Below are 137,649 nucleotides of genomic sequence, written 5' to 3'. Positions count from 1 at the left end.
CATGATTTCAGACGAGAGCATCTGGTTTCACCGTGGCGATAACCCAGTGGAATTCTGTCGTCAGCTCACAGTGCCTCCAAACCGTATTCGAAATCTCGGATAACCTCCTCGCCGTGTCGCACGTACATCCTACGCAACCCTTGAAAACCTCTTATTATAATATCGCAGACGGGACTAACGCCACTGAAACGAGTGAGTTCAATTCACCGACGGTGAGGCGAACTCTGGATCCCGCACCCCAACGATCCAAAAGTGGCGGCTCAGCAGTATCAAAAATATTTCAGCGACCACCAGGCCGATCGAAGATGCCCCGAAGATGATGATCGCAGGCGCGTCGCGCAACTTCGCCGTTTACGTGATGTGCAACGAGCAGAGCTCGAATTTGAATCTCTACGTTACGTACGGCTCCGCAATCACGAACGATGAGAAGAAAACAATCAACACGTGGATCAAGGCTTCGAGCTTCCCGATCATCGGACGCTGGGGTGCCGTCAATTTCGACACGTGTTTCCTGACAAAAACTGTGAGTCTCCTGTTCTAGAACAAGATTGAGCTCGAGCTCGATAGAGGGTCCGCTGTCCAGCGGGGTTTAACAACGGGAATCGGTGATTTTCAGTACGTCTGTAACGGAGGGAGGACACAATTCTGTTCTGGAATCAACAGGAAATCGAAGCAGGGTAGCAGCGAAGAGCGTGACGATACCATGGAAATCATCGACTTGTTCGGATGATGGCCCACCGCCAATGGTGCTTCACATTCCTGGTCAGAGAATCCTTTCTTGAGGAACGCTCTCGCGACGGCTTCTCAACAGCGGATCGGGCTCTGACTCTTGAGATAAATGGATCTCTTCTTCAATTGTGGACGGTGTCAGAAAACGCAAATAAAGTGTAACTGGAGCCGTCGACGGTACCATCCAAGCGTACTATCGCCTAATATCTACACGAACACTGTTTCTAGGGATTTGATAAGGTACTGAGGCAAGCGGCCATTGCTACTAGCCACTATGGTATAAGGAGAACTTCGCTCATACGGACCACTTCGGAAGGATGACTGAGGACACCTCGGAGCTAGATTCCGGAGCTGGAGAGTCTGGAGTGAAATACGTCTGATGCCAGATGAATGTTCCATGAATAGATGCGATGATTCTTCCATCCACCTCGCCCGGAGCATGATTTGAAACTTAGGATACTTGAAGCTTTTGGAGGCAAGAAGCCCCGAGCGAAATTTGTTTGACAGCGATTACTCCACAAATTGACTTCGCCATACTTGAGCCATTATCCGCTCGCTTGCCTCTTGATTTTCCGCAAGTCTCTTGTTCTTCTACGTTCGACGACAATCGATCCAGATAATTTCTTCTTCGATTCTTCTGACTAGCGCGACAGAAGAAGTCTTGACCTTCCGCCGCGAGTCCCCGAGCGATGAGCCATCCTGCGCGACTGGCGATTTCTGCAAGACGCTCATTAGAAAATGACGACAGGATTTTGCAAAATCGATGATCCCGGTTTCCATTGATTCATGCCTACGTCGAGTGGAGATGTTTCGAGGAAGATGTGAGAATCCGAAATTCGAGACAGAATGTGTCTTCTACAGCAGGGAGATTTCGACCGCTCCTGGGTTCCCGAAATTGCATAGCAGTGGACGGTTCCGCTCAGACACTCTCGGATCGGATACCCAATCCGTTTCTACACAATTTTTTTTTCTATCTGTATTGCACAGCACGGGATGTTCTCGATAAAACCGAGCTTATTTCCCTTCAGGAGGAGATCACCATCAGTCATCGTCCGGATTCTCTCCGAAATATGTTGTTTGCTGATGTGGTTTCCATGGAACGAGCGTCACGAGCCATGCTCAAAGGTGAAGCGAGCTATCGAAGCGGCGATTTTCGATTATCGTGAGCGTGACTTGTCGAATGCATGCGTGTCTGTCCCTTGATCTCCAAATATAACCCTTGGCTTAACCCTTCCTCGACAACAGCTCTAAGAGCGAACCAATCAAGTGGCCAGAGAGCGGGTGAGCGAGCAAGCAAGATTCGCCAGCGGCTGAGGCCGATCCCGAATCGAGTCCGATACTTCCAGCGTTGAGGCCATGACAAAGTGAGCTGTCAGCACGACATGTGTCTTCCAGAACGAACATTTCTCTCGGAAAGCTCATCGCGATCTATTTACAGAACAAGTAGACATGTATCTTCTCGGCCAGAAGGCAATTCATCATAGATGAGAGCGATCCGTCATTAAAATCAAGAGTGTTTGGACTCTCCGGGTTCCTCTACAATTCGGAATTCGCACGGAGCTCGTTTCTAGATAAGCGGGATAGTCAGAGAACGGGTTGTGCAGCTCGGAATTCCGTCGCGATCCCCGCCCTCGGTGGGCTGATCATCATCCGTATAATCCGTGCAGGTGCCTCGATGAGCGTTCATCTCTCCCCTTTGGCGCTCGGTAGATTTGTTCAGTGTTTGTGTTCGTTCCTTTTGTGACTGATATCTATAAGGTCCTCTCAATTCGTTCGCTCTGAATATCACGGATAATGATATGTTCGGACAGCAGAAGGCTGGCGCCTCATTTTGGATAACGGCGAGGCTGTGAGCAAGCCAGCGAACGGACGACCGACCGAACCAACCAACCAACCAACCAACCAACCAACCAACCAACCAACCACTAACTGAGAGAATAGACGAACTTCTTGACCAAGAAACGAAGTCTCGGGATTCACTTCGATAGCTTCTGTTAGGTTGGCGAAAGAGGGGGTTCGGGGCCACGACACGTCATTCGTAGCCTCACTCGTCAAAATTCACCCGATACTGGGAATCGGAGAAAAAATAAGATGCAGTCGATGTCTAGCACGACCGAGAAAGCTCATAAGCTGCCCGGATCCGCTCAATGAATTGCCTCACACACCTGACGCGTCGGTCGACTTCACTCGACCATAAGTCACCGCTTAGCACTGAATCCTGGAGTCGTTCTCCGTGCAGAATTTAAGGAACTCATCACCCCCGCAAGTGTTGAGATCCGAATCTGAACTTCAGGAGAGAAGACGGTGCAACCAAAGAACGGCCAACCCCAGAGAGAATACATGCCGCGCAAGACTGACCGAGGATAGGACAAATCAGACAGGATTTGGGCAGTGGGCAGACGGAATTGATGGGAAGAAAATAAATGCAGTTTCCCGGAGTGCTTTCTCCTGTGACGGAGAAGGGGGAAACGTGGGGCGGCTTTAATGGAAGCTCATCGACGATTCGGATCACCTCCGCCAGGGCAAATTAAGCGTAGGATAGGATCATAACCGGAACTCGAAGACGGCAGTCGCCGATTCAGTATCTATTTCTAACATTGGTTTTCACTCTGACTTCCACGAAACGACGTCATCCGGCTTCTGTGAACGGTGCATGGAATCAGGATCCACGCTTCATCGCCGCTCCTGAAAGTCTTTGATATCCTGAAAAAGTTAACCGATCCCGCTGCAGACCATTGAAGCAGGAGTCACTCAAATAATAAACTCCCTCATGGGAGGGCTCTGGGAGTCAACAGACTGGCGGGAGAGCCAGTGATCGTCTGGGACCCACAAGAGTTACCTACTGGCAGACGGTCCAAAATAGTTGAGGATTCGCGTCTCTACTTGTCGGCGCATGTGTACGACTTGCACTGTTGGAGTCAATTCGCCGGATTCGAGAAGACGAAACAGCTTCGGAGCACTGACAACAAGTGGTGCCCAGTGGAAGCTTCTGAAGGTGAACTGGCAAACTGCGATGGCGTGAATGTCTTTCGGTGGTTCTATATTTTATCAACATCTTTCGCTCGTGACCCGTTTGGAGGAGCGCGACCGACACTCGGAGCAACTTGACGAAGTTGACAGTGGCGTGTTGCCATCGGAGAACCACCCTGAAAATTTGATCCGCCACGTTTTGACGTTTTCTTCAAGTTGAGCACGAATTGTCTTCAGCGCTGGGTTTTTGCACTAGTTGATTCTGCAGTCGCACTCGGCCGTCTCCCATCTATCTGCTACTTAATTTAAGGAGAGACACGAAACCAGACTTCCCGACCGAGCCCTCAGTCGGACTTTATTAGACAGAATGACCCGAATGACCGAGCGGACAGAGCTCGCTCACAGTCGGTCAGAAGTCTCACGCGCTTCGCAGAGAGGAATCGATGTGTCCCCGTTTGTACTTTTCCCTCAATATTTTTACCACGAGAAAAGTTCTCACACCCATCGCTAATTTTCAAGCGAGAGCACACACCCACACATAGAGGCGCATATTCTGCGAGGTAATGATAGAGAATTTTGAAGAGTCGGGAACGCAAGAATATGGTGACCGAAAAAAGATGCGTACAAGGGCTCGCTGCCAGGGCTCATTCATGCGATCATCCTGCCACAGATCCACCGGCAGGCGAGCGCATCAGAGCTCGATCTTGGAGGAATCCGGGGAAAAATAAACACGAAGTTTCAGTGTCTCCGAGCATTGCAGAAGATATCTGCTCGAGGTCAACCCTGACTCTCTTCGTGACGGCTGCGAGTCTCCGATGAATGTGGGAGAAGCATCGTCCTCTTGGAAATAATTTCTGCTTGGGGACAAATTCTATACGACCGGGGGAGACGCATAAGATTCCCCGCCGGCGGTGCAACTGCTGTCGAATACTGCGATCCGGGTGGCGCACAGCCTGACGTCGACGTTGTACTTCTTCCACCAACAATATTCCGACTCTTTCTCTATCGGTGGAAGTTCGGCTCATCGTTCACACAACAACGGAAAAGTGAACGACAAAATAACAATGGAATTGAACGCTCCATGGAACAATATAATCGTCTTTGATTCATTCCTCCTCTCGCTGTTGCTACTGTTGATGCCAAGAGTGTTACGACGACAAACGTGCGATCTCCATTCGTGAAAATCCAAGCTGGATGATAACATTCAGCAAGGAACTTCGGTACCATCGAAACACTTCCGAACAGTGATGCCCGCAGTATTCTTCTCGGAAGGGGCGAGATCGGGTCTTCGCGCAGGGCTGCGGTCCAATACGGCGACTCGATGCTATAACTTAGCTCTGCGGCAGCTTTGAGTTGGAGGGTCTAGGTCCGGTCCAGCATGAGCCCGAATCATTCGGTTACGAGCGGGCGATACACACAGAATCACAGAATCGTGAGTCGACAAACCGGTATGGAATTGATTCAACTTTCCCCAGGGATTCCTACCGGAGTGCCACGGGGAATCCATGATTCGTTTCCGGGTGTCTGGCTCGACGCATCGCGCGCCTCGACACAGGATGCGAGAAACACCATTGAGGAAAGCTGGGCAGAGTGAGTATAAGATTCCCTGCGATCCGAGTGAAGCTTGAACCGATCGAAAATGATGTGAGTCTCGGGATGAGCATCCACGAGTCCTTGGCGCCTCGTCTCCATGCCTGATGCCTTTCTGGTCACGATATCATCCTCCTGCGTAGAGAGACTGTAGAACTCTATTGCGTGTCGATGACACTCCAGGAGGAATCGTCAATGCAGTCTCTGATACTCGATTGCAGGCCTGAAAACATTATCTGTTGAACCACGTGAGAAGTTTCATCCGTCCGTTACTGTAGCAGAGGGGTGAGACGTGAGACTGATCCGCCTCGCAATCATAGAAAACTCCGGGCCAGGGTCGAACTGAGCATGAACGATCCTAGACATTCAGCTCGTTCCGGATCCGATTTCGCCAACCGCGTGAGTCCCCGACATGTGGCGGAGGTTGGGAATCTTGGGAGGGTTTCGGTTCCAGAAGGCAGCTTACGAAAGTATCTTCAGAAAGAGCTCCACAAGGAAATCCAGATCAGATCACATTTTAGTCCTGAAGCAAGCTAATTGTGGGAAAACGACCGCCCATGGGACGGCCCCATTTCTACGGAAAATCTTAACTCGCTTCAGCGGCTTCCGCTTAACTACGGCGGATCTATCATGAGTTTTCATGTTTGCCTCACGGCTTTTTTCCCTACTGCAAAGGATCGTTGAGCGCTAGTGTTCAGCGCGAGCATCTGTCGCTCTCCGGATACGAGGAATCAGATGAGCCTCTTCTTATAATGGAGAAAAATTAAGACTTTCCGATTCCAGAATGGATAATGGGCATCCTCAGGATCTATTCTATCTGTCCCAGGCTGGCGAAGAATATCCAGAGAGGCCTTCCGTTCCCAGCTCGGTCGTCGGTGATGTTCGGAATTGGATTGGGTGACTGTCGACTGCCGACTGTGCGTCAATGTCCATCGACAACTCGTTCCTGTTCAGCAGCATCCAATAATGTTGCAGGCGAAAATAAAGAAGCGAACGAGGGAGATCCTAAGCCGATTTTGAGGAGCGAAAAGAGGGAAAAATTGCTTTGGCAACAAGAAAGCAATCCTCTTTGTTTGGGTGGTCGACTGGAATTCTTCGATCAAATTGTGTTCATCACATCCAGGCGCTCCATGGTAGGCTCCATTCAGATGCTCGCTCGCTTCTCTTCTCAAATACCTTCAAATTGGCCATGAATTGGACGAAAGTGAAGATTTTCAATCAGTCTGAGTCGAGCGTCGTCACCTTGGGCTAGCTGGGCTCGAAGCAATTCTCCTTTGAAATGAGCAGAATAAAGAATTGAATTGAGGAGTAGGGGACGAAGTGGATAATAATGGGGGAAAAGGGAACATCGGATTGGGTGGCTGTATTACGGGACTCGGGGTCATCGAATGACATCAGACTCCCTCTTCCGCCGACTGATCAACATGAACTGTGAGCTGCTGCTCCCGCCGCGTATGAGAGTAAGAGGCGGGAACGTGACCGGGGGGAGTACATGTGTCTATGATGAAATTTATAACAGCGGATGCGTATTTTCCACAGGAAATAAAACGTGTCGCACGACGAGCCGCACAAGTCTCAGAATCAAAAACTTCATCGTCAGTCTATACAATCCTTCCGAGTAATTCTACTGTAGAGTTCGGCATCAAGCGGTTTTCCTTTACGCTCCGAGGCACTGCAAACAGGATCAAACGTACAGAGTCGTAGGATTCTCCAAGAATCCTCGGACCGCTTGCGGATATCCATTGGACTTTCCACCGAGCCTTCCTAAATGTTCCACGCTCGATGATTCCCATGGAAACTGAACCATGGGCTTACGCACATTGTTGAGTCTCACTCAGGCGGAGGACACCCGGCCGCGCGCCATCTCCCGAACCGATAGCGAGCTCCAAGTGCATATCGATCGGGGATCTTTGGAGCCGAACTTCTTTTCTATCTCTTCCCAATAAGGGGAATCGAATTCCGCAGCGAACGCGTAGAACGGTCCGTGAGAAATGTTGACCGAAATCGAATACAGAAAGTCCGACGTAAATCCGTGCGAAAGAACGAGCGCGGTGCGTCTCGAAATAACAACACCGACAAGGCACCGGCCCCGTAGCGCACCCAACGATGTAAAGTAGAATCAATTCGAGTAAATTTCGGGGAGCCGCGAAAGCAAGTGAAGTAGTTCCTCGACACTTCGTCTGGAATCCGTCCCGCGGCAAGCAATCACCAATCCTAACAATCAGCGAGAGGAGTTCTTTTTTTTTGTCGGCAAACAATTTTTTCCTCCGATCGTTGTCAAGTTTTTGCATTAGCGGCCGCAGAAAGCTCGAAATCGCGCAGAGATATTTGTTTATCTGTCTGTTTGTACCCTCGTCCGATCGATGGTCAATGTTCGTGTCTTTGAGAAAGTGAGTCACATTCTGGTCAACTCGTCATCTCTCACAGAAAATTGAGCGTCGGGAAAACGATTGAAATATCTCTCCAAAGGAATAGCAGCTCGAGTTGTCTCCTTCTCGGAAACGGGTGAATCTGGTATTACTGTCAAGAATATTCGCTGAGTCAACAATGGACTCCGAGTTCCTCGAGCCCCTCTACATGGGTGGTCGATTGAGTTCGGGAGCTCATACATATATGATGTCATCGACGCTTTTCGCCTTCCTCCTGCTCAATTTCCCTAGCATGTGTATTCGCCCATCTCTAACAACTCGTTGTCAGCATACCCCTTCGAAGCTCATGGTGTAGAGCTAATTAGAGAAATAACTCCAGGATTCAGCAAGGGGAGTATCTGTGAGCTGAAAGGACGAAGTTTCGCGATGATCTTCTGAGATTGCTACAAAAACCTCGATTCTACGTCCCGCGAGCCACATTGCTCTTCGTAAAGTCTTTCGAGCCGTTTTTGGTGCCTACCCACCCGCCTTCCCCGATTCCCCCAAGCCTAGACTCTCCGGAGGTGGACGAATCGATGCTGCATTTGACCTTCCTCATAGCTTCCCCTAGAGGAACAGCGGAGGAGCCTCGCTTACAGAGCTCAATTTCCTCTTCGGTTTCCAAGTTTGAATTTCTCCGGTAGGGCTCCGGGTTTTCCGCCTCAGTCATCGCCAGCGGATGACAATTGATCTCGGACTTCGGAACACAAGACACTCGGAGCGCTTTGAACTTCGTTCCTGAGCTGTACTCGGATGCTCGTTCGCAAGCCTTTGATTCAGCTCCTCATCCTCCCCTCGACCCATTCATTCATCTTCATTTCATGATTTCCCGGTCGTCGATAAGTCGAACCGCAAGTAGGTTTTGTCGTGGTATCGCTCCATGTGGTGTCGTCCAATCTGTTGACCGCCGAAGTCGCTTGCTTCTAAGGTTTCAGTGCTCCGGACAATGGACGGAAAATCCAGCAACGCACGAGAAGTAACTCGCTTTGATTGGCACCTGAGACGCGGAGCGATCACGACTTCATTCAGTTTTTGAATTGCAATCCGAATTATCTAAACCGAACGAACCAAGCAAGCAAGCTGCCGACCAAGCGACCAATGTACGACCGACTGGCGAGCGGTTCGACGAAGGCGACGTGGATTGAACAAGACTTAGGCCTTGTGCCTCCGCGTCCCAGACCTCGCTGCCGGCCGGCAAGACGAATCGTCCGAGCAAGTTACCAGCAAAGCTCAACGATCACCGGCAAGCAGCAAAGGCGTCCTGCCGCAGCAACAGAATCTTGATCCGCGCGATGAGTGGAATGGTGATAGAGTTTTGACGATGCGAGCAGCAGCAGCCGAGTTTAGAATGAGGGCTAGAACTCTCCACTCGACGAACGGCGATGACAAATCTTCATGATGAACCGAGGTCCGATAGCAGCCCGGTCGCCTGCAGGTATTCTCGAAGCGGAGCCATCATCTCAAGTTTCGAGTTCCGCCCCTTTTTATAGAATTAAGGACACTGAATCACTGAGGGTGAGAGAGCGGGATGTGAGATGATGGCGGGTGATGATGACGAGACACCATGAGATGATGAGTTCACGCTCTCCGGGCTGCGGTCCGCTCACCGGGCCATCAGACAGGTTGCTGAGTGAAACGAAGCGAGCCTAGAACTTATCAAAGCGTCTACGATCCAAAGCGAGTACACTCGAGGCTCGCTCTGAGTGCCTCTGGAAGCTTGGGACTGCGAGTACATCATCGACATGAATTGTACGGGAATGAGAAATGTCTCCGATTCCTATTCCGTCTCTCGTCCCGTGAGGCTCGGAGAGTAGCTTTCGGGACAGCGTTCTCATAGCTATCGAAAAAGACTGTACCTAGATACATTTTCTGAGGCAAACCCTTGTATCGTCGTTGATTGATTCACCCTCGAGTCGAACCACGGAGTTTAGACAAAATCATTGCCCAATCAATAACCAACAAGCAATTGGCGCCACAATTCCAACAGCCACGCGAGGCAGCGATGGATGTAACAGCCCAACGATACAGCAAAATCGATTTAGATCGAGTCCGTGGGTCGCGGCTCGTAAACGCAGACGAGCTTACTCCAGAGGTCAGTACCAGGAACTCGAAGAGTATGATGTGAAAAGTGAAGTTGGTGGAGTAGTGAAGGATGTGGCTGCCTCGGATATTCCGAAGACATTATGAATGATCTGATATTCTCAATCGCCATAATGAGCACGACTGCAGTAGATCCCTTACGTTTTATTTGGGGATGCTGATTCTTGCGCGATAGACTCATGAGAATGAGGAGCTTCACGAAGTCCAGCCGGGCAGGCTAGGTGACTGACTTGCGTTTTTGATGACTTTATTTCCAGAAGAGCGCAAGTTGCTCGCCCATTTCCTCTCCTACACGTTTTTATCAGGCGCTAAAAAAAATGCGACCACTCATATCGAAAGATGTCGGAAAAAAAAGAATCGCTTACTCACTCGGACAATTTAGAAGCGGACCAGAATAAATAATCGCGACATCGAGACCGAGAAAGCGAACAGAGTGGACACTTCACCTCTCATCGATGCCGAACGCAACAGGCACGCCGTATATTTCGGGGTCCACATCTGTATTTACTCGCAAAGCTCAACCAAGAGGAAAGCCGAATGCTCGAGACAGAGCCGTCTTCCGAGTTCCGATATTTAGCCGGAGCATCGGCACCATGAATCGATCGGACTTCATCAGGCCGAGCCCACGATTATTCGAGCTCGGAGAGCGCCTCGGACCTACGTATAATATCAGCATTACCTCAATGTGGGTGAACGAAGGGATGAGTAAATAAATTAAGAGACGCGTGAATGGATGTGAATAATGTCATTCCTTCAAATCGATGAGAGCCCGCGCTACGAGCCGAGATGAATAAAGGCTGCTATGGCAACTGCCGGCAAAACTCAACATTCCTCTCTCGACAGCAGCAACAATACTCGCAGGACGGCGACAATGATGATGGTGATGGTGCACGCACCCCCAAGTATCGACTTTCGACGACAAATAGAATTAGGAGCAATTGTTGTAGCTGTTGTTATCCTTGCCGTCGCCTTCGGCATAATTATTCGATTCAAATCAAATAGCCGTCAGATACTTGCGAGAGAGCGGCTCAGTCGATTCTATGCAGTCCCCTAATCGCCTCATCGAGGCCTATTCGGTCGAGAATTGCATCTTACCTCTAAGCTCGATCTCTGCTCCCCCGATCCCTCGAATTCCCGCTTGATACAAAACCAGAATCGGACGCGTCTGGAAAATAAAGCCGCTCGAGAGAGTGTATTGCTAAGGATTCGGTAAAGAGGTTCTCGGATGCCAAACTGTTGCGGTTTGGCATGCCAATTCCCGGATCGACTCCAGCGCTGTCACGGCATCCGATAGCTGCGACTTGATTACTGTTGTATTTTGCGAGAATTTGAAACAACATCGACAAAAGCAGTCAAATTGACAGGGTTGTTGGGGCTGAGGAGAGCGGCTGACGAGAAACAAAGCGCGTCAAGTCGATGGCTATAATTCTCTCAAGTGTACGCTCGGCGCGCGAGCACCTGAGGTGCTCTTCCAGAGGCATCGGAGGTGCTCGTTTTCATCGGCGGTCGACACGCTGCTCCTGTTGCGACTCCCTCAACAGAGCCCATTTTCAGGAAGATTTGATAAATGAAACCGTTCTCTCCTCCAGTGAATGCGCGAATACGAGGGGAAAACGCGGGCAAGTGCGTGCATCATTTTGAATCATCTTCTGCGCGGGCGTGCAGACACGAAATTCGATCGGGGCAAGAGAGAGTCTTGCATGGTTGGTTGTTGATTTTGACATTTGTTTGCGATGATCCGTACACCCAGCGGTATATCTGCGACGAAATTGCAATTCAAATGACATTTCTGAGAACAAGGATCACTCAATCTGTGGACCGAGACGGAGATCCATCCAATTGTCAGCTGCCCGACCGCTTCCTTCCCCTCCGGCCCGCCAAAACCTCGATCCCATCCTGATCGTGGTCCTTTTGACTTGGAAAACTGAGGATTGTTGGAGGAGAGTGGGATTCCCGAAAGAACCTCCTTGAGTTGATCCGTATGACTTGACAAAACGGTTTTTCTACAGCTCGGCAAGTTGCCGGATCATTGTCTATTGACCGTTTCGGGAGGAGAGGCTCTCTTTGGATGAATGCGACACATTCGGTTCTCTCCGAGCTGCCCTTGTGGATGAAAAAGCCAGACTTTCCTCCTTAGCAGGTGACTGTCTGAGGAAAATGATGAAGAATAAATGGCCGGCGAGCATTTTGCCATTTACCTCGACCACGAGCAGCAACAAACAACGTCTTCGTGGAGCGACACGACAGCGAACGCACTCACAGTACTTTGAACAGTAAAAACATCTTCACGGCGAAATTTTCTGCCGCTACGAGGTGATTTCGACATCACGACCGCGCAAAGGTGTCAACCGTTCGAAATTTACGAGCTCACATTCAGATTTCTCGCGTGAATCCCCATCCTGTTCTGCCGTCTACTTTGGAAGGAGCCGATTGGGTAAGGGACTCGCTTGTTAGCTGATTTCCGTAATTGGACCGTTGGTGAGATCTTTTGTCCTGGAGTGGCGTACGGTGAAGAGACCAGGAGGATATTTCCGGACTCAGAATCTGCTACCGGAGCTCCGACTCGCGCGGATGAGCGATGACTCCGGGCCGCCTCAGGGCGATTCTATATCGTCCACCGGCGCGGGCGCCGATTCCGATTGAAAATCGTAAATTATCCATACTGCGAAATTGAAAGCACACGTGGATCGCGTGCGCGATCTCAGCCCGTAATGGCCACAGATTTTTCTATGACAGCAGCTGGTGTCATCGGTACACCGAGGGGTACACCTAACGTAACAATGAGAACGAAAACGAAGGCAACAACGCTTCCACGGCAAGTGCGACGAGTTGTCTTAAGTCGAGAACCCGTGATGCTCAGGTCTGATGAGGTCAACAAGGCGACAGAATTTGCTTGCGACGGCCGATCGAAAGAGCACCGGACCATGCCACTTCCGGATGACCGATGCGACCCCATGGATCCGCCGCTTAGCCCGCGGCCTAATTATTAAGCGACCTGTTCCTGCTGCATGGCCTGCTTGTGCCATTCAGCCGTCGGATCCGGGCGGACGAATGGCAATCCTCGTGCGGTCCAGTAGCAGAAGTCAGCACCTATCCACGAAATATTCTCGGTCGTCCGCAGCACGAACATAATCGCTGCAGCCACTCATTATGAAGCCCGTCGCCATTGGCAGGGGGAGGCCTTCGTTCTTCGTCGTCTTCTTTCGTGTCTTCGCTTGCTCGTCCGCTTGTTCTAGCCATCGACCGAGCCTGGGTCTGTTGTGCTACTGGCTTTTCGATTAGAGCTCGGCACATATCAGTCGGCAAATGAGTCGGCATTTGATTCCGTTGATTTGCTCGACTGCTCAAGAGATTTCTCCTACGGGCGAGCGGTGCCGATCCGTAAATGATCTGATCCGCGCACGCTTTCTCCCAGCGAGTGATCTCGGGGCAAGAAGGAGCGATCGATTGGTCCTTGGTGTTCTGCCGAAGCACTCTGCTTCGCTTCGAGTTGTTCCCTTTAATCTGGAGCCACCCAGCCAAGCGAACGGCTTTGAGCCTGCAACCACCACCCACTCAAAGCGATGCGCCTTGATGACGACAAACGCATAAGCAGCAAACTCAGACGTTTTACTATCCCTAGCACTTCTCGTGCTCGCTCCATTGGATATTGAATGGCGAGCTGCTTGATGGCGTTGCTCAGCTGGCTGGCGATTTCCAATCGGAGAACGGACCGACAGCGGCGGTGGAAGCTAAAAACCGGAACCGTTGACGTCTAGAGTAAGCGGTTATCAGAAGACTTGAAAGCGGGGACGAGCTCAAGCGCGAACCAATCTTGTGTGAACTATTTCCACTCGTTCGCCGACGAGGAGAAAAAGGAGGCGGCAAGGAACTGTTCTTGTGGATCGAAACTGCAAAAACAGGTATAAGCCCAAGCGATCGACGCATCGAATGATAGCGAGACGGAATAGATGGCAAAACGGGAGGGAGAGAAAAAATAGCAAAACCGCAGTGAGTGCTGTCGATGCCGTCGTCTACTTGCCGCGGCAGGCAACCGGAGGAATCGTCAAATGAACGACGGAGAAGAGCCTGTGAGGAATTCCGCTCGTTGTAATGAGTCGAGCAAACGGTCATTTTTGTTTTTGTTGTTGGCGTCGTCGTCGAAGTCGATGTCTTTGGCGACATTACGACTCACTTAAACGACTCTGTCGACGTATCAACTTATCTAGCGTTCTATCAGAGTTTTCGTCGTTTGGTCTCTTCTCCTTTCAGGAATGTCGATGGACAAACTCGGACTGTCAGTCAGACGCGCGGACTCACTCAGCCGGGCAGTGCTTTTCGAACGAAGAACTTCTGATTGACTAATAATGAAAGTCCTCACGTTCTGATGTGCTGATTCGTCGCATTCGCCTAATCGCATGTCTATTTGTTTGTTTGCTCGCTCGCTCGACCACTCGTCCGCTGACTCGTCTGGTGGCTGAGGACTCGCACGCTCTACTGAGTGAGACCAATGGAATCTACGTGTGGAGTGGTGACTGATGACTCGATGAACGGCTGGACATGTATAAATAAATCGCATGAGTGTTTGATCTATCGGTCACCGAAAAGATTCGCTACCGGCTGTCCGAGGTAATCGCTCGATTGATATTCGGTGATTGCGGTTTCCCCGGATAACGGTACAGCCCCTCCCGAGGAGAAGACGGAGTGACAAACGATTATTCCGTCATCAGACGAGCTACCGTTGGCCATCGATTCATCTCCATCTCATAATAAGTCACGAGAGGGAAATCGCAGGTCAGCTGAAGCAATGGTCACAAGGAAAAGTAGTTCTGATGATTCTGATGTGAGCTCGGAGATCAATCGAAAGACGAAGAGCTCTGGAGACGATCGTTGCAGAGCGAGCGCGGAATTTCAGCAGCGAGAGGATTTATTCCGATTGACGATCTCGTGGAATTTTCCTTCTTTCAATCGGATAGTTTCAAGATATGCACATGAGTTGCGCTTCTTCTACTTGTCGAAACTGCTCGGCCAAGTGGGGCTCTGCCTGCATTTTGTCTCTTCATTCTTGAGAGGTCGTCCTAGCGAGGGATCTCGTAGATGATGCGGACTGGATTCAATCACCTCACCAGAGCGATATTCGCAGCGCTTCGATCGAGATCTTCGGCTCTTCCTTCTTCTACTTTGCTCCTATCGGAGGGTATAGAGCCCAGTGGAGAAAATATTCCTGACAGGAATCGGCTCGATTGGGAAAACCCACGGTCCGCTCGCGGAGGTATAGACGAGTAAGCGACTCGACCATCTCACCTGGAAGTCGATCCCACGAGACGCTGACCAACTTGAATAGAATATTCCCTGTGCGGCTAATTCTACCAGCCGCTCCGAGTATGTTTATGCAAACGAGCGCCAGTCCCGAAAAGTTGACGACGGAGCTCAGCGGCGGCGTATCTCAGAGACAGTCTGCTATCGTCACCCCAATCTGTCCTCAGCCCCACAGATCCGAAGGCTGCAATTTTCAAGTCGAGCCGCGGCGTCTGGAGCCATCCGACGCCGTAAGCATGCTGGAGATCTAAAAGCAGCGGCGACGGTGACAGCGGCGGCAACGACAACAGCAGCGAGCGGATGGAGGTCATGCAAAGACCTCGTCAGCCCGAAGGGTTGAGGGGCTGGCTCATCTACCCATCACGGAACTCAATGAACGAGTGATATTTCTTAGAATGTCACTGAACAACGCCGACCGACACGATGTCACGGGAGGTTCGAGTTCGATCGTTGATGAAATCATTTGCACTTCGTGACTCAATAGATGCCGCAAGCAGCGTATTCAACCCTGGAGTTTCATGCGTACCCGCACGGAATGTAGGCTTTTTTTGTTATATCCGCGACCCGTCGAACAGATCTCCTTATTGTCGCTCCTATGAATGGACTGTGTTTTTCGAGTCGTCCCTCCGGATCCGAAAAATTCTTGGCTGATGATATCTCATGAGACTGACCGGGGACCGCGTGCTTCCTTGTCCGGAATGGGTGAATTTCTTCTGGACATGATCTTTGTCACTGAAAGTCTCCGCCAGACTCGATGGTCCGCATTCTCGGGTGTTCGCGTGAGGGGAGCGCGTTTCGAAAGATTATTAGCGTTAAGTTGATGGTCGGGAATGGCTTTTCAATGAGTGTACGGACGTTCGCGGTGAGCTATCTCTGTCAGATCAGCTTCTGTCCGTATCACCTGCTCGTCGTCGAAATGCATTTCGGCTTCGCCGACTGCCAAGACGACATCTGCTGTTGTATCTTCCAAACGAACTGGTCGCGAATCGGTCCAACTTTTGGGAGAACGCCATCGGCGTCTCGCTAGCGAGATTATGGCGTCGTGCGGAAGAGAGAGTCCTCAGTCTCTGGAGCTCAGTGGTGTATTTCCAATGTATCACTCGAAATGTCGTCCGGACGATGATTTCGTTGCTGAGAATCGATTCGGATGGGGGTGTTTCAGTCGCGGCTTTCGAGAGGTGAGGTCTCAGACACCCTGCCGACGGCCATTCAAGGTTTTTCCTCGGAAATATCGTAGTTTGTGAATCAACGTACGAAACCTTCTCGGAAGTGTTTACCGTTCTCATCTAACACCTTCCCTGTCATGTTTGCCGTATGGCGGCGGGAATCGTCAGAACCTTCACAATGATCTCGAAGTGATAATGATTGGCGATAAGATCTCCCCCCATGTTTCGTATGCTTTCGCACTACGGCTTCTGACCGGGATGTATCGAGACCCTTCTCATCAAACGAGCCCGAATTTCCGGTCGAGGAGCTCATCGAAAAAATCGAGACTCTGCACAATTGGCCGAGATTCGACCAAAATTATTACGAGCGAAATGGAACACATATCAGGTTGTAACAAAGCCCGGGTTCCCCCGGAATCCTTTCCCGCGTCCGTGATCGCGCTGAAAGGCTTAGCTCCCGCGAGAAGACAGGCAATCACATGAATTACGCGGATGTACGTGGAACCGAGCTGGAACAGGCATTCATGTATGAGGACATTGACGGACGCTCGACCGACTGATGCCTGACTGTCGAGGAACTGTCTACAGTTTTGGTATGTCCTGATATGCTAGCTGCGACGACACACTCCCGAGTCTCTTTGGCCGCCGACCAAATCCCCCGACACCAAACCTGTAATTACGGGGTCCCCTCAAGCAACCAGAGAGGGGAAAGACGAACGAACTGACGAATGATGCGGACGCACAGACCGAATAACAGACACACAGAGACAGACGACAGATTCACAGACGGACAAACACGGCCCGATGGATTGGAGCGATGCCTGTGAACTGTGTACCGAATACATCGTTCAATTGAAATCGAAAAAGAAATCCCCATTCCTGCGGATAGGTGGTCGGCCGCTCTTCGGACGGGCGGACGGGACCGTACAGCGAAGCCTTCGCATAATTCCAAATTTCTCCAACAGCGTCTGAGCTGCGACCGGACCGGTGTTCTTAGATTCATGTTTGGTGCGGGAGCAGCGGCCACGCTTGGTGGTAATCGAAACCAAATATGAAACGTGACTACGTTTTTTTTCTTGCACCGAGCCGTATAGAGGATATGCAGCGACAATCTGAGGAACAATGCCGATTCTTTTGAAACTTTTTCATCGAACACAATCTACATGGAATCGTGAGCCGAGCAGAAGCGTCTCGATAGTGATGATGTCATTACGCGAATTGATCGGAATTCTTGAGCTCGGATCGTAGTTTTTGCCGAGAATCTCAATCGTAATTCTACACATTCCCCTTTCACGAGCATTTCGCGACCACTGCATGCATCACGAGGTGCGAGGACATCCGTCATATCTCGCGCTTCCCGAAATGACTCATTATCCTGGAACATTCTAATCGTGATGCTCATAGCAATGTATGTAGAAGAGACGCGGAAAAATATTTCTCGCCCTTGAGATCTTGCTAAAAGAGGTCTTCCATCAGAAAGATCTCTCTGATCTCCACCGCTTTCATTGCAACAGGATCCGGGAAGTTCTTGCGCCGTGTTCTGGTAACGAGATCCAGTCAATTATTGCATGCTGAAACTCTTCAAGCATTCGCCTCGAGAGGATGGCGTTCCGACGGGGATGACAGCGTTGCTTTCTGCAGGATTTCAACAGGATTCCCTCAGGTTTTCCATAAAGGAGAGCTGATTGATTCTTTCTTCGAATGTCCGAGGAAGAAACCCGGTCTCAAGAGTCGGGCCGTGGTGGCTGTGGCGTGATGCTAAGAGGGTTTCCTATCTGCGGCGAAGGTCGCCCTCGCTCGCCTTCGAGAGACGCCTCTCGAGAACCTAATCTCTAATGATATCTCCTGTCATTTACGATCCTTCTCCTGATTTTCCACCGTAAGAGATACGACCGCATGTTTCACTTGAGGGACAACGGGAGGCGCTCTCGACTCGTTCCGTCTCTAGTCGTTCTCCCCAATTCTCATCAATGACTCTCTCCTCGGTACAATCGAGTCCCTCAACGAGATCGATAAATAGTCAAGGTGCTCATCTGACAATATTCTTGCTTCGTCCCCGAGCCATTCAAAGGAGCGCGCTCCCACCGCAGATATTCACTTCAACACGGGAGCCTCTCGCCAGAGCTCCCCGTGCGGATCTACCCAGAACCACTGGATCCATGAATGACACCCTGGTCGATATTAGATCTATGTCCGCAGCGTAGTCAAGCACGGAACCGCTTTATTTTACCCCATTCGGAAGGACAAGACGAACCACTGACACCGTACAAGGATAGCGGTGTCGGATACGGAACAACGCTCGATCTGACTGATCCGCTAAGCACAACAATATCGGGAACGCTGTGGGTAGACTCTCAAAACCCAACCCATGAACCGGACTTCCGGGTTTGTTGGACAAGATTTCGACAGGGGTCGAGAGTGGAATAAAACAGTCTCCTGGTACGGCTCCTATGGCGCGCATGAATTCGAGGAATCAAACTGATTCCCGGCATCCTCCGGCAGAGCACAGCCGCGAGCGCCCGGATCCGAGGGGAGGTCTAAATGGCTAATCAGCCAAACTCTTTGAATGTACGTTCTGGTTAGTATAACGAAAGTTGAACGCTTATCAGGCTGCTCAGGACACTAAGAAAGTCCTCCGGACGGATTCCTGAACCGCTGATCACCGACGTCGTTGCTCAGAAGACCCGGCTGGACGGAAGGGGACAGGAATAAACCAGGCAAGTAACTGAGACTTGACGATGGTCTCTTGCTCATTGTTTTCCCTTGAATCTTCCTTTGTAGATTTTTCTGTATAATTCGGGCCGGCTTCCTCATCGATCGTTTCGAGGATGATGTCGATGGTAGTGCTCTTCCTGATGAGGGTGTCATACACGAGCTCAGTCCCGGTGAGTCTACACCGCTCTTGATCGGTTTCAGACGCGCTCCGAACAAGACCGTGGTGGCGATCGAAGCAGGACTCGTGACGGTTCCTTCTCCTCGCGTATCAGATGTACGGACAGTCCTCAACGAGTGGCTGGTACCGTGAGTAGCTTGAATCGCGTCCGGAACTGACGTGTTCGTCACAATCTTCCGATCTTCTTTGTGAAAGTTTTCCCCGACATACATGGCGGAAGTCTCCCGGTGGGTGTTGACTCGCTGTCTGACTTCGACGCTGGACGTTGTCATGACTTGATTAGCGAGCGATATACGCTTATTCGGGACCTCGATTTGCCCTTCTCCGCTTCGAATCGAACTCCTATAATGGAGACTGCCGCGAGTTTCTTGGATCGATCGCTTGGACACAACTGCTCCTTCCGTGCCGCGAATTAGGTCTCTCCGGACGCTCCCGACGTGCTCCACCGCCGCTGATTGACAACCCTTCTCAACCGAAAGGGCAAGCAGCGGCGGCGGTTTTTTTGCGATTTCTTGAGCATAAGCGCTATTCGAAATCGAGAGCTTCGCTGCGAAGCTACCACAAGTTGCGTCGATCGACCTGAGCGTCACTTGGGCCACTGACAGAGATTGATGAACTTCGACCACATTCTTCACACTGAATCGAGAGTGGAACGAAACCGTGGTTCCGAACGCAGCGGATTGGACTGGAAGTCCAGGCGGGTTTTCCGCGATTGGAGACCAAGTTCTCGGCCCCGGAGAGCCCAGAGTCGCCGTGCAGGATCCCGAATAAGGGGACACGGGAACAGCAGGGACCACGAGCGGGGCAACCGTGGATTGACTCGCGGCAACGATTTTCTTCGCAGGTAGAACAGGAATTCCATGACGAGCTTCGATACGGTCTCCGACTGAGGGAACCGTGGAACATGACTCCCGTGACGTGTCTGACTCCTTGTTTGCTTCTTCTTTCTTGGGTTGCTTCGCAGGAACCGGAACCGGAGGACGCGACGGGGATTTTCGCCTCCGAGAGCTCGAGAGCTGAGTAAGGATCGTTTCCGGTGAAGCATGACACGTAGACGGGACGTAACGGGAGGTGGAGGAAGTGCGCGCAGATCTCAATTCTTCCTCGGAGCTGTCCGAGAAGAGTGTACTCGGAGTCGGGGGAGACGGAGCCTTGGGTCCGATAGAATCCACAACCGGTTCCTTCTCGGTGTTTGGGGCGGGTGATCGGCGTGTCCGTTGGATGGAATCGGGAGCCGCGGTGGAATTTTTCCTAGCGCGAATCTTCTTGCTTCCTCCTGTTCCATTCTCGAATATCGAGCCTCGGATCACATGATCCGGCACGCTCAGATCCGGGCTATCTGGCGGCAATCTCGAGGAATATTCTTCAGGTGGAAACGTTTTTCTCGGAGCGATTCGAGTCATCTCTTGACTTTCCGTCGTGCTTCCGTTCGAGCCTTCTTGATCAGACCAGTCGGGGATCGATGTCCTGGAAGCGGGGCGAGAACTTCGTTCTGTAGCGGACAGATTTGTCTCCGAAGAGCCTGATCGGTGTGCGCTGTCGCCTCTGATTTTCGCTCTCCACTGTTCCTCTTCGGAGGCCGTACATTGGGTTTCGCGCGCTAGTCTCTGAGTGCTTTGAGAGTATTGAGGTGTACAATCCTCTAAACTCGGGGGGCTTCTGCTGATTCGTCTCTCTTTAGACTGCCGCCGTAATTCTGGTCCTTCGTCTGGACTCCCGGGTTGGCTTTTGTGATTCGCATCGACCGCAGAAGTGGGGCTGGGATCCTCGTACAGCTTCCAGATTACACCGCCTGGGCGCGAGAAATCGGATTTCAATCATTCGGATATACTGACTACGTAGATGGGAACGGATAGGACGGAGGTATGATGTCAATGAAAGGGCCGACTAGTCGACGATACACATATTCACCCGTTGTCTTGTCCAGATGGATGAGTCTCTTCAGGAAGTACGAGGTCTTCGGATCCAGTGGAGGCCGCGTCATTCGAGGCCGAGTCCCCAAACGGATCTGTTCTCGTTTCAATTCAATGGCCTCTTGAAGTTTCTCTCGAACCCATCGTTCTCGATCACGCCGAGTAGGCCGTCGATTCGATCCTTGGTATTGCATCCAATTCATCTCCTCACCTACCTGCGGCACAGCCCTCGAGATAGCTGGAACAATTTCCACACGGCTTCAACACTGGACTTCTCACGCGTGCGAAGACGATCCTTTGAAGAGACGACTCATCGTCAAGCATCTTGGGGAGACTATCGCTGCTCCTCTTTTCGCACATTGGCATCGCACCTGCGCAAGACATCGAACATGTGTCTCATGATGACGAGCTGCGCTTCACTTGATTCCATGCAGCTTCTAAATCCGTCCGCGAGCAGCAGAAATTATCGGACGGAAATGTAATCAGTACCTAATCATATTCGCTGTCCAAACAACGTCGAGCCCTCTCTTCTCTACTCCGTGAATTTTCGAAATGCCGGCGAGGGTTTCCGATCCACATCCATCGAGCATTCAGGTTTGAAGAGTGTGACCCCATCAAGCTCTAACCAGAAAGGGATTTCAGATATCATCATGAGCACACCGAGTGCAGCTTGGACCATGCTCTGTTCGCAGTACGGGAATGAATGGCTTCTCCGGAGCCCGGGGCCCGGCACGCTCCTCTTCTACGACTTCAGCCATCAGGAGACCGGTGCTCTTGTGGAATAGTCCGCTCGACTTCTTGACCCCGACCGAGCGATGCATGCTGAGTGCTCTGAGTCTGGATAGATGATTGGGCTCCGTGGAAAGGAGACCGACGGCCATTCCCCTCCTGTGTCTATGCTCACACGGATAAACCCTCCGCGCAGTCTCAAATTCCAATCTGGCGAACCGGTGCGGAAATCACCTTCAGGATTTGAATTTTGGCGGGTTGGTCAAGGAGCTCTCTCCACCTCACTCTGCAAACCACTGTCCCTCTCCCTCGGAAGCTTTTGCCGCGCCGGTATTTTCATTCGATCTCCTGAGCACGCGGACAGAATTTTCCGCGCTTAGAGGAGAGCTCCGGTTCGCCAATGAATCAAGAGCCGGATGGCGTACACGGCTAAGGCGAGGAAAGTGTCAAAGTCGAAAATGGAGGTGTCGGAGCTCGCACCTCGGCGTGATGAGCGACTCCGAATTGTGGTTCCGTGGAGTAGTTCAGACGAGTGGATGGAAATCCGGCAGAAGATTCTGGATAACTCTCAAGAGAGCATGGGATTAGCGCTGTCCCGACTGAGGATCTGGCAACTCAGGTGCGAAGCGAAGAAGTGTCCAGCGTTCGTCGAGGCCACGATCCATCTTCTGAGAGCTCTCGTCGCAGACCGCGAGAATGCTGACACTTCAGAAGTTCTGTCGATCTACGGCGAGGCGATAAACAAGTTTGTGCAGATTATACTGGAACGCGCGAGTAAAACCGGGGAGAACCTTCAGAACCAGAACAAGAACATGGCTGAGAGTCTCCAGATACCGCAGTGGATCGTTGATGTGCGAAACGATGCGATCCATCACTTCCGAGGTGAGCCACGTCCGAAGTCAAGCGAAATCCAATTGAATTCCAGTATTTCTCGGAATACATTCCTTCATCGGTTTCCTCCACGACCCATCGGGTCTGAACCCCAGCCGCGAGCTGAATAATGACCGAGACAGCATCTTCGTTTTCCAGGTAGCCTTCCTTTATATCGAACCACGGCCAACACTCTGTTCGATTGGTTGAAACAGAACTACTGGGCCGAGGAGAAGCGAGAATCCGCCGCGAGCGAAACGCAGAACGTGGCGGTCACCGACGGTCTTTTCCAGGAATATATTCAGCTGGCCCTGAACGCTAAATCGGCGACCGAAAGGAGCCTCGCTGAAGCCGCTCTGTCGAACTTGAGAGCAACTCTAAGCGCCTCGAGAATCCAGTCATTCATTTCGCACCTCGTAGAGCTGGAGGCGTTGACCAGTGTCGAAAAAAGTCGTTCGACGCATGAGATCCCCTCGAACTACAAGAGCGCCTATTTGCCTATTTTCGCTCTCCTAGAAGACAATCTGACAACACTTTTCACGAGCGTGCTCAAGACCTTATCTCTCCCCGTTGTCGTTTGCTCTGAAGTTGAGGTCGATAAATCCATGCAGACTGTGGTGCAATGGATCTCGTGGCTCTCGTCGGGAACTGCGGTCTGGAAAGGTAAAGACCTCGCCACGCGTCTGAACCTGAAGAAAATCCTGCAGGTGGCGGCAACCGTTGTGTCGCAGTCGACCCCGAGCCTCCTGGAGATCTGTATCGAAAAAATGGATCCACCGTTGAGCGAAGAGAAGGCAGACTTCGTTCGGAAACTATTCGTGGCTTTCTCGGGAGAACGCGCGAGAACTTGCGGCGCTGTGAATGGCTTCGAGAAAATGACCGTCTGCACCGTGGAGCACGTCGTTGCTGAGAGAGCTAATCGGGAAAAACTGAATAAACAACGATTGCCGTCTACGCCAAGGGTGGACTGGTCGGTTGTACCGCTCGGTTTTCTCCCGGAGAGCGCAGCCGTTGGCGATCTGTATTTAGACGTGAACATAAAAGAGGATTTCGTGCCGCTCGATGTGGAAACCGAAGACGAGGCTGTTCTCAAGTACGAGCGCAAATTCCTGGAGGAAAAGAGTCAGAATCAAGAGATTAAACCTTTCAATGAAGACGTATACGAGGCCCAAAGGAACGCTCTGGCGGTCGAGCCATTCAAATTATGGAAAATCCCCAATACCCAGATGATGGTCGACGATGAGCGAGATTATGACGCTTACGGTGTATCACAGTTGTGAAACGGAGCTCATCGGCGGAACTGAACGCTGTGTATTTTGTAAAATGCTTCCCTGAGTAATATAGTCCTGATGATATGGATGAAATTGTACGGTCTCGGTGTTTTTCTTATTCAATCCCCATCGATGCCTCCCTCCTGTGCGGTGAATCTCAAGTCGTCAACCGGGGGATATTTATTGAACATTCATATCACCATGTATTTATGAACGTAGTATCTCGCAAGGTGAACGTTTCCGGCGTGTTGATAGATCCTAGAAATATTGTAGGCGATTTCCATGCGTAAGTCGAGCATGCCATCCTCGGAAGGAACGGGTTCGGACTGGAAAAGAAAAGCAATCTCGCATCCTCTCCGATTTTCCCCTCGAGCAATACGCGTGGAGATGGAGAGAAAAGTCCGGAATCTCATCGATGAGTACCTCCAACGCTTTCTTATAGAAGTGCAGAGCTATATTGAGGAGCCCGCTCTGATGCGCGAACCGACCGACATTGTAGAAAGTCTCCTGACAGTCCCCACGCACTTGTGCGTACTTTTTGCAGAACGTCACCGCGTGGCATAAGAGGCTATATCGATTGACTGGAAGTGGGGACAGAGTACATTTAAATTCTCGATGGGAGTGTCATATATTCGGTACGTCGGAGTCACGAAATACGGTGCATTGAGACGTCAATCCCGAAGGAAGCTTACCACAAAACTTCTGTAAAGCCAATTGAAGATACGCGATACAAATGGAGAGATTTATGAGGGGAATTATATCCGACGGACAATCCTCTCGTTCCAACAAGAAGAAGTATTCGGCCAAGGCGTGCCTATACGATCCCAAGGTCAGGGCGTTGTGACCGTTCAACAAGCAAAGAACCACCGAATCCGGCTTTGCTCTGAGCAAACGCAGAACGAATCTACGGGGTGGAAGACGGAATCAGAGGAGAACGAGAGTCTACCGCTGACCTCCCGGGAGATTATTATCTTTGTTGTCGGCTCAAGGAGTATAGTATATCTCTCCCTCACTCACTTATTGTGTCTCACGAGTAGACTGCGGTTGATGAAAATTCCAAAGAAATTCCAGAGTCGTACGCATGATGGGTAGGTGCGACAAAGGAGACGAAAAGCCTGCAACGTCAAAAGGCGCATGACATGTCTAGAAAGTTCTTCCTCTGAGCAAATGCGGAGCGGTCATGAGATGGCGCAGATTCATGCGATTCCTCGTCGATGCCGTCCTTACTTGATAAGAAACTTCATCAAGATTCAGCTTCATCGCACCCACGAGCGTGTAGAGGTGGAACGTGTGGCTATCGTGCAGAGTATCGTGCAGGCACCAGATCAGAGCTGCTCGACAGCAGATGTCCAGATACAGATCCATTCTATTTGCTTTCAAGAGATATCTCAGAGCCTGAGAGAAAAGAGATTATGATTTATGACCGATTCGATAAGAAGATGGAAAGCCTCGATTTTTGGCAGCGGCTTACGCACTTCGCGGATGTGACCGTGGAATTCGATCCGGTTGGGTCTGTAGTTGGGGAAGTCGACTGGGAAGTGTACGGGCTATTTATTTATCCATTGCATTTTATTTAGCTCATTTTGCCCTGACGAGAATAGCTCCTGAATATTTCCCCTTTCAATGCAGGGATACTTAGGTGTGCTGTGCCTAGTGTTGCGTATTCGGCTCTCGCCATCACTCACTCGGCAATCCTCTCTTGGCCAGCTCGTTCTTTATGAACTCGATCCGCCCTTTCATTTGCGCCCACTCAGACAACATCGGGATCTTCAAGTCTTCGGGGAGATGTACCGTGGCGGCGCTCAATAACAGGAACAGTGTATTGCAAAATTCTTCCATGTCGCCTGTAATATCGCAAGTCGATTTGTAAGCTCGAGCTAAGCAGAATCGGAGGTAAGTGACTGGGCTAATCGGATTGCGGGGGGAATTGAGCCTACTTTTCTCCTGAGCGAGCTCGAAACGTTTCTTCAAGAGCTTGAGATCGTTATTTCCTTTCAAAACTTCAATGGCGTCCGCTTTCGAGCCGGACTTCTCCAAGAACGACGAGAACATCAATCTGGCATCTATATGGTCGGGAGCCATCTCGAGCACTTTCCTGTACGCCTTGAGCATGACATACCTATATTAGATATCATGATCGACGTGCAAATCCATCCGCACGAATACGATCAAATTGAGGCACAATAATTACCGTCCTCTCGATGCTGGTTAGCAAAAGCACACAATCAATCAAATTATCGGAATCGTATCCCAAATTTAATGGGGACAACTCGCTGTACTCATCAACACCTAAGCAGATACCTTAATGCATTGGCTTTCCTCGTCGGGGAAGTTCTGCAAGTTCTGCGCTAAAAGCCACCACACGCCCGCAATATTGAATTTTTCTGTTTTTAGCAGGAGCTCGCAAAGCTCGCGAGAGCGGGAAGTTGCACCATTCTGGAGGAAAGCCTCGGCAACATCGAAAACGAGATCTCCTGTTGCCTGAAATTCGAAGTTTTCGATGAACTCCCGAACAATCACGAGTTCAGAATGAATCCGAGGCTCGAAATATTTAGCTCGAACGAGGGGAATAAGCTCTTTTTGGCAGAGGACAGTGAAGGTGTGAGGCAGTTCGAAGGTCCTTACATCGAGGCCTCCTTTTATGATGGGTTCGACTGAGTCCAAAACTAGATGGACCCCACCGAGGTGAGCAACGCAAACAATACATTTGGAAAGAATGTCCAGCGGGAGGTTGACCATTTTCAGTGATTTCGCATCTCTGAGATCCCAATGTTCTGCGTCCGGGTCGAGCCTAGGTTCAACCTCTATACCGCAATGCGATATGAGCACCTTCAAGGCTTTCGTAAAGAGCTCGGCTTCGATCTGGAAAAAATACAGTATGAAATTTCTGCACCGGACCCGCTCTGCGCGACGGTCGGGGTCCGTTTTCAATCCGGGGTTTTACCTGGATTTCGAGGAGCATGTGAACGTCTTCCGAAGATATAGCGTCGGGGAAACGTCGGAAAGCCAGTTCGAGAACTTCCGCGCCTTTCGTTGGCTGAGCACAAGAATGGATCATAAAAATTTCAGAAATTAAGGAATGTTGTCAATGTTCCATTGGACGAATCATGAGAATAGAAGGAATGCAGATATGAACCAATATCTCAAATGACCGACGATTTTTTTAAGCACAGCGGGACACCACATCGAGCCACGCACCTTTCCGTATTTGTACTGTATTTGAGCGATTGTTCTCGATAATTGAATACACATCTGGGCCTGATTCTCAGCGAATCGAGGGATGACGGAGGTGCCGTAGCGGAAACAGTCCCTATGGTTACCCAACTCGCTTGCCAATGTCACGATTTCCAGGTAGAATTCTGCGTTCTCCGGCTCGGCCTTCACGGCTCGCTTGAAACATAGGAGAGCTTGTTCGCGGTTGCCCAGATCGAGACTCCATGATGCCAAGCGATGCCATTCCTGAGCATCATTCGGTCGTAGATAAACTCCAATCATGGAGACCTGCAATGCTTTCAGGTCGTCCCCTGCAAAGATAAGTAGAAAGGATTCCTTAACAGATCCGGAATCATTCGATTTCGCGAGTGATTCCGCTTTCGATCGATGCTTCCTTTTCGTCCGAGAAGGCACGAAAGTTTATCACAGCATGATACATCTGCAACAGGAAAGTTTCCTCTCCCGAATTCGTCAGCTCCCCATGAGAATGAAGCACATCTGTCGATGGCCTACAACGTTATCTTGCGTCAAGGTTGCACTGTACCTTGCTGCATGAAGATAGTTCCCAGGGTTTTATAGGCGTCAGCTGCGTCAGGGGCGATACGGATCACCTCCATACATTTTTCTATAGCTTCATCAAGACGGCCGGCTGCGAGATGAAGCGATGCTTGACCTAATGAGCCTTGAAGATCTCGAGGGAGCTTCTTGAAACGACGAATCTTCGGTGCCTTGGAAGACTCGGCTCGCTGAAATGAGTCACATTGGAGAGTTCGGTACATGAGGAAAAGGTGGAGTGATGAACGAGAATGAGACCTACGGCATGCTCGTGAACTTCCTTTGGAGACTCTCCAACATCTTCCCGGGAATCTACTTCGTCTTCGGAATCATCACCGTCGGCTTCGCCTTTTACGTCCATTTTTTCAGCAAAATCACTGAAGCTGATGTTGCCTGGAATCCGAATGAGGAGCGTGTGGATGAGTGGGATGGAAATACGAAGCTCAGGAACGCGCCTGGCTCGAGGCGGCCGTGAGAGCTTACCTTCGAGGAAGCTCTTGGTTATCTCGTAGGCGTCGTGAGGCATCGAAGGGCCGATTGAGTCTCCATCAGATTGCGCCGATGACGCTTGTTCCCGCTTCATTTTGCGTAGTTGTCTAGGATCGGCGACGTAGTCCTCGTCTCGATCATCGTCGAAGCCCTGTATAGACAATGACAAAGGCTAGTCGGAGCGCTTATCGATGCTGAAAACTTCGGGAATGATTCCCTTCTCCCGAACCCACCTCACTCTCAGAAGAGGTCAGAAGACCGACGAAGTCTTCGTGTAAGGTCTTCGACCGGGTTTGTCGCCTGCTGCGTTCGGAAGTTAGAGCTCCGGGCAGCTCCTGCATCACTCTGAAACGAAAGCTAATTGTAACTCACCCTGAATCACCGATGATCTCAGGGGCCCGGGATCAGGCCTAACGAATACTGTTGTCACCGGAATATTCACCTGCTGATGGCTTCGGCTTCTCCCGCCACTTCGAGAGACACTTCGCTGTCAGCTTCCTCGTCATCCTCATCGGCACCTTCTCTGAGTTCTTGGAGGCGCGGATCGGAGACGTTGCCGAAAAGATTCTTGAAGGGATCGTCTTCCATTGCACTTGAAAATCGATTCGATGGAAATCCTGATCTTGATCAAAACCGCTCGGCGGGTCATGTGAGGGGATTCAGAGAACTGAGACCGATAGAAATGAATTCCATCTTCGAGTAGGTCTCAAGGATCCCTCTCTGTTCTCGATGTATCGGTAGTCTCGCTCGCTGTGGGGCCTGGAGCACTTTATCGAACTCTTTCGGTTTCACGACGAAGCATCGGTCCAGTCGGCAATTTCATTTCCAGCGATTTTCCGAGCTTCGGAACTTCTGGTTCACTCAATCGAATTTTCCTGCAGCCCTCACCGCGCAGCTGTTCGAACGCTTGTTTGTTTGGCTGTCGTAGCAGACAGCTCAGGTTCAGGTGAAAAGATATTGAGCTTCGCGCGCTTCAAAATTCTCCCCCCATTGACTTATGCTTCTAACGGGCCGAGCTTTGCGGTCGATATCTGAGAATCGGAATCGCGTCTGACTGCATCGAGATCCGAATGCGCCGCTTTTCGATTCACTAGAACCTGCTGGTAGCGGGGGTCGCTGTTGCTCGTTGATGTGTATTCTGATTCTAGACGCTCGAACACACAATGAAGCGAGCTCTGAGATGAAGTATAATGATGATGAATTGGGGAAGCCGAAATGCGAAAATACTTGTTATCCTCAAGCGATGCTCATGAGGTTTATGCGGGTGGCCCCTCCGTTCCCCGCAATCACAGGCTTCACGGTCGGAGTGAGACCACGGAGGCTCGATTCAGTGGTCGAGATTGCGGATGAGGGAGCTTCCTTCGAAAAAAATGGGCCAGAGGGTGTTCTCAGCGAAAATGTTGTCTGTGATGAAACGATGGGAGCAGTCGCCGGAGCTCAAAGGAATGGAGCCTTCGATTCTTTGGAAATAGAACAGCGTTTGAGAGAGGACCCGCGATGAAGGATAACTGATCGATGCCGTTGAGGTTGCGAGGCGAGGAAAAGTCGACTGAACGAGACCGAACAAGGGAATAAGGAGAACAAGGTCATGAGGCAGAAAATGGTAGCGGGTCCTCGGGTAGTACCTGGAGATAATCAGAATTCATCAGAAAGCATCGTCGCGGGAAGACAACCGAGGTTTTCATATCGAGTGCAAGAGGAAGACCCGGGGAGAAGACAGACGGCAGTATTTCAAAGTACGGCAACCGAGAGACATATCTGACGTCATTTGCGTGCAGCAGTGTTTTGGGTAGCCGAGTGCAAACACTTAGAGTGGTCCCGAACTTGAAATCTCACCTCTAGTCCACAATTTGATGTGATCTTTCGGAGGCGAGAATCCTCTCCTGTGAGTCTGAAGTCGCCTGTACGCTGACTGAGGAATTGGAGGAGTCAAGAGGCCAGGGGGAACAGGTCATGAAGCGCTTGTTCCTGAGCCTCGGGTCTAATGCTGTGCGGAGGGTATGCGGAGTGTTTACTGGAATCGACGAAATTGTGGAACGAGTGTCGATAAATGAGCTGATACGAGCCTGGAAACTTCGGGGCGAGAAGCTGATAAGAGCTGTTGGGGTTTCAATATCTCGACATTTGAATCGGAATTTCGAGGCGTATTCTCACGGAGAAAAAGATGAGTCGAACTCTATCAGCTCCCAATCCTCTCCGCTGGATCCTGGCTGAATGAGGGGCGTCAGTCAGTCTGGAAGCAGTCAGTCAGAACTGTGACCCCGATTTCAGCGCTCCCCTGTATCTGAAGAGAGGCAAATTTGAATATATCAGTCTTCGCTCCAGAGAAATGGCGTCCCGGCCTTCTCGACTCTCGACTCCAATCCTACCTCGGCTCGACCATTTATAAATCACAAGCGACTCCGTCGAAGGAATTCCATCGGGAAGATAGAGGCAACGAAGCTCGATGCAGCCCGAATTCCGCACGATGCCCTCTGGCTCGCCGATCGCAGGTTCTGAAGGTATGTCCTGATTTCTCAACTCTGGAATAAACATTTCGCTGAAAATCTGATCCGTAAGACGGAAGAACAAGCTCCCCAACAACCCGAAATTCGCTTCAAGCTGGTCGGAGTAGAGCCACAACCGCTTCGAGCGAATGGTCGAGCACTTACGGGGAGTCCACCGGAGAGACGGGGAACGCGTCGGGTCTCGAATGCGTCGGAGCCGAGGAGAGATGGCTACGTCGTATGCTCGAAGGTGTTCAAATGTCTCCGGAAATTCTGGACGGAGATCAGGATACAATCATGAACGACCTTGAAGCATTAGAGCACGGTCTGAAAGTGATCGGGTTCGCCAAAATTACGGACGCGATCGAGGCTTCGGCAAGAGCAAGAGTAGCCTTCGAGCAGATGGTGCGAACGCAAGCCCGGGAAAAAGAGCATTATCGACAGCGAATGCTCGTTTTAGAGCAGTACAAGGACCTCGTGCATAAACTAAGCACCGAAAATCGCTTTCTGCGTGAGCAGCTAGATATCTACAGAGCTGCTGGGATTCCGCAAGCCGGCTCGAACCCGGGCGGGCAGGACGGATTCACTGGTAACTTGAACGAGGCTAAGAACGAGGCTGTTCGTCGACTTACTCAGGAACTAGGGGCCGCGAACGCCATGGATCCCATCGGTTAGCGGAGCTGCGATTATAAAGAGAATATTGCAATAACAATAGGGGGTCGTCCACTCCTTTCCGTGAGATTCCTCCGCTAGCTCGGAGCTCCCCGAATCACGCCACGGAACTCATGGATGTCCAGAGTTGTCTCCCCGTGATTCAGAATGACGAAGTGGTCTTCGCTGGATGGGACCTCTCCTCCCAGTATATGCAAGACAAGGCCACTATGACCAGGATTCGATGAGACCCTTCGTCCTTTTGGGGTGTTGGGAGTTCCGGCGACTCTGTGGCCGCAGCGGATGGTGTTCATCGGGCTGGAGGGGAACCTCGATAACTCGTCGAGGAGGAGTCTTTCACCAAATTAGCTCCTTCTCAGAAAAGCGAGTAGTCTTATCACAGTCCATCGCTTGCTCGCTATCTACGACCGTCGTGTTTTCTGCTCTCGATCGTAAATCACGGTGAGCGGAAAATTGTCGGTTGCCTGTCCACTTCGCTGGCTTGCACTGTTTCCGTCTTTCGCTGCGTCTTTCCTTCGTCGTTGCGGCGCGACTCGGTCCTCGATCGCTCTCAGGCTGATCTCGATCCAGCCAACTGTGGGGTCATACAGGTCAAGATTTTCGTAGCTTTCTCCCAAGCGAATTTTCCCAGAGAACGGTTCCCGCATAACATCGGATCTGACGATTTTCGATGCACTTCCGCTGAATCCCTCGTGAACTCCAATCACTTTTCCGATTGATTCAGTCTTAATGAGGAGCGAAAATTCCCTGCTTGACAGATCGCTTCCACTTCACAATAGGTAAATATCAATGTCCCAGTCCATACGGGAAGACACCCGACATGTTCGGGTTCAGTCAGTACGGTAATCCATCCCCCTATGAGAATCGAATTCAACGGGACCGGATGCGCGTGAAGATCAAGGTCTTTTGCGGATTGAGAAATTAATGGATGATCGAGAAGTTATATCGATTCGACTCGATGGGTCTACCTAGCGGGTCGATTTGCGTATTATTAGACTGAATGTTTGCACTTATGCCAGCAAACTCCTCCGCCGCGCGAGCCCCGCCGAATCTCGAATATCTGATCGCTTCTGCTCGAAGCTATTGTCGGCCTGGCTGTCCGACTTCGAGAAACCTCCGAGTGTCTCACGATCGCCGTGACAGATTTAGCGACCATTCCGAAAATCGTACCTACTGCAGCTCGTCCTCAGGTGTAGCTGCTACAATGGCACTCTCATCCAGAGGGGCCGCGTGAGGGCTCCGAATCGTCTCTTGGTTCGAAAATATTCCCAATCTGGAATTCGTCGCACTCGTCGAAGCGGGAATCGGAAACGAATATTCTAAAAATCAAGGCCTTCGAATTTGGAAGGATTCACCGGAAATTCGGAGCCCTCCATCAGAGAACGATTATCTCGGCGTTCACAGAGTCAGTCGGGGTTTTTCGGAGCGAAAAACGATGGGGCTCCACACATGGGGAAGATTTGAGAGAGATGGCGGGAGTGACACTTCCTACTGCTCCCTCGGCGCTTCCGAACTTTTCCGATGAATACTCCAGCCACCGCCCCCCCAGTCCCGTCGTTTCGTGATTTTTAAAGTGAGAGTCAAACTCCACGGTGCGAGCTCGGCCTTATCCCCAACTAAGAGAAAGTACCCTGTTTCGTCCCTCCCGATCCCCGATCGTCGGGGATCGACGAAGTGGCGTGGGTGTTGTCGTCGCCGCCTCGACTCAGGAACAGGGTGGCAAGGTGCTTTCCGTTGTTGTTGTTGATGATGATGATGACGGTGGCGAGCCGAATGCAGCCACCCGAAAACTTCTACCCGCCCCGTGGATGGGGGACCTACATAATGTCGATCTCTTGAGGAGCCACGCAGCATTGCACACATTGAGCACCTTTCAACGTTGTTGGCCCCCTCATGGGCAGAGCGAGCGACGACCCAAGCGCCCCCTGGCCGAGGGAGCCGCGCCGGCTGAGAGAACTTGTGCTGCTTGTCATTACTTCGCGAGAGATCCACTCGCTTCACGCAACGGCAACTTGTGTCATCGAAATCTGTTGTCGATTTGGAATTTCATTCGTGAGACTTGACGGAGTGCTCTCCGACTCAGAGATCATCTTACACACCAACAGCCGTGCGACTGAAATAGCTTTTTAAAGTAGTTTTATGTGATCGATACGAACTTTAACCGCGCTTGGAATAAGCCGCGACCGCTGGGACGGACTGCGATTTCTATCGCATGAGATGAAGCGAGACGCAGACCAGTCCTTGAACCACGAGTGGGTTCTACAGAAAGGTTAGCACAGGCGACTCCGTCTCCGACGACGACCAGCACCATGAGGTCGGCGGGACTTCTGGCGTTGGCTGCGGTGGGGTGCGCGACGCGTCTCTACCCGTGCGGATACGATCCGCGCGTGCCGTACCCGATGGTCGACATATCTTGCATCGTAGGTGAGTAATACTGGAATTTCTGGAGTGTTCTAATCCACCAGTTGACCGGTGATGGAAAACGCGTTGCTCTGTATTGTTTTCTGGAACGTACGCTCCGGGCGGAGCACTCCGTAGTGATATTTCCCGTGTTATGAGGATCATAGGGAATATCGAAGACTCTAAGGCCTCGCGTACCCATTGTGACCCCCGCGATAATTCGCTCGATAAGATAGGGTCAAGAGTTTCCCCTTGAAACGCTCCCTGACCCTGACTGCGGGGAAAAAGTCGCGATCCCAAGGAAAGAAACATCGGAGGAGTGGAAACTCCGAGGAGAAGCAATTCAGAGACTCCTCAAAATACTTCCTCGAGAGAATCCACCGTAGATTTAATGGTCCGGGTCTCTCCGCTATTTTGAATGCGAAAATGAAGAATGCATGTAGGAGGTTAATTCCTCTCTCGAATACTCGCGGCCAGCATCGGTAGCAGTTATGACTCTGCCGAAAATCAATGCGACCTTCAATCGCGATGCGGTTTGATTAGGTTTGGGGACGATTATCAGGATAGCAAGCTCTGATCAATCGTGGACGGTATCGATTTCGCTCGAGTTTGAAGGACTCGGAATGCTCGAGCTAGTCGCGTCCTCGAGATACCCCTCTGACTGCTTCCAATGTTGCACTTAGCCGTGGGCATCTTTGGCTTTTAGCATTCAAAAACGCATCGAGACGGCAGACTCTCCCTCATGGCGTCGGCACGACAAGCACGCGGGTTAGTTATCGTATCGAGGAGAGAAGGACTGAGTGAGTCGTCCACGCTTCACTTGAGAAGGCCCAGGTGCTTCCTTGCTAATTCGTTGCGAGGAACCTCACGTTCTGCTACTACAGAGAATCTACCTTCGTTTTGTGTTGCATTTCTTTCCGCTCAAAATCCACCCGCGACATGTAGTTTTTGTCTGGGCATCCAACTTCCAGACTCGAGATCCGTTCCAATTCCATATCCTCGAATCAGCGAACTTCCCCGGATCCCGAACTCTCCGCCGCACAACTTTCTCAGAATTTTCTGAAAGAACTCCATCGACCTCCCCGAAAGGAAATTCCACGACGGCGGACCGCCAAGATGATCGGTTCTAGGTTTCTTTACGAACGGCGTGAGGGATCCACAGTTATATCTGAGCTGCAGGGGAGAGAGATGATGCTCAGGAGCTTGTTCTGGACCTATGATAATGCGACCCGACCGGATCGGAGAATGTGCAGCCAATTATGTTTCTTAGGAACGTGACAGCCCACAGTGGGCCTGCCAATGAAACGTTGTATAACAACTGACTGCCCTGGTGGAGTATCCTTTTGTTACCTGTCGGAGCAACCCGATAATTCCCTTGTTGTCTCCTATGATCCAGAGGAAATAATTGGTCGCAGCCCACGTTGACTTCCTTTGACCATTTCGCGGGATGTCCAGCTGTAGATTGATCTGATCAACATTGTTTTGTCCGTTTTTCTCCTTCGAAGATGAATGTCCACCAAGAGTGAGGTTTCGAAGCCAGTCGGCCGCCTGAGCCGGCGGGCTTAAGCTAGAAGGTCGATCTCAGAGCGGAGCTATGGAAGCGGACGTCTGCCTGGAAACCCTGTTGCCCCGGAAACCCGGATGCGCGAGGCCGTGAACATTCTTCATACCCGGAGATCTCTCCCCTGGAGAATGAATTAAACCCCATTTTCCCGTCGGGGCGTTTCAGAATAAGCTGTTCTGTGCGAAACTCAGTTCGAAGCGTGAATGAAACCAATAGTGAGAACCGGAGTCTCGACTCTCATGGAGCTCCGATCCCGACCCTCGAGTCAGAAGTGCGCTATGTTACTTGGATGTCCCTACTGGAAGGACTTTGCGAGGATACCGGCGGAATCGATACAAAGTTTTCTCAGGGGACCTGAGGAATTTTCGAAGTTTCCCCGATTACTAAGATCAGAATCGGCCTTGTGCGGTGACGGTGTTTGATCATGGCCAAGTGGAATGTTCTTCTCCGCTCACAGTGACCGTAGTGAGGAGAGCGACAAGTTGGATGAGCGTCGGGTTAGCGGGGAATGAACTTGGAAGGTAGCGACAGCGCAGAAGTAATCATTGAAATAAGGAAGTTTGTTACTTCTTCGGTGGAATATCCCGAGAGACACCTAATTCTATTAGGAATCGACTTAGTCCTGCCCGCTGACTAGAGCCATCATTGGCCTAATGGGTCGAGTGAATTCGCCGCAGATTGAGACGTCGGACCCCAAGGTCGGATTGACCGCGGCTCTGTGAGGTGCCGCTATTTTTATGGCCGATACGGTTCGGATCGGAAGATTTTTCCCGTACGCATCCTATTGATGACGATCAGCCCCGCGAGAGAGACTTGCATCGTTTTCCTTCGATCCGGTCGACGTTTTTTTTCTCTCACAACCGATCACGAGCATTTCTGCATCCCATTGACAGCAGAATCCCCTCCATCTCGTGGTCCGCGTAATGAAATGTACTCGAGAGACGAGCGTGTTCCCGAGCGTAGACCAATCGATCTCCTAGCGGGGGCCATCGGGTCGAAAGTTGGGTTCGTTTGGGCCCACTGTAATCGGGTCGGTCGGTCCCGCGGTCTGTCCGGCAGTTAGGTCGAGTCTCAACTAAGAGTCCGCGAGAGCGGACGCCGGAAAGAGTCTATAATCTGAACTTTTTGAGGCTTTACTCGCTCTCTCGTAGTAGTTTTTCCGCGCCTCCTCTCCTTGTTCCAGCGGGCAAAGCAGCTGGCGGGCTGTATGTCTGTCTGCGGGGTGGCTAGCCATCGCGACCGCGGGGGCGTTGTTAAGCGCTCAGGGAGTCTGGCTACACTTTGTGCAATTGGGGGTTAGTCTCGGAGAGATTTTTTTCCGCCTGACCGTCTCGCTCGCTCTGTTATCCGCAGGTGGTCTAATGGACTACACAGCGTTGTGCTCGGATAGTTTCTCTTCTTTCTCTATGAGGAACATAATAGTCTTGCGTCTCAAGTGCTGCTTAACCGCAACAAGCTTCGGTTCAGCCATCTAGTCAGACAGCCAGTCAGTCCATCAGAGGACGAGCATGAAGAATGCCTGAAAAACCTCAGGGACCAGAGCTGGATAACGATTTTTCCATGGACTCGTAGGAGGGTCTGAGGGTCTGATACCGTTCGATCATGAAATGGGAAGCGCGAGCCCGAGAGGAATCCGAGAACCATCCCTCCGCGCGACGGGATTGTTTCGAAATTCGTTCACGAACCCCCGTCGGAGCAACTGTGTGGGAAAACTCCGCGGACTGCGGAGAGATAACTTCAAGTGACGAGAAGCGTTTCGCTCTGAGCACTTAACGCTCTCGGAGCGCACGAGCTCAGGTCAAGGCAGGGCCCACTTGTTGCTGGCTAAGCCCCTCTCCTCTCTCCTTCGTGTTGCGTGCGGAAATGAGCGAGAGCGATCGTTCGTGAGCGAGTCTCCGAAAGAGATTTAAGCCCTTTGCGACGCGTCAGATCGGCGATGGAGCGCTCTCCTATTTTTGTCGAGGCACGCGTTGCTTCTCCCGATGGCTTGGAGGCAAACTGTCACTACGTGAATCGAATTAGAAGCCAAGAAACGTCATCAAACTAAGCCCCTTCTTCCGGCGAAGGTTAGGTTGTCGCACATCATGCGTCCTAAGCGACGTCATTTGGAGGGTCTCTCTCCCCTCTCATCTCTCTTCCGATTGAAGAGCGACGCAAACGACTTCATGGACGAAAAAGCCTTTATTAGGTCTATCAACACTCGATGGGGGACGTCTCGGGTCGTGCTTAAGATGGATCGAGGCGCAAAGCGAATTGTGGTGCTGCGACATCCTCACAGGAATCAACTCACTACCACACCCGACTCTCGGGAAAGAACGGAATCCTCGCCCTCGAGGAGAACTGTCAGGCTCGTCAACTGAGGTACTTCAGCGTCTGAATTGTTTGCTAAGGAGTGGCTCACGGACAGAGGTTGGAAAAAATCGGAGAGCTACCTGAGAACCTGGGTTCGCGGAAGAGCGGTGGACGGAAAGTCTCCTTCAAAATGGGGCGGAGGACTTGGGTTTTTCCTCCGTACCCGGAGGACTGTGAGCCACAGCGAGGAACTTGAGGAACTTCACGCTCAGAGGCTGCAAGCTCCTGTTCTGAACACGTCTCGGGAGGCCTAGTGGCTGCTTCCGGAAGCGTAACGGTAATTTGAAGCAACTTTCGAAGACGGTATGTGAACTCAAAACTCAGGGGCTGATGAGCCGCGGACAGATGAAAGCAGCACCCGGTGATGTTGGATATCCTATCTAAGGGACGTATTGGAGGAAGGGAGCGGGGCGGCGGAGATGAATATTATCTCGGTGGTTTCGATTCTTTTACGTCTAGTGTTCAATCTCCGAGGCGGCCTGGGGGAGCCTCGCCGCGGAAATCGGAGAATCCTCTCATTCTAGCGGAAAGTACGTGTTGAGAAGTTCCTTGTAATGCTTGACGTCCACAGGAAGAAACAGACAAAAAATAATTCGGTCCACCTGAAAACGAGAAGCTGCATTAGGTCCCGAGTCAGGAGACTCTTCATCCGAAAGTCCTGTCGTCAGCACAGAGTGGTTGCTCGCAACGATTAGCTCGACATTTACCGGCGGGACAGATCCCCTTCAGGCTTCCAAATTGTTTTGAAATTAATTGTCAGATCATCGACCGGATATGCATTCATTCACTCAAACGACGAGCGCGCGATAAACGAATCGCAGGTCCGATATTCTGCCGGCCGATCACTAATTGATCATGTTTGGGCGGTTCTCTTCGAGCAAAACATTCATCTTACGGGATTCGGACAGACACTGGGCGCCCGGAGGTTCGCGTGCATATTTCCCGAACTTGTTTCCTTCGGGTTGAAGATAACTGTTTGGACACGCAGACAAAACATCTTCGTGGTAACAGTGCGACAAAGCCTCATGGAAATACAACCGAATTTCATTCAAGCATACGATTGCACCCGTCAAACAATGACGGCGTCGTTTCCGTAGAATGAATCTGTGAATGTGAATTCGTAGAATGCCCCCCTGTACTCGTTCACCGAGACTCGATATCGACGACTACGGAGTGATGGGTCACTAGCTATCAATAGTTTAAATGGGAGCGGCATTCACGAGCTTGCGTGTCCAGGTACATTGGCTTTCTCTAAACAAGCATTACGTCATTGCTCACGGTGACGGAGCTCTAATTTGGAATAACATTGCTGCAATAGCGGACAGTCGATGGAACCGTCACAAACGATCGAGTGAAGGAAGTACCCACTAACTCCCGGCTTGAGAACTCCTACAACGTATACGATACAATATGGGCGTTGACGTGCCCTCTGCAGCGATGACACGAGCAGGACCGATGACAGTGTTCGAGCGAGCGGAAGCAGCAGTGATAGTAATAGCTAGCAGTAGTAAGGCGGTATAAATACAGCTGTCTCGTAAGAGTTCGACTGAGTCGACGGGTGCATAAGTTACTGCGGATAGTGTGACAGGGCCTCCTCCAGCAGGTGTGTGTCGGAGCACAATGTGGGAACGGGTTCCTATTGAGAACGAAGCGCGTCATTCTTTCGATAGAGCAGTCGCACTTGTCAACAGGTCCCGGAACTGATAGGCGACTTCAGTTCCACCAAGCCCGGATGTCGTGCTCGAAGAGTCGGCACGGGGATAAACCATCCCTATCGGCCGCGGCTCCGTCGAGAACAAAGCATCGCCGCCTGAGGTGGGCCTTGAATCTCGAACCTCCCTCACCGCATATTCCTCGAGATTCTCTTCGCAGAGAACTAGACATCGCTCCGGGAGATCCGCTCCGCCGAGAAGTGGATGCTTGTTCGTTACTTGTCCTAGGGAGTCACATAAATCTTCGTGCGGACTCCGTCGCCGTCCTCCGTGGCAGAAGAGAACAGAGGACCATAAGCTCGGTCCGTACGGTCGAAAGCCCCGCAATTAATAAAGTAGGTCGCGTCGTTCATCTGATCGAGATGTCGTGCTCAATACAAGTGGATGCGCTGTGCTTCCGTATCGGTCTCATAGGAGAAATCGCGGAAATCGGACTCTATGCTCCCTCTGTCAACGGCAGCGGATGAATTGCTCGCTTGCTCCCTTAAACTGCCCATCCGTCCCGGTGCGGGATCAGATCCTTGAAACATTTCTAAGATTTGGACTCGGAACGCCCGTTTTGTCACCGAGTTCGATCAATTGGAATCGCCGTCTCGTGATCGACGCTTCGCAAACTACCGTACACCGAAGTCCAGGGGCGCCACTCACCGGTTAGTCGCCCGACTCCGAATGATCCCGTAAATAATTCAGATTCCTCGGTGTCGAGAGAACTTGGTCATCTCTCGGATCTCAAGCGTAACATGGCATCGGCTCACGTGGACTCACAACTGATCTCCAAGAGTTCGGTATTGTCGGCGCCCCGAATTCACTCTTGACAGATAAAGTATCCCGTAAGATCGATGGGAACTTCGTGAGGAAGGAAAGCGACGGCTCAATGATGAAGAACCGCGTGAAAAACCACAGCCCCGAGCGCGTTGGCAACGACAAGAGCAAGTGTTCGCACCCCGACGACGAGTTGCCGGGTTCCCACCGATGTGAGCACCCCACCCTCCGCGAACTCCTCGGTGCTACTTCGCCCGTAGCCCGGACCTGTCGTCGTTTCGTTTCCCCCTGCGCTCACCGAGGTTACGCTCTTTAAGTGCGTCGCCGATGCTCCTCGTTGATTCGATTTTCCGGTCTCAATTTGACAGAGACTCGGACGCTAATCTATCAAGGGATCCGGTCTACTTTGTTTCGTAGCTCAAGCTCGTTGCTGAGTTGGCTCGTCTCTTGATCGGAACTCGTAATCTGAACGCACCGCACTGACCAGGACAATCCGCCCGTTCAACGAGAGAGATGCCGGCTGCCCGAGTTCGTCGGGCATTTCTCGTACGCGGTGTGACACGAGTGCGAGAACCGATATTAATGATCGATAGTAGAGGTTCGTTGCTCATGGACTCGACCTGGGAGCAGGGTGACGTAATGAAGTCAGGGATGTGTCGTGGGCGATCCGTACCGAAGAAGTCGAGTAAAATAGCTTGTTGTATATCTCCGATATTCCTCCCTTCAGGTGAAGCTCAACCGGATTCAGACGACGCGGAGCCGGGGTACTTGGGATAAATAGACTCATTGAATTCCATAATGAATCCTCTCCGATGCAGTAGCTCGGCACTATGCTAATGATGGTATGCGTATCGAATCTTCGGCGAGACCCGGAAGATTTTTAGCGATAAGCGTCTGGAGCGAGCTCCGAGTCGAAGCTCGGCGACTCGATCGGACAATGATTACCCAGGAGAAAATCTTCGGAGGTCGTCGCGCGCTCCGAAAATACTCGCTCTGGAGCCTATCGGGCCATGGCTTCCCCGCTCACACCACAGACGGTTTTACGATTACCTATAGTCCCCCGAACTCGCTCGTCAGGGCTCTGACTCCGTGCCGTATGACATTGTAGCTGAGACGATACTCATGAGGGAGCTGAGACGATACTCGAGTGTTATCTGTGAGGACTCGCCGCTCACCTGCTTAGCGTTCTCTTCCTTCTCCAACCACTCGCGAGTCGTTGACAAGGCTACATGAGCGGCATTTTTGTTCGGGTAGCCGTAAACGCCCGTCGAGATACACGGGAAGGCTATGTGTCTCATGCGCAAAGCTTTCGCCGTTTCGAGACACGTCAAGTAGCAGCCGTGCAGCTTCGATTCGTTCTCGCCAATGGGTCCAACTGTATGAATAATATATTTGGCTGGAAGCTTGTAGCCTCCTGAAACAGAAAGAGAGAACTGCTCATACGGAGGTAAATGGGTCATCTGAGGGAGACGGTCGAAAGCGGACAGATATTCCGCGGCAGAGTATAAATTCAGCTTCCCCACCGGTGGCTTTCGCGTCTCCGGTGGCGCAACCGTTCAACGCAGCGCATTCCTCAAGAAGCTGCGGCCCCGCAGCCTTGTGGATGGCTCCGTCGACACCGCCGCCACCCAATAAACGATTATTAGCCGCGTTAACTATTCCGTCGATCTCGAGAGTTGTGATGTCGCCTTCGAATATGCAGATTTTCCGGTTCAGGAGGCTGTCCGCTGACCATTTCGTTTCGACCTGCGGAAATTCTCTGCCTCAGCCACTGTGTACAATTTACGATTACAGCGAATCGAGGGCTCTATACACCAGGGACCGCGCACGTAATCTGAGTCGAACGACATTTCCCTATTCGCAACCGACGCCGGGGAACTGCCCGCCACTCGTCGAAATTTTTCCGGATGCCAAAACCAGGACTTACCTTCTTGCCACAGCGGTGCTGACGCGCGTAAGAGGGCCAATCCGTCAAGTCTTCGAGGACTACGTATTTCTTGCCACATTTGTAGTGAGTTCGTCGATCGGCCGGAGGCATATTCAGATACTTATCTGGAAGGTGGAATACTCAATATTGATCTTCATTGGGCCTCTGATTGGCCGGCCGATCGGTCTGACCGGTCGGAGGGACCTTGCATCAGCTCCATGTTGAGGCGCCCTTGGCGTGATAGAATCTTTCAGGGGACCGGACAGATGTCCGATTGCGGATCTGGCGATTGCGGTGTACTCGGTAACATTATTTGGCGATGAAATATCCCGTCCTGACCATCCATGGGTTGCTCGAAAGACCTTTGTCAAACCGTTGGAGACGAAATCATTCCTGAGACTTCTCCCAACAAAACCCGGGGCAAATAGAGACTCAGACTTAGAAGGATACTCATCAACAATCTTGAAGCAGAAAACGGAATCAGCTGCTTTCTCCAACAATATGGCTCCTGAACCCTTTTCCCTCCGCACACGGTTAATTCAAGAAGATATCGGGTCAGCTCGCTTATGACGCTCAAAAATGATGGTGGTAGAGGTTCTATTCATGAGAATTCCGAACTCGGGCAAAACGAGTTTGAATTTGAATGCGGCATCAGAATAGACCGGAGAATCATTCCGCTCCCCGGGCGCCCCGATCAGGCCACGATGAATTTGATCAATGCGGTCCTTAGCCAAGGTCGAATAAACGCAAAGCCAAAATGATTAAATTATTACAATTATGGTGATGATGACGATACACCGAGAATCGATTCGTTCACATGGGAGTCCTTTTCGGAGTTCTGCCGACCTCAGCTTCCGGACAACAATGTCATTAGAAGATCTTATTCAACTATTGATGCTTCAATGCGACGCAGCTCCTCCGTCCCATAATGGTTTTCTCAGATGTTTCGGAGTCGGATTTGCGAGCCGTAGCCGATTCGAGGTTGCGGCTAAAAACCATCGACGTTGGAGGGCGTGCCGAAGCCTCCGAGTGGATAGAAATCGAAACAGCGACTTCCAACTCGTACCGAGGAGGTCTAGATATACACCTCGGTCCCCGCCGAGAGTTCTCTGATCTCGCTGACGTTTCTCGCATGAGTCTCGGAGCTCTCGGGAGCGGGGCATAACTTTAAAGCCTTCCGATTTCTCGACGAATCCGATCCGAGATCGCATCGGGGGCTGTTATCTACTCGCTCGTACTTCATTCACACAGAATGTTCCGCTTCCCCATTCGCGTAAATAAGAGGAACTTGAGCTCAAACTTCACATCAAGCTCGCGCAGGTGCAGCATGTTTCGTCTAGGTACGATGGCGAGAATACGGAGAACCAAATGCTTTCGGCATTGGCTGGACGCAGCGAATCGACCGCAGCTCGCGTTTTCCACAGCGATTCAGACACCGTTTGGGCAGAACAGCACGGCCGACACAACCCTTCTTCATCTTGTTCGTGATGGAACGAGTATTTTTAGTGCTTCCATTAGGGATGTACAGTATTTCGCGTCTGTCCTCGCCAGTCCGGCGGCCTCGTTGCTGCCCCGCGGTCCAGCTCACGAAGGCTGGCTCTCGAGAAATTTTTCGCCCGATAAATGATCTCTCCATGAGGTCCGACACGAGGAAAATTAGCGGGGTTATCGGATAGATGAATGACTCGATCGATTCACGGCGCGACGATATATCCCCGCAAAAATCAGCTCGGGACGCAGGATCGGAGCCGGAGCCCGGTGCGCGCTCGATGGCTCTTATCAGCCAGGAACCTTGACAGTTTCGCGATTGGAAGGATTCCTAAGCGGCTCCGAGCGTCTGGTCACAGACTTGATCAAAGAACGTCTGTCGATCTAATTTTCGAAGGACAAATATTTCTTTCTCCGCGAATCAATTCATTAGCTCATGGACCTCGAACGTAACTGCGAATCGGAACACTTGACGATCGTGCATTACGATGGATTCAAGTTCTGATTGATCCCGAGTTTTGGAGACGAGTTCTCCCCGTCGTGGAAGGGAGGAGGGTTTCCGAGTTTTCCGGAATAGTTTCGCATCAGTAGGCGCCCAGAGCGCTTGCGGCGGACTGCTGCCATCGATCTCAGTCAGACAAAAATAGCGTCTGTTGATCCAAACGGCTGATATTCGTTCATTCTCATCCAAAGCAAACGACCACATTCCGTCGGGAATTCCGTTCGGAATTCGAACGGAGCCGCGCACCAGGTTTGACAGGACAAGAATTATTATACAATCTTCCAGTACGATCTCCCCTTGGATCTTCGATGATTCCCGTCTTTGGGTCAGGGATCGCGGTGTCTCCGACGCGGAGTTCGATTCGATTCAGCATGCGATCGATGCATTCTGAATGAATAACTAATGCCACGAATCTGAACAGGAGAGTCGTTCGGTGCAACTCGCGGAATGATGAGATGAACACGTGTATCCCGAAAATCGAGCAATCTCACGGCGATCAGCGCTGCGCATTGCGGATTCGGTTCATTCCTCCGCCTCCGCCGAAATCGATGCCAGGAATCATCTGACTCCGAGGTTAGGTTCTAGTTTACACCCGAGTAGGTTTCTTCGGATTCACGGCGCGAGGCGGCGCGGAGAAACTAGCGTGTTAGGTCCTGTTATTGTGGTCAGGGCAATCCTTAAACGTCGTACAAGCCCTTTGTGAGCCGACGTCTGACCACAAGGAGGATGTCGTTATGTCGGAGGGATCGCGATAGTCACCTCTGCTGGCAGCGATTTTGGGCTCCAAGCACATCGAGTGGATGTTTACGCCCTCCATCCCTCGTATTCGAGCACCTTCCCTGTGGAAAAGAAAATTTGGAAATTATCAGTTTGTCAGTGGTCTCACAGTATTTTATTTTGTTCACTCGAAATCAGAGGATCGATCTGTCACTTATGAGCTGACATCTGACATGCGCAGTATGAAATGATCCGGATACCGTCAAGGAATTGCCAAGAGGCTCCCTCTCACATGCAAAGAGACCGAGAACAAGGCATGTAACTCATGACGATCGGTCCCAGGCAGGGGTCATGGCAACAGAAGTCCGAGGCATGCAAGGAAAATCATGGATTCACGGATCGCGACCATCGAATTGGCATTGCCTTCTGAGCAGAGGCTGAACAACGGAGACGAAGTTCCGAATCATCAACTCACGGTTGAGTCAACTGCACCGGAATGAAAATCGTTCATGAAATCGCAGGAGGCGCGAGGCAAGATATGGAACACATGCGCGCCGTCTCAGCCAGTTTGTAAACAGAGCCGCGTCGATCAGGAATCAGGAAGAGGGAAACAGCCGTGCTGCTACCTGCTTCACTGGCCGCGCTGCGCAGCGACACCGGAGGTTATACATGGAGCGCATCGTCACAACTTTCGGTGCCAGGATTCCGACAGCCGAATAGACGATTTGTTCATGGGCTGATGTCCTTTGCGGTTTCAGAAACGCAATAGCTGTGAATGATGCGGAGCACTCGATCAATAGCGACGATTCCCTCCATGGTCAGGACTCCTCTCTCAGCATCATTGCGACATAGCCTCGCGAGAATCGGACCTCCCGCATCGGATTGCAGAAACCGCTCTGAGGTTGATATGTGAATCGAGCCGAGTCACCCCGATTGATTGATTCATCAATCCCGAGGGAAATCGGATGCTCCCGAGCGGTGACTATGGAGGTGAATTTGGAGAAACGACCATCTCGAAAGTTCCGTATAAGACACCGTGCCCCTAAAAGTCCACGCGGAAAGTCCACCGAAATGAGAAAGGATTGTTCCCCTCGGAGCATTCGACGCGTTCCATTAGCTTGGAAAAAATCACGGAATGGAGCTCATATTATCCTCCATGATCCTCATCGGTCGCATTATCTCTGAGACCGCGCCGAATGTCAGAGTACTAGTGATGGGGGAGTCTCCGATATCGGAGCATCCGGTACCGGACCGGTGACTCCGGGATGGCCGGAACTAGGGAGAGCTCTCTTCAATCAACGGTTGTCTTCCGAAGGGTCGGAAACATTTTTAGAAATCCGGGAATGGCTATCTACAGCGAAGAATGCTGTAGCTGAAGCCTCACATCGCAATCCATTGAAACATTACCATCGTGACGGAAGGTTCAATGAAATCCTTACACATCACTCGACGCTCTCGTTTGCCCGAATGGAGAGGATCGAGAATATGAAGGGTTCGAGTCTTGGGTCAATTTCGGAGATTATTGAGTTGAACGTTGTCGGAATCGGGGTATCAGTTCGAATACTCACGGAGTCTCAAGAGCCGCGATCGATATTCGCAGCGAAGCAGCTCCCCCGACGCCGACGATTCCGACTCCCTATGACATGAAAAAAGGTGGCGCAGCATCGTCTCCTTTGCCGGTACGGTAAACATGACGCTGTTGATCTTTGATGTGATCGACCTCGGGAGAGGGCCACAGATATGGCAGGTTGATACGGAAATAATGGAACGAACCCTCTTCTCGAGAGATCATTTTGTATTGCTGCTCATATTCGAATTTTAAATGGATTCGCTAGACCCTTTTCTCAGCGAATTTTTGAATGAGGTCGAGAGCGTTCTTATCGAACTTCGTTCTTTCTTTGAGGTACTCCTGGACGAGTTCCGACCTCAAAGCGTGTTCCGGAGAGACTTTATCGATCGAGTCCGCCAATTCTTCAAGAATCGTGGACACTTTGGTGGCTGGCTTCCAGTTCTCTTGAAGGATTATCATGAGACAGACTTTCCCTTCATCATCAACACTGGGATGGTAGATTTTCGTCTTAAACCGTATTCTTGGCGCCACGAATGGAAATTGGGGCGGGAAATTCAGGCTCACCCAGAAAGCACCTTGATTGAAGGGCGGACTCGTCGGTTGCAAGAGGACCTCCCATTCTAGAACATTGGCGTCGTCCACCTTGATGATGGGATATCTCGGCAGTGGCCCCGCTCGGATGTCTTTGAGATCTTTCAGAGCCCTACGGCAAGCTGCCATTTTCCCAGAGATTTAGACAGAAGTGGGCTCGAAGAGTATCGCTATCTTGAGGGATTCGAGGAATGCGAAAGGATAATTTTGGACTTTGTTGTTATCAGCGGTTTGTTAGTTTCTGGTGTTTTGTGTTTCGGTGATATCGAGAGTTCCTCATTCTCGGGCCTTCATCACTGTGCCGCTTGGGTACCACGCACCGCGAGTTCAGCGGATACCGGGAGAGATTAGACGCGCATGCAGGGAGCGCGGTCACTTTGTTACGAGTTCCGAAGAGTTTCAACGCTCAAGAGATGGTAGATGGAGCCATTCCGTAGTGTTCGACCTCGGAAGGCGTCGAACGCAGGAAAAGGTATGCTCAGCAAGACTCGAGCCTCCGTATGTGCGGATGATTCTCATGCGTTGGCGGAGTCCCATGAACGTCATGGAAGGCATAATGAGGGCGGGATAGCGGTAGCATGTCACAGAGCTCCTCCGTGATAGCTCGACTCACCTCGGTTTCATTTTGAGACAGGCAGGATTCATACCTGATCGAGCCCTGGTCAGCTCGGAAATGAAACACCCGGTGTTCGTTGCAGTTCTCGGTGTCAGCCGCGCGGTATTCACGCCAACCCTCTCCCGTAGAGAAGAGTAGCACTTCAAAGCCACACGTCCCCCGAATCGACTCCGCTCGGAGCCGTATCATTCGGGTCCGGTGCGACTCCCATTGTCGTCGACGTACATGCGAACTTTCTAGCTTTGCTGATGCGTGCTGTATTCTGGACTTTCATCCGCTTCATCTCTCCGCTTTGGTCGAGCTTCCGCAGACCTGATGAGGCTTGCAGAACAAGCGTTGTCAGCCAGATAGGTTTCCGGTGCAGTAGTCGAGCGCGGTCTGTTCGCGAACCGTCCATAATGCTCTTAAAACCTCACGAGTTATGAAATAGTTGCTCGAGCGACCAAGTCACCCATCTAGCTCGCCTGTCACTCCCGAATCCCTTGGGTGCGGACTGATCACGCTGGATAGTCTGAATGACTGAACAAAGCTTGTTCACGGGCTGTGGCTCATTTTGCGGTTGGTCATAATTTTCATGAGCTTCGGGCTGAACGAAGCAGGCAATCGGGCTAGGGTTTACTGGCTCATTTCCTCGTCGAACTTTCGTTCGGTCCTCGGCGCTGCGCACAGCGTGACTTTCATTCTTGACTTTCCGTTCGCACTACTCCTCATTCAATAGGTGACGATTGACGATTTCTGCATGATCACCGGCACTTTTAGCGAGGGCCTATCGGGCCGTCACCCAGTCATCGTAGGTATTGCCGGAGAACATTCGGAGGAACGGGTCGGCAAGCAAGACGCGATTCGAGGCACTCGGTCTCCGGAGGATGAGGCTCCCTGTCCATGTTATCATGCATCAAACGGAGACCTCGAGACATTCAGGAGCTTGTTGACTGATTGATTAATTTGAGCTCGAAGAAAATCGAGCCTCCTGGTTCGACGGCGCTGAGGTTCCTTCATCAACCTTAGAACCTAAAGCTCCGCCACTCAACGACCACCTCAGTCTCCGTTCACATCAGTTAGCCAGCACACGCGGGAAAAACTAGTCATTTGGACTGGATCTTTTTGGGATCGAGAGTTGGGACCCATTCCATGTGCAAGTGCTACGGTTCTTATGCCGCGAGCCTAGTCGATAGATGATTCGTCTTCTTGCGAGTCTCACCGCGTAGATCATTGCATCGAGAAAATCTAAACCTCATCGATCACACTCTCTCGAACTCGATCCGTATTGATTCTACGCTGATCAGGCTAATGCGGGGCCCCGATACTCCCACGAAATCTGGGCTCGGGTCTCGCGTGAGAGGAATCGATGTCCGAGCAAGTCGATTCTTTATCCCGGACTTGCTCGGAAAACTAGCATTGAGAGTTGGTTTGCATGACGACGCTTACTGCTAAGGTTTCACTTGAGCGAACGACAACGAGCAATCTTATGCCCGAGAAGCGGTCACCATAATTCACTCCTCATGCTCCTGTCGGAGGAGGTCGAGGAGCTGCGCCTGCGGGTCTAGCGGCGGTGAAAAAAGAGAATTCTCTCGAAAGACTTGAGCTTAGCGATTTCCATTGGAGCATCTCTCTGAGCCATACCCGCTGAGGATTTCGTCAACTCCTAGTTTGATTCCACAATCCAGATCGGTCGTTGATTATTAATTCTCGGACGATTCAATTGATGATTACTCGAGGCTCTGAACTCTCCTGTACAGCGGAGGTTCCTGACCTGCTCCCGTTTCGGAGTCGGAATCCTCAAGCACCAGGAGTGGTCCGCTCGAGTCATCGGTGGCCGCCAGTCAGGGTGGGAAAAGAGGAAGTGAATTCAGCTTCGTCGGGGAGAAGGATGACGTCCCCATATCCTGAATGTGATCATGAGCATCGGTTTCTTGGCGGCCCGCGATGCCGAGAATCCATGGGAGCCGAGGGGAAGACGCATGAGCTCGAAATTTCCACCTCCAACCCAGGAGGTCGGTGATGTCTCCGTTCCTCTGTGAGATCCTCTCAGAGTATTCGAAATTCGTCACATAGCGTTGCCTGGTCCCCCGAAATTATTAAGTTAATCGACCACATCCGCGGACCGTTGTGGGTATAAGAAGAGATTTCGAGGTTCTTTGTTCACGTACCGCGACTTACGAGCAAAATGAAGAGATGCCCGGAACGTGGTCTGAGATCTATCTGGGGAAGGATCACTTGCGCAGCTTGGAGCTCATCATTGATGGCGAAGGGCAGCGGGGAATTGATTCTGGCAGCGAGCCATAACCACGAGCTAGGCTCGATCCCCCTCCCCCGCCTGGCTTTGCACCGGGATGAGACATCCGGACCGGAAATTTCTACATCGCGGACTGGAAATTTCTCTGGTGGACATATTATTGGGACAAACAATAAGATCGTCGTATGCCCGGTCGAGACACAATTATACTATTGTACATATATATATATATGTCTTGGAATTCATCGGGGTGACGCCGCCGCTAACGATGCGGGAGTACGTGAGGGAAATCGCTCGACGGGAGGGCACGATCACGAGACGATTCTGAGCCATTTACCGACCTGAGATAATCATGCCTCTTGGTCTCTCAGTGAGAAGCTCGTGTCCTCCTTCAAGTAATGAGTCAACGAAATTCCTCGGGAAGAATACGGGAGCCGCCGGAGGCTGAGCGCTGGCCCAGGACTTTCAATAAAACGAGACTCACACACAACTCACGCTCCGCTCATGAATCATAATTATACCCGAGGCCGTAATTCCATGCGATGAGTCGTGAATAGTCATTTCCTAAACGAGTCGATGCGACTTCAAAATTGCTCGGACGACACGAACCAGCCCTGGTCCACGTGAGCTGCAAGCGATCGAGGATTGAATCGACGAGACTTCAGACAGATCCGATTCCGGTTATGATTCATTGACCGAATCATGCGGAGGATCGTTCAGGTCTGATCAATCGAATCATGGTCGATGTAAATCAAGGTTCAATTATCCCAGATCGGGCAGTCGCCACCGCGTACTGCAAATTCATTGCCGATGTCAGACTCGGCTAGATTAGTTCGAATTTAGAACTCCTCAAACGAGTCTCGAATCGATTCCCGGTGCGACATCAACTGTGTCGATGCCCGAGGAACGGTCCATCTAGAAATCTAGAACATACCGAAGGCGGGAAACTCTGCTAAAAGCTTCGGATTCGCCATCGGAATCATGTCAGAGTCAGTAATAATATCTGGAATTGGCTGCGGAGTCTCCAGCGAATCGCACGGGCCACGGCCGATCGCAAAGCGCAAATTCTCGAACGGCTCGTCGAACGCCGTGGAGATCGCTGTTATGAAACATCGTTCTTTTTGGGTCTTCATTTTTCTCCAGTCGCATTTAAATGGATGTCCACATGCGGCTCTACGCCTCGCCGCCCCCCCATCGGCCACGACCCAGAGTGCGGACTCGCCTTACCACTATAGAGCTCTCGCACGTGTGGGAGATTTCGGCGAGGCTTATCATAAATACATCTTCCACGGCTTTATTATGTTTTCGAAGTAGGCGCGGGGGGGAACGATCAGCCTCGGCGTTCGGATCCCGAGTAAACGCTTCATACAGTCTCTGGCGCGGATACATGGAGTCCAGACGCGCCTCCAACTGCTGCCGCAGATGGGGCAGGTGGGGACAGACAGAACCTAAGCTCAGCGCAGAGTCAGGACGGCGGCGTGTCGGTGTCATAAGCGCCCTCGTTCACGACCTACGAGCCCGGCGGCCGTGTTCATGGTCCTGTCTTTGAAGTACAATACCATCAACTTGATAGACGATTATCTGGAGCTATTTTTAAAGCCATCGAGCTCATTAGTCCGATAGATACGGGGGTTGCTCCGGCTGCCGGAACGGTGCTTGCGCTTTCCCGTTTTCCTGGGTGACGAATCCCACGAGCTCGGAGATTCCTGAGTCAGAGAAAATCTTCGCTCGTATTCGAACGAGATGAGGGAAAGAGCGATACGGCGAGAAATTGGCCGCGGATGATCCACTTGATTGGTTTTGTAGTCAAGAGCCGAGCACGCTCGTACCGGGGGAGTAATGGAAACCAGTGTCCTGTCAGCGGCTCGCTCGGAGCTCCCCGGACATCAGCTTGAACGACTATTTTCGGGAGACGTACATATGTATGATGTCATATATGGAGTAGGTGTGGACTGTCGAGGGAGATGAGAGATGACGTTTACTGTGCAGACTAAGTATGAGCCGCGCGTGTGATAGCCGAAAAAATACAAATGAGAACATTGTAATGACTCCATCGTGGCCGACGCCGTTGATTAGATGAGCCCGATCTCGGGGGATCGAACTCGAAGTTGTGTGTCGACCTCGATCCGCTTCTGGGTCAGGTTCACTTCACTCTGGGCTTCGTTCGACGATACTTCGGTTCCGCTGAGATACGTCTCGATTGAGCGCAGCCACTCTTCGGAGTGACACGAGAACAAATCGATGATCCGCTACGGCGTCTTTCGAGCGCGATGGCAATTGAGCGAGATTCAGAACTGTCAAAGATCTGGCAGCTCAGCTGACGGAGAGTCCTTCTCTCTCAAGATCGGTAGTGTCTGCCTCTGCTAGACTATTCAGAATCCCTCCCCCGATCGAACCAAGACGTCATGGAACTTAGGGCCATGGATAGACTGCTGGAAAATGTCCTCGACGGGACATCCTCTGGCTCTTGGAGAGGCTTTCTGGCAGGTGTTGTCGACTGAGCCATTATTCAGTCATATCGAGTCGGCCCTCTCCTTTCCCCGGACTCTTGAGACAGGTTGATACTAGACGGTTGCAAACTTCTTCCCACGAATGCCCCCTCCACCCATGAAGGAATTAGGACCCGTGCCCCCCCCCCCCACCTCATGTAAGCGCGGAACGACCGCGATTGCTCTGTCATCCGAGCGAACAGGTGAATTCCGTCTCATTTAACGTTTAAATAATCAGAGTCCTACCGGGACCGATTCCAGCCCCAAAGCCCCGCAAGATTGGCGGTGTTCGACGATGTCTGCGCGTTTTGCGGAATCGGCTCTTACCTTCAAGTGAACTTCTCTCCGCACATGATTATCGAGGCCGGGGCTCAAAGCTACCGGTTCGTTTCCCCGGACCCGCACCATCCGTGTCTGAGCAATAATTGCCGAAGGAGCGTGGGGAGAAGCTCTTGGAGCTAGAGTACTTCTCACTGAATCGAGCCACGACGTGAAACGCTAGCTCGGGCGTGAGTTGCACTGCGACTCACTACACGACCGTTCCGTTCGCTGAGTTTCTTAGATGTAATCACATCGCCTGACGGGAACTATTTCAGGGTTCGACTGCCACGAAATAGATCTTCTCTACGAGGTTCACCCCACGGACTCGACGCCCGGCGTGAGGAAAGCCGACAGTGATTCAGGAATAGGAAAGAAGAACAACCGGAATGCCATCTCGCTGGCTCCCAATTCACAGATCCGAATACCACACCGGTAAGTGAGGGGAGAGCCCCCCTATCCCCGAACTCGGCAGCTCCGAGAAAAACAATAATTTTCATACCTAGGAGATTTCGTTTCTGTGAGGGCTCTCGTCTACGGCCATGACGCCGCTTTCACATCAGGTGACCAGGACGCCTACGGAAGTAGCCGAAGCGAAGCCCCGACCTCACTAGGTTCGATATTGCAGATTGGTTCTCCCGGAACAAATGCCCCGGCACTTCATATTCGTATCCAGACTCAAATCTGAGTCACCTCTCGGAGGCTATCTGTTCGCCGTACTGGATTCGTCCGACACGGTTGTGCAACTGGGCGTATACATGCACCCGGTGGATGATTTCAAACAGAATATCTCCGTCTACTATTCCGATACGCGGCGGAACAAACAGATCGCCGATTTCGTCACCGATGATTTCACCGGATCCTGGATTTGGTAAGGCTCACGGGCCCCTTCGAGGAACTTGGGTTTGATTCAAGGGGGGAGCTCCTCGTCCGATAAGAACATGCCTCCATTGGGTTAATTTCGTCTTCCCATTCAGGTTGAGTTTGAAACTACACGGCGACGACATGACACTGTATATCAATTGTAAGGTCGTTTCCACTGTCCGTGTAACACGCAGCAACGATCCTTTGAGCTTCGACATGGTTTCAACGGTCTTCATAGGACAGGGCGGGCCTGTCCTGAACGGCCATTTCGTCGTGAGTACTCTATTAAAATATCTCTGAAAAGATACGCTAACCGCGAAAATCCCTCCCGTGAAAAGGAATCGATCTGAGGGAGGATTCCGGTGTAGTTCCGGGGCATATCCCCCGTCCTACTTGAGATGTAACCCGTTCTGTTGACGCGGCAAAACGCAGGTAAGTGCTTCGATCGACTCGCTGGCTTGGATCTCTGAAACATAGGTTGTATGCAAGGTTTAAAATTACGATGAATGAAACCCCCGTAAATACCCGGCAAACGTCGAGAATCGACGAAATAGTGAGCGTTTTCCGGATTCCTGATAGGGAACAAGTAGTGTGCATATTTCCGGGGATACGATTTTTCCTCGAGGTCTCAAATGGCTCATCCTCCCCCGAGTCTGCTGGTCCCCTGGTTGAGTCTTTGGGTTGGTCGGACGTTTCCGTGTTGTTTGTCTAAAGTTAAATAAATCGCTCCGAGCTCGAGAGTCGCGCGCTGTTGGTCGAGGAAGAAGAAAAGTACCGGTCTTTCCCAGAAGCAAAAAGGAAAGGGAATGGGAGGGAACAGCGCTCTCACTGGGGAAGTGGTATCTCTGCTGCTGCTGCTGTGAGTGGTGGTATGTCCTATGACTTTTCTTTCCACTCAGAGCATTTCCACCGTCGGTAGGTGGCGTCAATCGACTTGAGCTAGTGAACGTTAGTGAGACCAAAGTGACTATAGCTTTTCTGCTCCAACGAAAATCACGCCGATAATGGTCGTCTTATTTCTCTTCTGATACGAAGGTACGTCCAGCCGGAGTTGTCACAGTACGTGGAGCTTGATTTCCGATTCTTTTAAATTGTGCGCGCGCTGATTCGCGGTCGGCTTCGCCATCCGCGTGAGCCGACGTTACGTCTACGGCTGCACGGGCATGAGATGCTAGAGATATCGACGGCCATTTCTTCCCCATCTGTCCCCGTATTCACGAATTGACTGGACCTGCCCCCGAGGGAGTTCGGGGCTTCGAGGCTTCGAGGAAGAGGAGTCATCAGACATGGGGAAACTTGAGCTCCTCGTTCATCCCGGGCAAGAGTCAGAAACCAGTCGTGAAGAGTTAGAGACAAGAACGAGAGGTCGAAACGGCACTTGCTCGTCAGATCACGCCTCATTCGGACGTGTCGAAAGAGAATCCAGAGAAGCCATGCCATGGGTCCGTCTGTCCGTCAATGGGCTTGTGAAGACATCGATTATCGCAAGTTGTTGTGTGTTTTTGTGGTCGGTGCTTTTTTTGCGGACGTGCTCCGAAATCGTGATTCGAATTGGCGCGCCCCCTTCGCTACTGTTGCGGGTGGCAAAACTAACGCTGCTGTCGGTGGCCACGAATGTTGGTCCTACCGATGTCGCGTCGACGGGCGAGGTTCATTCCTCAGTCTATCAATCTTCACTTTCGGTTATGATCAATGGACACCGAGCGCACAAACCGTCACGAAGTTCCAGCTCTGGACGTGCGCGCATTTCTGCCATCGTGCGGCACCGAATAACTTTCATTGACTTTTGAAGTTTTCGATGACGGGGTCTCTCGATGATGGTGACCGATCCAGATGTTTGATTCGAAAACAGGAGCCCATACATTCCGACGGGGGGGACATTGGATTGTCGTCCATCGAGATTGACCCCGCGACGGAGCCTTGATTCGTGAGGAGACGTAATCGGACTTTGGGTTGAAGGTTTATTTGAGCCGAGAGACCTCTGATTTCTATTCAACGAGGGCAATGTGAAACGCCCACTTGAAAGGTTCCATGCGACAGTCTCCCTCGGTGCGTTCTGCTGCTTGAGCTTAATCAGGATATGGGGAAATTAGGCTCCGTTCGAACGCAGATGACAGGTACAAGTGCGGCCAGCACAGCGGTACGGGGCTTCAGTGCGGCAGAGGAGCGGTAAAAACGGGAGGGAAGGATATGGCGGAACGGCGCAGAAGGAAGGAATGAGGACTATCAGCTAATCGACGCTGCTATGAAGGTCAGCCTGATGGTCATGAGGATTCATGAGAGGATAATATTTATGATCCTGTCGGTTATTGAACGCCGACAGCCCGACTTGATTTCCGGTCCGCTGCCGGTCCGTTCTCCTCCTGTCGCCGGACTCGACTGACGAGCGGCGGCGGCGGGAACTCACGCGGTTGGACAGGAGAAACGAGTCGCGAACTCCATACTGAGGAGGGTGCCTGGTCGGTGGGAGTTTCCCCCGAGGAACGATGTAACACGCGGAATGCTACCTCGTCGATTAGAAAAACTTCCAGGGACCCAGCGCATCGGTGAAAAGAAACACAGAGAGCATCCAATGCGGTCCGCTCTAATTTCATCTCGCACGCCACTTTCTCGGCCAATTGCGGGAATATATACTTGGGCGCCACGGAGTTAGCGCTCCGGGCCTAGGGTCAGCGAACTTTTTCTTCGTGGTTTTCTTTCTGGATGATGTATAGGGAGAACGATGTTCAGCGTAGGGCGTTCATGGCTCGACATGCCATCTTAAGATGGGATTGGCATCGAGAGGCTTAAGCTGCTTCCCCGTCGATGAATTAGAGCTCCAATCGCGCGAGAGACATGGAGAGGAATTCTGAGTTCGAGCAAAACTCGGTTTTTCCCTATGACGTTCTGCTCCGATCCTGGTTTGTTCCGCGATAGTCCAGGAGGCTATTATGGATCTTAGATTGATTTTTGGAGGAGCAATGCCTCCAAACCGACTAAGTAATTTCGTGGCGTGTACCTCCGCTAATGAACAATTTATCTTGTTCCCGAATTTGACCGACTCTGTCTCTCAGACTTTCCTCCTGCTATCCGCCGAGCTGTTCGAGCTCATGCCTGACTGCTCGATGCAATTAACGACTTTCTGCCCCGCGAACGAGGAGCTTTGAAATTCATTGTGGATGAAACAGATGATTCTTCATGTACAGACATTCCGCTGAATTCGGAATCCCCCTTACCTCCCCCGTAACGAATCCATCGTGAGTTTCGAGGCGGGACGCCATTTTTCATTTTCCAATTGTCTCGTGCAGACGATTAGCGAGATCATTCGCGGATTCCCTCGCGGGAGCTGTAGAGCTTAGAGTTTAGTTCGAATCTATCCTCTTCGGAGTCACTCGGGCCAACTACAATGCGGATCAGCAAATAATTTTAAATGATTCCATGCTCTGCCCCGCGAGGAGGAGAGCCAGGAGTCATTATTCGGAATCACCGTCGACCGACGATTCGGGAAGCGGCATCGGCACTACGGCCATCGATCTTGACCGAGGGGTCAAGTTCAGGGCGAGCTACTTGGCTCTGTGGAGAGCGTGGAACTAGCTCAGCCGATTTGATCTGGCCCGGATAGATCATGCTCTCCCTTAGGGCCACCAGCAACAGGGGAAAACAAACGTCGGACTCGGTCTTATTTTAGCTTATCACGAATCTCGCGGCCGGCGCTTCCGACATTGTCTCGATGCCTTGAATTCTTTCGTTTCTTTGCTCTTCTCATGGCCAATTGACTACTGTATTGCGCTTGTCCCGATGCGCCTGGTCGGAGAGCAGGCAGGATCTCTCAATACGCCGGAAGTTTTATTCTCTTTCCCGTCATCTGGGGGTTTACTCTGGCAAAGTTTGAGACACTAGAATCCGCCAAGGAAAACCCGTGTCGAAGGAGTCGACAAAATCGTGATGAGTTTGGGGTGTCCTCGCGACAACGGATAGGAATGCACTCGCTGCGGAATTCACTCATCGCGTAACTTACTCGGAGTCACCCCATGTTGCTCAATCTTGCCTGAGTACTCGCCTTGGTTTGCTCGCAGGGGCTCAGAGTTGATCTGAGCAATTTCCGTTCACTCGCTGGACACACGACTGAGTCCACTCGTAGCAGAAACTCCTTCAAGGGTTGGAAGCATCTCATCGACAGCAACAACAACAGCGACAAAGACAGCGACAACGAGTGGCTCTCGAGCCCTACCTGTTTGCTGACGAACAGTCTAAGTCAAAGAGGAGGCCCGAAACTATTTATTGCTCCGCTGGGAAACCGGCAAGACCTATCAGTCAAACAGGCGCGAACGCTTTCCCGACATCCGACTAGCGCGAGAACTCCTGACTGCGTAAAGACTGCGGTGCGGAAAAACGGAAAAAAACCCGTTCAGAAAATCGGAAGCTGAATTTTTAGATCGTCGTTCGAACGTTGCCCAAAGTTTGCGGCTCCAGAACCTACTCGGTGGGTGGCTGATCCGAGAGACGAACCTGTGTCGATAAGGACGAGCGAAGGAGACACGCCGAAGCACGCGAACAGGAAGTCGACAAAGTCCTACTTTAGGAAGAGATCCTGCGGCGAGCTCTCCTGCCGCTTACCTCCGCCGATGGCGAGGCGCCGTAAAAGCCACACTCCTTAATTAAAATCCCCGCTCGAGTTCTAATCTAAATTTAGCGTCTCAAAATGAAATCATTGGGACAACGAGCTTGTCATCAAGCTGATGGCGGCGTGCGCGCTAGTGAGACAGCTTTCGTTTCCGCTCTCGTTGGGTAACGCGGCGGCAGCAGCAGCTCTTACTTCGTAACGTCCCGGACAGTAACAGCCAGGGCGATCTCAAATAAAAGCTTTCGTAAGGCTCTCAATCTGGCCCTCCCATGCGTATTCTAGTCTTGATGTGGAATCAGTCCGTGTACATAGCGTGCCATGAGGAGTAGTGCCGCCCTTAGCGAGACGCTAAGCGCGCTCCAGCGTTCCGACGATGAAGGTTGGGGAGATTGCGAGGGATAGAAACGGAACATTCCGGATATTCTGGAAAAAAAAGGAAAGTTCTATTGACAAGACATCGATTCCTTATGGTGAAGTGTAGGAGCGGATCACAATTATGGATTCCAAGCCCTGTACAGAACCCAGCCCCCACCCACTGGGGAAAATCCTGGTCGGGCTTTTGCTGATGCCCCCACCGAGCAGGAAGATTTCCGAAGGGACGTGTTCAAGCTTCCGTTCCGGGAGGTTTCTCGACCTGGGAAGGAACTTCCTCGAGCGCTCCGTTGAAGTGATTCCGACCGTTTTCGTCCGAGGAAGCGTCAGATGATCGTGCGATACTCGGACGAGAATGGAACACAGGGGCCTCGCTCCGTATTTCTGGAAGCATGGAGGAATTCTCAGAATTCCGAAGGCCCAGGAGCCTCCCGACGTCTGGGGGGAGTCCGGTCTCAAAGTCGTTGAATGCAGAATGCGGGTCTGGCATCGACATGTTTTTGCGAACAAGAGGTCGCGGGATGCAGATTACCTCGGAGAGTCCGCAGCGAGACCTATCGGAGAAAGGGCACGAGGGAGGATGAACCCCGGATCTCGTCTACTTATTAAAAGGACATCGGACTCGAGTCCGGCTCGACTCCTTGTACCGAAGTCGAAGCGTAGCCACAAAGACAACGTTCACTCTGCGTCCATTAGTGCAATAAGACGCCAGACTTGGCGTTTGAGGTCACCTTAACTGACACGGGAGCGACTCAGGCAAGTAGGTAGAGAGTGTCGGGGAGCAACAAGCGTCCTCCGAAGTTCGTTCACGACAGGAACAATTCCGCAACTCTTGTCGTCCCCGAAGGCTTGACGCTAGTACGCTAGACCGTCGTCTCCGCCTCGCTCTATCTCGGATGGAGCGCTCGTGTTGAGGATGCCCATTCCGTAGCTGGTCGGTCCCTTTTGGAAGAAGGCGCACCAATCGTCTCGATGCGGTTGTCACCGTTGTCCATGTCAGAGAGCGAGCTCTCCGTTTCCTCCTTCAATCGAGAACCTCAAATGAGTGAGTTCATCCGCGGGATTGGAGCCTTGAAACATAAGAAATGGGCCCGCCGGTTCATCGGTCAACTCTTATCGATAAGTCATCGACTTCACCCGGAGTAAGGAGAAACATCTGGCCGCCGCGCCGTTTTTCTGATTCCGGAGCCGGACAAAGATTGAATGCAAGTGCTCACAGTCTATGAATAAATACCTGAAGTCGAGGTGCCGAGAGAAAAAAGCCCTTCCCGCCCCCGCCGAAGTTACCGATCCGAGTACAATTCAGAATGAGCGCGGTTTCGAGGACCGCGGTGAAGTCCCTGCTCGGGGACACCAGCCGCGCGGGAGCTCGAATAGAGAGGAAAATTTTCATTCCAATTTGCATTCGTCACCGGAACGACTTCGGTCTGCGCTGAATACGACGACGAAAGTGACAACAACGACAACGTGAGCGGCAGCTCAACTGTGTCAGCGGAACAACCGGGAGCACAGTGGTTGATTTCACCAACGGGATGAAGGCAATTCACTTTGTGTCTCCTTCTGTCAGCTTTCGTCTATGCAAAGCACCCATAAGACAACGGGGGCCCGGACCGGAGTCATCAACTTGTGGTCTGAGGTCCCGGCTGTGTTCTGTAGAGGCTCGGACGTCGGTGGCGCGGCGACGTTCTCTTGACGTCTGTCCTCGATCTCTTCCGCTCGCTGGGAGACTCGGTCGGCCCACCGTTCCCGGCGCGGCCATGAGAACATATGCAGCATCCGCTCTGTCTGGGGGGAATCTATTCTCGGGATTGTCGGCCGCAAGACAGGAAGAAATTCAAGCCCACGGAAGTGAGGCGATGCTTTGAGTCCCCGATCGCAGCCCAATCTAATCTTTCAGAGGCTTAAGCAAGCGGATCCGCTATCGGAGGAATTGAGCTATCGTCGTGCGACCGAGGGCATACTATGCCCGGCATAGTCGGGGAGGGGGTTCGAGATGTGTAGTGGAGGAATCGATGGGCACCGTCGACTCTGTAAATGACCTGTTGACGTCGGCCGAATCGTTTTATCTTCGTCCCGAAGATTTAGCTCGATTCGCGGCAGTAAGCCGCAATCTGCGAGGAGGACCTCCCTCTGCGAGGTACATTTTCAATGAATGCAACCTCTGCTCTTGCGTCGGACAACTCATCAGTTTGGCTGACTCCCTCCGTTTGAATTCGACTGACCCCTCCGTTTGAATTTCGAGTTCGCCCATGCCCGTCGATCTGCGAGAGCTTCCCTCCTGGCTCGAATTTGATTTCTTGTTTCTTGGGTCTATAAAAGTCTCAGGGCCCTGATATGTCTGATATAGTCATATATATCATTGAATAATTATATAATTATATCAGACCCTTAATACCGGACCCTTAATATTATATTATTATAGACGGGGCGGAAGTCGGAATCAATCACGACAACACAAACTCATCGAGTGGAGATTTCGGCGGGACGACAAATCAAGCACCGAGCCAGGAAATTAAGTGGCTCTCGACAGGAAGCGTTCTCTCCAGAGAGGGATAAGAGCCCGCGCTCTGCTTTTCGAGACAGCATTCGGAATAATTCCTAGCAGTCCCAACTCGCAACCACAACAACTAAAAGCACGACGTGATTCGAATCCCCGTCCGAGGGAAGTCATTGCTCCGAAGATCGCGAGTTTTCGAAAGCTCTGTCATCGGTTCTCTCAGAGCCGTCCTTTGCTCGGGGCTTGCGATGATCGATCGCGGATCGCATGTGGGATGCGAATACCATGTCATGAATGGAACACTTAGAATTGGCGCGAACGGCGATTCAGAGATCTATCCAGCTTGCTAATTCGAACACTTACAGCGGCCGCGTCAACAACGGAGCGATGATCTCAGGCTGGAGCCTCGTGAAAACCTACTTGATTCTAATCGTTTCGCAGGGCGTCCTGGACTCCTTGAAGTTTTATTCTTTCAACTCGCATGCTCCTGCTGAAGTCCTCTGCGACGATACGTTTCTGGTGAGTACCAAGTTCTCATTCTCTTCGATCGATTAGTCGCTTGTCTGTCGTACGGAATTCAGGTTCATCCAGAATGGGGATTCGTAGAAAACCGGAATCCTCTGCCAGCCCAAGGTGTCTCACGATGCGTAGCCGAACGAAATAATATTCGAGACGAGCCCACAACACGATCACGGATCTGCGCGCATTTCATCGAGACCGACGCAAAAAGTCGGTGAGGTTTTCAATCGAACATCGTTGGCTTGCCTGTGAGACTGACGGTGGCTGGCTGGCTCGTTGGTCTCGAGGGTTTCGATTCCCTCTTTGTCCGCGGGGAAGAGGGTTGGCAGGGGCATTTCGCCTTCGGGCGCTCGTGATGGAACTCCGAACGCTGCTCCTCCTGAATATGAAACATTTTGTGAAATGGAAGCGCTCGTCCTGGTTCTCCGTGCTCGCACGAACCGACAATGGCATAACGAATTCGCGAAGCAGTCGAGGAAGCAGCGAAATAGTTTTTCCTTCGTCAACATCCACTACGAGACATCAGTTCGCGTATGCGTCGACATCAGAAGTCGAAGCGCGGAGGAGTGGCTGCTGCGAAGGAATAAAGATGCCAAAGGCGAGGTATCACGCCGTCGTATCCTTCGAATTCGCAACTCCGTCGGAATGGGAATTTCTCGAAAAGATGTGATGATTAGCGTCTAATATTGATGGGGGGCAGAATCGTGGTATTTGTCATTTGGAACACGAGCTGCCAAGGCGAGATTCTCAATTCATCGTGATTGGGTTTTCCTCGATTCCGCGGAATCTGGAAGGTCGGAATCTTTCCCTCACAAATCGTGGAATCACAAACCAGCGGAAGACCCACGTTCGGGGAGACCGCTTTCTCCACCCCTGTTTCGCTTGCTGCAGTCCCGTGAGTTGACACAGAGGTCGAATCCCTCGAGAGCTCCCGTTCGCTCGCAACAACATGATCATCGCGCCTGTTTCGAGCTGCCGTCGCCGCAGACGACATCCTCTGTTGATATTTGCCCTTTTCAATCTTCCCGGTGTCTCGCTCTCTTCCGCCTCCCTGTCTCCCCCCTCCCCGTCTTCCTTGAGATCTCCCCCCTCGGCTCTCTGTGACTCTCTTGAACAATGTCTGCAAGAGCCGGGAGGAGTTAGCTCTCTTGGCTCATGACGACTCTTGTTCAGGCTTCAGAGAGCACCGCGCCCTGGACCTGATGAGGTCAACGTTCACCGTCGAGGGAAAGTGCTGAAGTACCGCCGAAAGTCGACAGAGAGACTCATCGATCTGTTTCCCAATCGGGAATCGGGTCGAACGGACGAGACGTCAAATTTTGGGCCAATCTCATAAAAAGACCAACTCGCTCAGCTGTACCACCCGTGAATAGTGTTTATCTACCCGAATTCCCTGCGGTCAGCCCCGGCTGCAATAGTTGGATCTCTAATTGATTGTTGACACAAGTCAATTATTCTCGATCGCGGGCGGGGATTTCGTCGGGAACTAGGCACCAGGGTTGAACGCTCGACGAAATGCCCGGAGGAATGCCCGAGCGTGCTCCGATCAAGCGTTCCCTTGGGTCTTCTGAACGAAGGATCGGTCTCTTGGGCCGAGAAGTAATTCCGAGCTCTCTCTCCCTTTCGTTTCAAGATGAGTAGCCGTTTCATTTCGGTCTTTGCCCCCTGTAACATTCGTTCTCTCTACGAGGGCGAAGGGGTGAAACTCTATCTCTTGGTAGTCAAGTCGCCGACTCGGTGGGAATTTGTTTTTCTCCCGTCGCGTCGCTGTTTCCCTTCTTCCCTTCATTTCGCGCTCCTGCTCCGTTTCCTGAGGAGCTCCGATGATTCGAGCCGGACGAGGCGAGGCCAAGAGGGGCCAGGAGCCAACCCTTCCTCTGGGAGGTCGGAAGCGACGGCGACGGTGTGGGTGTCGTTCATCGACCCATATAAAACGGGTTTATGCAACAACTTATCGAGGATTAGTTCGCCGTGATAACGCTGTCTCAAGCAAGATAGTAAAGCGAACGGAGCGAAGCCAAGCTAGGTGATGACTTCAGCTAAGTGTCGGCAGCAGGACTCCTCCGGCTGCAGGAGCGGTGATTTTCGAAGCAAAGCTCTCCCTCATGATAACAGGAACTTGTCCGCTGCTCTACGCGTGGCGTCGTGGCTCTTGAGTTCCTGGCGTAGATTCAACTCCCTCACAGCTTCCGCGCTGGCTGCTACGACGAATTATTCGAAAGCTTCCGGCCGCTATCGGAGGAATACCTCCTGGACCGACACGCTAAGCGGAAATATCGCTCAGGTCTGCCACGAAAAACGGTGGCCGGCTAAAACGTCGAAGATATTTTCACCTCAAGGGTGCGAACGAGTCGGAGATCAGCGGCAAATGAACAAAAAAAGTTTCGAGCATTCCATGTCGAATCACTCCGGGGGACGCAAAGATATACACGCTGCGTCTTCGAGTTCAATCTAGCCGAATCGCAGTCTCCAGCTAAAGTGGTTTCACGAACGACTTTTCCCGTGGTGACCTGGCTTGCTTCGGGTCGTGGGTAGAGCTCGTCAGACCGTTTGTTGGTCGCTCGGTCGATTCGGTGGTTGGTCGTACAAACCGAGCGACGACGGACCCGACCGACGAAGTCCCAAGACGCACATAAATAAGTTGAACCCAATTGGTTGGTCACAGCTTTCCGGAGTGAAGAAACACGGGGGCCGCTCCCTCCTTGCGGGTCTTGTGAGCAAGCATGTTCCGCCGGGGGCGTTCTCGAAGGCTCTCATATCCCTGAACAGACTTGGATACGTGGGCAAAGTTGAATTAATTTTCTGAGCCTTGCGCCAAAAACAACTCCATAAACACGAACACGAGAGGCTCTGTGAGACGCTCTCACGGCTAACAGATTCGGAATCCACATCGTCTGATCTGGGGATGCAAGCACGAGCAATGAACAGCGAGCCGTTTGGAGAGGAACAAAGGACGATCGGGACGATCGCGGCTTCTGACAATAACACCGCTCCGATGACAGCCGAACAGCGCTCGAACAGGAATTTGGAGCGTCGTGTTTTCTTCGGACGCAAGTCTAAATTTGAATCCCTCGACGACGTGGAGGCACGGTTTTTGCTGTTGACTGCATTTGACCCGAGCACTCGTCGTCGAATGCGGCCGCCTCTCTGCCAGCAGTGCCGTCGCTGCTCCAGACCCAAGTGAGCGATGGCTATATTAAGTTTCCGACTCGCTAGTCGCCGTCAGGTAGCTAGGTATACGTCGTATCAGCAGATTTGTAATTGCGTCGCCGTCTGCTGAGTTGGTTTCCGATACAGCGACCAGGGCCATCTTGTCGTCATTACTTGAGGTATTGGCGTAGGATCTCTCCAGTCCATACTTCCGTTACAAATAAGAAGTGTTTCAAAAAGACTTCTTCGAGCTTGGCAGGCGGCGGGGTCCCTGTCAGAAGTCCGCCGACAGAAATATTGCAATCTACCGATTTCACAAAATCACGAGCCAAGAGAATCATTCTTCAAATCGTGGACCAGTTTAATGCTCTCGAATGGAGAGAGGCTCTCGTTCATAATAATAGGCCCGATTGCCCCTGGGGTTCGAGGCCGTCGTTGCATTCCAGAGAAGGATAGCGAATGGAAGGATTCGCATCCGAGGTGGGCGAATCGACGATCCGATGCTGCATGTGCGACGATATCGATATTCAGTAATATCGCGATGGAGAAGTTCGAACGACGATCACAGTGAGAGAATATGAAACGGATAAGTGCTCCCACTCGCAAAGGAGGGAATTTCGCAGATTCAGCGAGACGTGGTGTAACGCTCCGACGGTTTCCAGTCGGTATCTGAGCTCTGCGACCTCTACTGAATTGTCGCTCCAATACCAGAGTTCGCGCAAAGAGAACGCGCCCCCTCCCTCTCTCACCCCGTGATGACCAACAACATGGACTCCAGCTCAAGGCTCGGGGAGTTTGCGCCCCTCCCCAGCCGGATATTCTCTCACTCAGTGATTTGTGAAATGCATTTGCAGGTTGTCGTTCTCGTTGAGGTCGATTGAGTCGAAAACGTTCAGACTCGGGGCTGGAGCTAGTTGATGGCGGGCGTGCTATGCTCCCCGCCAATGCCCCCCTCTGGTCGCTTTGCTTGCTCGCTCGCTCCCTGTCCCCCCTCCTGCTTGTTTCCCTCCATTGCCGAGTAGACATTGAGATATTTCGCCGACTAACGATTGGCAAACATGGGGAGTGGGAGCTGGGGTAACGATGTATCCACAAGCATTGACGAGGCTTCGCAGAGAACACACGGAGAACAATCCACTCGCTTCTGTACGAGGTTTTATCGTCGAGGACAACATTCTGGACAGCACGTAGATTCACCGTGTGTCAAGATCCCTCTGCGGCGATCGCGCGCGCGCGCGCCCACCACGCAGCGACATTATACAGTGAGCCGTCCTGAGTGAGAGAGCGGCTCCCGAGTCCACAAGAGTTTACGCCTCGCTTGAGGAGCCGGATTTCTTCGGAGGATTTGGACGCCAATATCCTGAGTCCGAGGCGGTTCCGATGGCAGTGACCGGCGCTGCCGCCGTCGTCGTCATCATCATCATGGTGGTGGGGTGGGCAGATTTCTCGAGACAGTGAACGATCCAATCAAAATACTTAAGACAATAACAAGCTTCAATGGTTTCCGATGGTCAAAGACTTTCCGCTACTCTCGCTTCCGCGCAACTGCCGACTTCTCAAAATGAGAATTTCACTTGAGGACGGTGCTCTTCAAGGGAAGAAAAGGAAATTTCCCCGATGCGATCTAGCCTAAAGGTTACTCACAAACAGTCTGAGCGCCGCCTTCGATCGAATTTGCGGATCGACGAACCCGGCAGAAACGATTCGCTCGCGAACGGGAACAGAGTAACAACGTTCGGAAGCCTTTGGGTCGTCAAGAGCTCGAACACCGAGATATCCAGAGATCGAAAACGGGGGAGCGTTCACATTCAAGAAGAGACGAGCTGTAATCCCTCGCGAAATTTATTGTCGACGCGGTAAGGAATTTCACTTTCCAAAGTCATTGTAGACAGTTTCCTCGACAGTTTATGCAGCCGAGAAATTCCCAATAGACAGGAGCATCCAGCAGGCCAACATTACAGAAGAGCGAATGACGTTGGATAGCATCGGTCGTTATGACTGTCAGTGTTCGGAAGGGGATGGAGAGTGCTCCGATAGATACCATTGTCCTAATCGCCGTCGTTCCTTCCACGGCTTGCAATTGTATCGAGCCTTTCAGGAGTCCGAAATCCTGCCGCTTCCCCGTTCGCACTGTCGCTCGATCTGGAATACGGAGATTTTCTCTCCGGAATATCATCGCTCACTCGGCTCTAGCGGTTGGCGCGGGTAGGTTTTTCAGAGTGAGGACCACGGAGACGGGAATCTTTCGTCATTTTTCCGCATTCGGAGCGTTGATGTGGGGAAGGTGTGATAGGATTTTAGGATTTGGGCCATGGGCGCGGCTATTTATGACCGAAGTGATGTGGAGACATGAAGCTTAGGGAATCGGGAGCTCAGGGCTCCGGGTGGACGCTAGACGACCGGAGCCAGCCGAGGACAGGCTAACCTGCTGTCCTGTACCCCGAAGTTGAAAAGCAGTGTTCGGGCTGAGAGGGGGCATAAAGCGGATTTCGTTGAAAGTCGGCCGCGCAAAAGTACGATTGTCCGCATCTTTTGATAAAGAAAAAAAAGAGGAAGAGGAATAAGATATTCCCGAGGCAGCTTGAGACTCTCTTGAGAAAGGACATTGCGAAACTCTGTACACTCTCGGCAAAGCTTCCAGAGTGGTCGTGGAAGAGTCTCGCAGGGCCTTATGCGCTTTCGAGTTTTACGTCTGAACTTCACGTTGTTCCACGCAACAGGAACGACGCCTAGAGGCGGCAGCGTTCCGGCAGTGCTCGGAGGAGTAGAACGAGATTTGTTTCTCCCAGTTGCTGTCTCAGTTGTCCTGTCCTTTTTGATGGCATGCCTCGTTCGTTGGCCAAGCAGGGTATTTAAACGGGAATCCAAGACGGATCGGTGGTATTATTGGATAAAGAGATGGAGATCCGTTGTTATGGTCGAAGACGCCCGCAGGATAACGACAGCGGCGAGAAGGAGAACGACCGGAGACGAAGGAGAAGAAGAACGAACGCCACAAAGGACGAGAAGGAGCGCCGTGTCACAGAAAGCAAGGATCGCCGCATCCGATACGCTCGAGGCCTGTCCGTCCGTCCGTCCGAGTCAGGCCGACCGAGCGGCCGATCGTCCGTCCGCTCACTCGACAAGCAAGCAGGCGGGCAGAGTGCCAGTCAGTCAGTCAGTCGGTCGGTTAGTCGAGTGAGCAGGCGGTCAGCCGAGCAGGTTGTAGGACGATACGTAGGACGATATGAGTTTATTCAGGAACCTGGCAAAAAGTGAACGGAAATAGGACCACGGCATTGACTATTATCTCCTGTGACTCCCCGGGGGAAGAGCACCGTTGCAGAAGCCGTTTTCTCGTTATATGTATTCTCTAGCTGAGGGTAGCGACAAGTGGAGAGTTGTGGCCTTGCGGCTCCCCCGAACGATGATTCGAGGATAATTCCGAGCTCGTGGTTATCTATCGAGTTCCCGCGTGTCCGCGAAGGAATGTCCAGTGTTCCGGGAACATTCGTGGAGGGATTATGCATAATCATCTCCCTTCCGAAAAATGCGTTTCTTGCTCCTGTTGCTTGCCCGTTGACGCCAATCATCGGCCTTTCGACAGCTCAGGGGCATCGTTGCCATGTCGATCGGAATTCAGTCCCCCGAAGTCAAACCGGTTTCCGTATCCGAGAGGGAAACACGGAATCTGACAGAGAACCAGAGGGAGGGCATCGGGAAGGATTGCAACGTCACTTCAGATGTCTCAATGGCGCTCCTCGCCATCGGTCGGCCGCTTCCGTGCTTGTTAGTATTCCGAACACGGTTTGTTCTCCCGTTGGTTATTGCTTTAAGTTGACGCGCCGAGTCAGCACTTATTGCAGCCGTCGAGGACAGGTTTCGACCACAGTTTTGAGCTTAGAACTAACTCTCTATGAGCTCGAAGATGAGACACCGTCAAACAGTATACTATAACAGTTTTTTCTCTATGGAAGCAGCATAATACATATCTAGGACTTCGAGACAGTGACATACAACCCGAGGAACTGCGGGGATCCGCAACGCCAACCAAAACGATGGCAAATCGACAATGCGGAATCAGACACTAGTATCGGAATTCCGACAATTTTTCGCAGTATATTTCAATGAGCAAATCTTCGATCGGGAGCTGCAAAACGACAATCGGGAATGAGAGGAAAGAAACGACGCACGGGGCCGTGGAGCCTCGCGTAGTAGGGAGACGGTTGCGCGAGTCGAAATCGCTGTAGCTTGTGCGTAAGCAGATCGCATTCCGAGCCATTGATTCCAGGATTAGTCTCCCCGTCAGGTTTCCGTGCGTTTCCTCGGCCCACGAATTCCGACGTCTTACTGGGAATCGGATTGTTCAGCTTGCCATTATCGGCCTTACGATTCTATTGAACTCGTGTCGTCGGGGAATAAATAGCGCTTCTCAGTGGAGCTTGAGACAACCCGTAATGGGAGCGTCGTTTGAAATTTTTTCCCCATGAGAGTTTGGGCGATTCTCTTGAATCTGATTCGAAACCAAGAAGTTTGTTTCCCGATTGAGAGTTTTTCATATTTCCATTGCATTCAACCAAATTTCCATACAGGCGGGGGCTCAAACCGGAGCCCCAGCTCGTGGATGACGCGAGCCGGCGAGATCGAGAGAATTGAGGAGATCTCGGGAGCCGCCGATAACTCATGAGCCGAAGATCAGACTCTCTATTGTTTTCGTTTTCGAATCGGTAGTCTCGGGCGGTTAGATTCCGCGGTCTGAGCTCGGTCAACCACGACAAACTGCGATTGAAAGCACCGGTGAGTTGCTCTGGAGCTGAGCTCCTCCGCGACGATATCCAAGCGGAGTTCGCTCTCTGCCCTCAATTTCCTCGGGAACGAAGACGGAGAGCTCGGGCCGCGGCTGCTCACCGAGTGAAAGTCCATTCGCACTTTCCCGGTCATTGAGCAATTTAGCTCTAAAAACAGAATTACTTACCCGTTTCGCTCTCTGGGCCTGAATCATGTTCGCCGCCCGTAATGGAGTTCGTGGTGCCCGTGTAGGCGGCCCAATGGTCCTACAGGAAGTACATACTTAAAAACTGCCTGTTCACTTAACCAACCAACTAATACGCGATTGGCTCGTTGCGCTAAGACGACGTTCAGATTTTAATTTTTTGCTCCCCCGTGGCTCGAGCATTCGACCAACGCCACCTTCGTCGCGGCGATCACGTACGCTTATGTGTCGACTGAGGCTTCGTTTGATTTGAGTGACGGGAAACCGTCAGCCCAGGAAAGATGGAGCAGCTATTAGCCCCAGGAAATATCGCTGCCTCGAGCGCCGGGTCGATTTACCGTCAATTCATCGGACGGAGATCCGTGGCAGACGTCATGGATGTTTTCGTTGAAAATAAACCTCGCGAAAGCCGGAATATCTGGGAGCAGAATACTCGGAGCGGTTCGCCAAAACGTGGTGTGGTTAACGAAACAATCCTCTCTGTCGGAGTGTTCGGGGCTGGGTGACCGAGCGGGAACCGCCACGAAAGTCAATCAGCGTCGTATCTATACTCGCAATTGGTGTCTGGTGGGCGATTTTTGTCTTCCTGCAGATCGAAGCCACGCAATGGAGGCTGTCGACTTCCCCCGCTCGCAGCTTCGGCTGCTGTTGCTGTCCGACTCGTTCAGCCACTCGAACAGCCGCGGAGTACCACTCGTGGAAATTCGCATTCACCGATGTGCTCAATGCTCCGAAACACTAACGACGCTGACGGTTGCGACTTATTGACCGTCGCAGAACAACCAGAGTTACGGGCGCTGTTTTCACGGCGAACTCCGGGGAGCTCCAGGAAGGTTTTCCTTCTTTCCGAGTTCCTCTGAAGACGTCAGAACAAGCGACACGCTGACCGGTGGAACTCATTGCTACTCCTCCGTCGGCTAACAGGCACCTACCCTTCCGAACTCTGCTCATTTGAGTTCGGATCATCGATGTCTGACAGCTCGATCGAAAAGCCACGGTCTGTCAGGTATTTTCTCCCACTCACGCGGACCCGGTGTTTACGACTGGTTACTCAGTGTTCATTTCCACCCGGACGAGATCGGCTCTTTTCAGTCCGTCAAGTAGTAACCTTATTTTGTCAGGACCTCCCTACCGTAGCGTTTCTTTCCGCAATTCGTTCGATGGGATCGCCGGATGGAGTCAGCTCCCATGATGGAATACTTTTATTATTTATCTTTTAGATAAGTCTCCCTTTTCTTTTCCCATGGCAGCGGGTGGTCTCTTCTCGGCCAGAGACGATCCTTCATCGAGACTCGCCTACTGGTCGGAGGAGACAGATTCGATGGAGAAAGGGAAACCAAATTTCAATTGTGTGCCCCGTGAGTCGGTCCTCCAACGCTCGAATCAGTCGAACTCAAGGAGAGGATCCTCGGAGTTTCTCATCGGAAGAGCATGAATTTCGACCGGAGGATCGTGGAATCGAATGAGAGAGGAAACTCTAGACTTCAAGACGGTGCAGAGAAACCGGTCGCTCAAACTGGCTTGTGACACGCAGTGATTGAAAGAGTTTTTCTACGGGGAAACTGACCTGTTTCCTGAGTTTCGGAAAGACCGAGTTCGAAGAAAGGGAAGACGGCATGTCAGACAGAGTCTGTCTAGTGGATTTATCTCGGCACCAGATAATCTGCCGATAGTGCCTGTCGCTGTCGGAGGAGGATCATCTTAACATAACAATGAAGGCTCGGGGAAGTCGGACGCCATTTAGCTCAATTGAACGCTACCCACAGTGAACCGATAACGTCTGGCTTGTGATGGAGTGGGTTTTTGCAAAGTTGCAGGAGGGATGGTATCTTCGCGCTTCGTATTCGCCTGGTGAATTCGAAGAGGAGCGTACGGTATCGGGAAAAGAGGATCCTCCACTACGCTCCGGGATATTGTTGATTCGTCTCCTGCTGAGCTTGAATAATCACTCCGGGCTCTCGCTTACGATACTTTCTCTTAGCAGAAGAAAACTTTACCCAGAATGGGATGGTCGAAAAAATCGCGAATCCGAGTTCGTTCGAGAATTTCGGAAGATCTCTCTAGGAGACTCGTCGGAGTTTTGATGGAGGGAACCCCGCCCCCTTCTCTTGTTCCATCGGAGCCTGTTCGTGGTCGAGCAAACGGGGTAACGCATGGATGCTTCGGAATTGTCAATATCGCGTCTCCGTCGACGGCTGCATTTCGCAGAACAGATTTTGCCAGGATCGGGGCTCTTGACTAGCAGCATGTTGTTTTCGGCTTCTTCTTCGTTGTCGTCGTCGTCCGCACCCGTCGCTGTTCTGCCTTCGCCGTCTTTCCTCCTCTATTGAGAAAGCGATCTCTGAGTGCGTTGACAGCCAATCTCCTGTCGGTGTCGATAGCAGAATGCCCGAATTGAGTGGAATGCCGTTCTACTGCCTCAGGAGGCATGACTGGCGATAATAAGTAATACTACTGCGGACTTCGGCAAAACTTCACGGATCAAGTCTGAGTGGATAGTTCCCGACTCGCCCGGTAACACGTGAGTGGAAATTCGAGGAATCCACGACAACTCCAGAGCAGGGAATCCCCAAACGCTTCTGCGATCGGAGCTACGGAGTTTAGAGGTCGCCGGCCTCCGGAAACGCGGAAGTCCCACGCCAGCAGCGGAATCAGTCCCGTCGGCTGACGGTAGTCGGACTCCGTGGAGGGGAATTAAATATCCCTAGATGTAACGAAGGACCAGGAAGTACGTCGGCGAATGAACCAGGAACAGAAATCGTCCTAGATGGCAGAGGGAGCTGCGAAGTATTCTCCATGTCGTCGTCAGCAATGAAATGAAACTTCCCGAGGGCCAAACGCAAGGTGTTAGTCGGTTGTATTTCGTTTGGTGGACAGCGTGCGGCTGGTTACGTTCCTTTGTCTGTCTGCTTCTTTGCTCGCTCGCTCGCTTGCTTGTACGCTCGTTGCCGTCGGTGTTATACGGCATATAAATGTGTAGTAGCCGCTGTCGGGGGCGAGCTGGGAAAGAGAGTTCACCTCGTGTGTCGTTTCCATCTCTCGCCGTACTCTACTCTCTGTAGCCCTTCTCGCGAGAGCCAACACAGTCCAGAAGTCGACCGACTGTTTCGGTAGACGGTCGACCAGCCGAGCGAGCGCTCGCAAGCTCGCCCACCCGCCCGACCCGCAGAGCGAGTGAGAGGCAGCTGGCAGACCCATTTGCAATGATTGGGTCGTAACAGTTACTGTTTCGCACCCAAGCACGCCAAACACTCCGTTGGTCAATTGGCGGCGGGTTCAAGAGTACAGCAGAAGAGGCACGACGCAATGAAAAGAAGAACCCGATCCCGGCGTTTTTATTTGGATTCGTTCCCGTAAGCGAGAGACTAACAGGTGCGCAGGCGGGACGAGGCTCCTACGTGGGATTATCATTCAATCACCATCGGAGTCGCAATCACTCTCGAGGAGTGAGCTCGACAACGCCGCGAGATCCGATTTATTTCCGTACCCAAAGCCAATTTCACGGGAATTCCGAAGTTTGCTCACCGATAGCATCGAATTCGCGATTCGTGACGACGCGAGCGAGACGAAACTCGCCCCACGCGAGACCGCTTCCCTCTCGATTGGGGCTCTCAGTAGTTCTACATAGTGAGTGATAAAACGGATCTCCGGCGCACTGCTGCCACTGAGTTTTTTTTCTCTCGGCCATCGATCACAAACGAAAGATGCTTTCGACTGGGTCCAACTCCACCACCACCAGCTCGAGATTTCTGCTGCTGAGGTGGGTGGTGGCAACACCTTGTGCGGATCAGCTGACTCTTGGGGTGACTCAAGGGTGAAGAGTCTGATTTTCGATCAGGAGGGAGAGCAGTCGCGGGAAAGAGAATCAATTGCTGATAATCCTCTGGGCCAGAGCGAAGGAATCGGAGCGAGAAAATGAATGAGAACGGCGCAAATGATCTCCGCTTTCAACTTGAGCATTTTTGTGGCGGGGCCTGCGCCTCGTGTCTGAGACATATCGCAATCACGGCAAGCCAGCTAGGGTTAGATTCGAGGCACCCTGCAGCGGATGGAGATTTTTGGTACTGATTGAGGAGTCCCGGGATCAACTAACTAACTTTCTTGTTCCTCTTTTTCAAGGTCCTCGGGAACGGCGACATCCATGAGAATGAGGTGAGTTGAGAACGATGAGAGAACGATCAAAATTCACCATAACCTTCGAGTCAGGATTATCATTGCAAACGACGACGCCGAAAGTCGTCGTTGCATCCCTCGAATAGTCCGAAAGGTCTATGGCTATAATGGGCATACATATCTTCGAGGTTGTGGATGAGAAAACGAGGGTCTGTTCTGTGTGGAGGACCCCGCGTGGTTTATCTGGAATACCGCGCGGAATATCCCAATGGAAATTGTGCAAGTCCGCGTTCTCGGGAGAGCATGCCCGTCGATAATGTCCCGGACTTGCAACCTGATCGCGTTCGATCGAGCGACGTGTCTCGAAGCGCCCCTCGCGATCAGAGCCCCGTCCATGTAGTCATCTGCAATTATTGCCTAGGATGATCGTTATCCCCAGCAAAAGAGGAGTTTCTGACTCTGCGGGTTGCCATCTGTCACGGACTCCTTGGCCCCCGCGAATTGACTAGGTTTCGCGAAACATAGGCGAGGCGGGGTCTTCGGAGAGTTTATCGGCTCATAGGGTCGTGTCCGATTTCGCGCGAACAGCAGCCCGAAGTCCTGAAGACATTGGGTATCGACACAAATCGAGAGCCTGCCAAGAATTAGGTGACGGATGGCAGAAATAGACATATCCGACAGAGGTAGGAGTATAGAAAATGATCGTGATCGTGGAGAAGAATTCATCTCTCGCTTTGTTGAAAATACGAGGTGACTCTACGATCCGGATATCAAATGAATATCAACATTGTGGCTTCGGGTTGTGGATGTCCTGGCAGTGCTCCTCCGATCTGAGACTCCTGCTCCCTTGAGTGATGTAGGGCATCCAAGTACCGTTGAACTTCTGCGGGTCTGCGTCTGCATCGGTATGCTCCATCCGAGAAGACCAAGGCGCAACTGCGGCCTCTTTTAGTCGCAGATATTGTTCGGCTATCTCAGAGAGCTCCCTGATTATTTGTTCTCTATCCGCGCCAGAATATTGCCTCAGTTCGCAGGGATCCTCCAGCAGATCGAAGAGGCACGGCTGCTCATTGGAGTTCGTGCAAATTTCGTCATTTTTGATCACAGAAGCTTTGAGCATGTCGTCTACCGTGTACGTTCGGTAATCCAACCCTCGGGGACTGTCAGCCATACCTCTATTAATTTTACACTTCACTTTTCCTGCTTCTCGCCAATCGTCTCGGCGCTCTTCGAAGTCCGGTCTTCTACTGAGGATGTCATAAGTCACAGATTTTTTCATTGCTTTTTGCAAAGTCATAAAATCATCCATCGTGCCACCAGCTGTGGCGTACCAGGAATCGTACCAGGGGTCAACTTCTGGCGGGGGCTTGCCATGCATCAGCTTGAAATTCCCACGGCGCACAGCGAAATTCTCCGTTCCCCCGGTATCGTAATTGATCAACAGGTTTTTCCGTGGCGAATCCGTGTTCCGATCGATTGAATCCCAAATATCGTGACCGTCGATATCTATCGGCAAGTCCCGCAGCTCACCACCTGAAGGGAGGAAATCGAACTTCAGTGGAACCTGATCCGGAAGAATCATTCCGGAATCGAATATCCGGCTGGACTTCACGAACCAGCGAGCTTGTAGAATGTCGGGAGCCAATCAGTGATGTGATAAAGATGCTTATTGATGTACCGCTGTGACTTCAGCAGTGGACTCCACAGAAAGCTGCTCACACGAACTCCGCCTTCCCACATAGAGAATTTCTGTCCGCGTAAGGGCCAATTCGAAGCTCCGGTTTTGTAGGATTCATCGACGATACTCGGTCCCCCGTTGTCCGAAGTGAAGAGGATAACCGAGTTTTGGAGCATTTCCGCCTCCTTCAGAGCAACGACCGTTTGCCCGAAAGCATCGTCCAGTGCTCGTATCATGCCTGGAAATAATAGGTGGGGCTATTTCCCGATCTTCGTGGTGGAGATGGCCCGTCCGTGAGGACTTGATAAATGCAGGGAAAGCCTCACCGGCGTATTTTGTCCGACTCTCGACCATGATGTGAGCGATTTCTGGATCCTCAATCCATTGCCGATCAACTTCAAAAAGTTCGTCCTCGTTATCCCCGCCGTGGGGAGCCATGTGTGAGATCATCAAAAACATCGGCTTCTCTGGATCTCGGGATTGTATGAGATGCTTGACGCGTTGAGTGATGATGTCCGTAGCGTACTTCCCATGGGCATCCGGATCACTCTCCTTGTTCAAATGCCAGTCGTAGCCTATTCTGCCGTCGGCCTGCAGGGTGAGGAATATATCTCCTGAGCTCATGGCTTCGCATGTCGATTGTACAGACCCATACATTGAATTTCCTTATGAGTGAATTTACATCTGAGGCGGAGTGATTGTAATATGTGCCTGCGCCATTGTAGAATCCATAGAAAGAGTCGAATCCCCTGTTTTCCGGGAGGTAATCTTCTGCATAGAATCCCAGGTGCCACTAAACGGATGAATGAAATTTATGAAAACACTCAGCCCCTCGGTCGGGGCGACGAAATCACAAGCTCCACGGAAGATATCAAGCTGAAAATTGTCGCGCGTACCTTCCCGACAAGATGCGTTGCGTATCCGAGATCCCGAAGATACTGTGGGAGAAGTCTGTGCTTCAGATGCAGAGCCTCTTGCCTGCCCGGCTGAATTACGTATTCTTGGAGCCCTGTCGAGGTGTAATTTATCCGTATACCTCGAACATCGAGTTTCCATCAAACATGTGAAGCGTTGAGGAATCTCGGCTCGCATAGAACGGAAATCGGTGGCGTCCTGTCGAGCTATTGAAAGCAGGATGCGTATACCCGTTCCGCATAACCTGGAAGCGTGTTTGAGCTTCGCTGGCGGCAAACGACCCGTTCGCATGATTCCGCGCGGAGTTCAATTCTGTCGTAGATCGCTCACGAACCTATTTTTATGGGGTATTTTCCCGTCAGTAAAGCTCCTCTTGAAGGAGTACACGAAGCTTGAACGTAATGAGAGTTCAAGAGAACGGCGTCAGAGCACATGGCATCGATATTAGGCGTTGGTATCTGTCCATTGGCGTGGAACGATACGTCCGACCAGCCCTGCAAATGAAGATTCCCCACTATTCAGCAGGGGATCAGCCGAAAAAGCGAGAAAACGCACGTATGGAGAAAATGCCGAATTCATCCTCCAAGAGAGAAAGCTGAGAAAATAACACCTCGGAGTAACGCATTTCGATCGTTCGTATGCTGTGAGGAGTCGGAAAGCTCTCACTCCCTCGGCAACATCGTACCCGTCATTGCTAGCGAATTCATATCTGATTGTGCCTGACCGTCTTTCTCCAGAGGAAATTATCGGCTCATGCCTAACGAGCACCGCAGCCGCAGATTGAAGCTCCAAGCTACCAGACAGCAGATAGATATCGTTTCCGAGAGGAGTGGATCATTATTGTTTCAGTAGATACGTAAACGCTCGCGCCAAACAATGAGACGTCTCCGCATCGCTGCAGTTGTCACAAGAGACCATACCAGAAAAGAACAGCACGCAGTTCATTACGGCGTTCGGATATCCCATGGACCCAGCATTAGCCCACTAGCTTCCGCACTCTCTCGTCATGTTGTTGCCCTCTCCCGACAGATTCCTACAGCCCGCCGACACCTGTTCTGCGATCAAGCGGGTTGGAAGGACAACGCTATGACAACTTATTTCCTTGCGGCAATCCCGGGCTTGTAGTTCCTTTTCACTTTCACGAAACGAGCGAGAGGAAGGAGGGTCGCGGCTGGAGCGTAGCGATCGAGAGATCCCTTGGGGAGGGAATACACCCGAAAAGACTGTCTGAAGGGCAGCATTGCAGATATCGTTCACCAACCCACTAAAGTCGAGTATTGGCTAATCTGCCGCGTGATGGAGACGTTTGAGAGTATTCTGTTCGGTCACCGATCAAAACACACCGTCGAGAAGTGGGAGATATCATCAAGATCATCAAAGTCTTGAGTGAGCGACGCTAAAGTTCCCGCAAGTTCTATGCGGTGACGAGGGCCAAAGCTGTATCCTAATCGGTGATTTGTGGTTTCGCTCCGAACAAATCGTCAGCGGCGGACTTCGATCAGTGTTACAGAGATACGCTAGGTTCAGTGATTTCTTGGAATTGACCTCTTGAGCTCCTCGATCGTCCACAAAAAAAATCGTCGAGATGGCCCAAAGAGTCGGCGGAGAATTGTCCAGATCGTCCCGAGCCGAATGTAAAGCGCGAAGCCCACTCACCATATCATCCACGATGAAGAGTATGATATCTGGAGCTCGTTGCCTCTTCCACAGGAAGACAGTGAGAAGACTTATGGCGATTATGATCACGCCGAAGATAGCTAGAACCGTGATGATTTTCCTAACTGAAGGCTTCTTGTACCATTGAGCTTCGGGATTCACGGCCGTTTGGTCAGTTTTGACTCCGGCCGCCGCCGCCATCTCGACGTCTCGCTCACAGTCCGCAGAACTCATGAAACCAGGTCGACAATGAAAACATGTCTCAATATACGCACTTGGAGAGAGTGAAAAAACTTATCCTCGCTCAACTTGCCATTTATATACAATGCGAGGGCATAACAACGGAAAGCCAATAATCCCGTGTGGTTTTCATATATCTCCAGAATCCATATATTTCCGAAAAGGTCGCGAATCTTCAGAGATAGTGTCCTCCCGGCGGACAGCCTTCGGCATCAGGAGGGGCTTCTGCGAACTGCTTTGTGCATGCTTCACCGAGGAGATTATCACATCCGCTAAGCCACGGTTCCCACACGGGCGGGTCGCGATTCGCTGGATTCGAGTTTTGATCAAAGCACGCGTCATACCTTAACCTGGCAGTGCTTTCTACAGGATCGAAGTCGTTAATTATGTGAGACCCGATGTCGTCCCGAATCTGCGGCATGTCATTGGCGATGTTGGTCGTCTCGCAGGGATCGTTCTCGAGGTCGAAGAGGCAGGGCTCATGCGCAAAGTCACAAGCATGTGAGACATTCACCGGTTCGACTCTGATTTCGACATTCCCTCTAGATCCTCTGAAAGTCTCCATGATCTTGTCGCAGCTGACGCCGTTGCAAGTCAAATGCGCACCCCAGGAGCACTTGATCCGAGCTTGCTCCCTCCAATCCGCTGCTGGTCCGGGTCGTCCGATGTCCCTGAGATTTTTCCACACTTTTGAATCATTCCTCAAACGTTCAAGAACTTGAGAGTCTTCGCTGTACTTGAAGGATGCCGGAACATAATGATTTGTCTGGTCCCTTCCACTCCATTTCCCGGACACGTATTTGAACTTTCCGATGATTGCGGCGAAGCCAGGACTGTCTACTGTGAAGTCCCTATCGTATGCGAGGAGTATCTTCGTCCTTGGCGACGCAGTCGTTCTGTTGACTATGGAATCCCAGATGTCGAAACCATCGATGTCTTTCAGATCGCCGATGTCCCCTCCTGGAAATATTGAAAGTTTCGGCATTCATCTCACTTAGATGCGACTCGAGAAGCTCTTCATAAAATTTAACGGACAAATATCCTATCGGGATATTTGTGGGACCAGAGCTCACCCCCTAATCTGCGAAATGTCGGCAGCCAGTCCACGAAGTGGTAAAGTTCCTCGCTGACGTACGGTTCGGTAATCTGGCTGCTCCATACGAAACTCGAAACGCGGACGCCTCCCTCCCACTGAGTGTTCTTCTGACCTCGCAAAGGCCAATTGGAGGCTCCAGTCTTGAAATATGGGTCTTTGAAGGTTGTTCCGCCGTTGTCTGAGCTGAACAAGATTACCGATTCATTCAGGATGTTGTTCCTCTGCAACACGTCCACCATATGCGCGAAGGAGTCATCCAATGACTCCACCGTGCCTGTGAAGGAGCGCTCTCTTGTGAAGAAGAAGCAAAGAAGAAGCGCTGTCGAAGGACTTGCAATTCGCGCCAGCATGAGGTCGAGCGTAGGGGCTGTGGTTTTCGGAGCCTCGACGACTTACGAGCGTACGATCTCCGACTCCTGTCTTTGATATGCAAGAACTGTGAGGCTCGATTTGTTCGGGGCGGAGGTTGATGGAGCGGCCCGAAAGATGCACCGTGTGGGGTCTGGTGAGAAAGTACAATGAAAAGCGGTTTTCGCCGCTGCTCGATGATTCTCTCGAAGCGCCCCTTATACAAATCCGTGACGTAGCTCCCGAAACCAGAGAAATCGGGCTTCCCATCTCGATGCAGATCGTAGGCAGGCGGCACGCTCAGAGATTTCCATGCATCCTGGATGACAGTAAGAACGGCCCAAGTCAGGTATTGGCAATCATGAGAACTTCGGAAGCTCTTTACAAGAATAAAATTCTCTACATGAGATCGTCGCTTTTATCAGGTAGGGGCATTTGATGGAGATGGGATTTCCAAACCTCGCGGGACAAGTGGCTGCTGTAGCTCGCTGAATCTGAGTACGGTCCATAATGCGTATCGAAACCTCGGTTGGTCGGTAGCAAGCTCTCTTTGTAAAATCCGAGGCCCCACTGGAGATTTATGAATAGTTTGAAATTCTGTCTTCCTTCAATCCTTTTTTCGACCAGTGAAATCGCCGACATTCATATCTGGTGGTCACCGGAACATACTCTCCCAATCAGGTGCGTTTCATATCCGAGGTCTCGCATATAGAACGGAAGGACTTCATGCTCGAGGGACAGGCCGGTCCCGTATACTCCCTTGAGGATGGGCCCTTCATTCAAACCTGAACGAAAAATAGTCAAGCCTAATCCTCGACAGATACCGCTCAAGAGCCGGGTTCGCAATGTTCATTTGTATCGTCTCATTGTCTCAGATAAATCAACCCCTCAAATACCGATTCGCAATGGCAGTTTCCCCGTGAAAAATGCGCCGCGAGACGGCGTGCCAGACATGGCTGCGTAATGCCGATTGAGGATTACGCCATCTGCCGCCATAGCATCCAAATTCGGCGTAGGGATCTGCTCGTTCCCATGGAATGAAACATCATCGTAGCCCTGGAATCGAGATTCGCAATAATTGGTGGAATTCGGTGGAAAACGGGCATATCGTTGAAAATCGATTACGGCTGACTTTTACGTTTCTTACTCCATGACTTCGAGTGCCAGTTGCATAAACGGGATTCTAAATTCGAGTTAAGCCAGAAGAACTCGTATAACATCACATCAAAGCTACTCACCAAATCGTCGGCGAGGACGACGATAATATTTGGCCTCGGGTCCTTGGGCTGCGGCCGATATTTCAGAACGACGAAAGTTATGAGGCACGCGAGGCCTCCGACGAGAACCAGAGCAAGGGCAGTTTTCAAAATTAAACTCCATTTCGAAGACGTCATTCTCGGGGATAATTCTCGAATACTTTGAACATGAGGGACATGAATTTATGTCCACGGCGCGACGGAGCTCCCTGAACGAGTCTACCGACTTGTTCAAGAACAGAACTTCTCGTGCTTTGCTCTCAGAATTCTATTTCTCGCTGGGATCATGAATCGCTCCTTTTACGACGGTAATAATCACTGGGACGAAATCACTGTGTCAAGAACAAGTCTATCCCGATTCCGTCACCGAAAGGTGCCACCGAATGAGAGCATCAGTCTCTCGAACAATCACGGGTCACCAGGAGATAGTTCGAATGTTCACCGAAGCGCGCGACGAATGGCGATATCAACCCGATCACCAGGGAGCGGTTTAAGCACTGGGATATGGAGAAATCCACCAATGACAACCACGGTCTCAGGCGAACATGCCGCCAGGTGGCTAGAGACCTCTTTGCTATAGACCGAGAATGCGGCCTGCGTAAACGTAGTCGCCAAGAAGGAGGCGCCTTTAGCAGCATTAGTCGCGGCAGAGCGTCGGCGTTGCTCTAGATGACTCAGCCGTGGCTCCGCTTGCGAAGAATTTCATATGGCATGACATGACAATCCCCAATGTCCGGCTGGGGCTTGACGACTGTTACCTCTCGACATTCGACATGCGATGCGCGATCGAAGAATGCCGCATGTCCGGAAGAGGATCATATTCGCGGACTATTATCACTAATTGTTCATCGATTTATCGCCCTGGAGCAAAACGTCCCCGGAAAGTTGGAATAGCCCTCAAGTTTCCGTCAAATTCGATTTTCTCCTATTCCACTTCAGCGGAGCGAATCCGGTTCCGTGATCGACGACTCTCAACTCACTGATGGCAGTGGAGATGATCTGGAGAACTATGGTGAGTCTTTCGTATGATACCTGTCCTGCACTCATGCGCGGGGACGCCTGCTGGATACCCCTTTTCTGCTGTGTTCTTTTTGTTGCTGAAGGGATAGCCCCCCCTCTTCCCCCCGAAGTTGTATCAGCTCGAGTACGCCGCCGTTTGCCCATCATTAATTTGATCGATCGATAGGAGCGCTTCTTACTGAGACCATCTCATTCCCATTACTTTGATTTCATTTTAGTTCCTCTCAAGAAGCATGATAAAAGCTTATTCAAAATTTTCGGTGAGTTCTATTCCGAAGACATTTCGTTCAATCTGGGACACCCGGCCTCCGTGGGCATTCCCGTCGTCAATAGGAGCTCCCCAAGCTTACAATGATTCCGATATCCGAAATTTTCAATTGAAGGCGCCGTGAAGCATCAGGAGCTCCTCCATCAGGAACAAAAGGTCAGTGGGCTTTCTCGACGACTCAGCGGTCCGCGATCCACGGCTGCTCATGCGTTATTGTATAAGATCGTTTCAACCACCCAGGAGAAACCTGAGCATCACCATGAACGCCATCATCGCCATCATCAACATCATCACCGCCACCAGGGCGCAGGTGCAGCTGATCTAGAGAACACAGGCTTATTCGACGATAATAACAGCAACAATAATAATCAAGTGGCCGAATCGAGTCCGGTCATTGCTTCAGTAGCTTCGAAAGATGAATCCTTCGGGAAAATCGACGGAGAATCAGCAACTGCGAACGGTCTCGAGAACGGTATGCAACTTTTGACTTTTCTTGCCGAAATTCACCCGACGCCGAACCGATCGAATCTGATAGCAATTACCTTCGACGATTGCTGCGGCTCTCTTCGCGTGAGAACGCAGTGATCGAGCTCGGAATCTCCCAAGTTCCCAAACATGTAGGCCAGAGAGTCGGAGATTCTCGGTCAGTTCAAACTTCGAACACTGCAGCTTCTGACATGCTAGACGCCGAAATCTCATTGGTCAGCCAAAACGATACCGATGTCGGAGATTATCACACGCTTCTGTCGACGACCGTGTTCTCCTCGACGAGCGAGCAACCTACGACCTTTGTGGTGGATGACAAAGCAGTCCCAACAGACGTCACCGAAACGCCTCTCGGAAACGCGAGCGAACTCCTTGCCGGTGTGGATATCCAGGAACACGTATTGGACAGTTTCGCGGTCCTGCACATCGACGAAGACATTCGAGGCGACTACAGCGGTATGGGTCGATTGGCACAGCGTCGACTTAATCACCAATCACCACTAATCTCGAACCTCACTCGAATGCACTCTAAAACACTCATCGTCGTCAACTTCGAGCGGCACGGCCTTGAGACATCTGCTTGGGTAGATCGAGAGGAAGTCGAGAGCGTTTCGGAGCACAAACTCACCCGCTGTGAGGAATCACCGGAGCGATCATCACACTAACAGTCACTCCAGGGACAGAAGAATATCGCTCTAAGAGCTCGGTATTTCCAGGAAACGGCGAAGAGCTCGACTCGGAAAATCGACTCGACACAGCGAAAGAATCCGAGACCGCTCTGCCTGACGACGTCGAGGTACGAGCGGACCTGGGAAGTGGTCAGGGCAGCGAGGCGGTCAAAAATGGGGACACAACTAAATCGAATGAAGAAATCGGTGGAAGTCGCGTCGAAGCGACCAGGGAAGCGGATGACGAAGTTTCTCGTAGAGATGAAGAGGTTGAAAAAATGCTCGAAGCCGAAGGTGTGGCAAGCAGCACAATCGAACACCACGTGGCAAAGGTGAGCTGGCCGAAACCAAATCCCTGCGGTTGATCCGGAAATCGTGGGAACAATCGATCTGATCAATTAGTCGTGTACCCATCACGCTTCAGGAAACCGTGTGCAATCCTGAAATTCTGGCCGATTGGATAACCAAGGATAGACTGGTATGTCGCCCTTCTAGAAAACGAGGCGCGGGCTCTTATATATGAGGTATCGGGCTCTCCGAGCTCCGTCAGAACTCTATGCTTTCAATTACCTCAGAAGTTGGCGTCGGATGAGGGGGAGTTGAGGAAATTATGTTTCAGGGTATCCGGGAGAAGCTACGGGGGCCGCCAGGAAATTGTAGTTGTAATCCTGTTTATGACATCGAAAGTCTGAGGGGACCTCGAGGATTGAACGGCAGAGATGGTATGGATGGATCTCCGGGACATCCCGTAAGTGTCGCGGCTAGGATCAGGGAATCAAATGAAAGATTACCGGAAAGATAGGCTGCTCTATTTATCGTGCATCCCATCCGTCAATTATCACGAACAATCAGCAAACTAATCTGGAGTCAACTCGTTAGGGTCTCCCCGGACCTGAAGGAGCCCGCGGCGAAATGGGTTTGCCGGGTCCCGAGGGCCCCCAAGGCCCGCAGGGACCGACCGGACCCATGGGTCCTCAAGGCGAAAAAGGCGACGGTGGCTCCGATGGCGTTCCTGGAATGCAAGGACCCCAAGGACCGCCAGGGCCTCCCGGCCCTCCGGGACCCTCCCACGGGAGATATTTCGATGTGAGATTAAAGATGATGACGGGGAAACTCTCATGTTTATGAATGAGCAATCCTTCCGCAGGAGTGACGCACTCATCGGATGAGAGACTCCGGATACGGGATAAAATTCCAAAATTTGCAGTTTGATACTGGGCTCGGTGACGGAACTTACGGCACTTACATGGGCGCACCTGGACCCGCGGGGCCCATTGGGCCCCAGGGACCCGCCGGAGCGAAAGGTTCAAGAGGACCTCCGGGGGAGAAAGGTGCTAAGGGTGATACGGGCTCGAAAGGATCCCGTGGTCTACGGGGACCAATGGTGAGGAGCTTGCCAACGCTGTCGCTGACTATGGAGTGCACCTGGGTATCGAAGCGGAAATTCTCACTATTTCCTCCCCTAGGGAATTACGGGCAGGCAAGGAGCAAAGGGAGAACCAGGAATGAACGGAGCTGACGGACGACCGGGAACCCCGGGATTCACCGGGGACAAGGGCGAGCGTGGTGAACGAGGTGAACCAGGTGTCGGACTCCCGGGTCCCCCCGGGCCGCCGGGACGCAGTGTTGTCTCTCACGATGACTATGACAACGGCCTAATTCTTGAGGCTACGAAAGGTTCTTATCTCTCGGAGGATCCAGAACTAGTTGGGCTCGAGAAATCATTATTGGGTGGTTCCGAGGGCTCGTAGCAGAAATTACACTCTCCTCCTCCGGAAGAAATCGAAGATTTCGGAGATCGATTCCCTTTTCTAGGTGATCGCGGAGAGATGGGACCTCCAGGCCCTCAAGGGATCGACGGTAGAACGGGCCCACGAGGTGAGCCAGGCGAACCTGGTCCGGCTGGTCCGCAGGGACCCAAAGGGGAACCAGGACCTGTGACAATGCTCGGAGACAATGTGGCAATCCACGTGATGGTGAGTTATTCCTCGGCGATCAGGTTGGGGTCGATAGTCGATAGGTCTCAATGTTAGAAGGGTAGATCTATATCATTCCGGTTTTCAGAAAGGGGACAAAGGCGATGAGGGTCGTCGAGGCAAGAGAGGTTATCGAGGTCCACCGGGACCTGCAGGCGGGCCCCCAGGCCCCGCGGGTCCCCCAGGACCGCCTGGTGAAGGCCTCAAAGGCGAACGAGGAGAACCCGGACCTCCCGGTCTTGTCACCAGTGCGGTACGATCGCGTGTGAATAAGGTTTTTTTCGAAAGCATTTGTCGAATGACTGTCTAGACAAGTTAGGAAACTGAGATTTTGAGCACTCACTTTGATCTTGATCGTTATCTTGGGACGTGCTCAGGATGGCGAGGTCATCCGCGGAGAACGTGGAGAGCCGGGTCCCCAAGGACCTCAAGGAGAGATCGGACCGCTCGGACCGAAGGGAGATCGAGGCGATAGGGGCTCACCAGGACCTCCAGGACCCGTCACATTCTCCGACGGGAGCTCCTTTGATGTCGCAACAATCAAAGGAGAAAAGGGCGAACCTGGCGTCGGTATTCAAGGTCCCCAAGGCGTCGGCCTTCGAGGTCCGCAAGGACCTCCGGGACCCCCTGGACCACCTGGACCTTCATCATGGAACCCTGACTTCAATCCTAATGGTACTTTTTTCCTCGATGAGATCCGAGAATACGGAGCTCAATATGAATTTTCTTCCGCCTATGATCTGAGAGCTATTCGAGGACGCGTGACAAACGTTTTTTCACTTTGTAGCTCCCGTAAGTGCAATGCTCCGCGCACCGGGCTCGATGTGTAAGTTGAGAGAGAGATCTTCCCATTTACAAGAATCAAATCGATTTCAGATTGTCCATCCCGTGATTTTTCGGAGAAACGAATGACATCTAATGTCTCATTCGCTTGCAGTGTCTCATTTCAAAGGACCACCGGGTCCTCCTGGTCCACCGGGAGAGTGTGTCTGCAATCCCAAATCTTCTCAGGTACGTTTCTGGGCTCCCTTCGGGTTCAGATATCACGTTCATCACATCTCCTCCGCTTTCGATGAGCTCGAATGAGATCTTAATCATCGCACTTGGTGCATTTGGTACAGGTGGTGCCTGGTGCTCTGGTTGTTAAGGACCAGAAATCTCTACATGAAACGACCGATTTCACGTCTCCTGGAGCGATCGCATATGTGACGGATGATGAGAATCTCATGGTTCGAGTGCCCCAAGGATGGCAATATGTCGGCGTACGTATTCCGGCCTCCGCGTGGACTATGAACCGAGAGTTTCCTTCATAATTTCCTCGGACTTACGAGTGGAACCTGGGCAGTGTGGTTAAGCTCAAAAACATTCGACTCACGAGTATCGCTCTTCCAGTTGGGGCCTATAATCCTCCCCACCGTAACGACGACAACAACGACGACTGAACAACCGAAACCTCAATTCACTTCTGATGACCTCAAGAATGTGCCAACCGTAAGTTTGCTACCGATCAGCTAGACTCAATCGAAATCCGTGAAGCTAAGAAATATCCACGTATGCTTGTCTAAACATATTTCCTATTTAATTCATGCTTCAAGAAGAGGAGGAAGGTAAACCATATATCCTATGGGTAGCAGCAGGAGCAAGAGAGCGCTTGAAGTCGGGATAGATTACGAGGCCATTCCCCGATGAACTTCGGAGACAGGGAGTGAGATGCATACCACAATACTCATTTCAGATTCGGATGGCGGCCTTGAATCAGCCCTACAGTGGCGACATGCACGGTGTGCGTTCAGCTGACTACGAATGCTATCGTGAGAGCCGCAACGCCGGCCTCAACGGAACTTTCAGGGCTTTCCTTGCGTCCAGGATCCAGAACGTGGAAAGTCTGGTGCGAGCGCGAGACGCCTCAGCACCGGTGGTGAATCTCAAGGGCGAGTTGCTCTTCAATTCGTGGCGCGAAATCTTCTCGGGAAGCTTGGGACACTTCCCCATAAGCCCGAGAATCTACTCGTTCGATGGCAAGAACGTAATGAATGAACACACGTGGTAAGTAGCTCGTGGAATGGACCAATGAATGCTTCCCACTCCGACGTCTGTTCAGTATTCGCCTCCCACTCTCCTCCTAAGCTATCGGCGGCGCGGCGTGTGAAAAACGGAAACAATAGCCTTCCCGCTCGCAGCCCATTTAATTTGTTTATCGTGGAGATGGAGCGGCGAGCTGGATCTGCGGGGATTCCGGTATCAGATATCGTCCTGCTGCCTAAGAGGCTATGCTATAGGCTCCCGATCGACATACCCGCCGTCCGGTAGTCGGGCCACGCGTGTCGAGCCACCGCGCCGGTCCGTTCTGTTCTGAAGTGGAAGTCCGATTCGGACAGGAGAGAACAACGAAGCGCCTTGAAGCCGAATGTTCAGTCGGATGAAATCTGAGAGCGATTCCGTTGCAGGCCTCAGAAGATCGTATGGCACGGCGCCGACCGGAACGGCGCACGTAACATGGAACATTATTGCGACGCGTGGAACTCCGCAGCGTCGCGAAAGACAGGTTTGGGATCTTCTCTCCTCCACAACCGTTTACTCGACCAGCAGAAATATCCGTGCAACATGCGATTCATCGTGCTCTGCGTCGAAATCAGCAGCTCGAGCAGCGCCGTGCCGGTGGCAAGCCACTCGAAGGACCAAGAATCCAGGTGGAGACGTCGAGGGAGGTCGCTGCACGATGACACTCCCTCGTCGGATCACCTGCTCTCATTTGAAGAATATTCCGACTCCTTGGATAGGAAAAAAAAGTCTTGGTCAGACGATGAACTGCATCTGTAAAGCAAGTTGCCGGATCCAGTCACACATCAGCTCAGTGTACAAATCAGTCAGAAGGATTCGATTAGGATAGACAAGGGCCTTCTTTCCTCTCCAGAGTGACCGGAAACGGTTCTAGGGAGCCATCCTGGAAGTGTGACTGTGCGAATGAGTGCGCGTCTCTGTAGGGTGTCCCGTATTCTCTCCGGACTGAGCTCTCTTTTTTCGTTTGTCGACTTCCGAGGAATCTTCTCAGACTCGGTCATAATCATTCTCCGGAACTTAACTCCCACGGGTTTGAATTCAAGTATTAGTGCGTAAATGCGTCGGTAGAACGTACTCCTTAGACGAAGTGCTAGCTGTAATGGTGTCTGATCCTGCCGTGGGTCAGTATTTCTAAGCTTGAGTTCCTATGGTAACTTCGGGAGAACGTACCTCAAGTAGAAATGCCAATATCGTCTAGCGAAAGACATCCTAGTCCCCGTGAAAATATCCTTCTTGGTGCGAACCTGCTTTATATCCGGAACCGGCTGATAATTCGAAAATTGATCGAGCTATCCCCAGAGCGATCCTCCGACCAAAGGCGTATTTTAGGAGCAGGGGGTGGAGGGATTGACCGCCCGGGCGTCTTTTCTCCCATCAGTGTGGGGGGTGCCATTCTGAGTGATGGCACCACAAAAAAGGGGACTCCATGGAAACTCCTAATGATAGACGAAATTCGGGGCTGAAACACTCGTGGAGGGGCGTCATCTCCGTCGGCGACGAGCGAAAAAACGCAAGTTTCAAGAAGGATTCCGCCCGTGGCACGGAGTTCTCGAGAAGGAATGCCATCCCTGAGATCCGCTCCGGGCGCCACTCTGCCACTGCCCTTCACGCTGAATCCGAGCAAGGAACGAGGGAGAGCGACCTTGATTGCGCGAAAAACGCCGATATTGGTAGTCATGAAGCATCTCCGTGAGCAAAATGCAATTCCTGGTACGGATATGTGAGTCACATTAATGAAGCTCTCCACCGGAAGAGTCTCGTATTTTGAGGAGGCGCGCCAACGTGAGATAGATTCCGCAGAGGTATTCAGATAGGGAAGATGGAAATCGGAATGTCGACTTTAGAAGAAATCTGTCAAAGCAAGACTCTAGTTCCCCGCTGATTTGGTAAACGTCGGGGCATCAGCCGTACTGATGAGGATACAGCATACGAACAAATACCGAATTCCAATCGTGAATCCACCATACGATATTTCCATTCTAAGATATTCATGATCTAAGTCATTCAATAAAAATTCGACAGCGTGTATACAATTCGAAACTTTCATACCGGCCCTTTCTCTCTCTGCGGAGCGATATCCGCAGCATGCAAGTGTTGATCGGTGTCTCCCAAGTACAGAACCCTCGTGCGTCATCTCAACCATGGAGGATTGGGGAAGGGAGGAAGGACGGTTCCTTCGACCAATCTCTGGGTTTTCCAGGGCCGAAATCATCAAAATATTGTATATATATACATATTTTTTGGTGGAGCAGCTCGCCAAGGGGTGACCCTATAGTTCTCAAAAGGAATTGCGAGTGCGAAAGGGGGAGCGGTTCTGAGGGGAAGGTAGGAGGTAAAGGTAAAAGAGCCATAGGGGGAAATGCATTGACGCACTACCCAGAAGAGTGGAAAATTCAACTGGAGCGGGGCTCATGCACATAATACCCACTAAAGAAAACTAAGGCTCTCTACCTGAAGGGAGAGAGCGGATAGTGTTGGATTTGAAGAGTTTCGGATCACACGTTGGAGGGAAGACATGTGTGAACATCGCAGCTCGTGTCGGACCCATAGTCTCCCCTCATATATACAGGGGGTGGGAGGATCCGCGATGGAGCAGTAAGTTCCAAGACTCCGAATATCGATCCGCGTCGAAGCGCTCGGAACATTCACGGATATGATCGCATTCCCTAGGCGGAGCCGATGCTGGATCTCAAACTGGATCGCCAGAGTTTTGTGGACTTGTTTCAAATGAATTGAGAAATCTGAGCGATCCATCTTCCCTCCCGATCCATTGGTTCTGAACAAGACATATCAGGATGCTAGGTCTGGGGGAGAGACTCCATGGGACGGGAGTCGAACTTAGAGAAGACTGTTGGGGGAGGAATTCAACCATCGGGGGTCGAAAACCGTCCCGATCGAGGAACTGCTATTCACCAATGATTCAGTTCCGGAATCATCACGAATGATACTCATGGGAAGACCCAGAGAAAACTTCCGGAGTGCTCTTAGATTCCGTAGTAGAAATGGGCATCCCATGCCGTCGCTCGCTGTATGCTCTGCTCAACATTACGCAAATCGTTTTCGCTCGAATCATCTTCGCTGGGGCGAACTGGGCACCGAAGATGCCCGTGCTCTCAGATCCAATTCGCTCTCAAATCGATCACGCGCAAATGACATTGAAGACATTGAGGCCGGCAAGAATGAGAGGCCGACCGATGTTCAAGCAGGATTTTCAAAGGCACGTCGCGATCCTTTCAGCGTCGAAACGCCATTGAAGGTCACGACCCGTGAGGCATCTGCGGTGCCCGAGACACCTGCGATACATTCCTCACGTTGTTTAGTCAGGTGAGAAGGGACATACTGGAGCATGATATGGAGAAAAGATCAGAAGATTTTCTCTCCGATTCGAGAATCGACAACTCCCCGGCAAGTTGGGGAAAGTGCCATGTGAGCCTGAGATTGTACTCATTCAATGGCGAGAGCATCATGGAGGGATGAACACACACGGTAAGTAGCGAATAGGCCGATGAATGCTGTCAACTTTCCCGTCCGCGTAGGAGACGTGGGTGTGAGGAAATGGATCCTAGTGTCCGTCTAGTCGCTCCGCTCCGAAGGACGACATCTCATTTGTTTTTCTTTGAGGAAGAGTATCGAGTCCGTTGCGTATACATAGATCTCTGTATCGGATATCGTTCTATAGGCGAAAAAGCCATGAGCTTCCCGACCGAAATTCCGTCCGCTCGGTTCGCAAACCCCACTCGTCTAGCCTCGTCTGGATCATAGATCTATTCCTGTTCTGAAGTGCCTTTTCCGAATGTGACAGATCATAAGACCGTCTATAAAGCGAATGTTTAGCTGGTGAAACCCGAGAACGATTCCGCTGCAGACCCCAGAATATCGTATAGCCTTGCGCTGACGGATGTATGGAACTTACGGTGCACTTATCATGGAGCATTAGAGAAAGTGTCGCGTGAAGCTTGCCAGGATCTTCTCTCCTCCATGACAGTCCGAAATATCCGTGCACCACGCGAGTCAGCGTGCTCTGTGTCGGAACCTGCAGTTCAAACACCGCCGTCGCCGTTTCGGGGGAAGCCACCCGGAGGGCCGGCAATCCAAGTCGAGAGGTCGAGAAGATGACTGCAGGACGAATTCTCTCCTTCGGATCGTCTGCTCTCTGTCTGCTGGCGAATATTCCGACGCCATGGATAAGGGAATGGAAGCCTCCGTCTGACGAAGGAATCACAGGATAGGTCGAATGAGGGTCAAGCCCGGAGCTGATCCTCTTATCTGAAATTCAAGCAAGGAACAACGAGAGTGATGCTGATTGCAAGGAATTGACCTAAAACGAAGAGCACGAGCGAATACATCCGTATCCGAAATGCCGTCGTCGGTGTCGAGGTCACGCCCGGAGGAGCAAGTCCGCATCCCTAGGAGACTCAGCAGGACACCTACAACAGAACTCGGGAGCTCGGGAAGTCCCCGGGCTCTTCTGACAGGAGTTCCTCGTAGCCAGACTTCAGCTCTGCGCTGGAATAATGGACGGAGGGCATCGACCGAACAAATATGGCTTATGAACAAACATCGAATCGCGATTCCGTGCCTTGCTCTTTGCTGTCCTTGCTTTATTTGCCGTTCAAGGAGATTTCGACGGTCTGTGTGCGAGTCGAAACTTCTATAGCGGTATTTTCCTTCAAGATGTTCATGAGCGTGCCGAGAATGAGATACGTGCGAGATCCGTGTTCTCACGCCTATGCATGGGGGATGATATCTAAGATCAGATTGAATACTATCATTTGTCCATAAGGGATTCATCTCTTTCATGAAGAACGCGAAGTCTGTGGGATTCGGAATAGAGACGCATCCGAGCCCTCGGCCCTCTATCCGTGCTCTCGACGCTCGAGACGCGTCACACGGCTTACAGATAGGGGCGCTGAAATCTTCGAATTCGAAATAATCGAATCATGATCATCAAGTCATGAGCTCTTGTGCGCTCTGCGAATGGAGATCGCCATCTCTGTTCATCCTCTCCTCACTCTCGCCCCGGACCGGCTGCGAGGACTCTGAACTCGCAAGTAGGAAGCCGATACCGGTCGGAAGGCTGAAGCATCGACGTCGAGGACGCGCGTCATCAGTTTGAATCCTTGCCCCGCCTCCTTTTCCTCGAAGAAGGCGATAAACGCCCTGCTGGAGGCTCCTCGGTAAGATGCTCATCAAATGAATTCAATGATCCCGGGAGGAGGAATCCACGGGGCGAGGTCGTCTAATTTTAGATACTCTGGGGAGAATAATCTAGATCTGAATCAGTATCGTGACCGAGGTGAGAGCGTATCGTACGAACTTCCTCAGAATGGGTCACGTCACATCGCATCGGTGTCAGATCGAATTCCTCGGCCACCGGTGGAGCTGTTGGTCGTAACTCCGACGGATGCAGCCAGCGGAAGGATCATTCGACGCGGACCGCTCCTTGGGACCTTACGCCGAAACCTCACCGACTCCATTCATCACCACGTGGGTTTCTGCCCCGATGTCTACTTCCCCTTCCCCCCCGGAGAAATAGAAGCAAGTCTTCCCTTTGGAGAGCAAAAATAATCATGAAATTTATTCATAACTGTCTCGTCTAAAATATTTGCGGCCGCGTGGGTTCTCCGCCCGATCTGGAATTCCGGGAAGTCACGTCCGCGATGTGTTTGCATTAGACTTTATAATCTCACATTCCAACACGAGAGATCTCACCCAAAATCTCGAAATATCTTCGCTTTCAACCCGTCTCATTCCGAGTTCGGAGTAGACCGATATATTCCTCCATCACTTGCGGCGATTTGGTTTTTGTTCTCACCTCTCTGTGATTGCAGTATGTTCTCTTGAAGTGTTACACTTCAGATTCCGGAACAGCCGCCTACTGGACTTCAACACGGGCCGCATCGACTCTCGAGCTCCGATAACGAGAAATTCGCTCGATCGGAGAGCTCCGCGCCTTACAAGATCAACTTATCGGTCAGTGGCGGGATCGGGCAAGCGTGTGTGGAGTCCCATCCCGCGGATCTAGAGTGAGTCATTCCGAAGCGTCTCCAACACGACAGATGAATAGAATTATTATTGCGCAGACTCGCACATCTGGATCTTTGCGGACAGACACTCGAATTGTGGGAGCATCTGCATTCCGAACAAACCACACTAGTCTAGCTGCTCCGGGAGGGTTCTATGTCCAACAGCTCTTATTTGCAGATAGTTCATATGAGGTCGTAAACTGGTCGCTAAACACTATAGACACATTCCGGCTTTAGGGATTGCGCAGCTACGTATACACAACAAGTCAGATCAACAAAACTTGTGAACCCTCGGACGCTTGATTGTAGAATACGTGAGTGAGTGAGTGGGTGTATGGGAGGGCGACGTTCGACTTGATGAACTGTTTGTATGCTTCATTTATCTAGGGGAGAGGAGTTTTACTCAGCACCTGACAGGTGTTGGCACGAGAGATTACTATTTTTGTGTGATGTTTTGTACATGGCTCCGCTCTTCTCGTAGTTTCTCAGCAGTATTCTGCGGCCTGTTTCTCGCTTGATGAAATGTACAATTTGTCGAGGAAGCCCCGGGAGCTTCGATAGGGTACCTCGCTCCCGTCGGAATTTCCTCCTCGAGGCCGCAAACATGTCTGGAGTTAATTACGATATGTATTGAATCTGTAATCAGTACCGTCATAAGTGTATCACGATTGGTATCCTCGTTGGTATAACACTAAGTTGATCAATCTGGTCACGACATTACAGGTTTTGCGATAAGTCAGCAGAGATGCCTTGCATTCGATGATCCGATCGACGAGCCCTTCGCACTGTGGTCTACGTCGAAAATTAAGCTCCCCGATCCTTGTTGCTGCATTATTGGGGGAACAGTGGACATTGGCAGCATCAGGGGCTCTCATTCTGCGCTCGACTCAGCTAGATCGAGGACGACGGAGGAGTTGTTCGGCTAACAGTGAGAGGACTTCGATTCGCATATACTGGATTCAGAGGAATTGTACAGCGCGTTTCCCCGTGATTAATTGAGAAACGGCAGAGAGAAAGAGAGCGAAAAAGCCATCTTCGATTCCTTCCCAAGCGATCGGGATGTCCTAGAACGCTCGATGAAGCTTGCAGGAGCAACGACGCCAAATATTCATTTTCGTTTCTTGCGGGCTTCCCCGATCCGGGCTCGCGTCACCTTCAGGACCTTACACTTGCAACCCGACCGGACGCGAATGTGATCCATTCGCCACTGGCTCTCCGTGTTCACATCACGCACGATGGCGTAGGTGTAACTATACTCTTGTTCGCAACGAGACGCCGATTCGTACTTCAAGCGAACAAATCTGAAACGAGAAATGCCCCGATAATGAGCACGAGTAGCATTGGGCAGCTGCCCATCTCGAAGGTACCCACTTCGAACAGGGTTCGATTTGGAAGAGTGGCGCATGACCTCTTCGGAGAATTCGGAGAGCTCAGGCGAATATCCAAGTTACGAGGCTTTTAAGCGAACGTCGTGGGTACCTGCAAGGTCGATCTTTGACCTCTCGGCGACACGAGGTCTGATAGAACTTCTGAGTCTTGTTCTCGCCTCGATAAATTTCCAGAATCATTCCGTTCCGGGAAACACCCGCCAGCGGATGGATCAGCTCCGTGACAGAAGGACAACAATCCTTGTTTTCGGGAATTTCAAGAACTTCTTGTGATAACTCCGTCGGGTCTCCCGATTCCTGCTCGTAGGATCCCCATATCGAGTTTCTGCTGTATCTGAAAGCGAAGTTGAACATAAGTCAGACGCCGGATTCGAGACTTTCCGCGCGAGACGACGTCACTCAAGGACGTCACTGATCTGCATGTGTTGTGCGACGCGCCCCGGCCCCTCGGCTATCTGTCGCGTGAACTATCCGCCGACAACCCACCGGGTCATGCCCGAGAATAGGTTGCGACGCAGAGGTCGGAAAAAGTGAATGGCACGCCACCTGCTTGCTCAGATCATGTGTTGGCATCATCCTGTATTCCCACGGCTCGATCTATTCATCGTCGTTTACAAGCTCATTATTTTCAATATGGACAGAGCGTATCACCTTTGCCCGTCTTCCGGCAACGGGTCCCCGGAAATTCCATACACCGCGTCTTGAGAGTAAAATACGTGATCGAATCGGGACTGTAGCCCTCATCCGCAGAATCGGAACGGAAATAGCTGATCGACAGAACTTGCGGTCGGGGCAGACGCGACGCCGAGACGGAAGCTGGAGCATGTAAAATGAATTTGTCGCGTAACGTTGTCGTCGTCTGTGTGGAAAAAGTGCTTGAATGGTCCGTAGAGGACTGGAGCCAGCTCCGACAGTCGCGGCCCGAGCATGAGCCAAAATGTCAGACGTATTCGCTCGCACTCGTCGCAGTCGAGCTTGTCACGCAGGGTATTCGGTAGGAGGTAGAAGATAACTTCTGCTGTTGGATATCGCGATGCGGAGGATTCGAATGGAGCTTGACGCGGACCCAGACTCCTCCGAGGGTCGGACAAGGACGACCGATTTACGCTGAACGGTCTCTTAGAGGTTTACCGGAGCCAGCATACCAGCGAAGCTTCTATGCGTCGCCTCCGAGACGAATATCTGGGTCTGGACGAATCGCGACCCGAAAGTGTTCGAGGAGCTGCGTACCGCGTTTTGGATTCACCTTGAGCGCCGCTGCTGGCTTCGCCCTTTATCGTTGGAGCGAATTGATGGAATTAGGTAGACCACGCAACCGGTGTCTTCGACGTCAAAAAATCGAACATCCGGACCTTGTCAAATAGTACATCCTTTTAACGAACTTGTCCGCCTCCTTGTGGACGTGACTGGTGGGAAAATTTGCTGATTACTCCAATACTACAATCGTGCCGCTTCTGCTCGCGCTCTCACCGATGCCACTCTGACTGAATGGGCGTGCTCCGACGTGCACGCGTGGTAATCGATAGAGACTGGACTGACGCGACCGGATATCCAGGAATAGAAAACGAAACGACTCGCGGAAGAATTGTGAGTCATGGCACAACATCTTTACGTAGACAGGCTTGTCTGCGGGACCGATCCCCGGAACAAGCCGAACAGACTCAAAAACAGCTCCGGCTAAGTTTAGCTGACGGAACGCCACAAAGAGGAAGACTCGGACCATTGGGCGTTGCGTTTCAAAGCAGGCTTCGATTTCATGCTGAAGTCTTTGAATCATTCGAAGTTCAAACAGGAATAAATCTCAGCGAATCGTCCTTGTGTCGGAAACGTCTCCTCCGTCGGATATCGAAGACCTTGGAGCATGGGCGCAACGGCTCATGGCTCTATACATTTGCTCGTTCATGGAGTACGTCGACGTCTGTGACAACGAGTCACCAGTTGCTCCGATCCTTTGACAAGAGACCTAGCGGGTGAAATCCTTCAGGGAATTGCTAGAGGTTCGACGACGGCCATGTGAATGTCCATGAGGGCCGAGAGAGGAACGGCGACGGAATCGTATTTCTCTTGTATATATGCTATGATTGGGGCCTTTGGCAGGAGTTTTCGCCAGCGAACGTTTTACGGGTTCTGCTATGGCTGGTGATTGGCTGCGGAACGGAACGTCCTCAGCCGGCATCCGATCAGATCTCACGAGGCAAGACATTCTCAGGTTCCTGAGCAGTCTGCTTGCGGGGAAACAACTTCATTGCTACAACGTGTCGAACTAGATGTATGAATCCGATGATGGAGACGAACGTTGCTGCGTTCCCAGTGTCGGCGTCGGCTCACTGAGCGAGTCTAGCCGTTCACAAGGTTTACCTGCTCCTCTCCTCACGCGAGACCCGAAACTACTCCGAACTACGGGATGCATTAATCTACGCGGGTGCATATATCGGATGCGCGGCTCGAAAGAGCGATACTCACAATGAATTCGACGGCGTTTTACTATTGAATTGTTGCTGAGTATGAGAGGCTGATCGTCCTCGGTATCCAAAGCGTTCTCTGTCGAAGAGTCCATACGAAGCGGCTCCGGTCTGAACAGTGACTGCCGTCACGAACTGGAAACAGATACGGGAATTTAGTCGCATGGAGCTCTATTATACCGGAAGTGACGTCTGATTCCGACTGTGTCGAATACGGGAGGGCGCGAGAGAACTTAGAACGGCGAGGCTCATCACATGAAGCCCCACGTGCCTCTAAAACTGTCTGCGCGGTCTTAGAGGTTAACTGCGAGGAAGTTTCGGTCGTCTGACTGTAAGCCTCGTCATGACTCATGACCACCCACTGCACCATCCGCACACGGTAACCAAGGTCGCTAAATCAAAAATGACGACAACTCCGAGTTCCCGAGATTGCTCCGCAAAAATATCTACCGTACAATGAGGGAACTATCGACTCTATAAATCCTTAGCCGTACATTGGAGAATGTAGATTTTCTTCCACGTTCGAAAATCACCGAAAGCGATTTTCATGATTGTTAGAGACACGTAGTTTCCGTGCACGAAAGTCGAGACGTAGGTAGTGGACCTCAAGAGTATGATTTGAGTTTGGAGCCGCACCATGGATTGTCTCTGACCCGCATCACAGACAGAGATTCTGATGGGGGAATCTTCTCTCCGAGCACTGCTGCTCACGGCACGCGTTGAGCTGATACTTGATACTCCACATGTTATGCGCACGAAGAACGAAAAACCTCTCCTGAGGAACGTTGAACCATTTGCACTCCCTTCAGCTCCGCTGGGAGGAGAGTCCTCTGCCGTCCTGATGCCGTCTCTTCTGATCTTTCACATTCACAAAGTGAAGTTTTCGTGGATCCTTCCGTGACTCTGATTGATTCTCCGAAAATTTTTCTCAATGCGCTTACACTTCGTGCATGTTAGGTCCGAGTCGTGATTCTCTATCGACAACGTTGAGAAAATGTTCCCCCGAACAGTTCTCGATCTCCGGAGAAGACCTCCTCGGACCGGTTTGAGTCCGATTTGTCGGACTTCTCTAATATTCTTACGGAGCATTATGACATATGAGACCTACGTATGTGTGTGCATCGTTGAGACGCCCCAGCGGCTCTGCATCGCGCAGGTAAGAATGTGAGCCTTTCGTTGCTCCGTATGGGCGGAAATCCGCTCGGAACGGTCCACCGGAGGGCACGCCCGCTTTTCCCGGACCCACTGAAGCTCGAAATGCGTGAGAATTCCGAACGAGTCTTCCGCAGGTCCATATTCTGCTTTCCGTGACATAGGCATCTCGCGACGCGTCGTGTTGTCATCCACTGTTGACGATCACTGGCACGCTGCGCGTCTGGCAAGGAGCGAATCCGACCGGAGTGGAAGTAGAATTCTCCAGGGCTGCAAGACGTAACGTGGGAAGCTACTACCTATTCAATAGGACAAAGGCTGAGTCAGGGATGTACAATGCGCGGCTCGTGGGACGCACGCGACCCCCGCGCATTCCCTGTGGCCATTCTAAGCATTTCCGGTCGGAGCCACCAAAGGAAGTCGAGAGATTAGCCGATGCGGCTACCCTGACTGCTAGTCGTGAAACGAGAATTCCGTGAACTCCGCCGACTTCTCGAACGTCGCTCCCTCCCCGCGGACTACCTCTCATGGCCTCTTGCATGAGACGGCGCCGGCGCTGCAGCGGAGGATCACTACCACGACTTCCAACGGAGACTTCCATACGAAGAGGGTCTGGTGCTTGGAGCAGGCGAAATCCGCGATGATCCCGCTTCTTCTGCTACATGGCCTAGGCTCTCACGGAGATCAAGATACACCATTCTTATTTCTGTCATTGAATTCTTACCTAATCCTTACTGAATTATTATATAACTAGGGGTGAGATCCTCACCAAGGAAAATCGAAAACGCCCACGGGGCCCTGAACTGTGGTCACACACACACAGCTAGGTACTTAATCAGTGCCTTACGCAATACTCATTCGATCACTGAAAAGTGAGTCGTAGGCATGAGGTCGCCGCGTGAATCCCTCAAGCGATGAATGCTTGTATCGAACACATCTCTTAGCTCAGTCGAAATATAATATTATTGACCGAAACTTGTTACACTTCGTCATCGGACGGTTACACCATGCGTCCTATTAGGAAACTCCACACGCTAATAAGTGAGGCTCGAACGTCACGACGCCTCGAGCTCGATGATTACATTCTCATCGTCAGGGGTAACCGGTTGCAATCCCCGACAACTACGAATCATTCTCGTTTGTGAATGGGGTCCCCGATTCAGATGTGAGTCCTCAGGTTCGACTCCGAAAGTCGGGGGGGGGGGGGGGAGGTTTTCGACCACGCGGACTTCCGCGACCGCCGGCACGGCTGTCGTAGCAGGGAGGGGAATTATAACTTCAGGAGGATGAGCTCCGGTCACATGAAAACCGAGTGACTGGACACACGGCAGGTCGTGGTCTCACCGCAGGCTCGGAATCACAGACTTAGAGAGCCCCGGTCCGATCGAGACCTCAATCTTCAACTCGCCATTGCTTTTCTATCAGCGACCTCCTCACGTAGCCTCAGGACAGTTGTGATGGTCCGGCATTGTTTGCTCTCAGCAGGGAGACGGGAATCTCTTGCGCGTCGTTCGGGATCGAGAAACCCTCAGAGACTGCGCGAGGGAGACGATTCGCTCGCTCGATTGTCCCGTAGGGACACTCAGCTGATTGACAACAGCTTACGGAGCGGAGCTAGTGGTCTCCGATAAACTTATTTGAGCTCTCTGAGCATTTGATCCGATGATAGCGGGTAAATGTCGGAACCAATAGCTTGCCATAGATTGAGCTTAACAATTTCGTGACGGAGCCCTCGCAAGTTCTTCGTGAATGGACGATGGAGTACGCCAGCGAGACAAGGAGCTCGTCTTTATTCACAATTTCACCCGAGTGAGTCGTTGCTCTTTGTCCAGCTTCCCAAGCGACGATCGGAATGGTGGAATGACTTCTTTGCTCCCAACAGATAGCAAGCAACTGAGCCAAGGATACGTGCGACCGCCTGAGCGTATTCTCTGCCGATGTGTTGACACGGCCCGGACACGGATGGAGGGACAACGGCCACTTCCGTGTAGCTCGACGGATCAGGACTGAATTGCGAAGAGTTTTGCTGTGAGGTGTTTCTCGGCTTGACCTTAGGCGCTGGTCGAAGATTAAACTAAGCGGCTTTGGGAATCCCGTGGAATGCCGAGCTTAGTTCCCCTGCGATACGGACGTACAAGTGTAGCGGATTATGAGTAGCGGACTGAGGCGACCTCTTAATAAAAAGCACCTGCCCTGCATAGAAGTTAGCCTTCGGATAGTTCGCTCCTCGCACTGCCGCCGACGTGAGTTTCGGGAACGGAATTGCGGTCGAAATATGATTGTCCGAGTTCATAAAGGTCATCCGATGGACGATTGCTATGCGGCAGCAATACGATAGCGACGTCGCGTCGTTCCTGGCCGACATAAATATGCGCCCGTCGCAAATAGCCGAAGACTTAAAATAGGGGAGCGGAGCGGTCTCAATCTCCTCCGCCTAATCGCATGATTCGATTCGGTGGATTCCTCGCAGGAATCCGTGCGGGATTGGGTATCGATCTATTAATTCGGAAACTCGGAGGAACAGAGAAGCTCGCGGGAAGAACGCGCTCGTGACAACGCTCCTTCCCTTCAGCTGTCAGAAGCTGTCTCGGGACAAGGCGGTCTCGGGCAAAGGCGGAGCGCCACACCGCAGCGGCACGGTCGCTCTTCCACACGCTCCGATGCTCTCGCTCAATACAAAACGAGTCACGATATCTGTGAGCCTCTCGATAGTGGAAATCTCCTTGCTATGGATGTTGATAGCGTATCCTTAGCGGATGCCCTGAGCGGATGCCCTGAGCCGCATGCCTCGGCGTGAGGAGGTTTCCCTCTTTTTGTTCGGCTATATCGCCATTGGAAATACCTTATTAATCCTCTGCTTGACACCCCACAGAGCGGAGACCACAGAGCGGAGACCACAGAGCCGAGGCTTAATCGAAGTCGGAGCTCATTCGAAGAGACACTGAGTGTGGTTCTCTTCGCCTACTAGCGTGATACCGCTTCCGCTCTCAGGAGCGTGGAGACCTCCTGGTTAAGTGAATCGCGACGTCATCGAGAGATTCGGTGCCATCAGAGCCGCTCCTTTCCCGAACCGAAAAACCCATTTCTCTGGACACTCTGATAGCTGATCCGCGACTCTTGATTACGCGAGCGCCGAGGTTGGCGATTTAGGCGTGGGAGGAAATCTTAGCTCCGAGGCGACTAATCGAGACTTCCACATCGGATTTTGGAGAGCAGAACGGAGCGAAAGCATGTCCGTCCCGTACGGAGCCGAATTCCTGAGAGTTTCTCAAGGGTTAGACAAACTCGTTGTTCCTTCAAGAGTTTCGAGTGCTCCACAGCTTCTCTCAGGCAGAACTCACTCAAACCGAAGCGCGGATGAGCGGACCGTGCGCCGATTGAGTCTAAGCGATCCCAGTTGAAACAATAAATTTGAAACAATTATCCCAAAAGGAAGAGGAGGGTCAGAAAGTAGCCGCTTTCATTCATGATGCTCTAGGCGAATCGTCGGGAGCAACGACAGGTCGGCGAGCGATGCCGTCTTTGATGCTGATCGTGAATGCGATTCTACCGCTGTTCGGTAGCAGAAGCGGCTACTGAAACAAGCATTGTCTTCAGTACCGTTGGTAGCTCTCGGGGAAATGAAAACAGAATGAAATCTGAAGAGGTGAGCAAACGATACCATTTTGGTGGGATAGCGAAGAAAAAACGAGCGCTCGGTCATTGACCAGAGGCCTTTCGAGGAGAATGCCCGAGAATGAGATGCCTCAGTCCGCCTCAGTTTCTGGCTAAGAATGGAGGATTATCTTCGTGGGGACGTCTCGTGACTCGGATGAATTCCGGTCACCATTGATGCCTACTCCTCGAGCAGATTGCTGAACTTCCAGTGAAGGATATTGAAGACTCCCTTGTAAGGCTCGCCGACAACTCAGTGCCGGTGTTGCTCGCGTGGAAGGCTCTCAGCGAGGCAGAGTCAATGTCTTGACCACCGAACAAGGTCTATCTAATCAGATTTAGGAGAGATACTGGCACTGCTCTGTTGACACCTGTTATCGTGAGACTCCACCGCCAAAGAAGTTTCTCCGGGAGCGGAAGTACGCTGCGCTTACGTCCAAGTTTCGTACCCACTTGCCTGAGCTCGTTCGTCTGACCGTTGCGTCAGCCAGATATGGGGAGACTGAAGCATCTCTCCGAGACAAGATCAGACCATACTTATTCTCCCGGTCATCTCTGAGTATGCACCTACTGCATGAACTCGTAAATTCTGGATTTTCACCGACCCTTGCATACCATCGGCAATGATCGTGCGAGTTCGGTGAAGCATCATTCTTCGGTTTCCCAAATATTCACTTCAGGATTGTGAGTGGAGAAGGATCGTGTGGAGTAATTCTCAAAAGGAGACGTCAGCTGTTCCAATTCCCGTTAATTCCCGAAACCGTGTCAGTCTGAATTTCAGGCCGGCTCAGAATAGCGACGGAGCGATCCGTGATAAGCGCGGGGCTTCTTCGTGGTGGGCTCGGATTGAGCGGGAGACCGGACTCCGGGAGCCAAACGAGGGCCCGGAGCTTTTGGGGAAGATTTTCCTCACTCCATAGATTGTTCCAAAGAGGGAAAATCAGTATCAATCGCACGGATGTCTCGTAGAATGTCCGGAAGATGATGCCTTCGAAAAGAACAATCTTCGAGGAAAAAGTCTAGATCGTAAGCTCGGTTCGCTCCTCGCTTTTCGGAACTTTCCGCCGCATTCATTAAACGAGCTCGCATCAGAGGAGTCGATCCGTTACATCGAGGATCTTCGCTCCTACTCAGGAATGGTCGCGTCGAAAGCGAATGAAAAACCAGTCGGAAAATCGTCCTCGAGCCCGGAATGCCACTCCGACCTGGAGACTCCTGCTCGAAGACCATATCACAGTGACGCGAGTGGAATTCATCGACTGGAAAGTTCGCGAAGACCCGGTATAAATAAACGAACGAGTTTACGCAATAAGAGCTTTAGAAGCTCTGATTGAGTTAGTGGAACCCGCGCGGCACACGTTTGGAAATCAGCTCAGTTCCGAGTTTGAAGCTAACGGAATAACGAAACAAACTAACGCGCGACGAAGAGGAGGGTCGAATGCAAAACTCGATCCCTCTCTTGAGCGTCCAGCCGGCCCGCCTGCCTTACGCAGGCGGTCGGTTGGCTTCGGAGGCGGCAGACGTTAAGGCGAGGGAAAGAAGAAACGACAGCCGAGAATGCTGTCCACATGAAGGAACGAGTTCCACTTGATTATCAAGTTGCCAGCTCGGTCGAGACTCTTTCTCATTGATGACATGGAGCCACTTATTTTGCGACAGCCAACCAAGTTGCTTTGCATCGCGTTTAATTTGAAGCACTGTGGACGCTCCGCACAGACGGCCGGATGAAAGCTTGCCGGCAGACAGCAGCGGCTTCATTAGCGCTCGAGCTCCAATCCTCGCGGAGTATTGTTGCCGAACGGGCTACTGGCGAGATTTCTCGAGATTTGTCTGGAGACTTCTCAGAATCTTGCTAAGCCGGCGATGCTATCGAGGGAAAAAACGACATCCATCAAGGTGAAACGTACAACTCTGCTGTGTTTTGAGGAGAAACATTAGGTCGATCGAGAAACGTGACCCGTGTAGAAAGTCGCCGTCATACCCGATCCGTTGACACAGTAATCGAACAGGTGACTGAACGCAGATAAATCCGTTTCGGGGCCGGGAGATTTTTGTTCATCGAAAGCGCATCGGGTGTAAAACGTTGCGCAGAGCGCTGATGCAATGCTTTGGGAAAAGGTCAGCCGAGGTCCCTTCCGACCGAGATGGCTAGTACGTCAGCGGGGCTCGGATAGAATCGGCGTCTCGGGAAGCCCGCGTTCCTCGAGGTCCGGAGCTGGTAATTAACAAAAAATCGGGAAGCATGCCGAGACCTGGCGTCAAGTGATGCCCGTGTCAATCCGGAGAGCTCCTCGTACGGCCTCGAAACAGTGTCGGGGAGGTTCGGAAGATTGAGGAGAAGGCGAAAAGGTTTCGGGGAGTTTCGGAACTATGTAGGGTGAGCCGGCTGGCGAGGTGGGGTAGGAAAGGCTCGCCAGTGAGGGGTTGCGAGCTTTCCAAGAATAGAAGATCGAGATCGCAGCCACTCATCAAGACGTCCGAGTGAGTAGGTGAGGCTTTTAGCGTCTCTTTTCTTCCTCCAGGACGAATAAATCTCGACGCCTTTGAAAGCAAGCAACGAGCTCCCATGGGACCGCCAACATTTGGCCCGGCATCCACGGCTGCTATCGACGGCAGTCTATAACTAATAGTTTTATCTCTGTTCAGATCCCCATGGAGAGCACGGACTGCCCGACGCTTTAGGAACATGTCTGGCGGAGGGTCGGTCGCATTCACGTCCTCCCGTCAGGAGAGGGCCTCGTGTCGTTTTTGTGACGTGTGATTCTCCCTCTGCGTCGGCGTCGTGATGCAAGCACGAAAGGATCATAGAGAGGTCAAGAAGAATCCAGGATAAATCTCAAGTTTCGCGGCGGATGGGGCCGACGAAAGCGAAGGATTCGATAATTGGGTCACTGTCAACTTTCCGAAGCGCCTCCCTTGGTACACACGTTGAGGTGTAATATGCGAGACGAACTCACGTCAGCGGGAGCATTCGAATCAATGCGCCCACGGAGATGCACGTTTTCAGCGCGTGAGGAAGTGTTCTGCGAAATGGTTACAGCCCGATGCCGCGTCATTATCCGGATGAGTGTCCGGACTTTCCGCGACTGCTCTCTGGAGCCGGGAACTCTGCGTGGGTTCTTCGTTGCTTCGCCAAAACGCGTCGAACGAGGCTGACTGGGGGTTTACGTCGAGCGTTGTTGTCTCTCGTAAGTCGCGGACTCCTTCGTTCGGGGAAGCGAAGTTGGAGAATCGTTAAAGTTCTGCCCTCTGACGTGATCAATTAAAATTCCCCGTAAACAATGTATCATTTTACAGTTCCGATCAATGACTTCTGATAGAGCTCTGCCGGCGAATGAAGTCTTCGAATTATTCGCTCCCGAAAGTCCCCAATCGGCTTTGCGTGGCCAGGGTGCATGCTTGCTGAAGCTGACTAAGGAACATCATCTCGTAGAGGGGCGTCTCACCGGCTGGTCGCGCCGTGTTCCGCAGCATCTTCCGTTTGTATAGCGCGGGGACCTAATGAAGCGACAAGCAATAACGGCTACCCCTAAGCTTTTCGAAGCGTGCTTTAGCTCTTTCGACGCTCCTCAGGAGAACATAACGCGGCTCGAATCAGATGGGCTCCAAGGGCGTATGATCCCTTGCTCGGATAAATCGCACCACTGGTTCGAAACTCATTGGACAGCCCAATCGGCATCGATCACGTGAAGAGTTGGAGGCGAGCGCGGGGACGATTTCACGGATCCAGTGATCCCACGGTGGAAAAACCGGGAAACGAGCTCATCCTCCTTTGACACGCAGAGGACGTCGAGCCGGGAAGAGTTTTTTTTCCATCAACTCTCTACGGTTAGAGTTGATGGAAAAATCACAGGATCGACGTTCAAGGGTGAATTGGATAAAGTTGGACCCCTATGAACGTCAGTACTCGCTGCGACGCGTCCTGTAGGCGACCAACGCACGTGGAAAATAAGGAGGCGGCCCCGTCACTGAAGCCCTCGGCGTCGGTCGCCGGGAGGCGGGGCTGAAGCATCTAGCGTCTGAAACGCCCGAAATATCTCTATTGTGTCCACAAAACGGGAACGCCCATTCCGAAAATAGACAACTCTAGCAGCTGCCGCCGCCGCGGCAGCAGCGACAACGGCTGCGCCGACGTGCACGTCGTCCACTATGAGCTCTACAACAACAGTGGCGGCAGCTATAGTGCCAACGACGTCGACCAGAACAGACGTCCAACAGATACCGAGACTCTGCATCGGAGTTCCTGGTGAATCGTCGGATAGAACATGCATATACAGAGAGCATCGATGCAGACGTAAGTGAAGTCGGCCGAGACTCTCTGTACATACGAGACACCGGTCAAGTGTCCTCAGGTTTCCGTTTTCAGAAACTCAGGGGGAGGTAGATGTTCTAGCGTGCGGAACGAAGTCACCGAGAGGTTTCAGCCCAATCTATACCCTATATCTATCTATTCTATCTATATCTGTATAAATGAGCTCTGGTTTTCCTTGGGCTTCTGCAGGAGTGATTTCCATCGGCCGCTTATTGATCCGAATGGATTATACATCCGGAAGTTATTGAGAAACATATTCCAAGCTTCTTCCCGCGCGTCGATCCTCCTCCTTTCTCACGTCGATTGTTGACGGTCAACGGGTCGGGAATCAGGCCAGGGCGCGCGCCGAGTCGCCGCCATTGAGTACTCCATACGCTATCCTTAATCGACTTCACGACGCCGACGGAGACCTACCGCGGAATACTTTCGGCAACTAATCCTTGGTGACGGTCATTCTCGATGGCACGGCTAGACTTCGCTTGCTAAATCGAGTTGTTAGCTGCAGTTAGGCTCCGAAGATTGATCCGGCGTCTTCAGTCCATGTTTTTGTAAGAAGCGATCCCGTCAATCAACACACCTGCCATTGTTGCAGAGTTTGTTCTCGGCCCCGGTAGCCAGCGGTAGTCCGGAGCCATATGGAGCGATCCAGACTCGGGGTCCCACGCATGCATCGACGGAGCTGAGAGATCGCTTCCCGAACGTCTATCGCACGGATGGAGTCACTTCGGCATTCGATTGGAGCTGTGAATGCAGTCCAATGGTCCAGCAGCGGGGACAGGGAGCGATTCGCTTGACCGGAAGGAAAACATTCTGCCGAGCATGACTCGACGCGCATACAACATCGGTCCCGCATACCCTATTGGCTAGGACAAAAAAACATTCTCGACACATGTACATAGGTGTTCAGGGCGATCGACGAGGAATCCAGAACACAGCAGAAAGAACAAGCGTCTGCGCCGTCTGGAAGATTCGCGCTCCACTCCTTGCGGCAGTACCGGACGCTTCCAATGGGGTCAATTGTGTTCTCCAGGGTTCCATCGTTCGATTGGTCGGTGAATCTACGATCGTGTCCAGTTTCGCCATCGCGGGAGAACGGCTCCGACGCACTGGCTCGGTACGTCCCGAAAACCGATCAATCCGATCGGCGATTTGTTTTGTCTCGACTCGTCATCACAACGGAGAGTCTATCGAGCGATCAAAAACGTCTGTATGCAGGGAATGTACCTATCCTTCCTTTCGCTTGAGACTCATGGATAACGAACAGTTGCATGGGCCAGTCTCCTCAGCTGAGAGAGTACTCACCGAGACGAGTAGTAGAGACCACATAGTAGGTATGCTGTATCGGAATGAGTAGAATTAGAGGCCGACAAAGTCAAAACCTCATAGCACTGGGCCAAGAAGTTCGACTCGAGCGGAACGTCAACCGACTTCACTCGCTCAAGTCTCCCCGTTTTTCAGAGCAGCAACCATATAGCAATCTTGACTAGCACCAAGTGCAACAGTTGGTGCTGCACGTCCCGCGCTCTTCTCGCGGGCGGGACCAAGGCTGCGCGCGCACTGCATTCTACATCGACCTCCCCCGTGACGTAAATCGGTCTTGGGGGGGTTCTTCCAGTGCCTGACGTACACTAAACGAAGAGGACCCGTTCTAAAAATAGCCCATTCACTTGCAATGTAGTGGAGTCGCGTACCAGTCTGAGATACTATACTACACACCGCGGATGAGCAGGATCTAGTCGGAATTCCTCGGCGAGCGTCTTCTACCTTTACGAGTCCGCCTCAACTTTCTCTCCAGCTTCTCAGGTAGTTAGCCGGACGTCACTTGGACGTCTCATTTGACATCCGCTTCCCGTCACGATGGAGTCCCGCAGGCCAGACCTGGGCGTAGAGGGCGCTTGCGGGCGTCAACGCTCGACAATGAATCGAATGCGATCGGGGCGAAATTTCCCACCTGACTGTGGGAAAACAGCCGAACTTCCACGCATCGGGCCGTCAGTCAAGGTATTGCGATCGTGAGAGGGAGCAGAATGCGTACACGCGCAGAAGGGGACTGAAGTCTTGCGAAATTATCGGCACCGGCGATTGAACTTTAGTTTTCTAACACAAGAGCTTCGATTTTCACGGAACAAGACTCTCGGATGGATAACCTAGGGAATGAGGATATGGATTGCACGCAGTGAGTGAGATGAGCGAGAAGCGCAATCCCATCGTCGGGGATATAAATTTCGAAGATGACTGATTCCACGCGATGTCCCCGATACGTAGTTCTCGCAGTTATCAAGGGGTCTCGTTACCCGAGATTCTAGTGGGTATGCGGAGGATATAGCCGGCCTCGAAACCATGCTGACCCGAACCGAGGTTGGAGGTCCAGAACGATATCACCCGCAGATTGTTTAGCTGTCTAAAGAAGTTATCATCGAGACGTTCGATCGAGAGCACACACGCTAATTCAGTCGTCGCGCGTCGTCTGAGAATCACGCCTTGGAAATCCTGGAATGACGGCGGGCATCCTAATACTTCATCCGGGCCCACAGTGCCAACGTATGGAGCTTCAAGCAATCCTACCCGGATGCGCTCTAGCTTGCCATTGATGTGAATACGCTCGGAATATTCGAGATGGTGACCCCTCGGACATCCGGGACGTTGTCGACTCAGAATACGGAGGATAAAGTTAAGATCACGCGCCGGAAGGCTTCGTATGAATGGCAGATTCGCAGAGCCGCGGATGGGGTGCCGCGATTCTTGTGATCTATTTACGAGCTAGATTTGAATGAAAACACTCACAGCTGCGATGAGTAACGGGATGTAGCAACACATTGTTATCCTAAGCTTCTGGTGTTCATCAGAGTGCGATTTGGGCATCACAGGTACAGATCAGAGGTCGCTGCCGAGCAGCCTCCGCCCTGGATCCAGCTTCCACGCTTGCTGTCAGACAGTGTAGTACGTTCGCGCGCACTCGCGCTATCATGCACATCACAGTTGCAGGGGAGAAATACGAGACAAGTTGCTCTCTGACGGTGCTCACAAGGACTGGCGATGATTTGCCCTGCAAACGTCCGTTTGGCCCGATCCGGTGGTTTCTCGGTTCGTTGCTTGGCCGGTTCGCTCGCCGGATGATCCCTTGCCGTCGTGTGGACACCTTCGCGCGAATGAGAGAAGTCATTGAGGGGCTCCACTGCTTCGGGGAAGAATGGAGCAAGAAGAAGAGTTCTCCACTTGGCTCAACCAAACATTGAGCTACCGAACGCCACTTAGCAAAGTCATCAAATATCGAATCGTGTGCCATCCTCAGGGTGGCTCCGACGATAAAATTGGGGAGTAGCCGTCTCGTGTAAAGCTGCTGAGGCGAGATCCATTGTGAAAATTTTTGGATTCCCATTATCAGCTTTGAATTTATGAGACGTGTTTTGCTGTAAGACCTCATTTGGGGACGAGAGTCGTATTTTCCATGGATTTTGAATCTGATCTCCGCACAGATGAGTGGAATCGACAGATTTATTGATTGGATTGAGGTACCCTCATTCGTGAGAGAGTCCGTGGGTGGCGCAGACCGAGCGGCTCCTCGGAGCCTGGTTCGCTGCTTGAGCTTTATGACGATTTCTACGATTTTATGACTGGTTGGCAGACTCAGGAATGCAAGCTAGACACAGTGGAAAACTATGGGTATACGTTCTAACCGTAGGATCTCTTCAATCGAGAGCGATACACACGCGCTCTGGGATAGACATATTGTAAATCAGTTAAACGACTCCATGTAGACGGCTTCATTCCGGTGCTTATATTTAGTTTCCGACATGACTTTCCCGCTCATCAAACCTGTTTTCGTGCGCAAAATTCGCCGATTCGATTATGTCACTGAATGGATCGCGACTTTATTTCGATTCGAGTGCTAAGTGAATGCCACGCCTCGGTTTCAGTTCTCGGTCGCGACCACTTTTGCTGTATCCGCCGGTGCCGGGGGCTCGCCACCGGGGCTCAAAGGGGGCAGGTAGTACAGATCTTTTCGACAGCTCGAGTGCTTTCTTGGACAATCGACAACATTCAGCTGAGTTTCATTCAAACAAATGCGCACTTCGACGACTACAGATATGTTCGCAGCTCTTCGACAGATCACCTATATGGATGAAGATTCAGTCAATTCCTCGGTCCATCGACGACGGGGGCGATACACGGGGATTATTCTAAGCTATACAAATTATCGTTTTACCCAGAACTAGTAACTTACGTTCACGTTCTTATTATCGAGATCGTTGCGGATTGCTTCGAAGAAATCTTTCGTCTTGTAAGGCTCCAATCGCGGTACGATATTATCATTAATGAGGAAGTTGCTCACGTTGTGTTTCCTGCCGGTGGAATGATTCATTCATCCATTCGTGGTCATTCTGGAGCGGCACCCTCGATAAAGTGAGCTCGGGATAAGGAGTTTCGAAATGTCTTAGCAACCTATCAGAGATCACTACGGGAACGTGTCTTGTCTTCACCGGAAGGAGATAATCGGTCACCCGGAAACCGACCTGTAGATATCCAGAGTAGTGTTGAAGTAATCAGCCACGGTCTTAATCAAAGTGTGATTCACGGAGCAGCTACCATGTTTCGACCACTGATGATGCCAGAACTTTGAGTTATTGCCGACTGAAAATTCGAAAAACTGAGAGCGCTGAGGACACGTGGAGAAAGAAGAGCGGCAGGGCTCGGGGGCGGGAAAAAGGAGCTCAAAAACCGGGGTGCAATCGAATGTTCCGAATTCTCACGGAAAGAGGGCCAATCGTCGTTCAAGCGTTCCTGTATTGGTGAGAGTTTCTCCACGGAAAACTTCTCCCGAGCTGCACATGAGGTCACGGAGCCGGACGAGGTGCTGTTACTGGGCCAGAGGCCATGAATCGTCCATTGAGCTGCTCTGAAGCTTTGCCTGCGGAGCGTAGGGTGAATATCCCAACAATGACAAGAATCTACGATTGTCTAGACGTACGAATATGAGAGGGCTTCGCAAAACCGTGCAATCAGCCTGGCGGGTAGCTCTGGCTGGAGCCCGGATCGAGTCGGAACGATACCAGATATAAATCAGTCACCTGTTGCATTTCCGTGAGGTGTTGCAGAAGCCTCCCTTGGTAGTGAGAGCGAAGACGTAGTGATTGAAGAGCGATTGGTTCCGGCCGGCTTGTTTCTGTTTTTTCGGTCTCGACTCCGTCGGATGGATGACCAGGAGTTGAATGAATATACAGCACAGCACTAAAGCCACAGAGAAGCGTTGAAGCATGGTCGACCGGAGATCGCTCCCCAATACGTCCTGAGGATCCGGAACAACACTGAATGTCAACCGGTCAGACGGGGCTCCTATGAATGTATGGATGAATGATAGAGTGAGTAAATGAGCACCCGAGTTAGTCAACCTGGCGATCGGCGAGATCTAGCAGAGCCAATTGACTAGCCACAGCTACGCTCATCCGGAGTCTGCAATCATCCGTTGGGGTGAGAGAAAATGACAGAGAGAGAGACAGGAGGTCAAGGGTTGTGCCAAGCAAATCGTCGATGGGTGGCGATTTTTCCCCAGATTCGCGGAAAAAGTATCCAGATCAAAGGAGGAAACAGCTCGTGTGTCTTGTTGGCTACGCTGTACCAAGAGAAAAATGGGACATATGTCGATTTCCGTGAACAAGGGTCCGTTCTGCGATGCGGTGGATCCGCCGGCAGACTGTATTCTGAAATAGGTCTGAGATCGGTGAGATACCGCAAGGTAGAAAAGTTCTGATTTCTCGAAGGCCCGCAGGACAATCTCGAGACCATGAACGGGGGGCTTCCCCGTCAAAAGCGCACGAGTGCTTGCTCCTTGTCCCCATGAGCCGAGCATGAGAAGAAAGCCGAGCAGGCTTGATGCCCCTGTCGAGATTCGTCAGCTCTCCTCACAGTATTAGCAGGGGAGTCATGATTCCATGAGGGTGAGCCCACTGGACATAGGGTGTTTCAGCAGACAACGATCGCGGGACGTGAGAGCTCTAGATCTGATTCGTGAGCTAGATCCTCGTTCGAAGAAGCGACAGAAGAACCCTCGCGCATTGCGAACTGTCCCACGCTCGACGTCCATTGAGGTAAGAGATAGAGAGCCAGTCTAACCACCGTTTTACGATTTACTTGGGACAACTTAGAAAGCGTGCCCCGCTCCGACAAGATCGCGAGCACACTCTTATTGAAGACAGAACGAGATTCAAGCCTGTCAACGAATGAATCAGACCTTACCGCCAAGGAGGTCACTTCCAAGATGAGAACAATACACGTATCTATGAAAGTTTGCTGAACAACTCCATTGAGCCCGAGCTTAGAGAGAAGCTCCGACTAGGGGACCGTCTGATATTAACCAAGATCACCGAGACAATCCTCTCCACAAATTAAGCCCCATGCATGCCTGCATTAGTTCAGAAGCATATGTTCAAGCATCTGTTTGCAAGGTGTCCGGTCTGAAGAACCAACCTACCCGTCGCATCAAACAAACCGCAAGAGCGAATCTGCGCTCTTTGCTGGAGAGCCGCCCTAGAAAAGGAGCGGAATGAACGGCGGAATACTGGACAAGCTTCGGATGCCTGTACTGGGGAAATCCGTATTCTCTAGGGAAGCTCCGAATCGCTGTTCGAACTAATGCTTATGCGCATCTTACTCAAGATCCCAGAATGGCTGACCCAGAGTGAAACGATCCATGGCGTAGTGAAGGTTGGATCCCCTCATGACTCACGGACGGAGATTACCTCAGTCGGAGGGAACGGTGGAAATGCTTGTGGATGCCTAGTAGGATAGGAGAAATATCGTGCAGGTTGTCAGTTGGGGTCTTTTCTGAGCGGAGAAAAGATAATCGAGTGGGTATGTAGGCAAATTAAGTCGGTTTCCTCCCGGGAGCGCTAGCGAAGTTCATAGGTGTCCCGTTCCTTGCTCTTCCATCATTCCTTTTTGGCTGGAAACTTCAAGGGAATATCCACGTCGTGAGGATTTCTCTATCGAGGCACTATCTATGTAGCTACTTTCGAAATTTCCTTTCCTCTGGGATCGACGCCTGCGCTTCTGTGGATAGTTTCAAACTTCAGACCGAGGGGATCATTTCTCTGGGTATATATATTTTCGGGGGGATAATTCATGAATCGAATCTGTCCAGCTTCGAGACACTCCTTTACAGTGCAATTCGAGCCAGGCTGGGATCTATGATTTTTCCTCATGATGTACCCCCGGCGATCTTCTCCCGGAATGGAAGCCTCTCGTTTCGGAATCGTCCGAAGCGATAGATGTATTGTGAAGTCTCGAGGGAGAGGAGATCCGTCGATTCGCAGCCGCCTCGCCCTCTCAGGAGTGCCAAAGCATTCACGTCATCAAATGGTAGCTCCCTCCTTGACACAGATTCGGGTCAACGCCGGGATTCGGTGAGAAAGCGGAGAGATTCTAGCTCTGATAGCTCCGAATCCCCTCGAACCCATTTCGGAATTTCTATTGGGACGATAAAGCGGCTTTCGGAAATTCCGCGCAGACATTCCCGAGGAGTTATCACTCAGCCGGGCTGGACGTTTACGCGCTGTTCTTTAGCGAACTCACGCGCACGGGAGAATTCTCGTTTCTCGACAGGTGTGACGATTCAGGCTCTCTACCTACATGTATCGATTTCAGGGGACGAAGTAGAAGCCTGGAGCCTAAAATGAAAGTGACAGGACGCTGCTCTTTATGTGATCTTAATGCCGGGACTTTGCTCCATATGTAGCGTTCCGCGCTTGCGGGGGTGAGGCAGAAAATTCACGTTTTCGTGTCAATCGTGCCGACTTGTGAAGCTTTCGATGAGGCGGAACGCGAGCGGAATAAGCCATGGCAGTGTTCTCAAATGAGAGGCCGCGGTCTTTTCGGGTAGCCTAGATAGGTTAGCTCAGGGAGTCCTCGGGGAGGTCAGAGCTCTCCCAAGGGGCCGTGACTTCACCCTACTTCCTCAGGGGAGCGCTTGAAGCTCCGCAAGTCGATCTATCAGATAATCGGACTAAGTGTGAGTTCTCTACCAGCATAATCGACTAGAAGATCCTCTTGCATGATGAGTCGGAATTATTGCAGCGGCCGGTCCATTCACGAGAATTTACCCTTCAGGAAACGACTCTTCAAATTACAATAAACAGACCATTTCCATAACAACGTTACAGCGAGCCTCCTGGCCGAGCTCCGATGAGGATCGGCTGAAATCAATAGAAACATGATAACCATGTAGTACCCAGTCCAAAACATTTAGCTCTGGATTGAAGCGAGCTCGTTCTTGTTAGTCTGGCGGTTCAGTCTCCTACCTGAGAACCGTCGATCTCTCCGTAAGGTTCTGCCTTCTCTCTATCCGCTAGACGGGCTTGGAAAGGGTGTGGGGCCGCTATGGTAGGAGGCCAAGAGCTCTCTGGCCCGTAGCTCGAAACCATCGTCGTCGTCAGCACAGTTGTCGCTGAGGTTGACGGGCGGCGAGGCGATGGAAGAATGAGCGTCCATTCGACTTGTCGGACCGGAGATGGCTAAGGAAAGAGATGAAAACCTGAGAATAGCAACCCTGTTTTAAAACACAGTTTTCATTGAACCTCCCCGCCGACCTCGTTGGGAGCGGCAGGATCGACCTAGGGATGTAAGTTCAGATAGACAGGCTAATCTGAATCGTCAGAAATCGTTTCGATCTTTCTGTTAAGGAGTTTTTCGAATTTGTTGGCTCGTACAGCTCTGTGACTCGTTGCAGGACCTCGTCGGCTGCAACACATGTAGAGATTACCGTAGCGGACGACAATGAACCCCCGAGTGAAACTTCACAACAAGTGCCTTCGAGTCCCCCGGAGTCCCCATCGCCGACTCCGGCAGACTCAACTCACGCGCCCAAACGAAGAGCGTCGTCGAGAAGACGCAAACTACGCAAAGACGACCCGGCAAGACCTCATCTCAGCCTTTCGCTATCGGTCGAAAACACCGCACCAGGGGCCGAGCAAATGGCCGCTCATCTGTCCCCCATCACCCCGAATATCGAAGAAGTTTCGTTCGAAGACTCAAGCCAAGGCTTACCGCCTCTACTGCCGGAGTTCCGAACGGCTTTGACTCTGGTCCAAATCCTTGGAGGGGGAGGTCTGGGCATTCCGTCGAACGGTAGACTCACATATTCACTTTTGTCGCTCCGCGCGATCGTCACTCAATTTTGGCTCTTCATCATCCGGCTGCTGTACGTGTTGCACACAATTCTGTATCTGGCTTCGATTTACTTCAAATGTATCAGCCCGCTGTCGAATGTCACGATTTTTTGGACGAGCACGACACTGAACCTGGGCGCGGCGCTTAGCAACCACTTCGTCCTCAACCGGCACACCGAGAAGTTATATCTCCTCCTCGGAACACTCAGTGCTCGTCAACCCAAGAACATCAAAATTTGCATTGTCGTCGTGTTGGCATCGATAACGGCCGTCGCCGCTATGGTGACGTTACGATTCTACGAGGTCGCAAACACACACCGCAACGTTCATCTCGTCGGATCGAAGAATTGGACGATTTATACATTCTTGATGCTCTATTTCTCTCGGCATTTCGAGTCGTTTGTGGTGGTGGGGTCGACCGTGTTCACGATGGTACTTTACGCGCTCGTTGCCGCCGCGATTAAATTCGAGTTACGCGCCGTTATCGAGGAACCGGTGCCGCACCAATCGGCCTTGGTCCGCCACTCAACGATATCGAAACTCATCCATTACTCCGACAGTTTATTCGGCCCTCTATGCTGCCTGTGGGTCGCAGCCGTTATAGGCAATGTCTCCGAAGGTCTGGTAATGGCAAGATACCATCAGACCGACTACGCAATGCCGCATATCACCACGTGGGCTCATGCGATAATGCTCTGTGCCGGCTACTTCGCAGTGTGCGAGTGCTCGTACGGCGTTACCGTCGAATCGGAACGAGTTCGTCGCTGGATTTACAAGCATTATCAGAACGAGAGCCATGTCGTTCGTTACCTGAACCATCAGCGGCGATTTCCGAAAACGCTCAAGTTGTGGGAATCCATAGACCTCTCGAGGCAAGCGATGGTCATCTCCGTGGCTTTCCCAGTCACACTGTACGCGATTATTTTGCTCATTCTCGATCCAGTCAAGCACGGGATCCCACCTGAGGCGACAATATCACATACCCCACCCTTGATCGAAGAATGAGCTGCGAACTCATACGGGCGATATTTTAAAAATGTATCGTATACAAACTGAGGCAAGCAGATTCAAGTTGTGATATATGGGCTCAGCAAACTGCGACGCCGAGCCTCCGGATTTTTGAGGAATACTTGGGCTCGTATGCGGGAGGTACCCCACACCTTAGTCTCCCCTACCAAGAGGGATTAACTCTGGTAGCGCCCGACTCGCGTCGTTCATGGGAGTTTAGATGCGAAGTAGTACACGCTCGAAAGGTTCTTCATTGGGCTGAACTCTATCAGGAGTCTGTTAACGGTATTCTCCGGTCGGTTTATAGGTGCGGGAGGGACGATTTGTATTGATTTTTTTGGGTTCGTTGCGTGATGTATGATATAGGATTGAAGCCGTTGTACTGGAATTCATTGAAATGCTCAATTTCATTCTCATCGTTTGATTTCCTCGACGAGGGGCCTGCTTTCGGGAGGGCTCGCAATTATCGGGAGCTGCGCCTGGGTATATAGGTATGCCCTCCGCGAGAGGAATAATTTCAAGAACGTAGGCAACTCTTTCTGTCCGAGGTTTTCCATGGGAAGTTCATCCCTGCTTGGAGCGATGGTAGCCTAAAAAATACTGTTTGACGTTTACGGGTCACTCAGCGGAGCTGAAAAAATCCATCAATCGGTGTCCGGATATGCTCACGTTCGATAGCACGCCAAGAATTCGATCACGCACCGCTCATATCATTGGCGGCGAACCTCGTACAGCCCTCACCGTGTGAAGCTACAGACCGCAAGCCCGCACGACGGAGCTCCTATATGAGGTAACATCGAGCTGAGGGTGGAGGGAGCTCAGCAGACATGGATATTCTCACATCGCTCCAGCTGATACGCAGAGACGGAACAAACTGTACAATCGAGCAGCTGGATGACGCCCAATTCATCGCGCTGTATTTCGCGTCCCAGAGATCCGGAGCCTGTCGGTGAGTGAATGAGACGTTCAATTCGAAAGTTCTCTTTGTTCTCAAATGCTCCCATTCTACGTCTTCCGGCAGCGAACGAATTCTAAGTATCCTGGACGATATTGTGTCTGGTGTTTTTCTGCCGAATTGAGTTGACTACTTCGGGAGCTGCTCATCGTTCTCGGATAGCCGCTGAACAATATGGGCTAGGCTCACATAGAGTCAAACTTTATTTTTCAAGGGCGTTCAGAGGTCTCCTGAGTTCCGTCGTGCACGAATTACGTATCTCTGGCCGATGTTTGAACGTCATAGTGGTTTCGTTGGATCGTTCCAATGCTGAGATGATGGATCTTTTAACGGATTGCCGAGACTACTGGCCAGCCGTGCCATTCGAGAGCGACGCCCGCATGTGAGCATTGCGTACACACTCTCCATGAAACTATGAGAATCAATCGAGGAAAAGTTCCAATCAGTCGGCAGCATCTGGGAGAGAGGAGATTCGGCTGATAGATGTCTTATGATCTTCACAGGGCTCTGCTGCATCGTTTCGACGTCGTCCAAACGCCAACTGTAGTGATTCTCAATCGCAACGGGAACGTAGTTTCCGTATTTGGGAGGGATTATATCGAAATCGATGGAGCCGACGTTTGGGACAGATGGACCAAGGGAACGAATCCAGACGCGGAGCCCAAATAATGATTGGGAACGCATCCATGACACCTGCATTATGAGCCACAGGACTCCGCGAAAGTGAGTCTCTCCATTCGTCCAAATGATCGTACGGTCTACCCATAGAGCATCGTTCTCCCGGAGAGTCGAAGAAAGAGTGAGTCCCGAACAGAGAACAGGCCATCATCTTATCGAGTACGATCTAGGATTTGCATTCAGCCGGACCGGCGCGTTGGACTTTAGGTACCGCTCTGCTCACGAAAAGTGCAAGTTGGGTTTTCTTCATCCAGATTGTGAATGCCACTTCAAATCGAGAATAAACTCTGCTCCCGGAGATCGACAGTATTCTGTGTTCTTCGGAGCATTCACATAATACGGAAATGCCTTTTCCTATCAGAATTCATATGGATCCACTAATTCTTCTGGATCATGTATGCTCCCGATCGTGATCCGATCCAAGCTGACCTGCGAGACGTACCTCGCTCCGGAAGTCGATTGAGAGTCAGGCCGACTCGAGTTCCGAATTGAATTATTTCCGCGTGTGTCCCAAAAATTCGGCTTTATTGATGCTTTTCTCGTCCCATGGAGAGAAACTTCCCTGTTTCACGGGATAACTTCAACGATCGGGGAAACGCCACCTCGAGCTACGCTGTCAGATACCGTTGACGCGATAGCCCACGGAGATGATTCAACCCTAGTGTAACGAAGTAAGGGGCTGCGTAATCTCGCATTCCGTCTCATTGTCGATACTCAGTCCATACAGGAAATTGATAAACCGAGCACTTTCGATAATTGCCGTGAGGTCGCAAGGATTCGCTTGATAGGCGACAGTTTCTCTCAGGATCTAAAAGGCAAAACGGACGCGTTGAGGGGGACAGCGAGACGTCCACGAAGGACGGGCCCCACGGATGAGGCACGGAGAATAAATCATGAGAGTGTCCCGATGTGGATTCAACAAGGCTCTCATCCGCGGACGATAGGAGTTCCGAATCTCAAAGGTCGAAGCAAACGGACTTCAACCCGGAATTCGGAGAGTGCGCTTGAACGAAAGGCTCGAAGGGTAGGAAGGGACACGGACAGTATCAGCGACGCGTGCCCAGGTGGGGGTCAAGGGGCCATAGCCCCCCTTTCTCAGGGTCTCTTTCCGGCCCGTGGGGCTCTAGGTTTAGGCTCATCATCATCGGTGGTCGGCCCCTTAACTGTGAACCTCATTCATTCTAGACGAACAATGGCTATAGATCAAGGGAGTATGTACATATTGATCAATCCGGGCATGTAGAGTGCACTCTATCAGTCGAGACACTCTCCAAGGAAACATCTTGGCGATTTTTTCCGTTCTATTGCGGGCGATCGGGCGGAGTCTGAAGCCAAGTCTTGTGCGACGGTGCTCGAGGGCGAATATTCTGTCGAAGAGGTCCACCCTTTTGCGAATTAGGCGACGAAGATACTTGACGTCCAGGTCTACCATTCGGTCATTCACGGACGGGAGCACGAGGGATTTAGGCAGCATGCCACATCTGAGCTCGACCCGGCGGAGAAATTGTCTTTGCAGTCGTTCCAGACGGGCCATGTCCTCTTCCTTGTGAGGAAACCAGACCTGACTCGCATACGTGAGAATGGGCACGACGTGGCTCTGATAGAGACGTAGGAAGACATCGGGGCGGCGGATGGAGAATGAACGTGGGATCCAGTTGCACAGCATCGAGCCCTTCCGAATGACATGGTCGGCTTGTTCAGGGAACGTCAGGGACTCCGAGAAGCGAACACCTAGGTCTTTGACATGGTTGAGCACGGCGAGATCAGAGTCACCAAGTCGGTACCTACATATATCTTGGATTTCGGCGACCAAGATGAAGCACTCCGCATTTGTGAACGATGGCCCCGCCCCCCTCCCCTCGTCGAAGATGCCGGCCGATGGCACTTCATGAAGGTCCCCTAAACACATCCGTTCCGAGTCATGGTCATTTGTTGGTCGAGCTGGGGAGGGTCCGCCGTCGAATGTCCCGACCCCATGCAAGGAGAGGGAGGGAAGACCAATAATCATCCTGACATTCATCTCTTGCTTCTACAACCTCCTCCCGAATGATTCATTGACGTGCTGCTTCTCCCGCCCTCGGATTTCTTCGTCCCAGTGCAACATGGTGCTTTAAGGCTTGCTGGATTGCTCCCGATCGGCTTCCCTCCCGTTCCACGTTACTCCAATCCATGCATGGTCGAAGCCGCTCGCGCGGCCATCCGAATGATCGGTCGACCCGCTATTAGGCGAAATTCGCAAGATATCTCCGGCCCCGACTGTATCGCATCTCTTTTGGGCCTTCACGTCCGCTATCTCGGTCATTCGACCGAAATAAGCCGTTACCTAGCGTGTTGCAAGGTACTCGTCTCGGCTTTGCTTTTTATACTTTCAGAAAGTCCGCCGCGTTGCAATCGCTATCGATTCCTCACCATACTCGTCCTTCCGATTCCGCACCGTCCTTGAGCTATCATTATGTCAGACAGGACACATTCTGTAGGACACGTTGTCGAGACCACCCATCTTATTGATCCTGAACTCTCCCAGATACTATGCATCACATACCAAGTTGTCAGTTCATAATTATATCATGAACTCGGCGCCAGAAAAGAAGAGATCCTCCGTCATTGTCACCATTGTTTTAATGTACTTTTCTACAGCGCGATAACAGCATTCGAATAACCAACGCTCTGACTGAACTGTGGTTCGAATTCCGCGTCACCATTTTCAGATTGCGAATATTCGACTCTTTGTTCCAATCTATTCCCTCTAACATTCCGTCTGCTCCTCGGATCTGTCATATTCATCATCACTATCAATAAATACGATCATTAATAGTATCACACAGCTCTTCAAAGGCTTCTATCAGAGAAGGAAACTCACTCAAGCAGCACGGTTTGTTGGTGAAGCTCACTGCTCCGTTTTCAGTTTATGGAATTCTGGTCCTCACCATAATTTCATTCGTTCCTGTCGAGATGCATTGACTGACTTCCAGGAATTGAGAAAGATGTATTTATGGGTCAATCTCACAGCGGAGACACTTCGCGAAGCTTGATCCACTCGATTGCTCCTACAATTAGAAAAGCCTAAGCTTGTACGGCATACAGAAGAGAAGAGCACCTTACTTTCAAGATGACTCGATCAGGCCGCGAACATCTTCGACGGATCGGTCGACGGGACCTGTTTCCCTATTCTGAGGCTTCTCCTGACGACAAGCTTTGGTATGAATTTACTTCAAGCTATGATTGAAAAAATTTGGGGAATGAATCCAATACGGTCTCTCTCTTCTGCGAGAACACCACTTGTCGCTGCCAGAGAGAAAAACTCCATCCTCAGTCCTCAGTAGCGGAGTCGACGACAGACGACACCGAGCACCGGTTCACCTCATCCGACGCTCTTCCCGGCGGGCGCCGAAGTCTAATTTCGAAAGACTCGTTCACGCCGATAACTCCCGTGATTCGATTGAGCCTACATCCCGACACCGTAATGGGAATTTCGGGATTCGAACTCAAAGCTTGTCCCAACGACTCAGGAAACTGATTCCAGTTGCTGATTTGAAAGTTACGATACGAACAAATATACCGCTTCGAGATGTGATTACATACAATGCTCATAAATGTGGGTCTTTCTGATTCCGACTGTGTACGCGCATCTATGAGTGTGCTTCCATCCGTAAAAACGCGATCTCGGCTTTCTTCTGCAGCAGTGCCCCGCGCGGAACATTCCTGAGAGGAGAATTCGGGTATTCTCCATATTGCACGGCTACTAGCTCATCGTCGAACGTATATTGGGTTACGGCTCAGGCTCCAAATATTTTAGATGCTCTCTCTGCCTGAAACCCCTCATATTACCTCTCACGAAATATATACATTGAAAGGAAAAGAGAATTATGCACGCTGGTAAATCTGATTACAAGCTGACTGAAGGCGGTCCCTTAGGCGCTCAAAGAAGATCCCTTGTCGAATCGCGGCAGCCTCTCTCGTATCTCAACTTCTTCCCTTTTATCACATCTTAGTTTCACAGCTACTATTTTCGTCGATAATGGGCACAACGAAGTACTTATGGTGCGCCACTCAAATCGGTATGATAGTTGGATTCCCCTCCCGTTCCACTCGAGGCTAGGAGTCGGAGAAACTTTGTTTTCGGGGGGACTGATCACGAGCTCCGTCATAAGATTGCCAATCTGGATCCGGCCTCCATGATTGCCGAAGACGTTATCAGCACGGACGAGAGTCCTGAATAACGGGATCAATGCAGAAGAACCCAGTGGCAGCTCCGGAAAAGTTCACGGATTTCGGACTGGGCCACGGCAGACTAGTATTGGCTCTCCAACTATCGCCTTCGTCAGCATCTTCATGGGATTGCTCAGTTCGATATTTATCTCACTCGGATGAGGGGCCAGGGAGCCGTTGACTTGGGCCTTGTGCCTGATGTGCTCGGCTCCTTGTGATTTCGATTCTCACTGATTCTTTGAGCGAGAAACGGTGACCGAGATCGGCAGAAGGAGGAAATGTATGAACAGCAGCATATTTTTTGGTTTTCGATGCAAGAGAGGGGTAGGTGAAGTCCGGCTCAATCGGATTCGCTGACTGCGTCGTGATGTTGTTGCTGGGAAGACTGGTGTCGCTGCCGAGTACCCCCGCCAGGATGCTGATGAGGGGGACTCTGATTGTTCCGGTCCCGTCGCTCGTTCGCCATCACCAGCAGTTGATTGAGTCTGGCGTTGGTCGCGTTCCTACCGAGAGAAAGGTTGCGATAGTAGTGAAGCCACTCGTCGAGCATCTGATTCACGAGAGTTGGTCTCCTCAGCGGGGGTTGAAGTCGTTGCAGGGCGACGAGGATATTCCCTTCCGTGATTCGGAAATCCAACCATTCGCGCACGAGTTCTTCCTCGCGTCCGATCTGCTCAAGGAATTTCGGTCAGATTCAGGAACATGCTTATTGCGGATGACCACCCTCCAGACATGAAATCGATCAGAGTATGGGACTCATTTTTCTGAACATTGGTCCAGAGGATTCCATCGATACCGAAAATTATAAGTCGTTCATGAGCACGTTCGGTTTACGAGGCGACAGGCCGCCAACTCACCTCTTTTTCCGTTAGAAAATGGATCGGGAGCAGCTGCTTTTCGGTGGTCATCAGTGGAAGGTAGATTATGTCTTCTTGTCGATGCGTCGAGTGAGCTCCTCCGCGAGCGATCACGTCCATCTCCGGCGGCTCAATAGGGACCAAGGCGGTGAAGTGACCCCTCGTGTACCCGAGCGCGATAGGACTCTTCCAACAGAAAGATGGACATTCCCAGAGCAAGGGGAGGTAGATTCCTTCGAAGCGGGCGAGGCCGAGATTCTCGCCGCGAAAGCTTTTTATGCACTTAACTCCGTAAACGATTATGGGTCGTCTGAAAATGTGCGCCAAAGTGAAGATGTGCAGCTGTTCGAGCGCGGCTCCTGGCTGCGAGGCTAAGGATACGAGAATCGCCCAATCTTCTTGCCATTGGGTTTCAGCCAATGAGTAGTGCATCAGGTTGGCCTGCCAAGCTTCCGCCTCCCTCCATCTGGGATAAAGAACAGCGGCCGCGTCACATAAACTGTCGGCTAATATTCGCCGCAGCGTATTGTCTCGGTCGAACACTCCCCACGTCGCCTGTAGGACCGAGTCGAGGAGACAGTCTCCCGCCGAGCGGTTCCAGAGCGCGTACAGTCGAGAGCCCAGGCGCTGAGTCAGTTCGATACTCCAGTTGATGACGGGTTCGGCTTCCAATTCTTTCTGAACGTCTTTGTCGAGCAGTTCATCGAACAAAACATTTTGGACGGAAGGATGAAGGTGTTCGATTTCAGATGGCAATGAGAACGTCACATTGTCCGTAACAAAATAACAAGCGAAGTCTGTGCCTCTGCGCTGTTTGAAAGACGCGGCGACGTGCCGCCGAATATCCGCTGCGATGTCTTGACACACTTCAGAAGGAACTCGTTTCGGGACGACAGGAGCGTTTTCTGTCACTGTTAACAAATGGTTGAGAATATCGTCGCGTTTATACTTGATGCACAGGTATATCAACGACTGTCCTGGCTCGATTTGTAATGAACCTGCAAGAAATTTCGCAAATCACCGTGAGGAAAGGAGCGATCTTTTCAAGGACAGCAGGGGGTCACGAACTACATGCTACCCAACCGAAGCGTGTTTTCTCCGCGCTCAGACCTCGGGAAATCCTCGAGACAGACTCCTGGTGCCATGGTCTTGAGTCTCGAATACTCACCGGACTTCTGATGATGCAACCAGAGAGCTCTGAGATGCTGAGCATCCAAGTGCGTTGTCACTCTCAGACAATTGCTCCCGGAATCGAGGTAACGCAACACAGGCTCCAAATGGCCCTCGACGACGCCAAGGCACGCATTGAGCCAGAGCTTGTCCACAGACGAAATAGATTTCCGATTCGTCGAACGTAAGGTAGAGAGGTAATTGTTGGGCTCTGCTTCTTCGTTTTCACCGCACAGCATGGCCATTGCGCCGGCTGGTCGTTCGGGAAAGAAAAAGATCGAAAGTCATTCTCGGCTACACAAGACTATTGGGGGCTATCCCTCCGCACGGTAATAAGTTCAGCTTCCGGAATCCCATCGATAATTAATCAATTATTACCTGTCTCGATAATCACAGGCGGAGATGTGGACCGATTCACCGACGATGGTTTCAAAGGTGATCCGGGCTGGTTGTGTGTCTGATTGTTCAGATTATTCAGTCGATTTGTGTTGCACATAACACATCGCTGACTCTTCGGCCAATTCATGTATGTGCAGGTCGGGCACGCCCACTTAGGATTTGATACTGCATCGGAGAGAGGGCAATTAGCTTCATATCGGAGTGGAATCATCGGAATTCCTCTAAAAACAAGTTGTTACGATCCGGCTCCTAAAAAAGCTATCGAGAACTTGTGCCACTCATCCATTGATCGCCTTGGGGTAACCATAAAACTCGGTGATTGAACTCACGATCGATTTGCATGCCGCTAGCGCCTGCGATGTTACTCGTCGAGGCTTCAGGTGAGTTTCGGGTCGTCGGAGACGGGCTCCGAGTCAACGACGGAGGTGTTGGAGAGGCTGGCGTCGCTCGAGGGAATCGACATTGCACGCAGCGACCGCTCTTGGGCCAATTAAGGTAGGTACACTTAGTACACGACCATTTCGCCGGTGGTTGCGTTTGCCCTCCACCGATTGAGAGCGAACCCACGGATCCACTGAGCGACTCTATGCTTCCGGTCGGATGCTGTTGATTTCCTAAGCACGGGGCTGGAAAAGATTTCCGAATCGATAACACAATATGATAATGATAACTCAAACTCTGACTTTCGCCTTTCCCATGCGTTGAGCGAAAACACTAACCAGCATTATTTGTGGAAATGGAATTGTTCTGGTTGGTGTGTAAAGGTGTGGGCGCGGGCGGGGGGGTCACGGCCCGCTGCTGCTCGGCCTCCTCTTCGATCAGTTGCGGAACTTTGCCAAGTCCGCAAATCGTGCATTTCAGCGTACGTGGCCAGTTCTCGTACGTGCCTAATCGAAAAAGAGAGGGCTCTGCTCAAGAGGACTTTTGCCGACTGAAGATGAGAACCCTTATGCTCGATTTGGATTTATTTTTTCAAATTCCGGAATATCTCTCCCTGAAAATATTTCACTCACATCGCGGACAAGTCCACTTCTCGCTCGAGCTCATGGGGACCTTCGAACCGAAGTCGGAGCACTTCGACCGTCAGCGGAAATGACGGTTATCCGCCTCTTCCGCAATCGGAACTGAAAAAATGAGAAAATCCCATTATGACACATCCCAGGTGATAGAGGCCATTGAAGGACCTCGAATATAATGTTTCGAGCGGACACATATTTTTGGAGAACGGATGAGAGCGAGGTTTTCAATAGCAGTCAGCAGCGAGATATCACGAACGAGAAACACTTTCATGTGAGATGTTCCTCGGAAAAAGTCATATACCCCGTCGTCGTTACCACCCCCTACTGGTGGCCACCCGCCAAGACGTGAGCCGACGGAGTTCCACAAATACTCGGCCGCACTCAACCGATAGATAGGCTTGGGCAGGCTAGGTGAAAGCTAATCGCGCGAGGTTCCGACCTGAGCGGTCGGACAAACAGAACGAGGAGCCGGAACTGACGGAGGCTCTTGACGAAGGTGGAAAAATCGGAAGGTCCCTCATTTCTGCGGAAAGAGTCCATCACGATGATGTCGATAATAATAGTAAACAAGCCGCTCTAGAATGACTATGAGAAAGTGAACGGCGGATACGCGAACGATGAGCGGCACGACTCAAGTGGAGACTAAGGCGAAGTGTTCGTGCGATGGCATCACGTCGCTTCTTCGGTGATTCCTTCTTCTGTAATTTGCAGCAACGAAAAGTACCAGCCGACCGACGTCTTGTGCTGTGTGGGTGCTGCTTGTCGCTTGAAGGACATGCGCCGGAGCACACAGCCGCCATGATTCTGACTTTCTGACGCTTTTGAATTATTCCCGAAAGCTCCGGATTCCCAGAATCACAGAAATTCATTAGGAGCTCCCTGCGGCGGCCAATGATAACGCGAGGTTTCTGAGGGGAGCCTCGAGAATCTTAGATGAGACAACAAAATCTGATAAGCCGGTAGTCATCAACTTCGACACCGTCCCCCGAACCGCGATTTCTTCCGGTGATATATGAGAACGCTCCTTCGTCCGCCCTTCATCGCAGCAACAGAAGAATTATGTGAAATCATGAGGAGGCTTCTCCGATCAGCATCACGTTGTGCTAACCCCCCAAGTCTTTCACCCTCATCCGATTGCGTTTCAAGCGTCTTCATGAAAAATATTGGCCAGCACAGGTGATCCATGATGATCATTGATCAAATACGGATCCAAGAATGTCATCAGATGACGCTGATATCATGGGAGCGGATTGAAATCATGGAGCGCGAGCAGGCTAGATGCATCCGTCGCTGTGAGCTCCATTTCGTTCTGTGAGACGCAGGATTGGCTGGAGTAGCGGCTCTTATGGAAGTCTATTGAATGCAAGTCCAGAGACCAAGTCAAACGATTCTCTCTGAATGCCTGAATACGAATCCGACACACGGGAGTCTCATACAATGAGACTTTGCCTTAGTGCTTCTGCCTTCAATTGGGAAACAGCTCAAGTCAGGCTTCGTTTTCGCAGAGTGTAAGTCGATGCCTAGCTTGAAGACCGACACACGCCACCGAGTCGACCCGCTCGGATATCTTTTCCCGAGCGAGTAAAGACATGATGCCAGCTCATCTCACAATCTTCGAGCCCTTCCGACGGAGGTAATATTTTTACCTCGCCCAGATGATAGAAACCTTGGACCTCGATCACATTTCCACTCTCTCGGCGGTGGCCGCGTTGTCTCTCGTAACAAATGCTCTCGGAATCGAGAGCTCTCCCGATGCTCGGACACCCGGATTCTGCTCCCGGCTGGAACCGATCGACAGATGATAAGCCGGAAACAAGAATTCCCGCTCTACTCTTTAGAAATGAAGATGTTTCGCGTGGGGATAGGAAAATCGTATGCTCGGATCGGGGTTCACAAGCTGACATCGAGGCTCCTCTTTGCATCCGTTCCGGACACCGAACGGATGGAACTCGAGAAATTGATTGGTGTTGTCATCGGACAGCTCGAGGAGAATTCGAGACACGTTCTGGAAATCACAGCAATCTGATCGCAGGTACGAGACATCGAGTTCCGCTGGCAGACCTTCAGGTATTCCGACAAAAATAGTCAAAGGTGTTCGAGTACCTCTGACGGAGAGCGACCTCGGTAGCGAAGACGTATCGAGTTGGACAGATCTCATCTGTGTGATTTCTGAATGCACGGGAGCTCCAAGACGGTGGTTCAGCGAATCGATTTTTTCCCTCGTCGCGTTAATCTACGTGTGGAATCGAGTACGCAAAAGGTTCTCCTCGTTCAAGGTCACTAAGCACACGTTAACTGGCCAATTTTTCCGTTCAAAACGTGATAGAACGTAAGGGGGTTTCTCCCCCAAGCGTCGGTTTTTTCCCCCACAGCATGTGAGATATCTGAAAGGGGTCACCGACGGCCAAGAGCAACAACCCAACAATCAATCAACAAATCAAATACGAACGAGCGATCAATCAACCAATTTCTGCATTCAATCTGCAGGATACCTTCCGTGACATCGACTCATTTTTCGCATCCAGGAAATCGCCAGGATCGCGGCAGCCCCTTTTGCTCGCTAGCCTGGTTCCGCAGAGGCAGTGGTGGGTTGCAGCCCACAGACCCATAACGACTGCTCTACAAAACCAAATCGAAGTGTTCGTCACGTCTCCTCCCCAGGGAGTTTTCCAGTTTCACAGCGCGTTGAATATCTTTCTCTGCCGAGAGCAAACTTGGCCAAAAGATGTAGAAATCAAGCTCATACCGTGAAACGGGGAACTCTCCCAAGTTCCCACGTGACAGGCGCTGGGACCTTGGAGCGATTTCTCGGGGGGATGTTCATCGACCAATAATTCAAGCCGAGAGCGACCCAATACAATCCGAGCCTCGGAACCTTCGGGGATGGTTTCTCCTCCGATTTCCAGCGGCAGAAAGAGGTTCTCGGGCCTCGAGAAATCCTCGAGGGATAACTTATGCAGGAGCGAGAGCTAGAGGGGACACGTAGCTCTACTAGAGATCTGAGCTCGAGGGATTTTACGAGTCCTGAGGAACATTTCGTGCGATCGGACGCACGGATACACCAAAGAGGCCAGAAAGGACAGCACATGCGTAGGTACGCTCACATTTGCATTGACCGCTTTGGAGTGGTGTCATGTATAAGGTCACTAGCTCGGACCCGGCGGGTGGCTACTGCGTTCGGAAACTTAACGGAAGAGGCTACATCGAGAGCGGCTTCACCTTCGGAGACCGCGTACCCCCAATCCGCAGGCTCTCCCTTGTCCTCCGAGCATGAATGGCCGAAGTCTCGTACCTATAGCCCGTCTCTGATGTCTCTCATGGTGGCGAGCAGGAGCGGAGAAGAATGGAATCATCTCCGGGATAACACATTTTCTCTTCGGATTTCGACTCGAATTACGATGAGCGCGTCATATCCCTCTTTTGGCTCAACATTCCATGACACACGTCACGAAGTGAAGAAAGATCATCCCACCAAGAAAGCTGACGGCGATCCACATGAGCTCTCGCCTTACTTGAATCGCTGCATTCGGCGGCGGCGGCGGCCACAACAATGAATACGGTACACGAGAATGCTATCGGAAAAGTACGGAGATTCTTCCGAATCACTAAAGGTCAGTTCCTCGACTGGTGAGGAGAAGACAACGACAGAATGAACTCTCAAACGATGTCGAAATTCTTTTCGGGAGAGCAGCCTATCCCCTCATCTTTCCAGGCAACGCACTCTCGCGATTTCCAGCGCGGATTCACCACGGGACTCCATGAAATCGATGGGGACCACATAGATTGGCCAAGAGATTGACTTTTGAACGAGCAGGACAATGCGCTTTCCAGCGCCAAAAACACTATCAGCTGTTCGATGTGGGACCTGTTCAACTACTGACGGGCGAACGCACGAAGGAACGGACCCAGTAGTTGACCGAACGACCCGACGAGCACACATTAGCCAACGACCCGACCCTCGGATCCTTTGTTCGACCCGAGTGTCTCAGCTGTTTGATCTGCTGATGAACTCATATGCGCACAACGTACTCCATCCACTACGTGTACCTCTCCGAGGTGGACGCACTGTCGCAGCGCTTGCGCTATTCCCAAGAGTATCAGTTCTCCGAATTTCCGCCTTGTCAAGTCGTCCGGAAGGCTTGCGGAAGGACGAGCAGCCAGAGTGCGTAAATTCACCCCGATACCCACCTATATTCACTTGCAGTGCATTCCGACCGATTCGAGTGCCAGATTCGAGTCGAGAGGATCCTCGGGCTCTGAGAAGGAAGAGTGGAACACGACAGCGACGTCAACGACGACGACGACGACAACAGTCTCTTTTAGTACCACCAGCACGACGATGACGATGATGACGACGACGACGACAACAACGGCAACGATGATGATAACAACACTGCTCCACTTTCCTTAGCACACAAACGGACGGCTAGCAAGCAGCCCGTGAATGTTGAATGAGTGAGTGCTCTTGACGGAACTACTGCACTGGCGAGTAGGAAACTCGCCGAGCTTCAGAGCGAGCTCACTGGACTCGTCGTCGTCGTCGCTGCTGCTACTACCACCACCACCAGCAGCAGTGCTTCTTCTTCTTCCCACTGATCAACAACGAAACCACATCGTAATAGCAGCTTCCTTGCCTGCCTTTCTGCTGCTGCTGCTGCTCTATCTCCTGCTGGTGGCTGGCTGGATCGCTGGCTGCTCTTTTTTTCTACACAGCACTCTCACACCAGACACCACACAAGACGGCGACGGCCGACCCCGTGTAAGCAGCCAATGGGGAAGAAGAAGTCCTCACCGAACGACGACGACGGACACGGCAACGAAAACAAGGAACTGGGCAAGCAGCAGCCGTCGATGCTGCTGCCGCAACTTGACACCGATGGCCCCACTTTCGAGGGCCCTCGAGAGTCTTTTTGGAATTTTCGACTGGATTTACTCTCTGATATCTCGGGACGAGCTTCGAATGAATACTTGATGGCTTTCCCTGATTTTGCGGCGGATCATCGCAGAGAAATTGGATTTTCGTGAGAGATAGAGCGCGACCCGCGACGCCGAATAATATCGAAACAAGATGGCCGCGCCCATCTGACATCAGGGGCGTTCGCGAAAATGCTGTTCCTTACGTTATTATCGTGGATTTCTAGTGTGTTCCAAATTTTCGTCCTCGTTTTCTGCTTAGGTGGGTTAGCGTTTCGGAATTCACGATCAGAAGAGAGACGAGTCAAGACCGTCGGCGCAATCCGACAGCTTTTCTAGCTTTGACCATCGATTCTGGCGCCGGCGAAATATCGGATCCGCGATGGATGAAGTTACAGGCTGATTTCTCAAGTCTTCGATTCTATAATAAAAAGACACATTGATTGCAGCATGCGGACTCTATTACCTAGCGGAATTGGTTGAGGAGTTCACGGCGGCCACCGCGCGCGTCATTCGATGCTTGATATTGGTAGGTGGTCCTGAATAAGTGAAATCCGCGGAGAGAACGATTGAATGTTCGAGACATCTGATATTTTTCCGTGTCGAATTCGCCGTCGATCTTGGGATCGTCGAGGGATCTTATGTCATTCCTCGAGACTCGCTCTATCCATTGTGGGGAATCCCTGAAAGCATCCTCTCAACATTAAGCTCACAGTCGTCTCTATCCTACCAGCCACAATTGTAATTATAATTATCAATGCAGACAAGTGTGATGCGGAGACTTGCAGATAGAGGCGCCCCCTACTGTCCTCATCAAACGATTCCCGGATTTCGACCGCGAATCAACTATCGTCGGATTCAATATCGAATCACGAGCCACCTTTCGGAAGCGTACAAAGTGACCGTCCGAATGCCTCTGTCCCCATTTCTCTTTGCGACTCACCATCGAGAACTCACTTCTATCGCTTTTCCCCTGCAGATAGTCATCACGATCCATATCGGCTTCGTGGTGTTTGAGAACTTCCCGTTGTGGATGATGGTGTGTGGTCTTTTGGATCAGGGGTCCCATCTCCTGGTACTCAAAACATTCCCCTTAGTCGATGTCACCTCCCCATCCTTCATCGCAGGTCTCGGTGGGTGCATCCTGAGAATTTTATGCTTTGGAGTCGATATGTGGAAGTCCACGGTCTGCAGCAACTCGTTTCCGATACGCGCATGGAACGAATATTGAGTTGAGCTCGAATTCTTTCCAGTTCTGCTCGTGTACAATCACTACCAGGCATTCTCATACTTTGGTGCTAACTATCATCCGATGTCCGAAGTGCTCGCCTATTTCATACTCTGTTTGTGGATAGTGCCATGCGCGTTCCTCGTCTCGCTCTCTGCGAACGACTCAATCCTGCCTACGACGGCGGAACGGACGCTCTTAGTCGGTGGGTAAATCAATGAACGACCCCCGCATCTGATTCTGGAGTCCCCTCAAGGATACAATTCCTCCACGTCCATGCTTTCGCAAAGACAATATTGTCGATACTAATGAGTCATCGCATACGATTGCAGACAATGGCGACTCGTTCACTTCCTCGTCGTACTTCTCGAATCGGGGACCCCTGCGAAAATACAATCTCCTCGGCCTGTTCAAGTCAGCCAGGGAATCCGTGCTACCACAGCGAGTCAAACGCGCGTTCTAGGTGAATGATAATGATATCACATCAGAGAGAAATCAGAGGCATCATTCTCCTGGAGAATTATTGGAGACGGAGGCGGAGGTCTTTCGATTCGTCTCCTAGAATGTTTCCTGTTGGATGGGTCGAGCGCTGAATCGCTCGATCGTATCATGATATAGTGAGCTGAGAGCTGCGAATTCTCCAAACCAGATTCGATGATCTGCTTCCTTGTCGATGGCTCGGATACTTCAATAGTTTCAGAAAGTTACTCAGAGGATGGGTTCTGTAAATACTCGATGTGTACAAAAAGAGAGGAGAATTCCAGTGGATACTGCGGTGGGATTCACTGGTTATCGCTGTTGCCCTTGTCCGATCGCTGAAATTTTGCTTATCCGGAGAGGGGAGAATGAAATAAGGTGGGGGAATATTGAGGACGGCATCTCGCAATCCACGACAGTCCAGTCCCCCGATGCCGGAGTTAGCGAAAAAAATCGACTCGGAGAGCTCGGAAGAGTTTATCCTTCGGTACGATTTTTCGTATGGCTCCGACGTAGATTTCCCGACGACCATCGCCAGAGATTTCAGGAGTTTAGCTCAACTAGTCTTTCTTAGTCAATTTCGATTGGACAATAGTCGTCCGTTGAATAATCCTCGAGTGTGGGAGCTCGAGCCGTTCGTACGACGCTTCTCCCGGCCCTGATGCTCCCGAAGCATGAATTTCAGCCAGTTGGGGAAGGATCAATCTGTAGTGGGCCATCATCGGATGAAGCTTCAGCATATCAAGCAATGAGCCGTCCATAATGCACACGCTTGATGATCACGATGTAATATCAAGAGAGCTCCTTATTGAATGAAGAAAATTTTTCGCAAATATCTTGTCTTCAATTGTTCCGATGGAATTCGTTATATCGGTGCTCCACGGCGCCGGCGTCGCGCCAGCGACTCCGACTATCCGCCACACGGAGAACGACAAAGTCGAACAGTCGTATGCTGTCGTCGGAGGGTGCGCATCTCGCGGATCGAAGCAGCTACGCGATCCCCTTGAGCTCTAAGTAACATGGATATGACAGTGAGATGAATACACCTCCGGGAGCAGGACCGTCCACTCCCGCGTCGTGCTTAGTAAATCCCCGGTCTGAGGAGTGTCTCGCTTCCCTGACATTCAGTAGATCGAGCGGGAGTAAGATGTTTGTCGGAGGTTTGTCATGGTGCACCACGAAAGAGAGTTTGAAAGCGTATTTCGGTGTATTTGGAGACATTGAAGATTGCACCGTTGTCACAAATGAGCAAGTAAGTAGCTCACGATCAGATGTCCCTCGAATCCTGGAAGTCTCGCTTGGGGGAAATTCGGACCTACGAAAGTTACGCTATTCCAAACGCGGCGAGAGAACATACGTTTCTAGGGACGCAGTCGAGGCTTTGGCTTCGTGACATACAGAGACCCTTGCGTAGCCTTCATAGTCTGTCAGCGAGGACCTCATTCTGTCGACAACAGGGTCGTCGATCCGAAACCTTGTGGACCGAACGGAAATCATATCAAAGTTCCTGGAAGGGTGAGTTCCATCACGTCTGATCCTTGAATGAGCTCACTTGGAGCTTTTCGGTGGCAGATCACGAGAAAAATTCCAGCCCATTCACGTTCGCCTATTGGGGACGAAACGATGCGATTTTGCGCAAATTATTGATGGTACATACAGGTCATGCGACCGTTCCCGAAAATATTCACCGGTGGCTTACCCGCTTTTCTCACGGAAGATGAGCTGAGCACTTTCTTCAAAGAGAAGTACGGCAATGTGAGCACCGCATGTCTCGAATGAGTTTACATCCCCATTTGACCGATCGATCGAGCCTCTCTAGGATCATCTCATTACTGGCGCATTGCTCATTCCACAAGATCTCGAAATTTGAAGGTTCTCGAGGTTGTGATCATGTTCGATCAGGAGAGCCGAAGATCGCGTGGATTCGGTTTTGTGACGTTTCAAGATGAACAAGTGGTGGAGAAAATCTGCAAAGAACACTTCATCAACATCAAAGGGAAGAAAGTGAGCTCTGGGAGTCGAGACATTCACATATTCGCTCGCCGTTCGCCGACTCAGAAGCGTTTGATCCCTGTATGTAGGTGGAGTGCAATAGAGCGCAACCTCGTTTCCTCCCAAGCTGTAGCCCACAAACACTTCGGCTCCCCTTCGAAAGCAGAAGCTCAGAGAGACCCCCTCTCGTCGATGCCCAAACATCGAAGGAATTTCCGGGGACGTATACGAGCCCCGAAAATGCGAGGAAGCCGCTGTTTAAGGGGAACTGGCTATCAATACAATCACAGGAGAGTGAGTCGAACTTAACGGCGGAAGTCGTTCAGAGATTATCCGTTTACATCTCGAGCTCTCGGATGAGAGAAGATGTCTTGACCTTTTCATTCATTCATTTGATTCTTGTTCAGAGTTCGCAGCTCTACCTCAAGTTCCGTCAACCACTCGGGCTGATTTCGAATCTCAGGAATCCAATCTGTCATCGAGTGCGCGGTCTTCGAATGAACTGAAAAGGGACACCAGGCTCGAAGACGACCCCACAACGCAATAAGCTTCTGATTCTCCCCTCTCTGCTTCGAAAAGATGAAGCCGGACCGCTCCCGAGAGGATTCAAGAGTGGAATGCCATTTTAAATCCGCTTATGTGCGCGGGCTGAGAAACGTCGAGAGAAGGAGTCATTGTCGAGCCCGACGACACGACGAGTCTCTCATTGGATTGGAAGAGCCTTTTCCGTATCCTGGAATCCGAGTATCGGGGATCTTTGGGCCCGGGGAAATCGTCGAAAAATAAAAATGATCAGCTCCGAAGGGGAGGTCGCACTTTCCTGGTTCCGCGGTTGAACCGTCAAGTGAACGAACCGACGTAAAATGCTAATCACAATGTCCTGAGAAATCTCTGGTGCTGCTCTTGTTCATTACCTAGGCTGTGATCATCGAAAAATGCTCCTGACGTCGATTACGCTTCTTTCTCTCTAATTCTTGTCTTCATGGCCAGCGTCCTATCGGAGCCCCAAACGCTTGGTCCGATAATTCCGAGAGCATTAAGTGCAGCCTGCATCGGGATCGCGTCGCTGTTTTGCTCTCCAAGGACGCTGCGCTGTTTGTTCACACGATATCGAGCGTTTATACCGCAGGCAGTCGGGAAAAATTGCGCATCTGAACAGAGAGTGCCGATCATGATGTACGAATGTCAGATCCGACAGGGAACTAGCAGCGAAAGTGTCGATCCCACGTCGGAGGGGATCGATACCGTTCTTGTTCCGAGGTATTTTGGCTTGAGCGAGAGAGAGCTGGTCACGGGTGCTCTCCCTCGCGCTGTGGAGTCTTGAGACCTATTCGTGAAGGAGTTCATGATGACCGCCTTAGAATCCGGGACAAAATCGGCTAATCACTGCCGTCGCGAAATCATGACCTCATGCGGCAAGCCAGAACATCCCGTATCCGGTGGACGACCCCTCGGATCAATTACCGTGGACCATAAATGAGCGGAGTCGCGACGTCGGAAAGCCGGGACAAATGAATGGCCTCCGTATCACTAGTAAAATGAGCGTAGCCGGAGACCTACGAGCAGTCGAGAGTAGGAACGGGCTGAACCAGGAATCCGGTGGGAACGTGACGCGGTGAAGGTCACCGTAAACGTCGTCTGAATTGCCACCATACAGGAAGTTGAGCTCGTGTTACGGCTTCACCGGATCCAATTACACACCCAGAGTTCGCAACGGCGGCCGTAGTACCTGCGGGGAAAAGAACACATTTTCACTCGGCGTTCTCCCTGCATCGGTTTTACAGCTCAGAAAGTGATGAAACGTTTTATTAATGGAACGCTCCAAAGCCCTGATGGAACGCGTACTCTGTTGTACTTCGTTCAGCTCCGGTGATTGAAGCGAGTATGCTTCAGCTCCGCTGACATCTGTAGAGCGTCTCCGCCAGATCGGGAGTCAGGCCATGAAGCAGAATCTTGCAACACTCTACGCTAATGGTACACATCCGCTGGGAATTTCTCGTGATCCCAATCTCGAGTGGATCCTCCTCATGATCGCTGATGAGCTGTGCTTATTCCTCTCCGGCACTCACGACTAGACCGACCCCCTTTATACCCTGAAGCCCTTTCCCTGACCTCAGACAATGCCGCAGAGATAATGAGGATCCAGGCCAGCGCTGGAAGAATTCGATCTCAATAAACCCACAGTGTTCGTTGTTCGACCATCGCGACGGTTGATTTGAATCTCAATCGACCCGTCGAGCATGCACGAACTCAGGCAACAAAGCCTCTCGGGAGGAGCTTGAGATTCGAGATCGGCTCAATTGAGAGGAAGTCAATGATGTTTCCCCGCGACTGGGTCGCCGGTCTCTGTCTCACTCATATATCATGCATTTTTGCCAGCATTCGGTAGTACATACACATATGACTTGTCGCTACGGAGCATATCGGGGGGGAATGGCCTGTCGGAAAGTGTCAGAATCTCTCGGTTGAGGCGATCAAGTCTTTCGAATCAAACGCCGGAAACTCATTCCGAATCTCGGGAGACTTCGATAATTCCCATGGAGATGACCTCCGCGGTGACCTCGCAACAGAAAACCCCCCTCAGCGATCACATCTCGAGGCAGAAGAGGTGTCGGCCCGATTGCCTCGAGAGAGTCTCCCAGATAAAAATCATGCCCTGAAGCCCGTCTGTGGTCAGTTTCCCACAATCGATGAAAAGGAATGGGATGGAAGTTCTGACATCCCGAGAGGAAAATTGTCGGGAGGTTTTTTCGGGTCAGAGTCGCGGGGAGATTTCGATGAACGTCTTCCATCCCGCTGCAAGGGGCTGAATCGATTGTAAAGTGAATCCCGGGCTCTCTGCGACCCATCGAAACGATTCGTCGCGAACCGACGATACACGATTCCGGTGACGGCAAGAGAAGTCACGGCAGGAATCGTTCCATGATTTCGACGATAAATACCCCCGCTATATCATCGAGAATCGTGGATTCGAGAGTTATTCCTGGGTAGGCCTGATATCGTCTCAGGATATGCTTGAATACGCACCGAATAATGAATGACTCATATATTCCCTCCGACATGAGTGGAGGCGGATGGTCGTCCCGAAAGGGAAAGACAGGAGTCTCCAAAATTCTAGCACTTTATTCCGATTCTCGATGTACAACGAGCTCAATCGAAGAGATATGAGGGCAAGCCCGCGTTCGGGCGGGCAGCAAGCCACTGTGTACTCCGGAGATGGGGTCTATACGTCCG

General features: G+C 51.5%; 14 protein-coding genes across 14 annotated transcripts in view; 8 read left to right on the top strand and 6 right to left on the bottom strand.

Annotated features, from left to right (window-relative positions):
• LOC100900295 (uncharacterized) overlaps positions 1-922 on the top strand; it is a 1,234-nt gene extending 312 nt beyond the window's left edge. Inside the window, exons 2-4 of the mRNA XM_003739585.2 lie at positions 12-192; positions 285-523; positions 617-922. Of these exons, the coding sequence (XP_003739633.1) occupies positions 12-192; positions 285-523; positions 617-730 (534 nt within the window). The 3' untranslated portion in view covers positions 731-922. The remainder of the gene's footprint in view (positions 1-11; positions 193-284; positions 524-616) is intronic.
• Positions 923-22,122: 21,200 nt separating this feature from the next.
• On the top strand, positions 22,123-23,946 carry LOC100908154 (uncharacterized). Its single transcript, XM_018642169.2, has 2 exons — positions 22,123-22,678; positions 22,826-23,946. Exons 1-2 carry the CDS (start codon positions 22,213-22,215, stop codon positions 23,944-23,946), a joined length of 1,587 nt encoding a protein of 528 aa, XP_018497685.1. The 5' UTR covers positions 22,123-22,212.
• A 182-nt stretch (positions 23,947-24,128) lies between these two features.
• Positions 24,129-28,782, bottom strand: LOC100908015 (general transcription factor 3C polypeptide 3). Its single transcript, XM_003739633.1, has 17 exons — positions 28,637-28,782; positions 28,428-28,539; positions 28,189-28,345; positions 27,968-28,098; positions 27,695-27,896; positions 27,136-27,461; positions 26,882-26,974; positions 26,563-26,799; positions 26,239-26,418; positions 25,875-26,040; positions 25,623-25,781; positions 25,413-25,468; positions 25,165-25,332; positions 24,955-25,052; positions 24,630-24,841; positions 24,361-24,518; positions 24,129-24,263 (listed from the first exon to the last, which is right to left on the bottom strand). The coding sequence occupies exons 1-17, from the start codon at positions 28,780-28,782 to the stop codon at positions 24,129-24,131; spliced, it is 2,736 nt and encodes a 911-aa protein (XP_003739681.1).
• A 9,103-nt stretch (positions 28,783-37,885) lies between these two features.
• On the bottom strand, positions 37,886-45,334 carry LOC100907877 (macro domain-containing protein RSc0334). The gene is made up of 6 exons (XM_018642192.1): positions 45,252-45,334; positions 44,819-44,898; positions 42,070-42,194; positions 41,666-41,888; positions 41,318-41,556; positions 37,886-38,270 (listed from the first exon to the last, which is right to left on the bottom strand). The coding sequence occupies exons 2-6, from the start codon at positions 44,874-44,876 to the stop codon at positions 38,184-38,186; spliced, it is 732 nt and encodes a 243-aa protein (XP_018497708.1). The 5' UTR covers positions 44,877-44,898; positions 45,252-45,334; the 3' UTR covers positions 37,886-38,183.
• A 1,273-nt stretch (positions 45,335-46,607) lies between these two features.
• On the bottom strand, positions 46,608-47,066 carry LOC100907737 (ubiquitin-conjugating enzyme E2 L5-like). The gene has a single exon (XM_029113329.1). The coding sequence runs from the start codon at positions 47,064-47,066 to the stop codon at positions 46,608-46,610; it is 459 nt and encodes a 152-aa protein (XP_028969162.1).
• Positions 47,067-52,381: 5,315 nt separating this feature from the next.
• LOC100907595 (collagen alpha-1(XVIII) chain-like) lies at positions 52,382-53,760 on the top strand. Its single transcript, XM_003739630.1, has 4 exons — positions 52,382-52,436; positions 52,875-53,031; positions 53,225-53,467; positions 53,574-53,760. The coding sequence occupies exons 1-4, from the start codon at positions 52,382-52,384 to the stop codon at positions 53,758-53,760; spliced, it is 642 nt and encodes a 213-aa protein (XP_003739678.1).
• A 7,559-nt stretch (positions 53,761-61,319) lies between these two features.
• Positions 61,320-88,204, top strand: LOC100907162 (collagen alpha-1(XVIII) chain). Its single transcript, XM_029113328.1, has 23 exons — positions 61,320-61,451; positions 73,693-73,725; positions 81,815-81,887; positions 82,114-82,155; positions 82,279-82,319; positions 82,404-82,635; positions 82,833-83,105; positions 83,366-83,649; positions 83,742-83,795; positions 83,937-84,065; positions 84,197-84,403; positions 84,525-84,701; positions 84,784-84,994; positions 85,133-85,293; positions 85,382-85,546; positions 85,671-85,968; positions 86,081-86,119; positions 86,231-86,304; positions 86,415-86,555; positions 86,686-86,784; positions 86,889-86,900; positions 87,029-87,339; positions 87,741-88,204. The coding sequence occupies exons 1-23, from the start codon at positions 61,320-61,322 to the stop codon at positions 88,111-88,113; spliced, it is 3,561 nt and encodes a 1,186-aa protein (XP_028969161.1). The 3' UTR covers positions 88,114-88,204.
• Positions 88,205-94,488: 6,284 nt separating this feature from the next.
• LOC100907016 (uncharacterized) lies at positions 94,489-95,262 on the bottom strand. Its single transcript, XM_003739626.2, has 3 exons — positions 95,255-95,262; positions 94,860-95,102; positions 94,489-94,681 (listed from the first exon to the last, which is right to left on the bottom strand). The coding sequence occupies exons 1-3, from the start codon at positions 95,260-95,262 to the stop codon at positions 94,489-94,491; spliced, it is 444 nt and encodes a 147-aa protein (XP_003739674.1).
• A 14,619-nt stretch (positions 95,263-109,881) lies between these two features.
• LOC100899874 (ribonuclease DdI) lies at positions 109,882-111,786 on the bottom strand. Its single transcript, XM_003739582.2, has 5 exons — positions 111,418-111,786; positions 111,100-111,257; positions 110,863-110,980; positions 110,574-110,691; positions 109,882-110,462 (listed from the first exon to the last, which is right to left on the bottom strand). The coding sequence occupies exons 1-5, from the start codon at positions 111,603-111,605 to the stop codon at positions 110,262-110,264; spliced, it is 783 nt and encodes a 260-aa protein (XP_003739630.1). The 5' UTR covers positions 111,606-111,786; the 3' UTR covers positions 109,882-110,261.
• A 1,192-nt stretch (positions 111,787-112,978) lies between these two features.
• Positions 112,979-116,614, top strand: LOC114828623 (uncharacterized). The gene is made up of 3 exons (XM_029113327.1): positions 112,979-113,050; positions 114,907-114,962; positions 115,071-116,614. Exons 1-3 carry the CDS (start codon positions 112,979-112,981, stop codon positions 116,512-116,514), a joined length of 1,572 nt encoding a protein of 523 aa, XP_028969160.1. The 3' UTR covers positions 116,515-116,614.
• A 730-nt stretch (positions 116,615-117,344) lies between these two features.
• On the top strand, positions 117,345-118,141 carry LOC100906871 (nucleoredoxin-like protein 2). Its single transcript, XM_003739625.1, has 3 exons — positions 117,345-117,466; positions 117,687-117,854; positions 117,976-118,141. Exons 1-3 carry the CDS (start codon positions 117,345-117,347, stop codon positions 118,139-118,141), a joined length of 456 nt encoding a protein of 151 aa, XP_003739673.1.
• A 4,529-nt stretch (positions 118,142-122,670) lies between these two features.
• On the bottom strand, positions 122,671-125,832 carry trbd (ubiquitin thioesterase trabid). The gene is made up of 7 exons (XM_029113326.1): positions 125,799-125,832; positions 125,505-125,672; positions 125,115-125,411; positions 124,762-124,950; positions 124,385-124,645; positions 123,217-124,214; positions 122,671-123,029 (listed from the first exon to the last, which is right to left on the bottom strand). The coding sequence occupies exons 1-7, from the start codon at positions 125,830-125,832 to the stop codon at positions 122,700-122,702; spliced, it is 2,277 nt and encodes a 758-aa protein (XP_028969159.1). The 3' UTR covers positions 122,671-122,699.
• A 5,046-nt stretch (positions 125,833-130,878) lies between these two features.
• Positions 130,879-132,625, top strand: LOC100899738 (protein TEX261). The gene is made up of 5 exons (XM_003739581.1): positions 130,879-130,980; positions 131,168-131,247; positions 131,698-131,851; positions 131,972-132,151; positions 132,279-132,625. Exons 1-5 carry the CDS (start codon positions 130,911-130,913, stop codon positions 132,407-132,409), a joined length of 615 nt encoding a protein of 204 aa, XP_003739629.1. The 5' UTR covers positions 130,879-130,910; the 3' UTR covers positions 132,410-132,625.
• An 834-nt stretch (positions 132,626-133,459) lies between these two features.
• Positions 133,460-134,962, top strand: LOC100906580 (heterogeneous nuclear ribonucleoprotein 27C-like). The gene is made up of 6 exons (XM_029113325.1): positions 133,460-133,675; positions 133,789-133,938; positions 134,083-134,178; positions 134,296-134,427; positions 134,505-134,709; positions 134,823-134,962. Exons 1-6 carry the CDS (start codon positions 133,460-133,462, stop codon positions 134,960-134,962), a joined length of 939 nt encoding a protein of 312 aa, XP_028969158.1.
• The last annotated feature ends 2,687 nt before the right edge of the window (positions 134,963-137,649 follow it).

Source organism: Galendromus occidentalis, unplaced genomic scaffold (assembly GCF_000255335.2).
Source record: "Galendromus occidentalis unplaced genomic scaffold, Mocc_1.1 scf7180000076574, whole genome shotgun sequence".
NCBI classification, from domain to species: Eukaryota; Metazoa; Arthropoda; class Arachnida; order Mesostigmata; family Phytoseiidae; genus Galendromus; species Galendromus occidentalis.
This window is presented reverse-complemented; position numbering and strand designations above follow the sequence as displayed.

Bases quoted from the DNA above. Each gene is read 5' to 3' on its own strand.
- LOC100907595 (XM_003739630.1), top strand. From the start codon at position 52,382: ATGCCCCCTCCACCCATGAAGGAATTAGGACCCGTGCCCCCCCCCCCC. The intron at 52,437-52,874 runs GTAAGCGCGGAA...GAACTATTTCAG, and splicing joins GCCCCCCCCCCCCACCTCAT to GGTTCGACTGCCACGAAATA. The intron at 53,032-53,224 runs GTAAGTGAGGGG...TCGATATTGCAG, and splicing joins CAGATCCGAATACCACACCG to ATTGGTTCTCCCGGAACAAA.
- LOC100906871 (XM_003739625.1), top strand. From the start codon at position 117,345: ATGGATATTCTCACATCGCTCCAGCTGATACGCAGAGACGGAACAAAC. The intron at 117,467-117,686 runs GTGAGTGAATGA...TTATTTTTCAAG, and splicing joins CAGAGATCCGGAGCCTGTCG to GGCGTTCAGAGGTCTCCTGA. The intron at 117,855-117,975 runs GTGAGCATTGCG...TGATCTTCACAG, and splicing joins TTCGAGAGCGACGCCCGCAT to GGCTCTGCTGCATCGTTTCG.
- trbd (XM_029113326.1), bottom strand. From the start codon at position 125,832: ATGAGCTCGAGCGAGAAGTGGACTTGTCCGCGAT. The intron at 125,412-125,504 runs GTTAGTGTTTTC...AATCTTTTCCAG, and splicing joins CATTTCCACAAATAATGCTG to CCCCGTGCTTAGGAAATCAA. The intron at 123,030-123,216 runs GTGAGTTGGCGG...TTCCTTGAGCAG, and splicing joins ATTTTCTAACGGAAAAAGAG to ATCGGACGCGAGGAAGAACT.
- LOC114828623 (XM_029113327.1), top strand. From the start codon at position 112,979: ATGCTTATGCGCATCTTACTCAAGATCCCAGAATGGCTGACCCAGAGT. The intron at 113,051-114,906 runs GTTGGATCCCCT...TTTAAAACACAG, and splicing joins CGATCCATGGCGTAGTGAAG to TTTTCATTGAACCTCCCCGC. The intron at 114,963-115,070 runs GTAAGTTCAGAT...GACTCGTTGCAG, and splicing joins GGCAGGATCGACCTAGGGAT to GACCTCGTCGGCTGCAACAC.
- LOC100907016 (XM_003739626.2), bottom strand. The intron at 94,682-94,859 runs GTACCCACGACG...TTCTCGTTTCAG, and splicing joins GTCAAAGATCGACCTTGCAG to ATTTGTTCGCTTGAAGTACG.
- LOC100906580 (XM_029113325.1), top strand. From the start codon at position 133,460: ATGAATACACCTCCGGGAGCAGGACCGTCCACTCCCGCGTCGTGCTTA. The intron at 133,939-134,082 runs GTGAGTTCCATC...TGGTACATACAG, and splicing joins ATATCAAAGTTCCTGGAAGG to GTCATGCGACCGTTCCCGAA. The intron at 134,428-134,504 runs GTGAGCTCTGGG...CCCTGTATGTAG, and splicing joins TCAACATCAAAGGGAAGAAA to GTGGAGTGCAATAGAGCGCA.
- LOC100907162 (XM_029113328.1), top strand. From the start codon at position 61,320: ATGATCTCAGGCTGGAGCCTCGTGAAAACCTACTTGATTCTAATCGTT. The intron at 61,452-73,692 runs GTGAGTACCAAG...CTCTTTTTCAAG, and splicing joins TCTGCGACGATACGTTTCTG to GTCCTCGGGAACGGCGACAT. The intron at 82,156-82,278 runs GTGAGTTCTATT...TTTCAATTGAAG, and splicing joins AAGCTTATTCAAAATTTTCG to GCGCCGTGAAGCATCAGGAG.
- LOC100908154 (XM_018642169.2), top strand. From the start codon at position 22,213: ATGGCGTACACGGCTAAGGCGAGGAAAGTGTCAAAGTCGAAAATGGAG. The intron at 22,679-22,825 runs GTGAGCCACGTC...TTCGTTTTCCAG, and splicing joins TGCGATCCATCACTTCCGAG to GTAGCCTTCCTTTATATCGA.
- LOC100907877 (XM_018642192.1), bottom strand. From the start codon at position 44,876: ATGGAGGGCGTAAACATCCACTCGATGTGCTTGGAGCCCAAAATCGCT. The intron at 42,195-44,818 runs GTGACTATCGCG...TCCACCTTCCAG, and splicing joins CAAAATCGCTGCCAGCAGAG to ATAAGTATCTGAATATGCCT. The intron at 38,271-41,317 runs GTGAGCGGCGAG...TCTCGTTTTCAG, and splicing joins AGGAAGAGAACGCTAAGCAG to GTGGACCGAATTATTTTTTG.
- LOC100907737 (XM_029113329.1), bottom strand. From the start codon at position 47,066: ATGGCAGCTTGCCGTAGGGCTCTGAAAGATCTCAAAGACATCCGAGCG.
- LOC100899874 (XM_003739582.2), bottom strand. From the start codon at position 111,605: ATGCTTCAACGCTTCTCTGTGGCTTTAGTGCTGTGCTGTATATTCATT. The intron at 110,981-111,099 runs GTGAGAATTCGG...TCGAATTTTCAG, and splicing joins CGACGATTGGCCCTCTTTCC to TCGGCAATAACTCAAAGTTC. The intron at 110,463-110,573 runs GTAAGTTACTAG...TCATCCATATAG, and splicing joins TCGATAATAAGAACGTGAAC to GTGATCTGTCGAAGAGCTGC.
- LOC100899738 (XM_003739581.1), top strand. From the start codon at position 130,911: ATGCTGTTCCTTACGTTATTATCGTGGATTTCTAGTGTGTTCCAAATT. The intron at 130,981-131,167 runs GTGGGTTAGCGT...CATTGATTGCAG, and splicing joins CGTCCTCGTTTTCTGCTTAG to CATGCGGACTCTATTACCTA. The intron at 131,852-131,971 runs GTGGGTGCATCC...AATTCTTTCCAG, and splicing joins ATCCTTCATCGCAGGTCTCG to TTCTGCTCGTGTACAATCAC.
- LOC100908015 (XM_003739633.1), bottom strand. From the start codon at position 28,782: ATGGAAGACGATCCCTTCAAGAATCTTTTCGGCAACGTCTCCGATCCG. The intron at 26,041-26,238 runs GTATCTGCTTAG...GTCATGCTCAAG, and splicing joins AGGAAAGCCAATGCATTAAG to GCGTACAGGAAAGTGCTCGA. The intron at 25,333-25,412 runs GTGCGTAAGCCG...CTTTTCTCTCAG, and splicing joins TCCACGGTCACATCCGCGAA to GCTCTGAGATATCTCTTGAA.